Here is a 144179-nt window from a genome sequence, read left to right on the forward strand (position 1 = left end):
CATATATGTGTGTGTGTGTGTGTGTGTGTGTGTGTGTGTGTGTGTGTGTGTGATTTTTGCTTAATCCAGAAGGAATGTAAAATCTGGTAGTATAATTAGTCAATTTCCCCAAAGTATCATAATAACCTTGATTTCCTTTTATGATCACGAGACCCTAGATGACATTATTTAGGATTGAGGACTGGATTAATTAGGTTTATCCTTAACTGAGTAGCCATATGGACACTGAATGGAGGGCTTCAGTTCTTCCATTATTTCTTTTTAAAATATAATGAGGTTACATAGGAAATATGAGGGAAAGGCATTAGATAAGTAGTTTCACCCAAGAATAAAGAGATATGGGCAGCGAGGTGGTGCAGTGGATAAAACACCAGCTTTGAAGTAAGGAGAACCTGAGTTCAAATCTCAGACATTTAACATTTCCTGGATGTGTGACCCTGGGTAAATCACTTAACCTCAATTGCCTCAGAAAAGAGGGGAAAAAAAAGAGAGAGAGAGAGAGAGAGAGAGAGAGAGAGAGAGAGAGAGAGAGAGGGGTCAAAAGCCACTGGAATCTTTGAGCAGATCAGAATCGGCAGCTTGTAGGGCAAGTCTAGGTGAGGAGTAGGGAACAGTGTTATCAAAGTAAAGGGAGTAGTCAGGATCAGAAATCAATAGCTGGTAAGAAAGAAGCAAGCAAAGCAATCGAGCAAAATTCAAGCATAACAACACAGAGAAAATGGGTTGGATTTAAGATAATAGTCAATGCTTAAGACACTAGTCATGACCACAAGAAGTCCAAATGCACACAGATGGAACATTTTTGTTGTTATTCTGTAGCAGTTCTCCATGCCTCCTCTTTTTGACTCAGATTATGTAACATGCTGGTCACTGCTTCTTCAATCAGTCATTGCATTTATCAAGCACTGATATTATTCTAAGTAATGTGTCTGACTGGCTCTAAATACAAAAGTGAGACAGTCTCCACTTTCAAGGGACATTTTCATTATGGTCTAAATGAAGGTTAAAGAGTAGAGAAAGTAGAAAAGGAGACAAAACACAAGTCTCCTCCACTGTCCCAAAGTACAAGACTACAGGACTTTTTTTTCTTTATCATTCCATATTATTACCACTGTGTAGGTGTGATTCATAAGTATACTTTTTTTTGAATCTTTATCAGTCTGACCAATGGCACCAGAGGCAATGTGGACCGCCCTTGGTATAAATGACATGCTAACAAGAGAGATTATGAGTGCTTCCAGGGTGTACACAAACACACACACACACACACACACACACACACACACACACACAGAGTCTTGAGTATATGCCCTGAGGTGAGCAATGACACATCAGCTGTATTTTCAGAACAGCAGACTGTTGTTGTGCTTCCAGAACTACGAAGTTTATCCATTCCTCTTTTCCTTCTCAATATGTCTCTGTGTTTACCTAGACAGACAGAATGGGCTGATACGATGCTAACTACAGAAAGTGGATTTAGTCAATTCCACTAAATAACCAATTAATTCCAGTTCATTTTTTAAAAGGTAGAATAATAACCACTACTTGGTCTGTATCCCAAAGAGATTTCAAAAAAAGAAAAGAAAAGGATCTAAATATACAAAAATATTTATAACAGCTCTTTTGAGGTGGCAATGAATTCGAACTTGATGTCTATCAGTTGGGGAATGGCAGACCAAGCCTTGGAATATGACTTTGATGGAACACAATTGTGTTAATAAGAGGGTTTCAAAAACCTGGAAAGACTTACATGAAGTGATGCAAAGAGAAGTCAGAAGACCAGGAGAAAATTGTACACAATAACAACAATATTGTATGATGATCAACTGTGAATGATTTGGCTTTTCCCAGCAAAGCAATGATCCAAGGTGAAAAATACAATCCACCACCAGAGAAAGAACTGATGAAGTTTGAATGCAGATCAAAGCATACTTAAAAAAAAAAAAAAAAAAAAAAAAAAAAAAAAAAAAAAAAAAAACCATTTTTCTAGGTCTTTTTGTGGTCTGTGTTTTCTCTCACAACATGACTAATAAAGAAGTATGTTTTGCATGACTGCACATGCATAGTCTAGTTCAAATTGGTTGCCTTCTCAGAGATGGGGGAAGGAAGGAGACAGTTTGGAATCCATTTTTTAAAATGAATGTTAAAAATTATTTTTACATGTAACTAGAAAAATATTTAGGGAAAATAAATAAATAAGGTTGACTAATTTATTATTTATTTAACTAAATTCACTGCTTAATTCAATCAAAAAGGTCATTATTCACTCCAAGTAAAAACATTCTCATAAGGAGTTCATCTGAATTGGACAAAAACATAGAAAATACTGCTTCAACTTCATTTTAAAGAGTGGTCTAAGAAAGATTGGTTCTTTATTAAATATCATTATAGACAGATGTGTATTTTAGAGCTAATACTTCTAGATTTCTATTTGAATTCGACTTCCTCTATAATAGAGGAGTCGAATAAAACAGGTTTCCATATATCAAAATATAATTGGGAAATGTTTAACTAAATACTAAATCACAGATAATGTTAATATGTAGTTTTCACCCACAGGGATATTTATATATATATAGTTTTGTGGCCCCATTTCTATTTGAGTTTGACACCACACTTTATAAACACACTTTACAATGAGTAGGTCTGAAAGTTTATGGTAGTAACATTCAAAATAATATTGTGGCTTGTAAATTGGTATTGGTAAATGACCTTAAGAATCAACATTTCTCACATTAATAGTACATATAAAATAACCTTTTAAAAAAAGGCTCTCTAAATGTTTGCTCATGGTTATAAAGAAGGTGAAAGAGGATTATGTGAAACAAATTTTCCATTTTCCATCTACTAAATTCTTATAGCTTATCAAATGAGTAGCTCAAATTCAGTTACTGAAGAAAAGGAAGATGAATAATCACAAAATTCCTATTTCCTGGATCAGATCGAATTTAGGCCAGTCCAGTGATTCTGGCTTGGGATTAGAATTCATTAGGACATAACAAAAGGCTAATGGGAATTGTGGAAAGATAGATACAGGTGAAGATATGAATTACTACAACTATTCCAGAAAGCAACGTGGAGCTAAAAAAAATTGACCAAATACTACCATACCATGCTCTTTGATCTGTATATATATATACATATATATATATATAATATTTTAAATAGTCAAGTTCATAGTAGCAAAGAACTAGAAACATAGTAGATGGTGTTCAATAGAAGGGATGGTCAGAAGAGATAAATAAATTTTAGTACAAGAATGAATTTGAATATTATTGTGCTATAATAGCTAATAATAGTTAATATATATATTGTGCATACTACATGGCAGGCAATAATAATACAATTATTATCTCATTTGATCCTTACAAGCATCCTGAGAACTAAGTATTATTATTATTCCCATTCTCCAGATGAGGAAATTAAGCTACAAAGGTAACATGACTTGTCTGAGAAATACAGCTAGTAATTGTTTGAGACTGGATTTAAACTCAGGCTTTCCTGACTCCAGGCCTAGAATGTACCACTGAGCTATCTATAAGAAGTTTTAAGTATAATAAATATAGTGAAGCAAGGAAAAATTTACATGAATTGGTAAAAAAAAAAATAAGCAGAATCAGGAAAACCACAATACAATGTCTTGAACAATATGAATGGAAAAAACAACATAATAAAAACTGAAATTATATAAAACAAGCAACACCCAAAGAAGAGAAATGAAAAGACAATTCCCACACTTTTTTTTTTTTTTGTAACTGGAGACTGTAAGTGAAAAGATTTTTTTCAACACTGTTTTCCCCCAACAGTTTTGTTGATTTTTCTTTGTTTTTGTTTGTTCATTTCTTCATGAAAATGGATAACTGTCTGGGAAAAGAGAGAGAAAGAAGACATGGGGAAACTTAGGTAATATAAAAACAAATATATCAATACAATATTTTAATTCTTTTTAAAAATACAATAAGGCTCTCATGAAGTATAAAATAAAATGAAAATAACTTTACTAAAGATGAACTATAAAAGGATATAATTTAGATAACATGTTATTCCTCTCCATCTCCACATTCAGCACAGCAACTAATCATACTATCAGAAACTTGTGCCTATGGAAAATTGGCAATCACATAAAAACTTTTGACTCTAAATTGCCATAAATTGAACCTTTATGTCTGGGCAATAAAAATTCAAAATGACAATTCTGAAATTAATACAATACCTGCCCAATATATTAAAAACAAATTAATTAAAAATAAAAACGTTGTTAATAACATAGCACCCACTTGGTGACAAGGTCTCGATCTCAAAGAAATGTTATTAGAGCATTAATAGTGCTTTGCTATTATATAAAGCTTTTTTTTTTCCAGTGAATCAAAACAATTTATATCAATCATTATATTTACCCTCATAACATGTCTGTAAAGTAGAGAGAAAAGATTTTCATCCCTATTTTACAAATCAAAAAAACTGAGCTTAATATAAAAAAATTTATCTAATCTTCTAAAAATAACAATTTTTACTATAAGGATAATATCAGAGGCAATTCAAAGTGTATATCCTAAGGTAAAAAAGAACTGTAATAATCAGGAGCAAAATTAAGAACAAAAGGTTCACACAATAAGTAGTTACTTCCAATATTGTCATCAACCACAGATCTAAGCCATCAGTAGCAAAGTCACTAATTATTCTTGAACTTTTTGTATGGAACATGTCCCAGGATTTAATTGATACAAGGATTTATTTCAAATGTATACCATTTCAGTGATTACACTGAATTAGGAAAATCCTCCTCTTTCTTTAGACTCCCATTAGGGAAATTATAACAATTCTTGAAGATTTCAACACTTCTTGTAAGGAGTGTCCCTTCTTCTATTGAAGTTGAATAAAGACTTTACCTTAGTGTTATCAAAGAATTTAACATTGTCACTAAATCTACTGAAAAATTCCCCTTTTTGCAGGTGAATTCCTGGTTATGATGATTATAAGGATAGTTTCACTTTCCTTACATAATTAAACTATTACTTTATTTAGTAAACAACACATACCTAAAACTTTATGGGTATAGCTGTAAATTCAACTTATCAAACATGAGGCAATCTAAAAGCAGTCACGTAATACTTTTAAAAAGCTAGACTAAGGTCATTCTCTCTTTTCAGTCATTCCACTTAGTCCCCTAAACTTTTTGAGGGAGCAGTTATCTGAACTATCTTGGGAGAAAGTAAAATTACCAATTAGGAGAGAATCTAATCCATTTCCTTGGATTGTTTAGAGATTTCTAAGAGTATGAAAGCTCAAAGCCCAGTTGAATCCACATAAAAGATGAAATAAGGAAAGGCTAATGAGATTTACCTAGGGATATGTCTAAAGGAGTGCATCCTCACCAATGAGTTTCCTAAAAATTGACTACAAAAAGCTGCTAGACCAGTGAGTCTATACCACCTCTTCTTGGGTTAGTGTAGATTTATCAAAGATTGACTCTTTGAGACCCAATCCAAATAATCAGGCGTGTAATGATAAATCTGCTGTTTTAAAAGTAGACAGTGATACCAGTTACCTGAAGATAATAGAGAAGATTGAAAATGGAGTGCATATAAAGGCAATGTGCTCAATGCCAGACTTGCTTCATAGTAAAATGGTGACCCTGATCAGAGACAATGATACAGGAGGGCCCAAAGGGAACAGGGATAGATTTTATCAATGCTTTGAGAGTGGGTAGAACCAAAGCCAAGTTAAATAGTATTGCAGTGTCATAGTCTGAATAAATATAAACAAAAGTAAGGGCAAGCCTTTGTTCTGAGATAAGGAAAGAAGGTCAACATAATAAATTTGTTCAAGAATTGCTTGAGATCTTGCCATATTTAATTTTGAAAAACAAAAGCACTAATTGGCAAAAGGAGCTTCACTAGACCACAGTAGCTTTATCATCTTTAGTTAAGTCATCTTACTTCCTCTGTGTCCACATTAATAAGAAAATAATTTTCCAATAACTTTTATTTTCATCTCATTTGTGTCTCATATCTGGTAGTTACTAGGTATGATCAAACTTATTTTACAAATGTAAAGACTGAAATTCAGAGAAGTTTTGAATGTTGCCCACAGTCACACTTCCAACCAGTGACAAAGTAATTCTTACAAGAACTCAGAAATGAACACCTGAACCCCTACTATATTAAGAAAGTAGGCACTGGATAATACCATTAGATTTTATGATCTCTAAATTGTTTTTTTCTTCAGATGAGTTCTAAGACCTGTTATGAGCATATTGTCAAATTATAACCCTTCCTTTTTAATTTGAATAAATTATGCTTATTTTCCTCATTAATTGTCTACCACATTCCTCTGGACATGGGAAAAATAGGGTACCATTTTAATGAATGAAACAGAGGTATAAAGTAATGACCACCTCTATCAACTGCTTGGTGACTGAATGGAGAAGGTGATGAATGCCAAGCAATGCACTCTAATTAATGATATATTTCAGTAAATTGTTGTGTAATAATCATTGTACTTAAATCCAAAGTAAATGCCCATGTGATTTACCATGTTAAACCCAAATTATGATGTCTTTATGCCATAATTATATGGTAGCACTATATGATGACAGAATGACAGAAATTTGAGGTGAAAAACAATAATGATGCTAATGAAAGTTTGCTTTTCATATAAAACCTTCTTTTCTAATGGGTCAAAACAGTTTATATCAGTGATTATACCATTTAGCCTTATAATATGCTTGTGAAGCAGAGAGGGAAAAAAAAGAGTTTTTATTCCCATTTTAGAGATCAGAAAACTGAGCTCTTAGGACATCATTCAGATTATCACATTCCACCTTATTCAAGAGCATAATAAAATAGCCTCTTCAGACTATTCTTTCTTCCTATTTTCTTATTAATGCTGACCCCTCTTCTGGGAAAAAGCTATTCTGCTCCCCAAAGACTTCTGGGAAGAAACTATCCAAGCTTTAAAAATCACTTCATGCTCTCTTCTTATTACTTCATTAATAAGTAATTCACAGTGAAAACTCTTTGGATACAAATGTGGGCTCAACACATCAACTATGGGGCAATTTAAAACCAGAGCATACCCCAACTTGAGGAATGATGGAGTAAAGCTATTCTCTTTCCTGACAGCTAATTTAGTAACATAGCCTAATGTAAAAATACTAGATTACTCACAGGTGAAAATGAAGGAGGAAATTCTGGCCTAAGCCCTCCATATTCCCATATGATAGCCCTCCTTATCCCAATATGGTAGCAATTACAATCAATACCCTGAAAGCAAACAATTTCCATTACATATCACTGTATTTATAGGGAAGATTGCCTGTACTTCAAGAAATTTCAGTGATAATAGAATTATATGATGGCAGAAGTAGAAGAAATTTTAGAGATCAGCTAGTCCAACCATTTCATTTTTCACAAGGGGAAATTCAAGTTCCAAGAGTTTGAAGTGACTTCCTCATAAGGTAGAGAAAATGACATTACTCATCCAGTACTGTTTAGACTGGATCAATAACTCTAACTTATTTTTCCAGCACTGCACATGAATTTATTCTATCATCCTCTTCCTCTCCTCTTTCTTCTTCTCTCTCAGCCTTTGGTCTCATTCTCTCTCTTACAATCAATGCCATACATCTTAAAAGATGGCTGACTAATGTTAAAGATATTAGAGGTATCACATTAGACTATGAAGATTGAGGTGATGGAAAAGAAGGGATGAAGATTACCTAAGACTTAGAAGACTTCCTTCTACCATAATCCCATAATCCATAGTTAATTCCTGCTACTATTAAAAATGAAAATATAGAATACTATATTCCTTTAATAGTTCTTGACGTCTAAGATATAGAATGGGAAAGAATTAAGGGTCAAGAGAAATATGTCTCCATCTTAGATGTAAACAATACATATAGTTAGAGTAGACTCTGGAATAAAGGCAACCAAGGAAAATAAAATCAAGTAACTTCTTAAGGAGATTACCTACTATAAGTCCTCTCATGATATAGAACACAGAAAAAAAAAAAAAAAACTTAATTTTGCCTGTGGAGTCATTGAAAGTGAGAAGAGGTTAAAAAAAATGGAAATTCATATGAAAAATATACCCATGTGTCAATATTCAATTTAATTCAAGATATATTTAGAAAGCATCTATTATGTGCAATGCATTGTGTTCAGGATTGCAATAACAAAGAAAAAAATAAAATTTAAAAAAACCTCTGCCCTCAAAGAGGTTTATAGTCTATTGGTAAATTAACATGGTTTTAAAAATGCATCTACATTTTTAAAAAATCAAATTAATTAATTTTTTAAGATTAAAATGTAAATGGATGGTTATCTGAATTCCTTTTCAAAATGTTTTAAAAGCATAAAATTAAAGACATAGGAGTATAAAAGGAAAGAAAACCAATTATGTTGAAATTCAGTTGTCAAAATATAATTTTTAAAATGTAAGTTCATAACTCCCAAGTACATTTAAACACTCACATGAATATTATCCTGAAAACCCATACTATGGCATTACCTTTTTAGGATAAACTCCTTTTATATCACTGAGAACTCCTGAACCAAATCTCTTTAGGTGGAATGGAATATCGACACACCTTTGTTTAATTTCATCCTAAGACAAATAGAGTGATAAGAAAGTTTCCATTTAAGATCAATTTTTGCTTATTATTTGCAATTAATTTAATGAAAAGCTTGAGAAAGGAATAGAGTACTTGCAAAGTATTTTAGTAAAATAATATATTTTATTTATTAAATAATTAAAGGATGCAATAAACAAAATATATAAATAAAATATTTAATTTATTAACATTAAAGTCATAATAGTGTCCTGCTTTGTGCCTCTTGGTGAATCTCTGTGATGTGAAGAACAAATTCCCTGGACTTGGAGTTAGGCAGGAAATTGGACCTGTGTAATCCTTCACTTCCTAAATGTGAGTTCTAATCAAATAATCACTTTTCGGAGCTTTAATTTCCTCAAATAAAATGGGGGTGGTAATATGTACACTACTTCCTCTATAATGTAGCTGTGAATTTTAAATGAGATACTTTATGTAAAATATTTCGTAAAAGAATAATGCTAGAAGAGTATGAGCTCCTATTAAGCTTTTGCTGGTATGGCCTGATCCAACTCTAGTCTCCTTTTCCAGGCCATTGTAGGGTACTTCACCAAGAGAAGGAAGTTTATTTTAAACACTTCAGACTGTCTCCTTTTTCAGCATTATGAAAATTGGCCAAATTTGTAATTTTGAAAATGAGTCTTTGGCCGTCCATCATCTCCCCTTGTCACAGCCAAGGGACACACCACACATTTTCTGAAACTTAATAGACCAAGATGTAGAGGAATAGATAGGTTTTCCATCTGGGCTCAGGGTTGGGTGTGAGCCATGGAAGGCATTGGGATAATCATCAGAAGGGTGATGAATTCAGCAGGGAGTGGGGGCCATCCCAAGGTCAGCCTGGCTACACATAGCCTCTTTGGATGGCCCAGGAGCCTCCCTGGCTGGGCTCCTTCCACATTAGGAAGGGTCCAGAAAGCAGGGAAAAGATGCTGAAATCTGGGCAATGCAGAGGTATTTCTTTCTCTGGGTGACTTCATGTGTCCCCCTGGCCCTGTAAACTTGAAAGAGGCTTTTTTCCTCTATCTCATATAGATTTCTGTTACTCTGGGTGAGCAAAGGAGGAAAAAGAGCCTGGCACAGCTTAACAACATCTCTAGTCATAGCGCCATTACATCTCCTCAGAGGCCTATAGGAAATCAATCCAGAATCTGCAAATAACTTCTGGGGCCCAGAGACACTCTGTACAGGAGCTGAGATATACTTGGGATTTTCCATGTGCTCCCCACCATTCCCTACCCAAGCTCCCTCTCTCTCTCTCTCTCTCTTTCTCTCTCTTATTTATATCTACATAATTTACATATTTTATATGTTAATATAATTTATATATTTGCATAAAATGTATATTTATGCATTATATATACTTTATTTTATATATTTCTATCTATAGATATAGATATTATATAATATACATATTTTAAGACATTTTGCCAAAAGCTCTCCATAAATATACACACAAATATATACTGTCAAAATGAAAAAATATGAGGTCCCCTGTCACTCTCCTTTTACTGTGTTCCTCAAGCACATACCTCCAAGGCCTTTCCCTGTCACTACTTTTACATGTTCTATGTGTATATTCTACATAGATATAAATATTTTGTTTCCCTCATTAGAATATAAATTCCTTGAAGACATAGACAATATTTTGCTTTTTTCTTGTTTTTGTAACCCTTTGTCTTAGCATAATGCCTGCTACAATATAAGCACTTAAAATGCTTATTGCCTTACTGTTTCAAAAATTTGAAAGCGATTTCACAAGTTACTTACTCATACTGCAGTACTTAAAAACCATCCCCAGGAAGTGGCCATCTAGACTCCTCCTGAAGACTTCCTCAACTGAAGAATCATTCCACTTTAGAAAGTTCTAATTATCAGTTAGATGTTTTTCCTTATATTGAATCAAAATACAGTGCACAATCTAATCCATGCATTGTAAGCAGAGGGTTTTTTGTTTGTTTGTTTTGTATTGTTTTGCCGTTCTTTAAATCCCTGATGCTTAACACATTGTCTGGTACATAGTAGGTGCTTAATAAAACTTATTGACTTAACTTGACTCTGCAATTTTAAACCAATCCATGTGATAAAATGATAAAGTTCTGTACCAAATAGAATAAATTGATTTTTCTTCCACACAACTTAAAACCAGACATGAGTATCTTCCTGAGTCTTCCTTTCTCCAAACCAGTTATCATTTGTTCCTTCAACCAGTCTTGACCTTCAATTACTTCCTCATTATCATCACCTTTTTCTAGACCATAACAGTCTGGCTTTACCTCTTTTAAAATGTGATACCCAGGACTGAAAAAAATACTCAGTATTTGATCTGTGTTAGGATACAGCAGAATTCTCACTAGCAAGATTTAATATTGTATTTAGACATTTTGCTTCTTCATTGTTTGAAACTAAGTGAATGAAGTCAATTAGAGTGACACTTACCTAACAATCTGACCTGCTAGGGAAAATGAGTCTAGTTTATTGATCGATGTTGGGAGTTCTGAGCTTCAATAGTCTAAAACAATCAGATGTCTGCACTAAGTCTATCACCTCTTTTTTCTTGTTATTGTCTTTCATTCTCCAAGAGGACTAATGACATCAGGGGAGATGTCTTGACTTACATGTAAAATAGATTTAAGGGAGACAGGGCCGTGCAAAGTCATCAGCTTCATTCTCTCCTCCAGTCATTCAGAGTCTAGTGGCAAAACATAGGTCAGCACCACTGGGGATGGTCCTGGAGGAGAAAGAAGAGAGGGATAAAAACTACTAATTGAGCTCACGGTTATTAAGTGTGTATCTATCCTCAAATTTGAAAAAGAAAATTAAATTCAGGGAAGTACAGGAAGTCTTAAGGAAGATACAAAGTCACTGTATGGAAACATATAGAACCAGATATTTTGTCCTTTGCATTTGATCAACCAACTAGGTCTCTTTTGTTCGAACTAGTTCTCTTTTCTCTGTGACAGTATGATTAAAAAAAAAAAAAAGTTTCCTGAAGGTTAGAGCTTCTTTGGGAACTCCATTTGTTGGGCAGAATTTTTTCTTTCCAAGGATCACTGCTTAGTTAGCCTGAATCATAAGTGTTGGAATATGTGATGATATGATCAATGCCTAGATTTTTGAGATAGGGAGCAATAATAATGGGTCAAATGAAGAGTCATAGAAGAGAAATCTTGTAGTCAGTTTATTCTTCCAAAAATGTGAGAGACCAACAGACAAACACACACATACACACACACACACACACACACACACACACACACACACACACACACAGAGAGAGAGAGAGAATAGGAAATGCTATCATCTTAAGGAAGAAAAAAATTGCCTTTAGATTTAATAAAGAAATCTTAAGGTTGAGAAGGCATAAAAATGTAAAATAAGGAAAAAGAAGCTGGTTGGAATAAAATTCTTGTTCATATTAGAGTCAGTTCTAATGTGTTTACTTATTTCTGGGCCATATGAAATTGTAAAAGGATGAAATTAATACTACCCAAGAAATCTTTGTAAAATCCAGAAGATGTTTTGAAAATAAACAGAATTGGATACCCTTTAACACTACTGTCACTTACCTTTTCCCCCTTCTATTCCTCTCTTCTCTTTATATGTGTTTTTTAATAGGTTCCAGCTGATCTGTGATTGATGGCCCACACTGGCCTGAGACAAAGCACCCACTGGATGCTGCATTGATCAGCTTCTGAATCCTAGAGATCATTACCCCTTCAAGTGGGACCCTTAAGATAGGGACAATGCTATACTCAATCTCAGCAGGAAGTAATTTCAGAAGAAATATCTCTGTCCCACACCCTAAATGATTTTGGGTCCCATAGTTTGAGGGGGTAAATAATGAGGTCCTGCGTGGTTAGATGGGTTATGACCTAGAGAGCCTGAATTACTTATAAACAATCTAAAAGCCTAGCTACTCCCTGAGGCAATCAGAGAGGAGCACTGATGGGATTATAAGTGGACTGTTTGAATTTGATGAGGCCTTTTATTTAAGTGGACTTTTATTACAATCTCACACCAAGTGGAGGTCTCTGATAAAATTCTTAGCTAAATTCTTTGCATTGACAAAAAAAAAAAAAATCTCCATAGTTAGAGGATCTAATCAGAAAGCCAAGTTATGACATCAAATTTCAGAGATAATATTTCCCCTATAAAAGACCTCCTCTACTGTAATCCTTTTGCTCTTTTTAGGGTGCTAAATCCCTTTTAGGGTTAGCCAGTTAGTCAGTGGAGTAATTTCCCCCCTGCTCCTTTTTAAGATTTTTAGGTATTAGGCCTAAACTCACAATAGCTTATAGCTATTAGCATGCTAACTCCTTTTATGGTTAGCCTCCTAATTCCTCACTTGCCATGCCTGAAAGGCATCTCTGCTAGGGAATTTGTTAATTGCTACAGCCCCCTATCCTTGCTAAAAAAAAATCTTTATGCATTTCATCTACTTTTAGCAGTTTAAGAAAATCTTTACCCCTTGGGGGCAAAAAAAGAAAGTGAACAGAATTTATCCAGGTCACTAGTTTTAAGTGCTAGCTTCTTCATTATCAATCAATTGCCCACACATGGCTATCATCTCTAATCATATAGAGGCATTATCCAATCTTTTCTTTTGAAATTAGTTATTATATTTCCAAATGGGAGTTGCTGAAAAAACTAGATGGTTCAAAGGATAGAGATGTAGTCCTAGAATCAGGGGGACCTGAGTTCAAATCCAATCTCAGCAACTTAATACTTAATAGCTATATAACCCTGGCCAAATCATTTAACCCCACTTGCCTCTCAAAAAAAAAAAAAAATGGAAGTTGCTGGTGTAATTTACATAAAGTTGTTTATTTGATGTACATATAGTAGTTTCCCAAGTCTGCATTTGTCTATGCAACGGGGCAATATTATATTTTTTCAATGAAAAGCAATTCACTTCAGTCTGGATCTGCAAAGCTATTCAAGTTAATTCCCTGGGATTTTCTCCTGACTAGCCATACAGAAAAGGAAATGGCAAGATAGGAAAGCCTCTGAGAGGTTTCCACTTTGCAAGCAAGAAAATAAAATGAAAAAGTTTTCTTCTATCTATATTCAGAATCCATCAGTATTCTCTCTAGAGGTGAATAGCATTTTTCAACATGGTTCCTTTGGAACTGTCTTGGATCATTATCTTGATCTGAGTAACTAAGTCTTTCACAGAAGACCATCTTTTTTGAAAACTGCCTCTTTATTAATCGGGAAATGACTCATATTTTTATAAATTTGAGTCATTTCCCTATACCTTTGAGAAATAGGACCTTTTATCATAGAATCTTGCTTAAATTTTCCCCCAATTTTCTTTTCCTTTTAATTTTGACTGCACTAGTTTTATTTGTGCAAAAACTTTTTTAATTTCATGTAATCACAATTATTGATTTTGTGTCCTATCTCTTGTGTGGTCATAATTTTTTCCTTATCCATAGATCTGAAAGTTATAATTTTTATACTGCCTATTTTACTTGTAATTATCCTTAATCTCTAAATAATTTATTCATTTTGACTTTCTTGACAGCTTGAGATGTCATCTATGCCTAATTTCTTCCAAACTTCTAAGTTTTCTCAGCATTTTTTTCTCAAATAAGTTCTTAGACCCAAAGCTTGATTCTTTGAGTTTAGTAAGCACTAGATTACTATGATCTTTTACTAATATATTCAATTAATCATTTCACCCTATTTTTTAGCCACCACCAGATTATTTTCATGATTATCATTTTGTAAAGTAATTTGAAATTTGGTACTTTTAGGCTGACTTCTTTTACACCTACTTTTATCCTTTGATTCCATTGATATTTTTGCCCTTTTATTCTTCCTGATGAGTTTTGTTATTTTTTTCTAGTTTTATGGAATAATCTTTGGTTGATTGATATGAACTGAATAAGTAAATTTATTTAGGTAATATTATCATTTTATTTATTTGCTCTACCTATCCATAAACAATTAGTATTTCTCTAATTTGATCAATAAGATTTTTTTAAGGAGTATTTTCATCTTTGGTTAGTAAAATCTGAAATGCCTGAGGGAAAAAAGGTTTAAGCTTCCAACTATATTGGTGTTAAGCAATGCTTGCCAATTGCATAACAAATCAGTTCTAGGACCTTCAGCTTTGGCACTAAATCTGAAATATAGGGAGAGACAGATTTTTATACATTGAAAAGAATCAAATAAGACCAATTAATTAAAGAAAACAACCAGGATATGAAATTAAGTTATATATTTTCTAGTTGGAAGGAAGATTAGGGGCTTTTCAAGTTGAGAGGGAGTAAAGAGGTATAATCTCCTAAAATCAGAAAAAAAGGTTGTTCCACTTCCCAAGTTATTGTATTCACTCAAAAGAACATGGAAATAATAACTGATTAATTAGTATATGGCCACCTAAACTTGAGTTTCTAGTGATTCAGACATATAATGATGATTTTCTCTAAATTGATTTTGAGAAGTAGTTAAATAAACTAATTATCCACAAAGAAAGATATCCCCACTTGAATTTGAGATGTTCTTCTTGCACCCTACCATGTTATGTGAACACAGCTTGGTGGGGTCAAACTGCACAAGTCATTTCTGGAATCTAACAAGCTGAATTCTGTTTGCACCAAATAGTAGAATTTGACTCCACAGCATAAAGTAGAAAAAAAATTGAGAATGGGGTAAATGAGCCAATGATAAAACAATTTCCTCCCTACCTTTAAGCGGTTTAAAGGAAAGGCAAAAATAGCACTCAACTCCAAGAAAAAGATGAGAGATTTCAGTTTATGTGAGCATTCTGATTTTGAGGGACCTATTTACTAAAGAGAATAAATAACATGTGAAATATGCCTTGTGCATTCAATTTTGTGAGTAAATAGAAGAGACTGGAAAATGCCAAGAGCTAAGTGCCGTGCAAATGGTGCTGTTTTCACTACAGGCACTACAACTGAATGTACCATTTAAAACTCAGAGACTTAGAAAAGTTGAGTTTTCTACTGAAAAGAAGGAATAACAAGCAATTTGGAGTACTGAGACCCAGGTTTGACTGCATCTCTTATTAGTTAAGTGCCCTTTGACTAGCTGTAACCTATCAATGTATTCATTAGTGTCCTCATCTGTCAAAATACTTGGTCTCCTATCTTGAGGAGTAATATGGCATAGTGGAGTAGTGTTGAGGGCCACAGATAGTGGGGAACCCTAGATAAGGTATAAGACCCTTTCATCCAGTAAGGATCCCTGCTGCTCGTCTGGTTTGACTCCCCATCACCCCAAGGGCTACTCAACCTTCCTGAGAAGTTAGGGAGTGGGATAACCTGTGCTGCACTTGAAGCTGAGTTATGCTGAGTGCAAGGAAGCATCTGCACACAATAACAAGCTGTTTATGTGGTCTCCCAGTATCCTATAGTAATATAACTGTATTATGTAGGTAAGCATAGGGTATCTAAGGCTGAGGAGTTCTTTGAATAAACAGACTCCTGGTGGAACATCCTCCTGATTCCTACCTCTTCACTCCTCACCCAAGATCAGGACTCTGGCTGGTACCAAAGTCCTCCCAGGAGCATATCCAGACACTAGGGGAACTTGGGTTTAGATTTCACTTCTGACATATAGTGGCTATGTCACATGACAAGTCACTTAACATCTCAGTGTGTTGTATATCTTTCTAAGACTCTAAACTAAGGAGTAGGTGGCTCCAGCTATTGTAAAGGGAGTTTCCTCATTTAGGAGTTCCCCAAGCCAATTAAATGAGGTGTCCAGACTCTTTCCCTATCTCTATGTAATAATTTGATGTTAAAGCAAAAGGATTAGACATGAATCTATTGTTTCTGGCTACTATCCCAGAATTATGAAACTGATATAATTTCAGAATTGCCCACCATTCTCTCCTTTTCCACTTTCCACAGTAACAAGAGTTGAACTGGCAGAAGAGAAACAGAAGTCATATGGTTCTTAGACTATCTATAAACATTAATTCAATGGTCTCTACTTGGAATGCACAACTTTTATCCAGTGACTGATAAGTAGAACCTCTGCTAAAAGAACTGGACCACATTGATACTGTAAATGAAACATTCATATTGTAAATGAAACAAAAAGCTCATGAAAACTGGTGGAAAAGATAACCAATTTTTTTCAGCATGTTTACAATTTTATTATTTTTTTTTAATTTAGGATTTTATTTTCCCTGGTTACATTTTTTCTTTTTTGTATTTATTTAAACTAAATACAAAATAAGAAAAAACAAACAAAAGATAAAAAGAAAGACAGAAAAGAAAAATAAAAACACTGACATGTGCCCAGCAGAGCATCAGGAAGGATTCAAAATATGTAACAATAAAATTTCCATTTCACAAAAGCATATATAATAATAGAAGAGACTGTATTCATCATTGTCTACCTTTCCTTTGCTTCCTTGGAAGTTATTCTTTTTTTTTTTTTTTTTTTTGCTGGGCATTTTTATTTTATTCTTTTTTGCCCCTTTCATCTCCCCCTACTTCTCCTAGCAGGTTACAGTTAAGCAAGGACATATATATAAAACAATTTTTTACATTTTTTTTAAATTTTGAGTTCCAATTTCTCCCTTCCCACCCTTCCCACCACCACCTGCAACCCTGCATTACAAAGGCAAGCAATTCAATATAGAAATATAGGTTATACATGTGTAGTCATGAAAAACATTTCTATAAAAGTCATGCTGTGAAAGAAAACACAGACACCTCCATCCCCAACAACAACAACCCCCCCAAAAAAAAATGCCTCAAGAAAAATAAAGTTTCAATAATACTTTGGAGGCAGCTAGGTAGTATAGTAGATAGAGCACCAGCCCTGAAGTCAGGAGGATCTGAGCTCAAATTTGACCTCAGACACTTAAACTTCCTAACTGTGTGACCCTGGGCAAGTCACTTAACCCCAATTGCTTCAGGAAATTTTTTTTAAAAAGCATATTTCAATCTGTATTCAGTTACTATCACTTCTTTCTCTAGGTATGAATAGCATTTTTCATTCTAAGTACTTCAGAGTTGTCTTGGATCATTATACTCCTGAGAACAGCTAAGTCATGTTACTTTGTACATAGTATATTTCACTTTGCATCAGTTCATTGAAGTCTTTCCAGATTTTTTTGCAAAAATGTATGTATTAATTAAAATGGAGATAGGTGAGTCAGGTAGTAAGAGTCAATGATAAGAATTGGCTATTGCTACTACCTCTCCCCTGATACCCAGGGGTCTAAGGAAAGATCAGATTTTATGTTGGAATCCTTACTAACTGCTAACTAATTAGAGTTGATCTAATCTTACAAGAAGATGTTTTGGGCAGAACCTGAAACAAGGTACTAAGTAGAACTAATTAATATAAGGCTTGTGTTCACACCTTTACTCATTGGAGTTCAATGAGTTCACACCTCCCTTGAAGCTCTTTGGGCCAGAGAGCACTATGGGAGAAAACCCACAATCCCTCTCTTGAAGGAGCATAGAGTTTCAATGGGCCAGTCAAAGAAGTTCTTCAGAGTGAAGAAGCTACAAGTCGAGATTTCACCGGAATGACATGAAGAGTGGAGCTGGCTGGAGGCTGAAGAAAGCAGAGGCAGAGGCTGAAGGACCAGACCTTTGGATTTGGCGACATTCGGAGAGAGCTCTTGGAACCAAGCAGAGAGATAGGCCTCTAAGCTAACCGGGCTATATTGGAGATAATAAAAGATCTGAACTTTTATCATCACCTGGCTGTGTTTGAAAAAACAAATTTTTCAAATTTGAGAAAAAAAAGCTCACCACAATTTTAGAGTCAGATTCAAGAGGAAACACCAAGTTATTGGACCCAAACCTCAAAGGTAGAAATGAGCTCATATTAGAAAACTAAGCAAGTTATACAAATGAGATCTAAGGCAACAAATGTTTATTGCTTGATTACTATAGTGGGTATTATATTTTTTCTCTTCTAATATACATAATTGCATAATTTCTATTCTTTAATCTTGATTCTTATTCCAAAGCCATTTTTCTCATTAATTACCTGATCTTCAAGTAAGACTGACATTAAAGGTCCTCTAAAATCTGGCTCTAACTTATCCTGGCTGCCTTTACATATACCTTTTGTATTCTGGCCAATTTGAAGCACTCTTTCTTGAAATCCTATCTCTCATCTATTGCCTTTGTGTATTTACACAAATTACCCCATGACTGGAAAGCATGCCATCCTCATTATTAGAAATTTTATCTTCCTCTAAATATTAGTCCAATGGTTAACTCCTCTTTAATGTCTTCCTTTATCTTCAAGTTGTTTTTCCTCCCTCCTCATATTACCAATCTGTTTTTATATCACCTTATCTCAAACCCACTAAAATATAAGTTCTTTGAGAGCAGGGATCATTTCTTTCTTGCTTTTGTATTTCTAACAACTTGAACCCAATATGCTATACATAGAAATTTCTTAATAAATATCTAATGAATGATTAGTTTGCATATGTGTGTGTTTTGTTCCCACCTCTTCACGTAGCCTTATACCTACCTACCCTTGTATTGATGATGAAAATATCTAAAAAAAAAAAAAAAACAAAAAAAAAACTAATTGTTCTATTAAAAAGCATAGTATTCATATAAATCGCCACCACATTGTAGGGATAGTAGAAAAAATCTATAGATTGAACTCATTATAGTCCAGACAAAGATGTCTAGCCTCTTAAAATATCTAATGAAGGAAACTTCATGTCCTTCCCCCAAAAAACCATTCTAGGAGCATTAACAGTGGCCTTTCCAGAAGTTTTGGATGTTTAGTTTTATGATCCTAACATTTCTTTTTAGAAACCATATAACACACAGTATTTGGTGCTTTCACATCCTTGGAAACAAGGACTCACTTCATAATACAATCTGGGGTCTGTCCAGTACCTTTCCTCTGAGACTCACGGAGCACTTTCCAGTTCTGACTATGGTAACACGTTTGTCCTATGAGGTTCAATTTACAAGTCAAACCACCAAGACTGTGTCTTCACTACCGCCAAACATCTGCATGATATACAGAAAAAATGCAGTAAAAAATCCAGGAGTTGTGTTCATAAGACACCAAACTTCCAGATGTTCAGAAACTCCAGTTAAGTTGCCTAAATGTTTCTTTTTTGTCCCTCAATTTTTGACAGATTTTGGTTGTTATGTAGGCACAGTCTAAGTGACCAAATAGTTGGAGTGGCTGAGTTATGACACACATCAAGATGTTATGACCCAGATTCAAAACTCCCCATAGCATCCCAAGAATGTGTCCCAACCTATTACACTTGACCAAGGCTAAGTTTGACCATGCCATTGTTTTTGACAGGTCACATGGATCAGACTGTGATTTCAAGTCTTGTTTATGTCATTTATCAGCTCTGTGACCCCGAACTCTCTATTTCTTTATCGACAAAGGGAGGGGGCTGGATTAGATCATCTCTAAGGCCATTTCTTGCTGTAGCCTTTAATGTTTTTCAAAGTGCTACCAGTGCACAAAACAATACAAAGTTTGGAAAGTATTTTCCTTCTTACAAGCTAGTCCAAATATGGTAAAATAGAATTGATTTTCCTGGAGCTTTCCAAAAGAGCTCATGTTCTGCCATGCACACTCAACTGCGGTGCCAAAGTAAAGCACAAAGTTGGGAGTGAATGAGGAGGCTGTTTTGGAAGTCAGAGTCTTAAGTATAATAGAATATCTGTGGTGCATTTGGACCAGAGCCCTCTGGCTGAATATGCCCACTGAATAACAAGCTGATGCAGTGACAGGAGGAAAGGGTCCGAGTACAGCTTGCAAGAAAGATATGGTTGGCAAGAAACGAAGTGTGGGGGTGGGGATCTCCCATGACTGATTCTAGGTAAATGGGTTAAGGAGAATGAAAAGAGCATTCTCCCACTTTATGGGGAAATGAATGAATGAATGAGTAACTTAGAAAAACCAAGTATCCCCCTCTCCAACTTCCACCCCCTGCTATTAAAGGAGGGGAGAGAAAATGAATGAAGTATCGAAAATAGCTGAGATAGGGATCTCATTTTCTAAATCTGTCTTTAATGAGAACAAATAAAGAGAAGAAATTGGGGCAATTAGAAAGTAATGAAAACCCTACTAAAATAGCTATTGACAAAAGGCAGATAAGGGAGAGTTTGGAAAATATGAATATATACAAATCAGTTGGTTTTGATGACATGGCTCCCAGAGTATTAAGGAAATTGGCTAACATACTGAGCCACTTACAGTGATCAGCGTTACAAATTATTATTTTTTTAATGGAGAATTGGGAAATTAGCCAGAGGGGATGGGGGATTAAAGTGGTACCAGTCTCTTAAAATGTTAAAGTGAATGATCCCAAAAATAGCTCCCCAGAAGTTCTTGTTTCCACATTTCTGCTTTATTCCATCCTTTTACTAAGAGAGAAACTCAGTCTAAAGTATATAGGAAAATGAAATCCTAGTAAGGAGTATCAGGGGGCTTATGAAGGATTAATCATAAGAGACTAGCTTTATAGCCTTTTATGTATATTTTTGTGGATAGGTCAGTGAAACATTGATGGCAGCATTCAACCAATCAGATGCAAGGTTCTTTTGCAGATAAAGCCTCAGGAAATGGAAGACCTCTTAAGAAGAAACATTATGAAGAAGGAATGGAAAACATAGACTCTTGGGAGCATAACATTGCTGAGCTAATCTATAGAGAATGATGGGCTCAGATTCAAGGACCCTTACTTCCAGAATAATATAGATTGTATTCTATATAACTACAAGAAAGCACAACATAATAAAAGTTCCTAATACATGGCTATGTATGGCATAATGTAGTATGTGTGAGTGTGAGAAAGACAGAGACAGAGACAGACAAAGGAGAAATGGGGGGAGAGGAGAGAGGAAGAGAGACAGAGAGAGAGTGTGATGGAAAGAGAAAGAGAGTGAGAGCCAGAGCCAGAGAGAGAGAGACAGAGATAGAGAAACACAGAGAGACCCACAGAGAGAGAGAGAGACAGAGACAGAGAAAGAGACAGAGACAGACAAAGGAGAAATGGGGGGAGAGGAGAGAGGAAGAGAGACAGAGAGAGAGTGTGATGGAAAGAGAGAGTGAGAGCCAGAGCCAGAGAGAGACACACATACACACAGAGAGACAGAGAGAGACACAGAGAAACACAGAGAGAGACAGAGAGATCCAAAGAGAGAGACAGAGACAAAGACACCTAGAGAAAGAGAGAGAGAGAAAGAGAGAGAGAGAGAGACAAACACAGAGAAACACAGAGATGGAGAGAGACAAAGAGAAATTTGTAGACCAATTTGCAAAGGGGATTTAAGTTCTATCTAATCTCCCAAAGCATGGAAATAACCTCCACTTATGATAATCATGCGGTAACTAAATTTTTCCATTTCATCATGGTTTGAGGAAATCATGGACCTCTCAAAATATAAATATGGATATTCCCTCCACCTATTTAGATCACAAACCCCATATCTTATTGTAAATTTCACATAAATAATTCATCCAATTCACCAAAGGCCTTCCTTTGGCCCTTTAAATAGCTTGGATCCAATAGGGTGCTGGGAAATCTTTCTTTCTTGTTGTCTGTATGACCACCCTCCTACCTTTTCTTCAATGAAGTATTTTTATGCCACTCTTTATTGAAAAATCATCACTGGGAATATGCTATTACCTACTTAAAACCAATATGTGCCTCTCCATTGTTTTTTTGGTTTCTTATACTTTTTATTTTTCTGACATCATAGTGTTCTATGATTCACAGCTATATAACCTCAGTGGGAAAATAGTATTATGAAAGAGATGGGATATTGTAACAGTAAGCAGTGAGGGATTATTGAAATCACTGTGCAATTTCCCAAATATGATCTAATCCAATCTCTTCCTCCTACTCAATTCTAGACTGAGGTCACAGTCCATCAATAAATATAATTTGGACAGTTCAGATGGACAAATTCAATAGCTGCCTGTCCAGCTGCATGTAGTCTTAACTATATGTGTTTTTCATCTACTTTGTTTTTCTAATGTGGATGGTTATACTGATCTCTTTCACTTTGCTATGAATTTCCCTAAGGAAGATCTCTAGTGTTTCAGCGCTCAATTGGCACATCATCATCTGTGAAAAGGAGTCCATAGAGTATCTTATTATCAATACAAAAAGATTCTTTATAGAATATCTCTCAACATGCTGGCAAAAACCTTAGGTTAGCTTATCTCCTTATTTTAATATTCCTCTATGTCAATAATCAGAAGGTCATTGAATGAAGTTCTCAGCAGTCATCTCCTTCTTTGAATCTTGTAATCTTGTGTATTTTTAACAAATCCATGAAGAACATTTTGTTTTCAGTGCTGCATTTTATTCTAATAAGTCAAATGTTTTTCTAAAGTCAATAAACAAGAGACACAGCAGACTTAGATTCACTACACTGCTACATCAATTGTGTAACAAAAGAGATGTGAGCTGCTGAAGAAAATGATCTACAAAATCCTTCCCTATCCTTTCTCATTTTTTTTTCATCAAAGATCTTTTCCATACATAAAAGATTTCATAAAGATGAGAAAATAGATATGTAGGTCATAGTTGTTTAAATCTTCTCAGTTATCTTTTTTTTTTTTTTTTGGCATAAGCATTACATATTTATAGATGTAGGCATAAAAAATTAAATACAAAAAATGAAATAATGTATTTATATCATGGGAGGAGAGATGATCTGTTTTCTATTAAAAATCGAAGCAAATATATTAGGGACAAGACAGATGTGCTTAATTATGTTAAAATGCAAAAGTATAAACAAAATAGAATTAAAAACAAAATTGAAGTTATGGAGGAAATATGGTTAACGTCAAATTTTAAAAAAAGAATTCATTATCCAAAATATCTTAAAAACTAATAAAAAATATCTTAGTCCAAAACAGATAAATTATCAAAAGATACGAACAAATAATTTTTAAAATATTATTAAACACTTGAACAGATGTCCAAACTCACAAATAATCAAAGATATTTAAATTAGAACAACATTGAGGTTCTACTTCACACTTGTTAAATTAACAAAAACAATTAAAAACAAGATAATTCATTACTAGTGGTACCATAAAGAAACAGATATAATCATTCATTGTTGAAAGAAAAGGAAATATGATATACTTTGTAAAGAAACCTGGCAATATACAATAAATTATTTAAAAAATAAAATAAACCAACAATTTCATTGTTGAGAATATAACCTGAAATTATCAAAAGTGGAGCAAAAGCATACAAAAGAGCTCTTTGCTTAAAGAAATTCATATCATTATTTGTAGTTGCAGAATAGTGGCCAAAAGCAGCCTAAAGAGAGGTAAATGGTTGAATAAATTATGACATATTAATATAATAGAATACCATAATGCAATTAAAAATTATCACATAGGGACAATAAAAAAAAGGGAAAATAAAAAATAAATCTGGAAAGACCTTGATGAAATAATGCAAGAAAGAAAAAAAGTAGCAGGAGTTGAGTAAGAAGTTAATCTAAATATGATCAAGTGATACTTTAATTTTAAGGGAGTGATTGGACAAAGAATCCTAATGCAGGGGCAGCTAGGTAGCACAATGGATAGAGCATCAGGTCTAAAGTCAGGAAAACCAGAGTTCAAATCTGGCCTCAGACACTTAACACTTCCTAGCTGTGTGACCCTGGGCAAGTTACTTAATACTAATTGCCTCAACAACAGCAACAAAAAAAGAATCCTAATGGAGATGTATAGAAATAACTTTAAAGGTTTTCTTTCTTTTTAAATGACATTTTATTATTTGGATTGTATTTAAATGTAAATTGTTACAATACATGTTTAATTAGTTTTGTTCATGTTAAATGTAGCAACATGGAATAGTAAATAAAGTGTTGGTTTTTAAAGCCAGGATGACCTGATTTCAAATGCAGCTTCTGGTAATTATTTGGTGAGTGAAGAAAGTAAGTTAATCTCTTTGAGTATTTGACAACCTCTAAGTTATAAAGTGGTTGAAATATTTGTTATACTGAGGAAATCACCTATATCAGAAAAAAAATTTTTTTTCAAATTGTTTTACAAAAAATTATCAGTCAATGAATAGTTTTTAATAAGTATTTATAAATAAGGTAAAACATAGTACTTGTCCTTTAATTGCTTACTATCTAGGAAATCTGACTAATCCACAGGAAAAATTTAGGGAGGAAATGTAAAACAGGCAACTTGATGTAACAAAAGGACATTGGGAGTAAAGTCAAGGCCTTGTTCCTTAGTTTGCCAATTCTGTGTTTTTTGAGCAAGTCAGTCCACCTTTCTGATCCTCAAAAACTCAACTCTCAAATTTAAATGAAAATATTTGCCTACATACCTCACCAGGTTATTGAGAGACATAAATGAAACAAGACATGCAAAACTCTTTCTAGGGGCTGTACAAATGTAAGTTAGTATGATGAATAAGCCCAAAAGCATGTGAGACCAATTCCTTATTCATAGAACTGTCTGTAAGTGTTGACCCTAAACATTACATTGATGATCTTTTGTGCATTTCCTAATGAAAAGCTCATTTTTGTTACAAAGGCAATAGGGTCCCACATGCAATTGGAGGGGTCAAGATATGACTCAAGGACTGGCCCAGAAAAAATCTAATTGAAAAGGAAATAGAAAGAGATAAGTTTCTGCAAAAGGCTCATGACTAAGCAAGAATAGCTATGAATGATATGTTCATATAAATTGTTTTTTACCACACAACAATGAGGTAAAACTCAACTAATATATAAATCCAAATCCTCCTCATTCCCTAATCTGGTATTTTCTTAACTTCAATTCAGTTAACCATGAATTAGTTTGGGATTAAAAATTTTGGCAGACTGCAAATATTTACAGGGAGTGGGGAGCTAGGGCACAAAGGAGGTTCAAGTCACTGAGTGAGGAGGTATAAATCAAGAATATAGAATACCTTTGAGAAAAAAAAAGAATTGGAGAAGGAGAAGGCTTAAAGAAAAATGTTCTGCCAAAAATGTCCTTCCTATAATATTTTTGAACCATACTTACTCCACATTTAAAAATTTTAAAGGAAAATTTTCACTTGCATCAAAATTGTATCCTAGAGTCTATAATCACATAATATGGAAGGAATACATTTGGAAAGGTTCTACCTAATGGTCATCATAAATCCATAGAGGGAAGTGTTCTTAGTATCATGAAGAGTGAAATAAATGGTAAAAAGCATTAACTAAAAGTTTACTATGTGCCAAACTCTGTGCTAATGCTAGGAATACCGATATAAACAAGAAAGATAGTTCTTGTCCTTAAGACAATTACCTTCTAATAGAGGAAGACAACAAATCAACAAACATAAATGGAGCTGAAAAAAGTGTGTGGGGTGGAGTTGTATGTGATAGTGTGGGAACAGAGGGCATAGAGAAGTGTACGGTACATTGATTTTAGATTAGATGAGGCAAAGGCTCAGTTATATGAGAATGAAAAGGATTCTCCTCAACTGCAAGATCTGAGGGATTTTTCATGGGCTCAAAAGTCCTAAATATGGGAAGAATCAGTTGTAATAGGTATACAATATGTATAGAGTTTGATAGAGCGAATAATAGTCCCCTAAAGTTAAAGGCTGGAACATGTATTGATTGTTGGGTAGCCTAAATTTTAAAGTTGAAGCAAGCTTGAGCTATTGATCCAATAATTTTATGAGAATTGGCAATTCAGTTCAGTCAAAATATTGTTTGGACTATGTTTTCCACTAAATTGATTGCTTCTTTGACTGCATTGATCAGACTTAACAGTTGTACTCTCACATAGAACCTGAGTCAGACCAGTTCTTGGCAAATTGTCTCCAGAAGCAGACCCTTAGGCTTGAGAAGCTATCTGGTCAAATTCAAAGTTTTTGGATGAGGAAATAGAGGTTCCAAAATGTAAAGTAACTTGCCTAGGGAAACAAGAAAAACATGCCAAAGCTTGAATTTGAACACACTTCGTCTTACTCAAATCTACCATTATTTTCATTACACCACATTACTTTCCCATCCTTTACAATCTTCTTTCTCTTTGTTTTTTTAATTCCATAACTGTGATTAAGCACCTTTTTCCCCAAAGGTACTTAACAAATCTAGAATCCAACTGTGAGTAGTAAGAAATGTGCCCAAATAAACATGGTAAAAATTTAAAGAGGAATAAAAAGAAGTTCAGCAAGAAATAAAAATGAGAGAGCAGTAGCTTCAGCTGAAGTGATTAGGGCATTTCAAACTGGGATTTAAAAAACAGGAAGATTATCAAAAATAAGAGATTGGAGTGGGAGAAAAGAAAGGCAAATTCTTGATTTAAGGAAGAGTATAAGGAAAGATGGTAGTGATAATATAAAAACTTAATTTTTATTTTGTTTTATTATTGATCTCTCTAAAATGTTAAAGACTCACTAAAGGCATTAAAACATGTTGCCTCACCATTAGGAAACACACACACCTTTCTGTCTTTTCTGAATGTTTCCATACTTCATGGTTGCATTTTCCATTTAAATCTGGATCTCTTAGATCTTTCCTACAACAGTTTCTGTTTTCCTCACATTTTCCTTGGACTTGAGTAACCAAGACAAAATATCTGAGTGAAAACCTATTCCCTCCATATAATACCCTTCACTTCTTGTTTGAACTTTCTTAGAGTGGAGATGAAATCCAGGCATCCCACATATTAACTAGGATGAAGAACAACAGTCTCTCCAGTGGAACACTGTTAACCCCTATCTCTCTTCCTAAGTAAGACTAACTGAAGGGCTACCCTCTCCCAACATTAAAATCTTTGCCCTATCCCTTTCTCCTCATTAACTTTCCATGTACCTCCTATTGGTATTTCATTTTAGGCACCATCATGTGTTTTAAAATATATACTATATCAAAGCTTTTAAAATTATTCTTATGTAATATTATTCCTCAGTTCCCAAAATGTTGTTATAATTAAAACAGTGGAAAAACTTGAAGCATATTTGAGGAATGAAGATGTCTAATCTGACCAAAAAGGAGGTTCCTGATTTTTTTAAGTCATGGAAGCCTTTAGCATTTTGGTGAAATTTATGGATCATTTCTCAAAATAATGGACTTAAATGTGAAAAATAAATACATAGGATTATATGATAAACTAATTATATTCAAATAAAGTTGTCAAAAAATTTACTCTAGAGTCCCCAGATTAAAGAATTCTTTACCAGGGGTTTAAAGTACCTAAGAAGGAAAGGTATGAGAAAGATTGGAACGCAGGTATGAGGGAGATTATACAGAACTTTCAATGTTCATTTATATGCCTTTAGTACCTCTCCCAGTCCCTTTAAGACTTCTAGTCCTCTTGTGCTCTTTTTCTTCTTATCAAACATTAGACCTATTAACCATCTATCATTACTTAGTCTAAGTAAATGGTGTCCATTTTCTTCTTATTCAGGTACCTTTCTTGAATTAAGGGAAAGAAAAGAGCTGCAGAGACAAAAGAAGAGTCAGTTTTGGTTTACTAAAGTGTCTATATGTGTACTGGATCTTCTCATAAGCAAGCCATATTGAATTTACCTGGCATTATATCATTAGGGGAACTGGGTTCAGAAAGTAAAAAGAGACAGAAAGACATGAAGATAAAGAAACAAAGAGACACACACACATACACACACAGAAAGATGAAGGGACAGAAAGATAAAAAAGAAAAGAAAAAAATGCTAGTAAGAACAGGACAACCTACAATTGCAATGAGGAATTTAAATGCAAATCCAACCCTTTGTTCCACTTGATTAAGTCCAGCAATGAAATCATTGAGGGACTAGCATATATCCTCTCCAGGAAAAAAAGGAGAATGATGAGGAGACAGCTCCCCTTATTAGATCATCTAGCCTGCTCTTGAGAGTTTGACCAGGATGCTTCCTTATAAGTTAGTTTCAATTACTTAATCCAACTTGGTTTTCCATGGTGGGGGGTGAAGGGTGTTTTTATGACCCAGAAAAAGGCCTATATTGCCCCCTTACAAACTTTTCCTATTTACTTCCCAAATAGTTTCCCCCTTGTAGAGGGTATGAACTTAATGGAAAAGCACTCAAGCCTGCAGGGAACATAAAAAGGAGAGGGGACACCTTGGTGGAATGCCATTTGAGTGAATATTAATTAGCACAGCAGCTAGTTCTGGACAATTGATTCCAAACTCCAGATGTTCCTATTCCAACTAAGTGCCTTAGGAAAAAAAAAAAAAAAACTAATTGGTTAGTATCTTTGGTGTCATGTAGTGATATAATCCAGGACTGCTGAGCTGATGGGATTTTATTTTATTTTTTTCTTGACTCTCAATAATATTGTAAAGTAATTGCTCATTGCTTCCTTCCTCTGTTTGTGAGGTTGGGAGTATGTTATTTTCCCCTTGTGTCCTTCAGATGCAAATATATATTCTTTTAACACATTGCATTTTTTCAAAAAGGAAGGGCAGATAAATTGATGGTGAGAACACCATGACTGAAAGTGAAATATATATATTGCTATTGTACTCTTGATTTGACCTTGTCAGGAATCAGAAGATTTTGAGTTTTAGTCCTGGATCTACTAGTGATTGGGAAAGTCATTTTGCCCCTATGTAAAAAGAGAAAACTGGACTGGATAACTTCTAAGGTCTCTTTTAGTTTTTATAATTTATGATTCAATCTTTATCTGAGTATGTATTTTATCTCTCGTAACATAATTTCCACGCTAGTAAGGACTTTATATCAGGATCATAGAATAGAGACTTATGGGTGGAAGAGAGCTTAAAAAGCCATCAAGTTCAACCTCTTCATTTTACAGATTAAGGAACTCAGGTACAAAAAAGTTTAGTGCCTTGCTTCAGATCACTTGTCCTAATGAAAGAACCCTATCTCTGTCTAGATGTGTGTATTTTCAAGTTCAGCTCCTGTGACTCCAAGTTCAGCACTCTTTCCATTATACCTCTTTTTATATTGTATCCCACTAGCCTCATCCTGAAAGTACTCAAAACATGTTAGATGGATGGATGACAGAATGGATGAAAGAAAATGAATGAATAACTGAATAAAAGCATACATGCATGAAGGAATGTGTAAATAAATGAATACATGAATAAATACATAAAGTGAATTAATGAATGAATGAATGAATGTTGAACTTGAGAAAAGTCAGAATTATTGTTTTATCCCTTTCAGACATTTAAAAAATTTTTATTCAAAGTATAAATGAATTTCTGCATAAAATAAAGATTAGATAAAATCTTTCCCTTAGGGCTTTTTCAGAATTTGTCATCTATTCAAGTATTTGACACTTGCTAAAGGTTTTGGAATCACTATCAATGGTGTGATCATGGCAGTCATCCTGTAATAACACCCAACTCATAAGGGGAGGAAATACATGTCAAAAAAAAAAAAGACAAAACAAAATACACTTCAGATTAGGCTCTCCAAAATTCCAAACAGGCAAGATTTTTTTTTTTTAATGAAATGTACACATGGTCCTACATTATTCCCATATCATTTTTTTTTTTTTTTTAGTAAGGACCTGTGATTTCATCAGTGGAGAGATAGCCAAATGTGCAAACTCTAAAATTATAAGTAGTGACATTCTCTAAAAACTAATGAAGTTAAAGAATTGCTCAGAGAACTGAGATATTGGCAATGTGGCCTAGATAACATAGCCAACATATGTCAAAGGCAAAACTAGATATTCCTAACATGAAATCGCATGTATTTCACTAAACTATCTTCCAAAACTTGGCTATTAAGAAACAATACATAGTTAAGCCACTAAAAATTCACAAAAACAGCAAAATCAGTTTAAATGCTCAGACAAGAAGTAATGCAAACCAAGACCTCCAGTGAGGGAGAACACACTATACCCTAAAGAAACTCTTGCAAATTTGAAACACTCTAATCATTAAAAAGTGTTTTCTTACCTCAAGTCAAAGTTTGTCACAGCAATTTCCATCCACTTGTTCTAGCTTCATTTTCTGGATCCTAAACAAGATCTTAAACTTGTTCTAAACAAAACAAGTCTACTCCTTCATCTAGGTGAGAGTCCTTCAAATAATTAAAGTTAAGTATTACATCCCTCCCCAGTCTTCTCTTTTCCAGGCAAAGATTCCCATTTCATTAAATCTATCTTCTTGTGGCATGATTTCCAGGTATTTTTACCCACGTCAGTTGTCCTTATTTAGACATCCCATTTAATTTATGTCGCTTCTAAAAGGTTGTGCTAGAACTGAATACTACAGATGTAGTCAGACTAGGGCATAGTCCAAAGAAATTTGCAACTTCTTAGACTTGCATATCTCTTTTTTATTTAAGCCTAAAATTGAATTAGCTTCCTTTACTATTAAATTCTCTTCTCAAGATGATGGTTTTTCATGAATATCTCAGCTTTTTAATCTTCAGTATCTCCCTATTATTTCCTTTTCTGCTTCTTTTTTTAAACACTGTCATTAGGTTCTACCATACTCATTAACTGTTGTCTAGATCTCTCCTCTTCTCATACTCATTAACTGCTGTCTATATCTTTCCTCTCCTCTCCTCAGATAAACTTAAAAAGCTAACTACATTTCATGCTTTTACATCCATCCTCTCCTTTATAAATCTTCTATAATCTGTTTTTTTTACCTTATCATTCAACTGCTCTTCAAAATTAGTAAGGATCTTTAAATTACCAAATCTAATGTTATTTTTCTCAGTCCTTAACATTCTTGAACTCCTTGTGACATATGACACTATCGATTAATCTCTTTTCCTGGATATTCCCTCCTTTCCAGGTTTCTGTGATATCGCTATCTCTTAGTACTCCCTCTATTTTTCTGGCAAGTCTCTTTCAGGGTTCCCCCCCCCAGATCATCATTCTTGCCATGCTTACTTACAATGCTTAATACTTAAGGTACTCTTCTTTTCTATATATAATTCTCACTTGATGATCAAGTCCCCTAGGTTTAATTCTTATCTTGATAAAGATAATCCCCAGATCATTGTGATATGAAATAACAAAACAAAATATAAATCACTGAGGTTAATGCATTGAATACCTCATTCCCAATTTGTATCAAAATATTAAAGCTCTTTGGCTATGGCCTTTGAACTAGCATCAGATTCTCTTGATTTCATCACCATTTCTGTCATGTCTTCTGAAAGAATCCTAAGAGCGATTTTATGCAATGCTTTGCTAACAACGAGATAAGCTATGTACATGGTACATTTTTTGTTTCAATTGCATCCAACTCTTCATGATCCTATTTGGGGTTTTCTTTGGCAAAGATATTAGAATGGTTTACCATTTCCTTCTCCAGCTCATTTTCCAAATGAGGAAACTGAGGCAGTATTAAGCAACTTGCCCAGAATCATACAGCTAGTAGCTCCCCATAATTTACTATATCAATAAGTATGTCAAAAATTAAAATAATTAATGTGGCATGACCCATGGTTGATCAAATTACACTGGTTCTTTGCGAACCTTATTTTCTTTTCTAGCTTATTTGTATTCATCCCTTGATAATCCATTCTAAATTTTTACAAGAAATTCAAATCAACTTCACTAGCCTATAGTCTAAAAAATACACTCCCATCCCATCAACTCCTTTTTTAAATTGAGAAAATATCAATTCTTTTTCAGTCTACATTACTTTTCCCACTATCCATGATTGAAGTACTATAGATTATCTTTAGAGATCATATAATCTAACTGCCTTCATTTTTCAAAATAAGAAATAGGCCCAGATAGATTAAGAGACTTACCTGGACCAGAGTCATAAAGGGGATTTCAACCAAGCTGGGTTCATATCCAGAATTTTTTTTAAAAATCACTTTCAGTAGCATAGTGGGGGATAAAGTTTTGTAAGCCTCTGACATTCATTTAACATAATGCTAACTCAACAAATAATTATTGAGCCCCTCGTCTATGTAGGGCAACATGCAAGGGTTAGATTTTGTATTTTGCAAGCTCATCAAAGATTATTTTGCATAAACAATAAATTCAATACATTATCATGCCAAATATAAATAATTATGCATTACTTATTTTGATGATCCATAGATTCTTTCCCCACATTTTTTTTTCAAAAAAATCAAGAAAGAAAAATTATTTGCTAAATTTGGATTATGTGCCAGACACTGTATTAAATGCTTTACATATAACTCATCTGATTCTTACAACATACCTCAGAGGTGGATATTTTTAATTATATCCATTTTACAGTTAAGGAACTTAAGGTAGATAGTGGTTAAGTACCTGGTTCAGAGTCATAGAGTTAAATGTCTGAGACAGAATGTGAATCCTATATCTAAGTAATAAATAGTTGAACAAACTTAATGGTATTCTGGTATAATAGAAATAGCAGTAAATATGATATCAGACTACTAGGATTCAGAAAAATTCATGATCTAGAATAAAATACTTAACATACCTGAGCCTCAATTTACTTGTATGAAAAGAGGGTTAATGATACATCACTATACTATTTTATAGGATAACTTAATCAAGATAATACACACACACACACACACACACACACACACACATACACACACACATATATATAAAGAGAGAGACAGAGAGACAGACAGAGAAAGAGAGAGAGAGTAAACTAATACTCAAAACAGATCTTTGTCTCTTTAAACTTGGGATACTAAATCATAATTATATCTTGAATTTATATATATTCTGGATGTTAACCATTCACACTGAAATCCTACTATTGGGCAAAGTAATTTATTTAAGGATATTTCCCCTGAGTCACACAAGTCCCTTTCTAACCCAGTAAAAGGAAGTATGTGCCTCTTGTCTCCCTGACCTAGATAATGCTGTATCTTCTATATTGCCTCAATGCTTCTCTTTTTAGATTCCTGTTTCTATCTTCCAGTTCTTTTCTTTGAATGAGTTTCTATTGATTAACTTGCAGATTGAACAAATCATCCCGTAGGCCTCCAGACACCCTTTGTCCTCTGATAAAAAATAAATAAATAAATAAAATACCAGGTACTATATATGTATCACCTTAAAATATCTCCTCTTTTTTTGCTTTTTTTCTCTCTGATCTTGTTTTTCTTTCTGGGGGTGAGGGGAAGAATGTCTCCAGTTATGGAGTCCTAAAAACCTTGCTTATTTAAGTATTTCAACTTTGGAAGCTTGGTAGATGATTTCTTAACTAAATGACTTTTTATAGTACCAATATTTTGTGATTTGATTCAAAAATCTGAGAGAATTTAGTAGAAAGGAGAAAGGTGTCTGTGTGTGTGTGTGTGTGTATGTGTATGTGTGTGTGTGTGTGTGTTTAGGAGATAGTGAAGGGAGATTAGAAGAGATCTGTTGAAAAGACAAAGATAGAGGGAAACAGAATCATTGAATATTAAAGCTATAAAGGATGAACCAATTACAACTATCATTTTCTGGATTTGTATATTTTGCTGAATAATTGCTTGTTGAATTAAGTTGGATTTCATTTTACATGGAGGAACCAATAAGATCATCTAAGACCTGACAAACATCACCCAGCAAGTCAGTGTCAGAACCTAGAGGATACTCTAACTCCTCCCCAATCCAAAACCACTGGTTTTCCTTTACTAAATTTATATTCTTCTTTTTTTTTTCATAAGAGAAGAAAAGAAAAATAATCTTGGTATAGGAGAGAAGGAGCAAGAATGGGAAGAAGATTGCCTCTAATATGTCCCCCCCCAAAAAATGACTTTTTCTTGTCCTCAGCAGGTCTTTTAGCAGACTCTGAATAATAAGATTACCATATAATCCTTGTTGCTTGTCCTAAGAAGAGATTTATCTGAGGGACAAGGGAGGCATTTTACATTTAGACCTACTGTATATATATTATCTTTATTAACTGTTGTTTCTAATTTCACTTTGAGAAATAAAGCTACCTGGAAATTTGGCAACAAGGCATCTTCAGAGTAGTACTGTCATCCCCAGATACCCCGAGGACACAGAATACTTATGTTCATGGGAGAGAGTCTCTAGGAAGAACTTGTAGTATTGCCCAGAATGGAAGAGAGCAAAAGGCCAATGAGGCTCCATGACTTTTTGGTCCTCTTTGCCTGGGCTAGGGTAGAAATATTTAATTCAGGGCCCTGCCTAAAGTGATTCAGTTCCCAAACAGTGAAATGGAAATGCTAGAAATAGATTATTTATTCTTCTGGCTATTTCTGTTTTTATTCATTCATTCATCGAATATTTATTAAGCACACATGTGCAAGGTAGAATGTTTTATGCTCTGAGATTTACACAAATAACTAAAATATAATCCCCTCCTCTCAAGGAATTTACTGTCTAATTAGAGTTCAGATATGCACAGATATAGAGAGAAACAATCTTCAAATCTCAGAACTGCAAAAGATATCAGAGGTCATATAATCCAACTTTTAGCTGAATAAGAATCCTTTATGAACATGGCAAAGGGGCTATCCAGTCTCAGTTTGACAATTTTAGTTAAGAACCTACTCCCAGGTGATGCCATCCATTTTGAACAGTTCTAATTTTTAATTTTAAAAAAATGTCCCTTAAAACCAGTTTCGTTTCCTGCCATTGTGCCTAGTTTGTCCTCTGAGGTCATGCAGAATAATTCCAGTCCGTTTTCCACAATATGTCAGATACTTGAAGACAATTATCATATGCTCCCAAGTGTTGTCCTTTCCAAGCTAAATGATGTTAAGCCTTTTAATTGGTCTTCATAAAACATGGAATCCAATTCTGTCATTTACTGAAACTCCTGTCTCTGGACATACTGTAACTTCTAAATGTTCTTCCTAAAATGTAGTATTCAAAACTGAACACAACACTCCACATGCAGTCTAACTAAAGCAGACCATAGGAAGATAGATATAAGCTTAGTACCTGGAACATAATAAGTGTTTATAAAATATTTGATTTGATTTAATTAAAACCTACTTCCTTAATAATTAACTAAGATGTACTGACAAGAATGTTAGACTTAAGCATAGAATGACCTAGATTTGAAAGCCATTTCTGATTCTTCCTATCTGACCTTAGGTATTTTTTTTTTAAGTCAGCTCCTTTATCTCTCAAATGGGGATGAAAATATAACATCTACAAGACAAAGAAAATTATGATAACAATCTTTGTAAAACATAAATCTCTAAATAATAATGAGACAAAAGGCTATGAAAATTCAGAGGAATAGATGTCAATAAGCAAAGGAAATAAAGGCAGACTTATTTTTTCTTTATTTAGGTAGCCAGATGGCTTATTAGACAGAAAATGGAATTTGGATTCAGGAAAGGTTGAGTTCAAATCCTGTCTCAGGCATTTACTCACAAGGTGAACCTTGACAAATCACTTAATCCCTCATCCTAAATTTGGTCTGTAAAATACTGTTAATAAAGCACTTATCCTGAAGGGTCATTGTAAGGATCAAGTGCGATAATATTTATGTGTGTATTTATGTATGTATGTGTGTGTGTGTGTGTGTGAATAGTATAAACACACATATATATAGTATATACATATATGTAATATTTTGCAAAACCTAAAACTTTACATAAAGTGATCTAGTATTATTTTTAGAATAGAGAGCTCCCAAGGTCTAGATTTCACATCAAGTTTAGTTGAGTGTTTATCCCACTTTTCATGATCCCACTTGGAATTTTCTTGACAAAAGATACTAGAGTGGTCTGCCATTTCTTTCTCCTGCTCTTTTAGAACTGAAAAGGTTATTCAAGATTAGCTAGTTTTGTATCCTTATTTTGCATATGAGATTTAGACCCAGGAAAAGCAAAGAATCTTTCCTAAGGCTATATATTGTATGGTTCCTAGACCTCAGAGATCATTGGGAAAAACACATTTCATTTATCCAAGAGACTGAGGCCAGGAGAATTTAAATAACTTGCCGAGGGTCATAAAGGTAACAACCCTCCAGGTGGGATATGAAGTCAGGATCTCTGATTCCACTTGGTGCTTCTTCCCAAGCAACAAATAGGAAAAAATGGGATTTGAATCTTCCTCTCTTAGTTTCCAAATCCAGGGTTCTTTCCTTGGTACCAATGATGTCTTCTTTAGGTAAGAAAAGGAACAGGTCCAGGAACCAAGATTGTTAGGGCTTGTTAAATCCTCACAGAGGGGGAAAAAAGGACTGCTCAGCAAGCAATAAATAAAATAATAAGACTGTTCTCTTCACAAATAGAAAAGTTATTTACATTGGCTTTACACCTCTGTTTTAAATTTTTAAAAATAAGGTATCAAGGCATGTTAGTCCATGTGGGGAAAAACTCTGCAAGCAGGAACATTTTCCAGGGAGGATAGGGGAGAGAGAGTTCACACTTCTTGCCTGAGTAAGCACAAGTGGGAAAGCAAACCCATTAGCATTCTGCCCTCACAGGCAATGCAGAGAGAGACCAGAGCCAAACCCTGAAAAATCACTATCTTCCAAGGAAGGCCTGAGCTTGGCTGCTCAGCTCCAAAGAATGGCTGTCACATGTCTAGCCCTGTTAGTGTCTTCCCCTACTTGCTTCCTTTCCTTGTACTGTTTTCCACTGGTTGCAATAGAACCCCAGCCTTATTTATCAGATTAATCAAACAGGTATTGATTTATGAGCACAAAAGATGATTCCATCTCCTGATTTTGAGCTGAAGACGCTTCCTAAGGACTTTCTCACTGTCTCAAGAGGAGCTTCTGCTTTATGTCCTTCCCCTCACCTAATTTCCCAATGGGATTGCAAGAGATGAAATAATAGAGACAATATTGTAGAATGGAAAGACTAGATTGGGGAGTCAAGAGGTCCAGCTTCTGCTTTTGACTTTTTGGTCATAAACTTTCTGTGTGATTTTAGGAAAGTCCTATTTTTTCTCAAAACTCCAATTTCCTCATTGATAAAATGTGAAAATCAAATTGAATGATCTCTAAGATCCCTTCAAGATCCTTTTATTTTACCAGATAAGATTTTATTGATATAGTTAGATGTAGATGTAGGGAGAATAACATCAAGTTTAGTGGAGTTGTCTATCAATCATATCCCATTCTTCAGGATTCCATTTGGGATATTTTTGGCAAAGATACTAGAGTGGTTCGCCATTTTTTTCTTCAGATGATTTTACAAATAAGGAAATCGAGGCAAACATGGTTAAGTGACTTGCCCCAGTTCACACAGCTAATAAGTGTCTGAGGCCAGATTTGAACTCAGGGAAATCAGTTTTTCTGATTTCAGGCCTAGCACTCTCTCTGCTTGGTCACCTAGTTACCCCAAATCAAGTTAACCAGAATTTATTAGGTATTCACTGGGTCTCAGGTACTATGCTAAGTGGTAGTGATAGGGGGAAAAGAGTAAAGCTAAATTAAAAAAAAAAAGTTTCATTGCAACTCCAGTTCAGTCAGTTTGTGTGAGAGGCCCAACCCAAGTCTTTTTGACACTAAAAACAATTCTTAGTCCATTATGAAGCGGACTGCTTGCCATCTGGGGGAGAGGATGGAGGGAGGGAGGGGAAAAATAGGAACAGAAGTGAATGCAAGGGATAATGCTATAAAAAATTACCCTGGCATGGGTTCTATCAATAAAAAAGTTATTAAAAAAAAAAAAAGTCCATTATGAAGCATTACTTCTCACTCAACTCTTCTTTCCACGATCCTTGACTACAATGCTCCATCCCATATTTCAAAGATATCACATTAAGCAGTCTGTAGAAGACTAATTAAAAGAAGATAAACTTGAAAAGTTTACTACATAACTACCTTCTTGCAGATTCTGACAATATTCTCTCCTCCAGTCCCCAGTTCCTAACTTTTTCTTTTTCCCCTACATGCTGAGATGAGCTTTAGTAGGAATGGATCTAAATCCTAGATTTGTAGGCCAAAAATAATTCAATACTGTGCAACTCTTTGCCTTGTTGGTGAAGTCTGCTGTTGTAAGAAGGAAAAAATACAATGTTTTTCTTCCTTCCTATTCAATTCCCAGTCTAACTTTTCTCCAGAATTTGGTACCACTCCTACTTCTGGTCTTATACTACATCAGTTCCCACCACTCTGAATTCTGTGCTCCAAAAAAACTGGATAATTAATCATTCCTCAGAAATGTCCTATATTTCCCATATCTAGGTTACTCCTCACAAACTATCCTAGTGCTGAAATGGTTCTTTTTCTTATCATCTTCTACCAAGATTGCTATCATGACTACATGCCTATTGGTCTAATTAAAATGCTACTTCCTTTACAGATATTCCAAGTTGAAAAGATTTTTTTTCTGTCAAATAATGTGCATATACACATATAATGATATATGTATATGTCCCATTAAATTGTAAGCTCCATGAGAAGAGTAACTATATGACAATATCTAGTACATAACAGATGTTTAATCATTATCTTTTAAATGAACGAATTCTTATATACCCCATCTACCCCCCAATAATGAATCATTGAAAATTACACTCTAAGTTCAAAACATACTTTCATCAATATCTATTCACATCCACAGCTAACAAGCAGCCACTGATATTTTGATTCCGCCACACCAACCAAGGTTTACACTAATTTAAAATAAAAGACTTTAATTAAAACAGATTAGCAAAGAAAATAACTAGGAAAATCTCCTCCCTAGACATAGGATTTTACTCTCCTACAGATTCCCTTACCCCCTGCAAGAGAAGTGATATGTAGAAACTGGACAAATCATGTATATTGGGCTTCATCCTACAACACTTCTCTGACTCTCCAGAGCTATTTGTTTCTTCCCCTACAGAAGCACTAATTTTTTTGGTAAGTTTGGTAATATAATTTGCTGGGTTTCCTCCCTTTTTTCCTCCCTCCTTCCATCATCCCTTCTTCCCTTTTTTCCCCTCTTTTTCTCTTCTTTCTCTTTTTAAAAAAATTCTTTTGTATTTTTCCTTATTACATGAAAAAACAATTTTAACACTTTTTAAAAAAGCTTTGATTTTTCCAAATTCTCTGCCTTCCTCTCTTTGATCTCTCCACCCCTTTGCATTGAGAAGGCAAGCAATTCAATATATCTTATACATGTTGCAGTTATGCAAAACATTCCCATATTAGTCACATTGTGAAAAAAAAAAGCATAGACAAAAAAACCTCAAGAAAAATAAAGTAAAACAGTATGCTTCAATCTGTATTTAGAAACCATTAAGTTCTTTCTCTGGGAATGGATAACATTTTTTTATCATGTACTTCAGAGTTGTCTTGGATCATTTTATTGCTGAGAATAGTAAGTCATCCATAGCTGATTATCTTAAAATTTGCTGTTGCTTTGTACACAGTACATTTCACTTTGCATCAGCTCATGGAAATCTTTCCAGGTTCTTCTGAAAGCATCTAGCTCACCATTTCTTATAGCACAGTACTATTCCATTAAAATCATATCCCACAATTTGTTTAGCCATTCCCCAATTGATGGGTATCCCCTCAAATTCCAGTTCTTTGATATCTACCCCAAAAGTTGCTATAAATATTTTTGGGGATATAGGTCTTTTTCATTTTTTAAAATATCTTTTTGGATATAGGCCTAAAGTAGTTATTTTTAGGTCAAAGGCTATAAATGGTTTTATTGCCGTTTGAGCATAGTCCCAAATTACTCTATATCATAGCTGAATCAGTTTTAAAAGTCCACCAATAGTACATTAATATCTCATTTTTCCTACATCTGCTTCATCAGTGGCCATTTTCCACTTTTGTTCTATTAGCCAATTTAATAGGTATAAAGTAGTACTTTAGAATTGTTTTAATTTGCATTTCTCCAATTAATAGTGAGTTAGAGTATATTTTTAAATATGGCTATAGACATCTTTGACTATTTCATCAGAAAACTGTTCATTCAAAAAGGAGAACTTTCCACTGATGAAGAGGAAATTAAAGAAATAATAAGGGGTTACTTTGCCCAACTTTTGCCAATTAATTTGATAACCTAAGCGAAATGGATGACTACCTCCAAAAATATAGGCTTCCCAGATTATCAGAGGAGGAAGTAAATTGCTTAAATAGACCCATTTCAGAAAAAGAAATAGAACAAGCTATTAATCAACTCCCTAAAAAAAAATCCCCGGGACCAGATGGATTTACATGTGAATTCTACCAAACATTCAAAGAACAATTAGCCCCAATGCTTTATAAACTATTTGAAAAAATAGGGAATGAAGGAGTCCTACCAAACTCCTTTTATGACACAGACATGATACTGATATCTAAACCAGGTAGGTTGAAAACAGAGAAAGAAAATTATAGACCAATCTCCCTAATGAATATTGATGCTAAAATCTTAAATGAGATATTAGCAAAAAGACTACAGAAAATCATCCCCGGATAATACACCATGATCAAGTAGGATTTATACCAGGAATGCGGGGCTGGTTCAATATTAGGAAAACTATCAGTATAATTGCCCATATTAATAATCAAATTAACAAAAACCATATGATCATCTCAATAGATGCAGAAAAAGCATTTGATAAAATCCAACATCCATTCCTATTAAAAACTCTTGAGAGTATAGGAATAAATGGACTTTTCCTTAAAATAATCAGTAGCATCTATTTAAAACCAGCAGTAAGCATCATAAGTAACAGGGACAAACTGCAACCATTCCCAATAAGATCAGGAGTAAAACAAGGTTGCCCACTATCACCATTACTATTTAATATTGTATTAGAAATGCTAGCTTTGGCAATAAGAGTTGAGAAAGAGATTAAAGGAATAAGACTAGGCAATGAGGAAACCAAATTATCACTCTTTGCTGATGATATGATGGTATACTTAGAGAATCCCAGAGACTCTACCAAAAAGTTATTAGAAACACTCCACACCTTCAGCAAAGTTGCAGGATACAAAATAAACCCACATAAGTCATCAGCATTCTTATATATCACTAACAAAACCCAACAGTTAGAGTTACAAAAAGAAATTCCATTTAAAGTAACTACTGATTGTATAAAATATTTAGGAATCTATCTGCCCAGGGAAAATCAGAAACTTTATGAGCAAAACTACAAAACACTTTCCACACAAATTAAGTCTGATCCAACCAACTGGAAAAATATTAAATGCTCTTGGATTGGGCGAGCAAATATAATAAAGATGACAATACTGCCTAAATTAATCTATTTATTTAGTGCTATACCAATCAGACTCCCAAAAAACTACTTTGATGAACTAGAAAAAATAACAACAAAGTTCAAATGGAAAAACAAAAGGTCAAGAATTTCAAGGGAATTAATGAAAAAAAAAATCAAATGAAGATGGCCTAGCTGTACCAGATCTAAAATTATATTATAAAGCAGCAGTTCCTAAAACCATCTGGTATTAGCTAAGAAATAGACTAGTTGATCAATGGAATAGGTTAGGTTCAAAGGACAAAACAGCCAATAACTTTAATAATATAGTGTCTGACAAACCCAAAGACACCAGTTTCTGGGATAAGAATGCAGTATTTCACAAAAATTGCTGGGAAAATTGGAAATTAGTATGGCAGAAACTAGGCAGTGACCCACACTTAACACCATACACCAAGATAAGATCAAAATGGGTTCATGACCTCGGCATAAAGAATGAGATTATAAATAAATTGGAAGAGCATAGGATAGTTTACCTCGCAGACCTGTGGAAGAGGGAGGAATTTATGACCAAAGAAGAACTAGAGATCACTAATGACCACAAAATAGAAAATTTTGATTATATCAAATTGAAAAGTTTTTGTACAAACAAAACAAATGCAGACAAGATTAGAAGGGAAACAATAAACTGGGAAAACATTTTTACAATCAAAGGTTCTGATAAAGGCCTCATTTCCAAAATATAGAGAGAATTGACTCTAATTTGTAAGAAATCAAGCCATTCTCCAATTGATAAATGGTCAAAGGATAAGAACAGACAATTCTCAGATGAAGAAATTGAAAATATGCTCCAAATCATTATTAATCAGAGAAATGCAAATTAAGACAACTCTGAGATACCACTACACACCTGTCAGATTGGCTAGAATGACAGGAAAATATAATGTGGAATGTTGGAAGGGATGTGAGAAAACAGGGACACTGATACATTGTTGGTGGAATTGTGAACACATCCAGCCAATCTGGAGAGCAATTTGGAACTATGCTCAAAAAGTTATCAAACTGTGCATACCCTTTGATCCAGCAGTGTTTCTACTGGGTTTATACCCCAAAGAGATACTAAAGAAAGGAAAGGAACCTGGATGTGCCAAAATGTTTGTGGCAGCCCTGTTTGTAGTAGCTAGAAGCTGGAAAATGAAAGGCTGCCCATCAATTGGAGAATGGTTGAGTAAATTGTGGTATATGAATGTTATGGAATATTATTGTTCTGTAAGGAGTGACCAGCAGGATGAATACAGAGAGGACTGGCGAGACTTACATGAACTGATATTAAGCGAAACGAGCAGAACCAGGAGATCGTTATATACCTCAACAACGATACTGTTTGAGGATGTATTCTGATGGAAGTGGATCTCTTCGATAAAGAGAGCTTTAATTGATCAAAGATGGACAGAAGCAGCTACACCCAAAGAAAGAACACTGGGAAATGAATATAAACTGCTTGCATTTTTGTTTTTCTTTCCGGGTTATTTATACCTTCTGAATTCAATTCTCCCTGTGCAACAAGAAAACTGTTTGGTTCTGCACACATATATTGTATCTAGGATATGCTGTAACCTATTCAACATGTAAAGGACTGCTTGCCATCTGGGGGAGGGGGTGGAGGAAGGGAGGAGAAAAATCGGAACAAAAGTGAATGCAAGGGATAATGCTGTAAAAAATTACCCTGGCATGGGTTCTATCAATAAAAAGTTATTCAAAAAAAAAAAAAAAAAGAAAGAAAGAAAGAAAGAAAAGAAAACTGTTCATTCTTTTGATCACTTATCAATTGGGGAATGGTTCTAATTTTTATAAATTTGACTTAGTTGTATATGTGTTTGAGAAATCAGGTCTTTATCAGAAAAAAATTGCTTCAAAATTTCTTTCATACTTACTCTTAATTACTAACTCTATTTCCCTTTATCCTATTCCCCATCTCTATTTTCTTTCACTCTGCCTCTTCCCCCTCTTCCAATCTGCCCTCCCTTCTATCACCTCTCTTTCTTTTATCTCCTTCCCCTCCTACTTTCCTGTAGGGTAAAATAGATTTCTTTATCCAAGTAAGTTATGTCATTCCCTCTTTGAGTCAATTTAATCATTCTCCCTTAAGAAATTAAGAGTTCTGCTTAACTGCAAAAGTTTTTTTTTTCTTTTCTCTTTTATATGAGATAATTTATCCCATTCTACCTCTCCCTTTTTCCCCCAATGCATTCCTCTCTCACCCTTTAATTTTATTTTTTTAGATATAATCACTTAATATTCAACTTTCTGTCTGTATATGCTCCTTCTAACTGCCCTAATAATGTTTTTATGATAAATATTTTCCCATGTTACAATGTAACAGTTTAACCTTATTAAGTTCCTTGTAATTTCCCTTTGCTATTTACCTTTTCATGCTTCTCTCGAGTCATATTTGAAAGCCAAATTTTCTATTCAGCTCTAGTCTTTTCATCAAAATTCTTCAAAGTTCTTGAATTCATTGAATATCCATTCCCCCCCTGAAGTATTATATTCACTTTTGCTAAATAGGTAGCTCCTTTGCTCTCCAGAACAGCATAATCCAAATTCTCCAGTTCTTTAATCTAGAAGCTACTGAGTTTGAGTCTTATGTTATCCTGACTGTACCTGCAGTTTGCTCTAATGTTTCTGACTACTTGCAATATTTTCTCCTTGACCTGGGAATTCTAGAATTTGACTATAATATTTCTGAGAGTTTACATTTTGGGATCTCTTTCAGGAAATTATCTGTGGATTCTTTTGACTTGTAATTTGCCTACTGTTTCTATTATATCAGCACAGTTTTCCTTGCTATTTTTTTAAATTAATGTATTTGTTTAATGTTTTTTTTTTCCTAGGTTACATTCAAAATATTTCTTTTATATTTGTTTTGAGATTTGAGTTTTGGATTCTCTCCCTTATCCTCATCCACAATTAAGAAATCTCATGAAGTTAGGCAAAACATTTTCATAAAAGTGAAGTTGTGAAAGAAAACATAGATCTGCTACCCTAATGAAAATAAAACTCTCAAGAAAAAAATGAGACAGAGAGAACGACAGAGAGAGAGAGAGAGAGAGAGAGAGAGAGAGAGAGAGAGAGAGAGAGATTTGATCTGTATTTAGACATAATCAATTCCTTTTCTGGGTATAGAGATTTGAATATGAATATAGATATGGATAAGATTTTTCACTTTAAGTCCTTCAGAGGAATTGTAGGTGATTATATTACTAAGAATAATAAAGTCATTTACAGCTGGTCATCCCAGAACATTGCTATTACTTTGTATACAGTATATATCACTTCATTCATGAGGATTTTCCAGGTTTTTTGTTTTGTTTTGTTTTCCCGGAGAGCATCCTGCTCTTTATTTTCCAGAGAACAATAATATCCCATCAGAGAAACTTGCTTAATTTTTTTTTAACAATTACAATTGCTAATTATATTTCTCCCCATTTATTCTCTCTCTCCTTTCACCCTATTCTTCCTCAAAAGTGTTTTGCTACTCACCACTTCCTTTTCCATATTTGCATATTCCCCTCCTTTTATCACCCTCTCCCCCACCCCTTCTTATATCCTATCCCTCTTCTATTTTCCTTCAGAGTAAGATTGATTTCTATATCCCTATTGAGTATGTATGTTATTTTCTATTTGAGCCAATTCTGATGAGAATAAAGTCCACACTCACTCACCCTCTCTTTATCCTCTTCCCCTTTACAGTAAAAGATTTTTCTTGCTTCTTTTTTATGGCAAATAATTTGCACCATTCCACTTCTTCCTTTCCCTTCCTCTCAGCATATTCCTCTCTCACCCTTTAATTTCATCATTTAAAAAAAAATATTATCCCTTCATATTCAACTTATACCCAGGCCCCCTGTTTATATACATACATATATATATATATATATATATAAATTCTAAATGACTTACAAATATTATCCTCCCATGTAGGAATATAAACAGATATACTCAGTTTTGCTGGGTAAGTGATCCTTGATTGCAATCCTAGCTCTATTGCTCTCCAGAATTTCATATTCCAAGCCCTCCAATCCTTTAACATAGAAGGTGCTAAATCTTGAGCTATCCTGACTATGGTTTCACTATACTTGAATTGTTACTTTCTGTATGTTTGCAACATTTTCTCCTTAATCTGGGAATTCTGGAATTTGGTTATAATATTCCTAGGAATTTTCATTTGGGATATCTTTAAAAATATGCCAAATATTGGGGGATTCTTTTAACTTTTATTTTACCCTCTGGTTCTAGCATATCAGGACAATTTCACTTGATAATTTCTTGAAAGATAATGTCCATGCTCTTTTTTGATCATAACTTTCACTTAGACCAATAATTTTTAAATTATCTCTCCTGGATCTATTTTCCAGATCAATTGTTTTTTCAATGAGATAGTTCACATTTTTTCTATTTTTTTTCTTTTTCTTTTTCTTTTTTTTTTTTTTTTTTTTTAGTTTTGCTTTATTGTATCTTGATTTCTCATAAAGTCATTGGCTTCCATTTGCTCAATTCTATTTTTTAAGGAATTATTTTCCTCAGTAAGCTTTTGTAACTGCTTTCCCAATTGGTCAATTTTGCTTTTAAAGACATTCTTTTCATTAGCTTTTTGTATTTTCTTCTGCATTTCTCTCAATTCTTTCCCTAATTTTTCCTGTTTCTCTTGCTTGATTTTCAAAGTCCCTTTTGACTTCTTTTATGAGCATGAGCCCAATTCTAATTTTTCTTGGAGGCTTTGGATGTAGGAGCTTTGAGTTTATTATCATTTTCTGAGTGTGTGGTTTTAATCTTCCTTGTCACCATAATAACTTTCAATATTCAGAATTTTTTTTGTTTGTTTTCTGCTCATTTTCCAAGCCTATTACTCTGCTTTTAACTCTGTTAAAATAGGGCTCTGTTTCCAGCATGGGGGGTGCACGGTCCCAATTCAGAGACTTTGTACAGTTGTTTTCAGAAATCTCTACTGACTTTCCAAGTCTTTCCTAATGTTCCCAGGATGAGAGGTTTAGAATCCTCCACCACTACTGCTAATTCAGAAGTCCTACATCATGTTGGGGTCCAGGCAGGAGCTGGAGTTGGGCCTGTGCTGGGATTGTGAACTGGAGTCCCACTCTGGTTTCATGGACCTTTTCTGCTGACCTTCTAGGTTCTCTTTGGTGTCTCTAGGCTGAGAGATCTGGAAGCCACCAATACTGCCCCTGCCACGTCATTCAGAGGCTGGGTTGGGGCTGCACTGGTATCCTAAACCAAGACTGCTCATTGGATTCCCACCCTTGTGTCACAGACCTTTTCTGCTAGGTTTTTAAGTTGTCTTTGGCTAGAAAATGTTTTATTCTGTCTTTTTTGGGTGTTCTGATGCTCTAAAATTTGTTGAGAGTTATTATTTAAAAGAATTTGGAACAGCTTTAGGGAGAGATTGGGCAAGTTCTTGCCTTTACCATCTTGGCTCTGCCTGATAATTTCTTGAAAGATAATATCTAGTCTCTTTTTTTAAAATCAATTTTCAAGTACTCCAATAACTTTTAAATGATCTCTCCTGGATATAATTTCCAGATAAGTTGTTTTTCCAGTGAATTATTTCACATTGTCTTCCTTTTTTTCTCTTCTTTGGGGTTTGTTTTATTGTTTCTTGATTTCTCTTAAAATCATTAGCTTCTATTGCTCTATTTTAATTTTTTAAAGAATTATTTTCTTCAATAAGCTTTTGGGTCTTCTTTTACACTTGGCCACTTTTACTTTTTAAGGAGGTTTTTTTTTTCAGTGAATTTTTGTTTCTCTTTTTTTATTTAGTCAATTTTGCTTTTTAAGGCATTACCTATTTTATAATTTGGCCTACTCTATTTTTTAAGGTTTTATTTTCTTCAGGTTGTGATGTGTATATGCATGTCTCCATCAATGAATTGTTGACTAGTTTTCATGATTTTCTTGCATCACTCTTATTTCTCTTCCTAATTTTTTTCTCTGCTTCTCTTACTTGATTTTCAAAATCTTTTTTGAGCTCTTCCATGGCCTGAGAGCAATTCATTTTTTTTTCTTGGAAGCTTTGGATGTAGGACCTTTGCCTTTGCTATTTCTTTTTTGTATGCATTTTAATCTTTTTTGTCATGATAACTTTCTATAGTAAGAATTTTTTTTCTATTTTTTTTTGCTGATTTTCCTAGCCTGTTTCTTTATTTTTACCTCATTTTAAAGTGAGGCTTTGTTTCCAAAATGGTGGAGGTTTTATGCAGCTATTTTCAGATACTTCTAAGGACCTGTAAGTTTTCAGTTCTTCCATTGTGTAAGATCTAAGGAGAGTTGTGTTTACTACTCTCCCTGCCTGTACTCTGGTGTGTTAGCAACCACGAGCATTCTTTTCTACCCTGAAAGAATAACAAGGGTCCCTGCTCCACTATAGTGTCAAGCTGCGGTCTGCTAGGGCTCTTCCTCATTCTCATTACTGATACCCATAACTACTATCTGGATCCAAAGATGGGCAAAGCAACAGAGTGCTGCCTTGGTGCTAGCAAAGAAATCCCTGAAATTTCTATTGGAGCAGTTGTTACTCTTACTGGCTTCGGGATGAGAGCTGGAAGCAGCTGTTGCCACTTCTGATTCAGTGGCTCCTTAGGTCTGCTCCTGGTTTACTAGGCCCAGTCTGCCTTAGTGTGGCCTGCATTGGACTGTGTCCCACTCTTACCCAGGTGTGATAGACCTTTCCTACCAACTTCCTAAGTTCTTTAGCTGCAAAATTATTTTATTCCATCTTTTTGAAGGTAGTGTTTCTCTAGAAATAATTTTGGGGCATTATTTAAGGATTTTCTGAGGGGTTTGGGGAAGAATAACTTTCTTTTCTCTGCCATCTTGCTTCTGACTCCTGCTGGGATTCTTTCACTAATAAGTTATGAACTCCTGGGGATAGTACTTGCTAGACTATCTATCCCACTATCCTGCTGTCCCCTAGTTCCCTGCTGAATTGAAGGTATTAAGCAGTTCCTCTTCCATATGGCAATGGTCAAAATTCTTTTGTAACATAATCCAAAGTTCAAGGTTATTTTCAGTTCTTCTGTGACTCCAACTCATATAGTATCACAACTACACCTAACAAAATCCTTTAGGTCAAGTCTGTCTTTTAAACATTTCTGTTCTTTGCCTCATTCACCATTCCAACAAGACAGTTTTCTGTTTTGGGTTGAGCTTGAATTTTTTTTAGACTTTTGTCATGACTATGCCAGTTAATATTGGCCAAAAAGATTAAACTGAAGCCTTATTTTAGTAAGACTGGAAAGTCAGGGTGAACTTAGGTTCATCCCCCCCCCAAAAAAAAAATCCCATATTTGTACACAAATTCCTATGGAGTCTATATTTAAATAACTATTTCCATTCTGAGTGCTATATGCTACACCTAAACAGAAGAAAAACAAAAATTAAAGAAAGTCTACAAAAAAAAAAAATAAAATAAAAGCTCTACCAACTAAGGGGCATCTGGTTGGGATATATGGACATGTTGTTGAGGGATGAGAATGGAGGTATCTAAAGAAAAGAAATGACAAAAGTGGGTTAAATATTTCATCTATTCATTTCAAATATGAAGAAGTCAAGAGGTTTCCAAAAGGTTAAATTCTTCACTAGTCAAGGTTAAAATTCATCCACCTAATCCTTAGAAAAGTACTCAATTCATATTGTAAGGAGAAATTTCCTGAAGATTCTTTCAATGAATAGTGAATATGGCATGTGTGTGTGCTTCTCTGCCTAAGTCCCTTTTTTCATTTTTCAATAAGATTCAAAACCATAAATTATGTAAAGCCAGGAAGCTAAAAGGCAAGACCTTTGCTGGGGTTCATTTCAAGTCTGAAGTTCAGACTGCTTTTAATAACATAATTGCAAAAGGCAAAAATCCATCTGAATGAAAAACTCCCTTTGAACAAGGAATGGATTCTCAGACAGCCACTTAGAGTTTCTTTTCCTTTACTGATAGGAGAGGGTAGAGGAAGGGTAAAGGAAAGGTGGGATATTTTGCTGAAAAAAATCATTAATGAGTAATGCTTATTATAATTCCTGGTTTGGTATTCAATGGGATAACCTACTTTAATTAGACTTTAATATAGTATTTAAATTCTTCTCAAGGTTTTTCCCAGGCAAGGCTACCTTTATTTACAGGTATATGAGGGATATGACCTCACCCCTAACATGGTACATGTGATTTCAAGAGCACAGAGAGGGTAAGTAGATGCCTCACCACTCTCGGTGCGTTTAGGTCTCCAGACCTAGTTTAACTACATTCCAGAGGACCGAGAGAACTTACAGATATGAAAACCGAATTAATTTTGGTGAAATTTGAAATATTATAAAGAATAGTAAAAGTGCTAAAGGATTGTAGAAGAATAGGTAATGCTTCAATTTTCAACAAAAGTAAAGAAAATGGACTCTAAATTACATGCCAATGAACTTAAATTCAATTGCTGTAGATAGTTCTTGATGACATTATTACAGGTATGATAGAAACATGTATAAAATGAAGTGGTGATCCCAAAGAGAATCACTTGATCAGAAACTGCTAAGAGGTACAATGAATAGATTACTGGGCCTTGTGTTAGGAAAACTTGAGGTCATATTTTATCTCAAATACTTAGTAACTATGTGACCTTGAGCTAGTCATTTAACCTCTTTCTTAGTTTGAACTATAAAATACTAATTATACCACAGTGATATTGTGAGGATCATATGAGATAAGATTTGTAAAAGTACAGAGTACAGTCCCTGGTCCATAGCAAGAGTTTAATAAATGTTTATTTCTTTCCTTCCCCTCTTCTTTCCAAAAAGAAAGGTCATGACAGGCTTACCTCATTTCCTTATTTTTTTTTTTAGCAGATTATTCAATGTGATTATGATAGCTATGATAGATATAATTTAATTAATAAATTAAATATATTTTAACAAATGCATTTGACATTGTCTCACATAGTATTCTTGAGGGAAAGAGGGAGAGAAACATGACCTAGATGATAGTAAGAATATGGACTAGACTCCAGTGATTTCATCAGTATAGAGAATTCCATTCAAAATGGATTCCTTCTCCAAAAGCAAATTGACATCATCTCTATAATTTACTACATGAAGAGAATTGCCTAGAGAAATGAGAGAGCAGGTGATTTTACTGACCTTATTCACTCAGATTTTGCATAGGCGGACATTCAACCCAAAATCTTCCTGGCTCTAAGCTCAGTTCTCCATCCCTTCAATTTTGCTGTCCTGCTGGTAGGAAACTGACAGTAAATTCTTAACTAATTGAATGGTAAAACTCAAACACATTAGTGGCTTCATGTCAATTTGAAAGATTTCCAAGGGAGTGTATAGTGTTTCCAGCATGTGTGATTGTCATTGATCTATTCACTAATTCTTTCAATGATTTGAGTAAATGTATAAGTTACATATTTTTCAAATGTACAAATAACACAATGCTGGAAGTTAATTAGCATGATAGATGACAGCCTAGATCTAAAGTATACATAGATTTAGAAATTTGGTCAGATCTGAAAAGATGAAATTTTAAAAAGATAAATAATATAAAGACTTACATTGGGGTTCAAAACTCAAGTTCACAAGTAGACAGAAGAAGGTAAGTCTTTTTCATTTAAAAAAAGAGTTGGAAGTAGGAAAGATTTAGTAAATTTCTGCCTCAATTTGAGTAACAGGGTAGTGTAATAGGAAGCTAAAAAGCAAATTTAATCTTAAAATACATCATTAACATAGTATAGAAAGAGAAAGATGATAACCCCACTGTACTCTCCTTTAATTCACAATTCACTGGAATTTTTCTTTTTGCTTGGTGCTAGGTGCCACATTTTAGGGAGGACAATGAAAATCTAGGGAGGATCAAGTAAGGTGATCAGTAAAATGAAGCACTTGGAAATTTTATGTGATTTAGTTGAGGGAAATGTTTTTTTTTTTTTTTTTTCATTCTGGAGAGGCTAGAGAATAGAAGACATGATGCAAGAGAAGGGAAAAAGGAAGGATGATAGTTGTCAAATGGAATATAATTGTTTGTCCTTCTTGTCATCAGAGAAGAGAACTAAGAGCAAAGGAAGAAAATTGCAGAGGCAAATTAATCCTTCATTGAATGGAATAAAAGTCCTTACAATTAAAGTTATCAAGAAATAAGAATGGGCTACTTCATCTAAATGATATGAGATGAGGAACTGTGTGTGCCTAAGGGAAAGGTTTCTGTGAATAGCTGCCGTCGTTTTGTTTTTTTTGTTGTTGTTGTTTTTTTTTTTTGTTGTTGTTGTTGTTGTTGTTGTTTGTTTTGGTTTGGTTTTTTTGGTGAAATATGATTTAAAGGAACTCTGGTGGTAGATGTCAAGATCAAAGATATGACCCTCTCTGTGAGTACTTGTGATGAAATGGGACAAAATTAGAAGACATCACAAAGTAAACAGATTGCTTGAAAAAATCCAGAAACTTTTGGACCTATGATTGTTATAGTAAACCAGTTCAAAATAAAAATTATGATAGGTCATTCCCATGTTTCCATGTTGATCTAGAGTAGTGGTGCCAAACTTAAACAAACACAAGGCCTCTAATCTATATATAGGAATCCCTATGAGCTGCATATTGACTTACTTTTAAAACATAATTTCTCTATTTTATTGCATCTTTATTTATTAAATATTTACCAATTACTTTTTAATATAGTTTGGGCTACAATCAGCAGTACTGTAAGATGCTCATGACTTAGATTGTGTTTGTCTGCTCTAGGACAAAGGGGGTGGGGGTGAGTAGGAAGGGATAGATTGACTTTTCTCTCCTCTTCTCTCCATTGACCAGAGGGAAGCCTTATGAACCTCTAAAAGCTATAAGATTTGAATTCTGAAGAAGCAATTAAGCAACAGTAAACCGTAGTAGGCAACTTCATGACTCTATTAAGAGCACCAATCTTCTGCTCTATTAAGAGCAAACAAAACCTGAACTTCCAGTTAACAAGAACTAAATTATCCCTTTGCCATTTGGGCTAAAATTAAATTATTCCCTTCCCCTCCAATCTACTCCCTTAGATTCTGTGTTCAATGATAGGAGATTATGACCCAGACTTTTGGAGAATTGTTCTTTATAATACCTTTTCTTACTGAACTACCTTAGTAAAAGTATACCTTTCTAAAAGCTAATTAATTGTGATTATCTAACATAATCAATAGTGGGCATCCTAGATGGGAGTTCATAAACAGTTACTAAAAATCTTAGCCACTAAGGATTTTCAATAGAGTTCTAATAATAGAAGTGCTCAGCCACCTTCCAGAAATTTAACATTTCAGTGATAAGGGAGTTAGGGGTAGAGTAGAGATACATATATTGTATCTAGGATATACTGTGACATATTTAACATGTATAGGACTGCTTGCCATTTGGGGGAAGGGGGGAGAAAAAGAGGGGAAAAATTGGAACAGAAGTGTGCGCAAGGGATAATGTTGTAAAAAATCACCCAGGCATGGGTTCTGTCAATAAAAAGTTATAATTATGGAAAAAAAGAGAAAATAACAAATTAAATATTATCTATGTTGTATTGTATTACTGGTTTTGTTAAACATTTTCCAATTGCATTTTAATCTGATATTGGCCTCTTGGGAGTTTGGGAGCAAAGTGGCCTTAGTCTTTGAATTTGATGCCTTTGCTTTACAATTTTGAAAGAGAAAGATATTCAACAATTGTTATAATCAAGGAACACTATGTGGAAAAAAATGGTTTCTAATGTGATTTTTAATAAAGAATAAGGATTCTGAAAGTAGCAGTTAGGAAGGATCATATTCTAGGTAAGGATGACAGCTTATTCAAATTTACAGAGATGGAATGTCAATTTTGGGTAACATGTAGTAGTCATTTGATTAGAATTCAATATTCAAAAAGCCAACAAATAAGAAACAAGACTGGAAAGGAAAATTGGAATCAGATTAAGAAGGCTCTATCTTTCTTTCTCTACTACCCACTACCCACTCAACATGCCCAACTCCTGTACCCTAAAGACAACAGGGAGCCACTGAAGATTTTTAACTATGAGAATAATTTAGCCAGACCTGAGCTTCAAGAAGCTTACTTTAGGTAAAGTAGAAGTTCAAATTCACAACCAAGAGGAAACCCTACAGATCTCTGGAGCAAGACCTGAATCAGATTAAAATGTAACTGAGAAATACAAAATAAAACAAATAAAAATGCAATACAATAAAGATAATGTTAATTTGCATTTTTCTTAGTCAATTGGATCTGCATGCATGTTTCTATTTCATTTAGATACAATTAAAATTCATAAAGCATGAATTAAAGATGAAAGAAAATAGTGAAAGGAAGAGTATTCAGTAGACTAAGCCCTTTTGAATCAAGTTTTCCCAAATCTGTAAAATGGGGATAATAATTGTTTTGTCTCAAAGTTTTATGTAAGAATCAAATGAGATAATGTTTGAAGTGTATTCTAATTCTCAGAATTCCAGAATTGCCTAAGGCTAGGAGATACTGAGACCTAAGATAATTAAATAATATAATGAGTAATTTTTGGATCCAGTAGTAGAGAGTATTATTCTCCTGAGTCCCAGCCTAAGACTCCTCTGCCTATTGCATGCTATTATCTTGATGAAATTTATTGTCAAGAGTTTTGCATCATTTCTCTATTTTCCAAAAATAATACAATACTGTTACAATGATTAGATGATGTCAAAGTTGGCAGGGAATTTTTTTTAATGACACTGTCACTTATTTGTCACTTTTTTTGGTGGAATATAAAAAAAAAGACTAAACACTCCCCATCTCCCCACCCACAAAACCAGTCTTACCTCTACTTGTCCTGTCTTAGACTCAGGACAATTTTTTTTTTTCCCTCTACATAATATTGTTCTAATAATACACCATTAAGAAGATCATAGATGGGGAAAATCAAGTCATTGAATATTTTAAATGTTTTATCAGAAACCTGTTGGTAGCAAAGTCTAGGGAAGATAACACATAATCTGCTATAACCCCAGCTAACTCACTCAGCCCTCTGAGCCAAAAGCTCAACCCTAATGAGCTCTTTTTTAAACCTGTGTCAAAAAAGAACCATAATTAGGGCAAAGAGACTGGGTCTCAGCCCCAGAGTGCCAAACTTTAGAGGGCACTGAGAGAACTTGCAGTCCTAGAGGAGCTGTAGAAATAGCTGATATTAACACCTAGTTAGCAAGGATAATTAGTTAAAATAGGAAGCTCAAGGAGTTTCTGCTTTCCTCCTCCTCCCCCTCCCACAAAAATTATTTTTCTCACACCAAATGATCTCTTCTATGAACTACCTATTCTTTGTGTTTTGTTCTATTGGTCCTGAGTGCAAATAATATTAATTATATATACATAAATATTATACATATATACATATATTCAAGCAAGAAAGACTATTATGTCTATAACCAAGTCAGTTAATCAACAAGCATATATTAAGTGCCAAAACACTCTTTTCTTAAAAAGTAAAGTGATGGTCTCATTTCCAGAGGCAAAGATGTTTGTGTTGAATATCTCATTACTAGGTTTTAAAGATTTTGTTAAGGATTTGTAGAGCCAAATATTCCAGGGAAGACCTGGATAATATGTAAAACTTTTAAAGCAACCGTTTCTTGCATCACCACTTAAAATTTAAAGATCATTCCAGAGCAAATTTTTCTCTGTGTTCACTCCATTTTTTAATACCAACTACAAATAGTAAACTCCACATGAGATTGATAGATCATTATGCCTTTTCCAGAAGGGGCAAACATGATTGAAGGAACTCAGAGGGATACATGAGGCAGATGCCAAGACATATTTAATATGCTTTGAAGGTAATCTTAGTATGAGAGCCCCTAAGCACTTTCTCCACCTTAGTATGGGAGGCTGAGGAGAGTCTGGATTATAAGTGGTGGAATCTCCAGAAATCTGCTCAGCTCTTCTGGACAGAGGGAAAGAGTTCCAACTGTTACAACTTAATTTGGGTCACAGAACAAATGACATTTGAGGAAAAAAAGATAAAACCCAGTCTCTTCTTACAATCATGTAACTGCTTTGCCCACGCAAAGGGAAGAAGACATGTATTCCCTGAGAAATGAAATGAAGATGTGATTGGAAATGTCATGCATTCAATGTATGAGCATTACTCCAATAATCAATCATTCAAACTGAATTGTTTATTTGTACATCTGATTATCTTTGCATTATTTAGGAGCTATTTAATGGTAGACAGTCTGACAGTGTGTGCCTTACACATGCCAAATAAAGTTAGAATTACTCTAAAACATCTTTTATAATTTTTCAGACATGCACACTGATTGCTATTTCCTATTTGGAGGTTCTTTAAAGCACATGAAGTCCTTTATAAAATTCCCCATTCCCCGTGTTCTCTCCTCCCCAACCCCCATCCCTGACAGTGCAAACACTAGAGAACAAAGGAATAATTCAGAAATCTGCAAAAAGATGTCTCTCCTGAGAAAGACCTGGAAGGGCCAAGAGGATGGCTCCCAAAAGTGCTCACTGAATGCCCAGCCTAGTACCGAGGAAAGGAAAGGGGTCCAGCCTTCTCAGGGGTAGACTTGAAAAACTACCTAATGTTCTCTGGGTGAGCAAAATACCTGATTTTTCAGACAGTCCATGAGCCTTCCTGTTTTGGAACACTAGGCAGTTTCTGCAGAGGGGGGACGGGGGAACGTGCTTTGAGTGCCTGACACACATCCCTGGCGATTGAATGAACTTGGCTCTTGGTTGACTGGAGGGGGTGGGGAAGACTGTGTTTTCAGCTCTACTCTCTCACTGATGCTCCTACTGAATAGATTATATCCTGACAAGGCATCACCTCCGAGCAGAGTGGTTTATGTCTTAGGCAGGGAGGCAGAGCAGAGTGAATTGTGCCGACTCAAGAGTTCCCATTCCTTGTTTTTGCATTGCTCTGGTATCTAGAGAGCCTGGCTTTATTACACTGCTGAGTTTCTTTAGATATTAAATATAAGAAATTAAAAAGTAACAGTATTAATATCCTGTTAGCTCATGGCTTTTTGAGCTGATGTCTCATAGATAAAAAAAAAATTATCTATGACTAGATAACAAAATTTGAAATTTGGTACAATCTATTGGAATTATTCCTCTTCCTTCTTTACCTCCCCATTCCTCACCACCCCTGTACCTCTATTTCTACCCTTGTTCTTTCTGAAGAAGTTTACTTTTCTGGCTTCTTTTCTTTCCCTAATTTTTTCTGAGGCTATTTGCATTACAAATAGGATCTCTAGGTTCAAGGAAAAGCAGTTACACAGTCCACCTCAGTGGTGGCAGGACCTGGACCCGGGCTTGGCCTAGGTTAGCTGCCCTTTACCCAGTAGGCTCTGTCTAGCTAATATAACCTGTATTCTCAGGCTTTCCATGTGTTTATGTTTGGCAAAGAGAGACATCCTGTTTCAAAGCAAAGGAAACTTAGAAAGGCTCTAGAGTATCAAATAGCTTTTGCAGAATGACATTTCAATGAGTAAATTAATCTGAAATTCGGTTTTCTGTGGACTTCTAAGGAAAGGAAAGGATAGAAGAGTGTTGGTCATTTTAGAACTTAGTGAAGCTTCCACCTTTGCCAACACAGATTGATATTTGCCTAAATTAGTTATGACCCCTCAATTGCAAGGCTACCCTAAGCAAGATAATGAAATAAATGAAATTTGGTTTTGATATTCTTTTCCTTTGGCACGCCCTTCCTTCTCAGCTATCCACCCCATTGCTTTAGCTTTTTTCCTTCTGGATCTGGCTCATTCATCTTACCTCCCTAACTGGAGACTTTCAAATTTCTCCAGTGAAAATTCACAGTCCAATAGGTTATTGAGCTACAATGTGCTGTAGGGGAAAGGATATTTGGCTTGATTTTTCTCACTATTCGTACTATGGTATTTAGTAGCTGTATAACCACGAGAAAATCACTATATCTTATTGGGCTTCATTGTAATGGAGGAAGGAGATATGTACATCAACAATCTCATAGAGCTGGCTTAATTTGTTTCTTTAGGGCGGATAGGAATAGGTTGAATTGTATCCCTATTGATAGAGGATACCATGCAAGTAGCCATCTTCTTTGCAACTTTATTATCCTAGAAGGTTTCCAAAGGACACAGATAATGTTAAATAATATCACCAGGATCAGAAAATCAATGAGGCAGAACAGCTACATGGTGCAGTGGATAGAACAACAGCACTGTCCTCAGGAGGATATGACTTCAAATCTGGCCTCAAAAACTTGACATTTATTAGTTGTGTGGCCCTTGACAAGTCAAAAACCCAATTGTTTTGCCAAAAACAATAGATTAAAAAAAGGAAAAAAAGGAAATCAATTATGTGTCAGAGAAAGTACTTGAACTCAAGTCTTCCGAACTCTAAGCCTATCTTGTTATCCACTAGATTTTATTGTCTGTTTAACAGGGTAATGAGGCAAAAATGAAGGAATATACAAAAAAAGATTTTATACTCTCATGTAATAAATAAATAAATGCCATTTAAGTTCCAATGATTATTATCAGCTACTCCATAAGGATTAAAGATATCAATTAATTGATACAGTTGGTTATTGTCCTTCATTCAAAATAACATTACTATGTTAGAGAGTTGAGCAAGTATGTCAAACTGTGGCTGATTAGACCAATTATCAGACCAGACCAATATGGACTTAGAATGCTCTGCCATAGGTCAGATAGGACAAATAGTCCTTATGAACATTTGAAGTGGATTCTCTAACTTTGCACATCTCACATTTCTCCTGAGCTAATTCAATTCTACTTTGCTCTTAGATCATAGTTTCTGATGAGGACATGGCATGCTGGATGGCTCTGTACCAGTGTCTCTCATGTCATACAATCAATTCTAAAGTTCTTAAGAGAGACCTTGAGAGTGTCCTTGTCTTAGTTTTTCTGACCACCTAGTGAGCACTGGCCCTCTATGAATTTTCCATAAAACAGTCTTTTTGGCAAGTGTACATTTGGCATTCTAACAATACGTCCAGACCCACATAGTTGTGTTCTCTGCAGTAAAGTTTGAATGTTTGGCAGTTTAGTTCAAGAAAGAATCCCAGTGTCTGATATTTTATCATGCCAGGTGATCTACAGAATCTTCCTAAGACTATCCAAAGAGAAATGATTCAGTTTCCTGGCATGGCACTGTTACACTGTCCAGGTTTTACAGGTATATGACAATGAGATCAGCACAAAGGTTTTGGAGACCTTTCACTTTGGTAGTCAAGTTTAATACCTTTCCTCTCACACACTTTGCTTCAGAGCTTCCCAGACACTAAGTTAGCTCTGACAATGCATGTGAAACCTCTTATCAATGTGTACATCCCTAGAAAGTGTATTGCCACGGTAAGTGAACTTATCCACAAGTGGCAAAGAACCTAGGGCTGATTCTATGTCCATCTGTAACAGTAAATTGATATAGATTGACACATATGAAAATCTATATTTGACCCCATTACATAGTAGGAAACCCTGTGGAATACAGTTAAGCTTGTTTTGCTTGGTCCTGGAACACAGAACTGTCAGAACTACGTAGGAGTTTCAGGGAACTCAATTTTAGTTTTATATGGGGAAGAAATTGATTAGAAATCAGAGTTTCTTACAGGCTGAATAGGATACATCTGAAGGGGTAGATTTTTTTTTTTTAATCACTGGTAGCTTTTAGAAAGTGACTGGGTACCCACTGATTAAGAATCCTGCAAAGAGAATTTTTGTTATGGGGCAAGTTGGATTGTATGACTCCCAGGTTCCCTTTCAACTCTGAGATATTGTGATTGTATAAATGAACTTTTTAAAAGAATATAAGTGAGAAAATATCTCCTTCTGAGTAAAGAAGACAGGGGAACTCATATCTATAGCCGTAAAACTCCAACTTGCAGAAATTGGCAGTGATGCAAACACTTGGTTTTGAAAATTAGATCAATATACTATGAAGAGCTAGTGGAAGAAAGAATTAGCTCCATCATAGTGCTTTTGCAAAATGTTTGTTAGTGTTTATTAAATGTCTGCTGAATTGAACAACAGACCACACATATTCATATTGAACAAAAGACATCTTGGTGTCCATATTGTCAAGAGTATCACAACTAGGGTCAAATTTTGGCTCTGAAACTTATCTATGATGAGGTTATGGTGGGGAAGTTACTTTTTACGATTTTCTCTATAAAATAAATATAAGAAGTTAATCATATTTATAATATCTACTTCAAAAAGGATATTAAGCAGAAAACACTTTGTGAAATTTAAACTACTATGACAAAATTAGTTATTGTTAATTTGAGTAATTCTATATCTTTGAGATTTCAAATAATAAAGAAGCAAATATAATTGATGACTGAGGTGGGGCATATTTGGGGTAAGCATATATATCTTGAAAAATCTCTTAGATGATAGGTTATTTTTTCATGTTTTATTCTCCAGAAGAACTTTAGGGAGAGATTCTAGGGGGCAGGATAAAGAGAGACTTTTAGGGAACCAACTCATCAAGGACAAAGAGCCTATTTTATTTTGTCTCAATCCCAGAAAGAGAAAAGCACAGCCAAAAGGCTTCTTTAACCCCAGAAATGGAACTTTTTGTTATTATAATAATTTCTGCAGTTCCCCAGGAGGTGTCAGCTTCTCTTTAAGATTTTTCAACACATAAAAAGTCTTTAAATCTCAGACCCATCTCCCCCCATTCCAAAGATCTAATCTTTTTTTACCCTGCCCCCTTCCTTTTTCTCTCTTCCTATCCTGTCCTCCTCCTGCCCTGTTTATTTTTAGTGGCAATAAATCCATCTCCTAATCTTGATGGTTGATCTTTTTTAGTAAATTTAATTAACTACATTTTTAACTCCACTCTCCACGGCCTTGGCAGGAGCTAGTCATTTGTCTCACAGATGACAGGCGTGATGGGAAGGGGAAGGGAAGAAGAGAAAAATAAACACAACAGCCCTTGGCTTCTCCCATTTGAATGAGGCAGGCTAATGGTATTAGTTGTGCTGGAAGCTGTGGCTAACAATGACAATCTCAGGGGACTGAGAGGTCCAACACCTGAAATCTGGCCAAGAGATAAATGGGGCATTGTTCCAAAGGGATAGAGATGATAGATAGACAGAGAGAAAGAAAGAGAGAGAGAGAGAGAGAGAGAGAGAGAGAGAGAGAGAGAGAGAGAGAGAGAGCGGCAGAGAGAGACAGGAGAAAAGGAGAGACAGCGAGAAGGGAAGAGGGAGAGAGAGAGAGAAGGAGAGACAGAGACAGAGAGAGACAGAAAGACAGGCAAAAACACATAGAGACAGAGAGACAAAGAGACAGAGAGAGGAGAGACAGAGAGAAAGACAGACAGAAACACATAAAGATAGAGAGAGACAAAAAAAGAGACAGGTAGACAGACAGACAGAAAGAGAGAGAGAAGAGACAGAAAGAGAGAGAGAAGAGACAGACAGAGAGAGAGAGAGAGAGAGAGAGAGAGAGAGAGAGAGAGAGAGAAGAGAGAGAAGAAAGAGAAGAGAGAAGAGAGGAGAGAGAAAGAGGAAAGAGAGTGTGTCAAAGTCTATAGGCATGCAAATTCATGTCCTTGGTTCTGGGATTCCCATTCAGCTGTAAGCATCAGCAATCTTTGTAACCTCCCACTGGGGTGATAAATGGCATCAGGGCAAACTGGTCTGTTTTCTGGCATGTTTTCCCCCTTCTTTATTTTTATTAAACACTGATTATTAATATTAGAAATGGAACACTGCCACAAGAAGCCGTTCGCAGTTAATAAGGCTGTCGCTGCTGCCTGGGGAGATAATAGAAGACTAGGGAATCCATGCGAGAACCACTTAATAGCAATGTTAACGAAGCGGGTCAGGAGTTAAAGATGAAGTTTGATGCCACGGCAAAGACGGTTGGTTGGACTCCATGGATGTGGAGAAGTACTTCCTCCTTCTCTTCCGGCCCAGCACTTCTCAATGGAGAATGGGCCATTCCTGAGTGTGCACAGCTGCCCCAGTCATTGGCCAACTGTATGCAAATAGCGCAGGGAATAGCCCTCCCATCCTGCAGCTGCAAAAACACTGACTGGGACGCCAGGCAGCCTGACCCATTCTGGCCAAGAAAAGGGGAGGGTGCATCAGGGCCCTGAGGCCAGGCCATTCCCCACATATGGGAAAAGTGATCTGGTATATCCACCCAGGGGTGTGTCATGAAAATGAAATCATAAGGGAGGAACCATGTTAGGATGTTTCTGATGATCTGTTATGAATGATAGATAGGAATCAATTCATTCAAGTGTTACCTTCACAGCTCCTTCAGGTAAATTTATTTCCGGTAAAAATGAAAAAATAGTAGAGAACCAAAATAAGAGTTAAATGACTTAGGGAAGGATTTTCAGCACACAATATATGTCCAAGAAAACAATCTCTTAACCAAAAATAAAATGTGCAATATAAGGTATAGGAACTGGAGAAAGTACATTATCTTTGGTTCTAGAGAACCTAGTTTCAGATTCTTCCTCTGACATACTCTAGCTGAGTATCCTTGGACCATTACTCTTGGCTTCAATTTCCTTTCTTTGTGAAATGAAGGAGTAGGTAAGAATGACCTAGTTCCAAAGCTATGATGTGATAAGGGTAGAGTGGCCCCTGCTCTGATTGCCCATTCTATTTTAGATACACTTGGTTGACTGATAGATCATAGATTTAGATCCAACCGTCTAGGTCATCTAGGGCAATGAATATATTTTCCAGGAAGTAGAACCAAGAGAACTTAAGTGGGTTGTCCAAAGTCATATGGATAGAACTTAACTGAGTCAGAATTCAAACTCAGGTCTCTGGCTCAGAATTCAGAATCCTACCATACTATATCCCCATAATGCCCCAGTTCTCTTCTCAGATTTTCTGATAGAAGAAGACTATAATAAGGGATTCTCCCATTAAGGTCTAGCAGCAATTCACTGAAACAAAATCAGAGTAATCATCATTGAAATAGAGTTAAAACCTCCAGTGAGAAGGGAAAGAATAGAGAAAATTTCTATACCTTGCTCATATCTTAGGAAAAACAAGTAATAAATGGAATTAAAGAACATGTTTACTTTAAAAAAAAAATGGCATGAGACTACCCAAAAAGATTCACTTGGAGAAAGTAATTATGCTGTGTTTATGTGTCTGGGGAGGGAGAAGCAGAGGAGGTGATAAACCACTCCCTTACCTGCTTTCCACCTCAAGTATTGCTCCCCTTAAACCAACCTCACAGCCCATAACCTTTTTCACTGTATCTATTGGGAGTTCTACTTAGCTGCAGAGATATGCAAGGCGCAAAGGAAAAATGGAAATCAGATCTGAGGTATGTGAATGAAATAATAATCATTACTGTAACAACAACAGCTTTAGCAAAGCTCTAGGGGAGCTGACAAGAGTGTTGGATTCTTTCTTTAGTTCAGTCTGATGCTTCTAAGCCAAAGATGGGAGAAACCACCAGCTCCTTATTTTTCCCATATAAATAGGCCAAGTTCTGTTAAGATATTTTCACATCAACTTACCCTGAATATTAATTCATTTATTTATTTAACATTTACTAAGTGTCTACTTAATACAAGGTGCTAAAGAGGGATAAAAGTCTCTTTGCCATAGCCTATACATATTAACCAAGGGATCTACTCACAGAATTTCTATGAGGTAGATTATATAAGTATTATTATATGAATTTTATAGAAAAAAAACTTAGATTAGATAAATTAAGCTATACTTCTCAGACTAAGAATTATAAATGAAGTCCATGCAATTTCAAAACAGGTATTTTTTCTTCATTTTATCATATTGTTCATCTAAGATTATGATGTAAATTCCATGTTCATAGATCCAATTCAGCCTCTCCTGTCTTTATGTAGAGTAATTTCATCAATGTTAATAATGTTTCTCCCAATGCAGCTCACAATCTCCCTCCTATTTAGGAGAATTTCCTCAAAAGTTTCTGAGTCTAAAAAAGTCAATGATTCTTTCGACAATCTAGCATGAGCTTCAACAAACTTAGCAAGGCTTTTTCTTGTACAAGATATTGGGTCAATAATCAAAGTCTTTCCAGGATATTAGGACTTGACAAGGCCATATCTTAGCTGTAATTAGCTTTTAAGAACTTGAGGCTACTTCATTATTTCAATATAGCCTTAGGAAAAGAGTTTGGAGGGCAGCTAGATGACAGTGGATACAGCACCAGCTGTGAAGTCAGAAGGACCTGAGTTCAAATCTGATCTCAGACACTTAACACTTGCTAGCTGTATGGCCCTGGGCAAGTCACTTAACCCCAATTGCCTTAGCAAAAAAAAAAAAAAAAAAAAAAAAAAGGACTTTAGTCATGATCTACAAAATTTTGGATACTGAAGGGACTTTAGAAACTTTCTAGTTCAACTTTAATATTAACAGACAGAAGATGTGAGAGTTATTAGAGAAGTAAAATAATTTGCTCAAGGCCACATAACTACTAGTTATGCTAGTAGCAAAGCTGGATCTAAAAACTCAGATCTCCTGATTCACAACTCCTTGCTCTTGTTACTAATTTGCTGCTTTTACTTCTGCCCTGCCCTTTGTAGGCATCCTGATGAGGCATCTACTTATTAGTTGGACCCCAAACAAAAATTACATCTAGAAGGAAGGACCACAATAGTAAAGGCATTCCAGGAACACTCTGAGATCAGAGAATAGTGAAGAGAAGGAAGCCTGATGGAGGTGTTCTGTGGATGAGAATTCTACTGTGCATAAAGAGCTAAAACGAAGTCCTGGGACTGTGAGGAGGAAGGAAGCTACAGTTGAAATCCCTTCTTTTCATACTTAGGTTGGGTAGCACTCTTCATCGAAGGCTGAATTGCTCTAAGCTTGTTCAATGAAATCTCCGCCTGACAAATATTGCCTGTGCCCACTACAAGGTACTCAGGAGGCTCTTATGCAGGCATCTGATAAGAGACACTTGTAAATGATGAACTCCTAAACGGCCTTCAGAAAGGAAAGAAAAGAAGGCACCTGGCTTTCAAAATTCAATGAATGTTTAAAAGTTACCTCTAGGGACACTCAGAAGGAAGTTTCTCACTGTTTGGGGACCTAGAGAGCCCTTAGCAAGTGCCACTCTAAGGGAAAGACAAGTAACTCTAAGAGCTCAAAGTGTATAAACAAATGATCCAAGGAGGCATTTAGTCTACTGAGGAACCAATGAAAGAGAAAAAAGGAATCCAGAAATTGTGATCATGCTACCCTTACCACCACTATATAAAAAGCATGATTTACTCCGAGCAATTAATCTGTTCTTATATTTTGTTTTGTTTGTTTTTGTTTTTCCATCAGGAACTCAAAGTCAAAAAATTTCGGTTCCTCATGAAATGAGGGACCGATCACCTATAGAACTTTCCCCAAACAGAAAAACAAATTGGTAAATTGATTGGTAATTTTGCTTTTAAGAAACAAAAACAGTTGGGTTTAAGCCCTACTGGAAAAATTTAATGTAAAATTATTCTCTCCTCAGAAAAATTATAACTGCCTTAATTCAAAGATTTTAAACAGAAATTAGGCACCCAACATATACATATTATAGGACATATATAATTTTGCCATTTGCCCACTTGAATTTAACATTCTAAGTAATCACATCACTTAGTCCTTGTTATTCGTTACTGATATATTCCTAATTATCAGGATTTATATTTGGATGTTTCAATGGAGCAATAACTTCATTAAAGTTCCCTTCAAAGATACTGATCATAGTCTGATGACATACTGACCACCTGATTGTCTCACTTTCTTTTCCAGTAGTACAACTATCTTAAGAGGAGAGGTACAATGACATTTCTTCTCACTCTGCTCTTCTTGAACAATGCTTCATTAGAAATGTGTTGCAGCCTATTTACATCCAACATGTGCTTTTCTATTGTCCTTCATGAGACCATCAACCTTAATGCTTTGGAGACTGTAGCATTCCATAACATACAAATAAACAGCATTATAGGAAAAACATTGTTATTTGAGGCATGGGAAATCCAGAGTCTATAAAAGAGGAATCTTCCTACTTAACTCAGAGAACAAATTGGAACCCTATGAACAATGAAGTCTAACTATACATATTACACTCAGAGCATAGAAAAATATAATAATAGTATGTAATGTATGTATACATAGCATTGTATAATAGCAATATCTTTTGTAGAAGATTCTTTTTACTTAGATTGAATTATTTTTGTTAATTTTCCAATTCTTTTTATTTTTTCACTTCATCAAATTTCAGAGTTAAAAAGGAGGTATAAAATGAAATTCCTTTAAGTAAATTTTGATACTTTAGATAGCAAAAACAGTCTATGCATCACTTTGTCGAGAATACAGTTTCCTTTAGCTTGTCCCCCCTTACTGTAACAGATGTCCCGTGTGTGGCTGTTGAAGATGCTATATTAGGTCCAAAGTAGACTATGGGTCAGCATCTTCTGCAAGCCTAGGTTATAAGCTCCAACTGTGCTTTCTTTGGCCATCTTGCAAGAGAACATATTTGTTGAAAATCTACATTTAGTCAAACAGAATAGGAAATAAAGCAACACTAACAAAAAAGAGAAATAGTACATATATGGAACATATAGAACTAGGGAACATAAACTAAAAGCATGTATTTAAGGGAACATTTATGGACCAGAACAAATTTGAGGGAGCATAGTTCAGGAATCTATTTGGCAAGAAAATATCTGTGAAAAGAGGCGAATCATTCTTCCAGTGTTCTAGAGCTGACCACATATCCCTCTGTGCTTTCCCTTGGGCATCATATTTCTCCTGGGATTCATAAGATGTTGATCTCTACTCTCTGTTATGCTATCTCTGCTAAGTATCTCTGTTGACCTTTTGCTCTTTGTTATCATCTGCCAGGCTTTAGCTCTATATTTTCTTCTAGACCAGTTTCTGCTTTTTCTACCACCATTTAAACTGATGTTTAGTTAGAAAACCTCTCTGACTGAGTGGGATACTTTTTCACTACAAAGATAATAATCAAAGACCATACTCAGCTATGGAGCCAATGAAAGTTAGCAGAATGTCCTAGACTGAAGGTTAAGTTTTGACTTTATTCTGTATTTTCTGAAAATTTAAAATCCATAGCCCTAGACAACTTTCTGACTTAGTGTTGGGAAATTCCTTTCACACTGGTTATGTCTCTAAATCCCCCCAAACATATTTTGGTGGTTACTCTCCTTCCCCCCACCTCAAAAAATAAAATAAGAAATATGTGAGTCTGGGGCAAATGAAGCCCACCAGACTTCTATAATCTTCTTTAATTCACATTCAAATGAAGTTTGAAGTGTGAAAAAAACAAGAGGCTAAAAGAAGAAGTGAAGGTAAGGCCATAACCCTTCACCCTCCTGATTCACATTCCTTTCTTTCCTATGAATATCAGCCAGTAACAAAACTCCCAGACTTTTTTGCATTGCATTCTGGCCAAATGAAAACTTCACTGACTCTTCACACTAATTTTGGCTGTTATTCCTTACTATGTATTCCAGGTGTACTTTAACTTCATGCAACAGATGTGTTCTAGAATAGTAACATGAGAATCAAAGTTCACATCATATTTTAAATGATTTGAGAAAGCTCATTTTTATGAGAATTCTAAACTCAAAACATTTTGAAAAATGAAGATCTAGCAATACATTGACTTATATTGAGGAATTTCATAAAAAAGAACATAATTTTATCCTAGCCTATCCTGAGGACGCTTTTGAGAAAGAAGGCTATTTTAAATTACTTTCCAGCTTATACTGCTAACCATGCAATTGATTAGAATTTAAAATATTTAACATGGTAGACAACAATACTCAATAATAAAAAAACTCACATAGGTTGTGTAGAGATTAGAGCCAAATAAAATGACTTGAAAATCAATGAGATTTTATTCTAGATCTAGATCTAATAAGAATGTTGTCCACCTAATCTGATTTTTATAAATCAGGAACTTGAGATTCAGGAAGACTAAATGATTTATGTCAAGTTCATATTGGTAGGATTTGATCATAAATGGAACCTATGACCTCTAACTCTTGACACTATGTTTTTTTCACCTTAGTATTTTGCCTCTTGGTATAAAGTTACTTTACAAGAGGACTAGTGGGAGTTTATCTGTGAAACAATTTTGACTTTCAAATGAAACTCATCTTGATGTCCATACTTTAGTTTCCAAAAGACCGGCTCTCTGAGGCCAGGCCATAAATTGATCTTTTAAATATATATATAATAGCTTTTCAAAGAGCATGGGAATTGAATATTTTCAAATTTGACATAGGAGAATTTCTCAGAAGAAAATTTCTAGAGTACCATGTAAAAAGTAGAGGGAAAGGATTATAACTAATTATAGTGAAATTTTTCTAATACTGGTCATTTCTTCCTAATTTTTTTTGTCTTTGGGGGAAATAGATTATTAATATTTGATGTGTTTTGTTTTGACATAAGATCCTTACCAGCTGAAGAAACCTTTTATAAATAACTTCTCCTCAAAAAAAGAAAAAAAATCTGTTTATGTATTGGTAGTAGAAAGGAGGGGTATGTTCTTTGACATTGCCAGTAGTGACCACTTTGTTTGCTCAGAGGTTTATCCCCCTTCTCCATGTTGAATATATTTGTATTGAGTTAGTTACTATATAACGTTCTTTCAGCTCTGTTTTCCTCATCCTGTATTATTTCAAATCACTTCCCGTATTTCTCTGAATTTTTAATATTGTCCATTCTTTAGAAAGCAGTAAGTATTCCTTTATATTCATATGCCAGTTTTTTAACTGTTTCATTTCCCAACTGACAGACATATTTATTATGTCCATCTTTTTGAACAAGAATTATTTTTAAACAATTATTATTGAATTATTATTTATTTTAAAAGTGCCCTTAAAACTGAACTTTTTCAATTCCTTTAGTATTTTCTTCAAAGGAACTTTTTTTTTAATCATTGTTATCTGCTTTCAATCATTCAGTCAACTATCTTTTTATTAAATGCCTATTATATAGCAGACATTGGGTAAAGCACTGGAAATATGAATTAAAAAGGCAAATAATAATCATCTCTACCTTCAGAAATTCATAGTCTGTTGAGGAATATGACATGCAAACATCTATGTTCAAAGACATATATATATATTGATCAATTGAATGTTGTCTCAAAGACAAAGTACTAAGATTAAGGATGACAAGTCTCCATGACACATTTTGGAATATGTTGGTCAAAGATAGACATAGATCTTTAATAAGGACATAATTCTTATCTATTAAAATAAAAGGATTGCTTCCTGGACATTGTGGGTTAAATTCTAGTAGCTTTGTCAATTATTGCAATATACTTTGCTTTAATATTTCCAAAAATTAATTATTGCATTGGTGTGGCTTATTCCCTTTATCAATGAAGATTATAGTTCCTTTGTGCCTTCTTAACTTAAATGATTATCTTCTTCATTGGCTGATTTTCTGTAGGGACATTTCATTCATCTGAAATCACAAACTTGAACTAAAGTTGTCCATCTGTCATCTTTGGTTCTTATATGATTGATCCACTTCCTCTCCCAGACATAAATATCCTCATTAATGTCTTAAATTTTTAAATGTTTTCTTTCATACAAATTCATCACTTGTAATGTGACCTGTAATGTAATGCATCAATCCATTATCCTTTGAGCTACTTATAATTACAATTCTGAGATTTTCATATGCCATGGTTCAAAGAATGAAGCATCACCAAGAGAATATTTCAATGGAAGAGATATAAGTTTGTGACAATAATTTGCTTAGGATCATTGAGATTATTATACAATTTTATTTCTATGTAATCCCTAAATTTCTAAATGCTAAATTCAGAGTGACTGATTCACAATTCACAGTCCTTATCAAGAATACTGATTGACTTTGGAAAATCTGCCCATTTTAAAATTTAATTCCACAAACCCTGATTAAACATATGTCATATACTATATTCATGGTATAGACAGAGAAGAGGGAAAAGAAAAAGTGAATATATGGCTATGATATATGGATATGGATCTGAAATCATACACTAAAGCATGAAAAACTGGATCAAATTCTGGCCTCTGATTACTGACTGTGTGACTCAGGATAAATCATTTTACTTCTCAATAGCCCAGCTCCCTCTTTAAAATAATAAGTTGCAGAGAAGGTATAACTTTACTTTGCTAGAACTTTTAGATTCCTCAAGGGAAGATATTTTTACCAATGAAACCTCTGATTTGGTTAAAGAAAAGGTGCTAGACCCTGTAGACACAAAGAAAAAAATAAAGCAGTCCCTGCCTAAAAGCTTATATTGTATTTGAAGAAATATCATATAAATATTTGGATTTATTCAAAATAAATATGGAGAGGGGATTATGAAGATGAAGAATGGCTTCTTGAAGAACCGAGTCATGAAGCAAACTAGAGATTCTAAAACATTAAGGGAAAACTGCATTATAGGCATGAAGGAAAATCAGTTTGAAGGAAAATGAATAAATAAAAGGGAGTCATGTATGAGGAATGGTAAAAAAAGAAGTTTGGTGCAACTAAAGACTGAATAAATTGAATATATATGTATACATATATAGTTACATTGGAAAGATGGGTGGGAGAAAAGTTGTAAAGTTTTGAAATGTAATAGGGAACTATTCATGTTTGAAGTGGGAAATGAAATGGTCACAGAATTGTAAAATTTGAAAGTTGGGAAAAGTTTCAGTTACCTTCTAGTCCACCCCTATATAAAATGAGTTCCCAATACAGCAAGTACTCATCCTGCAGTGTTGGAAAATTATTTTGGCAACTTTTGAAGGATGGACTAGAGTAGAAAAAGACTTGAAATACATAGATTAAATAAAAAGCTATTGAAAGAGTCTATATGAGAAATGCTGATGAGCTGAAATAGTATGGTGGCTGAGTAAGTAGAGAGAAGATGAAAAATGTGGAGGCAGGACAAAGAAGATTTGGCAACTAAATGAATATGTGAGATGAATTAAAATGAAAACTATTGAATGATAATGAGTTTTTAAAACCCTATTGACTGAAATGATGGTTTTGTCTTTGATAGAAATACAGGAATTCCAAAAAGGGATGATTTTGTTGAGAAACAGATTGAATTCTATTTTGGACATTTTGAGTTTTAGATGCCTATAGGACATCCATTTAGAGAATAAAAGCTATCTATATCTAAAGCCTCCAAGAAAAAAAAAAGAAAAAAAAGAATTGTTCAGGCTATGGAAGAGCTCAAAAGGGACTTTAAAAATCAAGTAAGAGGGATAGAAGAAAAATTGAGAAAGGTTTGGGAGTGATGCAAAAGGAAATACAAAAGGCTAATGAGAAGAATGCCTTGAAAAGTAAAATTGGCCAAATGGGAAAAGAGGTATAAAAGTTCACTGAGGAAAATAATTCCTTAAAAATCAGAATTGAGCAAATAAAAGTTACTGACTTTATGAGAAATCAAGATACAATAAAGCAAAACCAAAAAAAAAAGGAAAAAAGGAAAAGAATATGAAATATCTCATTAAAAATTTAACCTAGAAAATAAACCGAGGAGAGAGAATTTTAAAATTATACTCACAGAAACTCAGGTAGCCAAAAACGATAGGATTTTCATCATAGATTGTTATGCTGTAGGAGAGCAAGAAGCATGAGAAATACAGAAGGGAAAAAAATAGAAGTTCACATTGAAAGGTTATTATTTTCTTTTTTTATTAAAGTTTTTATTTTCAAAACATATGCATGGATACATTTTCAACATTGACTCTTGCAAAAGCTTGTGTTCCAATTTTTCCCCATTTTTCCCCAGTGGCTTCCCTAGATGGCAAATAATCCAATATATGTTAAACATGGTAAAAAACATATTTTAAATCCAATATATCCAATTATCTGAAGAAAACAATTCATTAAACAGTAGAAAAACCAAATGGAAAAAAAAAAAGATACAAAAGATAACTGAAGAAAATAACACATTAAAACCTAGAACAGAGCAAATGGAAGTGTATGAATTGACAGCAAGACTCAGTCAAATGAACTAAAAAAAAAAAAGAAAAAATGGAAGAAAATATGAAATATCTCACTGAAAAAAAACAACTGACCTGGGAAATAGATACAGAAAAGATAATTTAAAAATTATTGACCTATCTGAAAGCCATGACCAAAAAAAAAGAGCCTGGATAGCATTCTACAAGAGGTCATTAAAGAAAAGTGCCCTGATATTCTAGAAGCAGAGGGGGAAATTCTCATTGGAAGTATCCATCAATCATCTCTGAAAAGAGATCCCATAAGGAAAACCCCAAGGAACAAAACTCAAAAATTTTAATCTCAAAGAAAAAATACTGCAAGCTGCCAGACAAAAACAATTTAAATATCAAGAAGCAACAGTCAGGATTACCCAGGATCTGGCAGCTTCTACAATAAAAGAGCAAAGGGGCCTGGAAGACTATATTCCTGAAGGCAAAAGAACTGGAATTATAACCAAGAATTAACTACCTTGTGAGACTCAGCATTGTCTTTCAGAATGGAAAATAGAGCTTCAAAAGAAAAAGACTTTCAATCATTTCTATTAGAAAAAAAAAAAATCAGATCTAAACAGAAAATCAAATCTATAAACACAGAACTCAAGAGAGCCATAAAAAAGTAAACAGGGGAAAATATATATTTAAAGGTTTAACTGTTTACATCCCCAGATTTTAAGCCAGTTGCAGAAAGAAATACACAACAAATAAACATCTAGTGGGGATCTTAATCTTCCCTTTTTAGAATCAGACAAAAGTAACCACAAAACATAAATAAGTAAGAAATTAGGGTGGTTTGTAGGATTCTAGAAAATTTAGATATGATAGACCTCTGGAGAAAATTGAACAGGGACAGAAAGGAATATACCTTTTTCTTGGCAGTATATGGTACCTACACAAAAATTGACTATGTATTAGGACATAAAAACTACATAATCAAATGAAAAAAGACAGAAATAGTAAATGCTTCCTTTTCAGAGGACAATGCAATAAAAATTATATTCAATAAAGGGCCAAGGAAAGATAGACTAAAAATCAATTGGAAATTAAATAATCTAATTCTAAAGAATGAGGGGATCAAACAACAAATCACAGGAGTAAAACCATAATTTCATCCAAGAAAATGACAATGATGAGATAGCATATCAAAATCTATGGGATGTAGCCAAATCAGTTCTTAGGGGAGATTTTATTTCTCTAAATAGACACATAAATAAAATGGAGAAAGGGAAGATCAATGAATTAGGCATACAAGTAAAAAAAAGCTAGAAAGAGAAAAAAATTAAAACCCCAATTAAATACCAAATTAGAAATTTTGAAACTCAAAGGAAGGATTAATAAAATAGAAAGTAAGAAAACTATTGAACTAATAAGGAAAACTAATCATTGGTTTTATGAACAAATTAACAAAATAAATAAATCTTTGGTTAATTTGATAAAATAAAAAATAGAAAGAAAAAGAAAACCAAATCACCGGCATCAACAATAAAAGGGGTAAACTAAACACCAATGAAAAAGAAATTAAATTAATAGGAGCTATCTTGCCCAACTCTATGGAAGCAAGTCTAACAACAAAACTGAAATTGATGAATATTTACAAAAATATGAATTGCCCAGGTTAACAGAAGAGGAAATAAAATACTTTAAAAGCCCCATTTTAGAAAAAGAAATTGAACAAGTGATTAAAGAGCTTTCTAAGAAAAAATCTCCAGGGTCAGATGGATTTACAAGTGAATTCTATCAAACGCTTAAAAAACAATTAATTCCAAAACCATGTAAACTATTTGGGAAAATACATAAAAAAGGAGTGCTGCCAAATTCTTTCTATGACACAAATATGATACTGATATCTAAACTAGATAGGGCCTAAACAGAGGCAAAAAAATTACAGACCAATCTCCCTAATGAATATTGTTACAAATATTTTAAATAAAATATTAGCAAAGGGATTGCAGCAATTTATCAGTAGGATAATTCACTGTGATCAAGTGGGATTTATCCCAGGAATATAGGATTGATTCAATATAAAGAAAACTATTACCATAATCTATCTTATCAATAACAAAATTAACAGAAATCATATATAATCTCAATAGATACCAGAAAAGCTTTTGCATATAGCACTCGTTTCTATTAAAAACACTCAAGGGCATAGGGATAGAGAACTTTCCTTAAAGTAATAAGCAGTGTCTATCTAAAACCAACAGCAAGTATTATTTGTAAAGGAGAGAAGCTGGACACTTTTCCAGTAAAATCAGGAATGAAACAGGGATGCCCATTATCATATCTAATATTCAACATTGCATTAGAAATGTTGTCTTTAGCAATAAAAAAAGAAGAAAAATTAAAGGAATTAGAATAGGCATTCTTTGCAGATAATATGACAATATACTCAGAGAATCCTAGAAAACTATCCAAAAATCTACTGGAAACAATTAACAGCTTTAAAAAACTTGCAGGATATAGAACAAACCCACACAAATTATCAACATTTCTATATATTACTGACAAAGCCCATCATCAAGAGATAAAAAGAGAAATTCCATTTAAAATTACCATAGATAAAATAAAATACTTGGGAGTCTTTCATAATATTCTCTAGTTCCTTTGGTCATAAATTCTTTCCTTCTCCAAAGATCTGAAAGGGAAATTATCCCTTACTCTCCTTATTTGTTTATAATACATCTTTTATGCCCAAATCATGAAACCATTTTAATTTTATTTTGGTATGGAGTGTGAGATGTAGGTCTATGCCAAGTTTCTGACATTATTTTTCAGTTTTCCCAGCAATTTTTGTCAAATAGTGAGTTCTTATTCCAGAAACTGAAATTTGGTGATTTATCAAAAACTCGATTGCTATAGGCCTTCATTATTATGTCATGTGTATCTAATCTATGCCACTAATCCACAACTAATTTCTTAGCCAGTTCCAAATAGTGTTGATGACAGCTGCTTTACAATATAGTTTTTGGCTTGGTACTGCTAAGCCACCATGGTATGTTTTTTTCATTAATTCCCTTGATATTCTTGACATTTTGTTCTTTGAGATGAATTTTGTGATTATTTTTTCTAGTCCTAAAACCAATATTTTGGCAGTTTGGTATGGCACTGAACAAGTAGTACAATTTAGGCAGAGTTGATATTTTTATCATATTAGCTCTGCCTACCCATGAATAATTGATATTTTCCCAATTGTTTAGTTCTAATTTTATTTGTTGGAGAAGAGTTTTGGAATTGTTTTTATATAGTTCTTGGGTTTGTCTTGATAGGTAGACTCCCTCCCACCAAGTATTGAGGAGCCACAATCAAGATTACCCAGGACCTAGCAGCTTCCACTTTAAAAACCAAAAGGCCTGGAATAAGATATTCTGGAGAACAAAGGATATTGGACTGCAACCAAGACTCAACTGTCTACCAAAACTAAGCATTATCTTTCAGAGGAAAATATGGACATTCAATGAAATAGGGGGTTCCCAATAATTTCTGACAAAAAGATAAGAGCTGAAAAGAAAATTTGATCTTCAAATACAGGACTCAAGAGAGCCATAACAAGATAAAAATGGGCAGGGGCAGAGCCAAGATGGTGGAGACGATTGTACCAGAAAAAGGGGAAAGTAGAGGTAAAATGAGAGAAATTATATCTCAATATATGCAGAAAAAGCATTTGATAAAATTCAACATCCATTCCTAGTAAAAACAATAGCGAGTATAGGAATAAGTGGACTTTTCCTTAAAATATCAATAGCATCTATTTAAAACCATCAGTAAGCATCATATGTAATAGGAATAAACTGGAACCATTCCCAATAAGATCAAGGATGAAACAAGGTTGCCCACTATCACCATTACTATTCAATATTTTATTAGAAATGCTAGCTTTGTCAATAAGAAATGAAAAAGAGATTAAATGGATTAGAGTAGGTAATTAGAAACCAAATCATCACTCTTTGCAGCTATGATGGCATACTTGTAGAATCCAAGAGAATCAACTAAAACAGTATTAGAAATAATCCACAACTTTAGCAAAGTTTCAGAATACAAAATAAATCCACATAATCCTCAGAATTTTCATACATGACTAAGAAAATCCAACAGCAAGAGATATAAAAAGAAATTCCATTTAAAATAACTGTCAATAGTATAAAATATTTGGGAATCTATCTGCCAAGGGAAAGTCAGGAACTATATGAGCAAAACTACAAAACACTTTCCATACAAATAAAGTCAGATCTAAACAATTGGAAAAACATCAAGTGCTCATGGGTAGGCTGAGCCAATATAACAAAAATGATAATACTACCTAAACTAACCTATTTATTTAGTGCTATACCAATCAAACTCTCAAGCAACGACTTTACTGATTTAGAAAAAAATAACAACAAAATTCATCTGGAAGGACAAAAGATCAAAACTTTCAAGGGAACTAATGAAAAAAAAATCAAATGATGGTGGTCTAGCTGTACCAGATCTAAAACTATATTATAAAGCAGCACTCATCAAAATCATTTGGCATTGGTTAAGAAACAACTAGTTGATCAGTGGAATAGGTTAGGTTCACAAGACAAAACAGTCAATAATTATAGCAATCTAGTCTTTGACAAACCCAAAGCAGCTTGGGGATAAGAATTTACTATTTGACAAAAACTACTGGGAAAATTGGAAACTTGTATGGCAGAAACTAGGCATTGACCCACACTTAACTCTATATACCAAGATAAGTTCAAAATGGATTCATGATCTAGACATAAATAATGATATAAATAAATTAGAAGAACATAGGATAGTTTATCTCTCAGACCTGTGGGGGAGAAAGGAATTTGTGACCAAAGAAGAACTAGAGATCATTATTGATCACAAAATAGATAATTTTGATTATATTAAGTTAAAAAGTTTTTGCAAAACAAAACTAATCCAGACAAGATTAGAAGAGAAGCAATAAACTGGGAAAACATTTTTACATTCAAAGGTTCTGATAAAAGCCTCATTTCCAAAATATATAGAGAACTGATTCAAATTTATAAAAAATCAAATCATTCTCCAACTGATAAATGATCAAAGGATATGAAGAGACAATTTTCAGATGAAGAAATTGAAACTATTTATAGTCACATGAAAAGGTGCTCTAAATCACTATTGGTTAGAGAAATGCAAATTAAGACAAACTCTGAGATACTACACAGCTCTCAGATTGGCTAAGATGACAGGGAAAGATAATAATGAATATTGGAGGGGATGTGGGAAAACTGGGACACTGATACATCGTTGGTGGAACTATGAATGGATCCAGTCACTCTGGAGAGCAATTTGGAATTATGCTCAAAAAAAAAAAAAGTTATCAAACTGGGTATAGATTTTGACCCAGCAGTGTTACTACTGAACTTATACCCAAAAAGATCTTAAAGGAGGGAAAGAGACCCACATGTGCAAAAATGTTTGTGGCAGCCCTTTTTGTAGTGGCTAGAAACTGGAAATTGAATGGATGTTCATCAATTGGAGAATGGCTGAATAAAATATGGTATCTGAATGTTATGGAATATTATTGTTCTGTAAGAAATATCCAGCAGAATGATTTTAGAAAGGCCTGGAGAAACTTACATGAAGTGATGCTAAGTGAAGTGAGCAGAACCAGGAGATCATTATACACAGCAACAAGAGCATACAATGATCAATTATGATGGATGTGGCTCTATCCAACAATGAGATGATTCAAATCAATTCCAATTGTTCAATAATGAAGAGAGCCATTTATACCCAGAGAGAGGACTATGGGAATTGAGTGTAGACCAAAATTGAGTGTGGACCACAACATAGCATTTTCACTCTTTCTGTTATTGTTTGCTTGCATTTTTTTTTTCCTTCTCAGGTTTTTTCTTTCTTTCTAGATCTGATTTTTCTTATGCAGCAAGATAACTGTATAAATATGTATACATATTTTGCATTTAACATGTATTGAACTACCTGACATCTAGGGAAGGAGGTGGGGGAAAGGAGGAAAAAATTTGGAACAAAAAGTTTTGCAAGGTTCAGTGTTGAATAAATTACCCATGCATATGTTTTGTAAATAAAAAGCTATAATAAAAAAGAAAGTAAAAATGAAAGGAAAAAATCCCTATGTTTTTTAAAGGTTAAAATGTTTACATGCCTACACAGGAAGATTACTTGTGAAACTCTTGAAAATTGTGTATTTGTCAGGAGTATACATAGAAGATATAAGCATAAATTACCTTTAATGCAATGATATAAAAAGGAAATTAGAGGTAGAAAAGGGATTATACTAGGATAAGAGGAAAGAAGTAGCAACATGGGGTAAATGACATCACATGAAGAGATACAATGGATCTATTACAGTTGAGAGAAAGAAGGGAAGTGTATGAGCATTATTTGAACCTTAATCTAATTAGATTTGACTCAAAAAGGGAATATCATACATACTTAGTTTGATATAGAAACTTGTCTCACCCTATAAGAAATAGAAGGTGAAAGGAAGAAGAAAAATCAAAGGTTAATAGAAAAGAGGACAGAAGTAGAAGGAGAAAGGGATAAAAAAGGGGTAGATGCTGAAAAAAGAGAAGGAAGACTGGGAGGTGGTAGTCAGAAGCAAAACACTAGTGAGCAGGGAAAGGGTGAGAGGAGAGAGAAAAATAGAACTTGGGAAAAACACAATGACAGGAAATACAGTTAGTAATTTTAATTGTGAATATGATTGGGATGAACTTTCCCATAAAACAGAAATACATAGTAGATGGATTAAAAGCCAGACTTCCACTATATATTGTTAACAAGAAAAACATTTGAAGCTGAGTGATACATACAGAGTAAAGATAAAAAGCTGGAGCAGAATCTATGTTTACATTAATTAGTTGTGCCAAGTCCAAACTTTTTTTTTTAACGATATTTACAATTTTTTTTTTTACAATAAAGTAAGAAGGTTGGTCTATTAAAAAAACTCATATTCAAATGCAGAAAGGCAGAAATAGTAAACGTATCCTTTTCAGATTATGATGAAATAAAAATTACATGCAATGAAGAGCCATAAAAAAGACAAAAAATAATTGGAAATTAATAAGCTAATACTAAAGAATAAGTGGGTGAAGCAATAAACCATAGAAATAATCCCTAATTTTATCCAAGAAAATTACAATAACAAGACAACATATCCATATTTACAGGATTCAGCCAAAGCAGTTCTTAGAGAACATTTTTTATCTTAAATAACAAATGATGCTTAAATTAATAAAACAGAGAAAGAGAAAATCAATGAATTGGGCAGGCAAATAAGCTAGAAAAAAAGAACAAATTAAAAACCTTCAATTATAGACCAAATTTGAAATTCTGAAAATTAAAAGAGATTAATAAAATTGAAAGTAAGAACACTATTGAACTAGTAAAACAAAACTAAGATTTGGTTTTATTAAAAAAAAAACAACAACAACAACAAAATAGATAAACCTTTGGTTAATTTTTATTAGAAAAAGGAAAGAAGAAAACCAAATTGTCAGTATCAAAAATGAAAAGAGTAAACTTACCACCAATGAAGAGAAGATTAAAGCAATAATTAGGAACTATTTTGCTGAATTGTATGCCAATAAGTCTGAATATCTAAGTGAAATGTTTACTTATTTTTAATACACATTGCTTTATGAATAATGTTGGAAGGAAAAAAATCAGAGTAAATAGGAAAACTGTGGAAGAGATTTAAAAAAAAAACAGAAAAAAGAAGTGAACATAGCATATGTTGATTTACATTCAGTCTCCTTAGTTCTTTCTCTGGTTGGAGAAGCATTTTTTTATCCAAAAACTATTGGGATTCCTTTGGATCACTGAACTACTAAGAAGAACCAAGCCTTTCATAATTGATCATCACACATTCTTGATTTTTTTATGTACAATATATTCCTGAGTCTACTCAGCATTAGTTCATGTAAATCTTTCCAGGCCTTCCTATAATCAGTTTGCTCATCATTTTTTATAAAACAATAATATTCCATCACCTTCATATGCCACAATGTGTTCAGCCATTTCCAAATTGATAGGTATCCACTCCTTTTCTAAATCTTTGCTACCACAAAAAGAGCTACTACAAACATTTTTGCACATGTGGATCCTTTTCCCTCCTTTATGATTTCCTTGGGATATAGACCCAGTAATGGCACTGCTGGCTAAAAAGCTATGCACAGTTTTATATCCCTTTGGACATAGTTCCAGATTATTCTCGAAAATTATTAGATCATTTCACAACTCCATCAACAATGTATTAGTGTTCCAGTTTTCCCACATAGCATCAAACATTTATCATTATTATCCTTTCCTGTGTTTTAGCCAATCTGAGAGGTTTGAGATGGTATTGCAGAGTTGTTTTAATTTGTATTTCTTTAATCAATAGTGATTTATAAGCTAAGTAAAATGGGTGAATACTTAAAAATATATAATTTGCCCAGATTAACAGAGGAAAAAATAAATTACTTAAACAGTCCCATTTTAGAAAAAGAAATTGAATAACCTATTAATCAACTACCTAAGAAAAACTCTCCAGGGCCTGATGGATTTACAAGTGAATTTTACCAATCATTAAAAGAGCAATTAATTCCTAAATATACAAACTGTTTGGAAAAATAGGGGAAGAAGGAATCCTATCGAATTCCTTTTATGACACAGAAATGGTGCTGATACCTAAACTAGGAAAGGCCAAAACAGGAAGAAAATTATAGGCCAATTTCTCTAATGAATATTGATGCAGGATCCTACAAGCAAGTAGGATACACACCAGGAATTCAGACTGGTTCAATATCAGGAAAACTATTAGCATAATTGACCATATCAATAACCAAAATAACAGAAATCATATGATTATATTAATAGTTGCAGAAAAAGCATTTGACAAAATTCAACATCCATTCCTATTAAAAACATTAGAGAATATATGAATAAATGGAGTTTTCCTTGAAATAATCAGTGCCATCTATTTAAAACCATCAGCAAGTATCATATGTAATGAGCATAAATCAGACTATTCCTAATAAGATCAGAGGTGAAACAAGGTCGCCCACTATCACCATTACTATTCAATATTGTTACTAGAAATGTTAGCTTTAGCAATTAAAAAAAGAAAAAGAAATTGAAGGAATTAGAGTAGGCAATGAGGAAACAAAATTATCATTCTTATAGATAATATGATGGTATACTTTGAGAATCCTAGAGAATCAACTAAAAAAACTCCTAGAAACCATTAACAATTTTAGCAATATTGCAGGATATAAAATAAATCCACATAAGTCATCACCATTTCTATGTGTTACCAATGAAGTACAACAGCAAGAGATAAAAAAAAGAAATCCAATTTAAAATAAATGTAGATAATATATTTGGGAGTCTGTCAAGACAAATCCAGGAACTATATGAGCACAATTACAAAACATTTTTACATAAATAAAGTTAGATTTAAACAATTGGAAGAATATCAAGTGCTCATGGATAGACTGAGGTACTATAATAAAAATAACAATTCTACCTAAATTAATCTACTTATTCAGTGCCATACCAATCAAACTCCAAGAAATTACTTTATACATCTAGAACAAAATATCAAAAATTTCAGGGAATTAATGGGGAAAAAATGAGAAGGAAATGGCCTAGTTAGACATAGAACTATATTGTAAAGCAGTAATCATCAAAACCATTTGTTACTGGCTAAAAAATAGAGTAGTTGATCAGTGGGATAAGTTAAATTCACAAAACACAATAATAAAAGATTAAAGTAATCTAGCGTTTGATAATCCCAAAAATTCTAGCTTATGGGATAGCTCACAATTTTACCAAAATTGCTAGGAAAATTGGAAAATAGGATAGCATAAATTAAGCATTGACCAACATCTAACACCCTACACAAAGATAAAGTCAAAATGTGTTCATAATTTAGACATAAAGGGATAATACTATAAACCAATTAGAAAAACAAGAGATAGTCTATTTCTCAGATCAGTGAAGAAGGAAGGAATTTATGGTCAAAGAAAGACTACAGAACACTGCAACATGCAAAATGATAATTTTTATTATATTAAACTAAAAAGTTTTATACAGGGCAGAGTCAAGATGACTGAGAGCAGACACAACTTTCTGTTACCTCCTCTGACCTTCTCTCAAACCAACAGCAGATTAAGCCATAAAATTGTTTTGGAGTCAAAGAATCCACAAATATTTGGAATTAAACACATTCCCAGAAGAAGATACCTTGGAAGAACTTCAATACAGGTCTATTTCAAATGGGCAAGGGGACAGTCAGCCAATCCCATGGAGACTGTGGCAAGGAGCTGGGGCTAGGAATCAGAGAGTTGCAGCTTCCACACACCTAGGAATCTTTTGTGAGCCTCTTAGGCTGCTCTGTCTTGGTTGCAAGCAGATGGTTTGGTGGATTTGCTACAAAAGGCAAATTGTAAACCACTGAGCCTCAGGAGAACACAGGACCTAGCCATCATTACCCAGCACTGGAAATCAATCAGCAGAACTGTCCCAGGGCAAATTAAAGCATCTGTTGCTCCTTTGCATTGAACAGACATTAAGCCTTAAAAAAAAATGAATAAAAAAAAACAAAAAGAACTCTCACTATACACAACTTTTATGGAGAAAGAGAAGAATAGACTTCAAATCCTGAGGTTCCTAAAAGCAAAGCAATTCCAGATGAGGTCCCAAAGGGAGACATGAGCTAGTTCCCATTTTACAAGGATTTCTTGGAAGATTGCATAAAGGATCTTAAAAGAAAGTTAGAAGAAAAATGAGGAAATGAAATGAGATCATTGCAAGAAGGAATGGAAAAAGCATATAATGTCCTACAAAAGAGACATGAAAAAGACACCAATTCACTGAAAAACAGAATCTGTGAAATAAAAAAAAAAAGAATGCAATGAATAAAAAATCCAATCTGTCAATTACAAAAGAAGCTAAAAAAGGTAACTGAAGGAAATAATACACTAAAAACTAAAATTAAACAAATGGAAGTGAACGACTCAATAAGTCTTCAAGAATCACTTAAACAAAAACAAAAAAAAAAAAATGAAAAAAGAGAAGAAAACAAAATTATGAAATAGCTCCTAGGAAAAACAACTGACCTGGAAAATAGATCTATGAAAGACAATCTAAGAATTATTGGACTTCCTGAAAGCCATGATAAAAAAAAAAAAAAAAAAAAGAATCCTAGATATTATATTACAGGAAGTCATAAAAGAGAACTGCCCTGATATTTCAGAATCAGAAGGAAAAATTGCCATCAAAAGAATTCAACAATCACCTGAAAGAGACCCCAAAACTAAATCCAAAGGGATATCATGGCTAAATTTCAGAACTATTGCATCAAGGAAAAGATATTGCAAGCAGCAAGAAAGAAACAATTTAAATACCAAAGAGCCACAATTAGGATTACCCAGACCCTAGCAGCATCCCTCTTAAAGGATCAAAGGGCCTGGAATCATATATTCTGAAAGGCAAAGGAACTTGCCAAATTATAGCAAGAACAAGCTACCAGCTAAAATGAGCATTATCTTTCAGGGAAGTAGATGGGAATTCAATGATACCGATAGATATCATCTGTTTCTCATGAAAAGACCTGAGTTGAACAATAACAAAAAAAAAATTGATCTCCAAATAAAGAAATCATGAGAAGTATAAAAAGGTAAAAAGGACTCTTGAAGACTATATTTCTGGATATTATTTAGAGAATGCAGGTATAATTTGATTTTATTATGATAATATGAAAAAGAAACTGGAGATGGAAATGGGATTGTACTGGAAAAAGAAGAAAAAGGAGGTAAAATAAGAGAAATTATATCTCAAGAAGAGGCAAAGAAAACCTATTGTAATTGAGGGAAAGAAGGGAAGGGGATGAGCATAGTGTGAATCTCACTCTCATCAGATTTGGCTCTAAGAGAGAATATCAGACATATTTGGTTTCACAGAGAAACTTGTCTCATCTTATAGGGAAGTGGGAGGGAAAGAGGAAAAAGAAACAGAAAGACTAATAGAAAGGAAAACAGAAGAATTAGGGGAATGGTATAAAAAAGAGTGAGGGATTCTAAAGGGGCAGGACTGTTTGAAGGAGGTAATCATCAAAAGCAAAATACTAGAGAAGATGGAAGAGAGAAAGTAAGGAGTAAAGCATAATTCAGGGTAAATAAGATGGCAGGAAATACAGAATTAGTTATTTTAATTGTGAATGTGAATGGGATAAACTCTCCCATAAAATGGAAGCGAGTAGCAGACTGGATTAAAAGCCAGAATGCTACAATATGTTGTTTACAAGAAACACATTTCAAGCAGAGTAATAGTACAAAGTGAAGATAAAGGGCTGGAGCAGAATCTATTATGCATCAAGTGAAATTGAAAAAAAAAAAAGGCAGGGGTAGCAATCCTGATCTCAGATCAAGTAAAAGCAAAGATAGATCTAATTAAAAGTGATAAGGAAGGAAACTATATTTTACTAAAGAGTACCATAGATAATGAAGCAATATCAATACTAAACATATATGCACAGTGGTATAGCATCTAAATTCCTAGAAGAAAAGTTAAAAGAGAAATAGACAATAAAACTATACTAGTGGGGGATCTCAACTTTGCTCTCTCAGAACTAGACAAATCAAACTACAAAATAAATAAGAAAGAATTTAAGGATGTAAGCAAAATGTTAGAAAAGTTAGGTATGAACAGATCTTTGGAAAAAATTGAATGGAGAGAGAAAGGAATTTACTTTTTTCTCAGTGGTTCGTGGAACGTATACAAAAATTGACCATGTGTTAGGACATAAAAACCTCAAAATCAAATGCAGAAAGAAATAGTAAATGAATTTTTTTTCAGATCATGATATAATAAAAATCACATGCAATATAAGGCCAGGAGAAAATAGACCAAAAGTTAATTGGAAATTAAATAATCTAATCTTAAAGAATGAAGAGAAGACATCATAGACACAATCAATAATTTCATCCACAAGAATGACAATAATGAGACAATATACCAAAATTTGTAGGATACAGCCAAAACAGTAATAAGGGGAAATTTTATAACTCTAGATGCTTAATTACATAAAATAAATAAAGAGAAGATCAATGAATTAGGCTTACAACTAAAAAAGCTAGAAAAGGAACAAATTAAAAACTCTCAATTAAATACCAGATTTGAAATTCTGAAAATAAAAGGGGAGATTGACAAAATTGAAAATAAGAAAACGATTGAATTAATAAATAAAACTAAGAGTTGGTTTTATGGAAAAACCAACAAAATAGATAAATCTTTAGTTAATTTGATTAGAAAAAGGAAAAAAGAAAATCAAATTGTTAGTCTCAACAATGAAAAGGGAGAATTTTCCACCAATGAAGAAATTAGAGCAATAATTAGGAGTTATTTTTCCCAACTATTCCAATAAATTTGATTATCTAAATGAAATGGAGGAATACCTACAAAAATATAGATTGCCCACCTTAAAAGAAGAGGGAATAAATTATTTAAATGTCCCACTTTAGAAAAAGAAATAGAACAAGCTATTAATCAACTCCCTAAGAAAAAATCCCCAGGGCCAGATGGATTTACATATGAATTCTACCAAACATTCAAAGAACAATTAATTTCAATACTAAATAAATTATTTGAAAAAATAGGGAAAGAAGGAATCCTATCAAATTTCTTTTATGACACAGATATGGTGCTGATCACTAAACCAGGTAGGGTGAAAACAGAAAGAAAAATTGTACACCAATTTCCCTAATGATTATTGATGCAAAAATCTTAAATAAAATATTAGCAAAAACACTACAGAAAATCATCCCCGGGATAATACAATATGACCAAGTAGGATTTATAGCAGGAATGCAGGGCTGGTTCAATATTAGGAAAACTATCAGCATAATCACTATATCAATAACCAAACTACCAAAAATGATATGATAATCTCAATAGATGCAGTGAAAGCATTTGATAAAATCCAACACCCATTTCTATTAAAAACACTAGAAAACATAGGAATAAATGGACTTTCTCTTCTCTTCTCTAAACTATGATCGTTCTCTGTGAGCAGGTTTCTTGGGGGGCTTCTGGAGACAGCCTTTGTTTCAGGTCAGAGTAATAATCATCTCAAATGCAGCCAGGAGTTAAAAGTTCAGATCCTTTATTGTCTCTTCCAAACTAGCCCGGTAAGCTTTCCTTGGTTCCGAGTTCTCTTGTTGCTAGTCCTTTGCCTTTGCCTCTGCCAGCTTCAGCCTCTCCTCTTCTGAATCCCCAGTTCTGCCCAACTGCAATTTCTGGTTTCTTAATCTCCTCCACTGACTCCTCGCTGAGGCTCTAAAAGCTTCTTATAAATGATCTCTTAAAGGTGTGAACTCAAAGGTTGGCTCCTCTTCTGAGAGTGGGATTGTGGGAGCTGTGACTTATGAATCTCCTCCACTGAATTTGTGAATCTCATACTGAATCCTGATTTGTCAATCTCCCAAAAGTATGAATTCCAAAGGTGTGAATCAAGTGCAAAAACATTGCTTCTATCAATTGCAGTGAGTTAGCACCTTGTTTCAAATCCTGGTCCATAACACTTTTCCTTAAAATGATCAATAGTATTTGTTTAAAACCATCAGTAAGCATCATATGTGATTGGGACAAACTAGAACTATTCCCATTAAGATCAGGAGTGAGACAAAGCTGCTCACTATCACCATTGCTATTCAATATTGTATTAGAACTGTTAGCTTTGGCAATAAAGGAAGAAAAAGGGATGAAAGGAATTAAAGCAGGTCACGAGGAAACCAAATTATCACTCTTTACAAATAATATGATGGCATATTTAGAGAACCCTAGAGAATCAACTAAAAAACTATTAGTAACAATTCATAACTTTAGCAAAGTTGCAGTTTACAAAATAAATCTACATAAATCATCAGTATTTTTATATATTACAAACAAAGTTCAGCAGCAAGAGATAAGAAAAGAAATTCCATTTAAAATAACTGTTTATAGTATAAAATATTTGGGAATCTATCTGCCAAAGGAAAGTCAGAGACTAAACAAACACAACTAGAATACACTTTGCACACAGAGTCAGACATAATCAATTGGAAAAATATCAAGTGCTCATGAGTAGGCCAAGCGAATATAATAAAAATGACAATACTATCAAAACTAATCTACTTATTAATGCCATACCAATCAAACTCCCAAGAAATTATTTTACAGACTTAGAAAAAATAGTAACAAAGTTCATCTGGAAGAACAAAAGTAAAGAATTTCAAGGGAATTAATGGAAAAAATGCTAATGAAGGTGGCCTAGCTGTGTCAGACCTAAAACTACATTATAAAGCAGCAATCGTGAAAATCATTTGGTACTGGCTAAGAAATAGACTAGTTGATCAGTAGAAGAGGTTAGTTTCACAGGGCAAAATAGGCAATAATTATAGCAATCTAGTGTTTGACAAACTCAAAGACCCCAGCTTTTGGGATAAGAACTCACTATTTGACAAAAACTACTGGGGAAATTGGAAACTATTATAGAAGAAATTAGAGCTCAACCCACATCTAACACCACATATCAAGTTAAGATTTAAATGCGTTCATGATTTAGACATAAAGAATGATATTATAAGCAAATTAGAGGAATGTAGGAGAGTTTACTTCTCAGATCTGTGGAAAAAGAAGGAATTTGTGTCCAAAGAAGAACTGAAACAGAAAATTGAACACTGGATAGAGAATTTTGATTATATTAAATTAAAAAGGTTTTGTACCAACAAAACTAATGCAGAATACATTAAAAAAGAAACAATAAATTGGGAAGTTATTTTCATGTTTAAGGGTTCTGATAAAGGCCTCATTTCTAAAATATATAGAGAATTTGCACACAAAGTCAGACATAATCAATTTATAAGAATCTAAGCCATTCTCCAACTGATAAATGGTCAAAGAATATGAGCAATTTTCAGATGAATAAATTAAAACTAATTCTAATCATATTTGAAAAGATGCTCTAAATCACTATTGATCAGAGAAATGCAAATCAAGACAACTCTGAAATACCACTACACACCTCTCAGATTGGCTAAGATGACAGGAAAAGACAAGGATGAATGTTGGAAGACATGTGGGAAAACTGGGACACTGGTACATTGTTGGTGGAGTTGTGAACAGATCCATCCATTCTGGAGAGCAATTTGTTATTATGTTCAAAAAAGTTATCAAACTGTGCATACCCTTTGACCCAGCAGTGTTTCTATTGGGCTTATATCCCAAAGAGATCTTAAAGGAAGGAAAGGGACCCACATGTGAAAAACCATTTATGGCAGCTCTTTTCATAGTGGCAAGAAACTGAAAACTGAGTGGATGCCCATCAATTGGAGAATGGCTGAATAAATTATGGTATATGAATGTTATAGAATATTATTGGTTTATAAAAAATGATCAGAAGGATGATTTTTAGAAAGGCCTGGAGAGACTTACATGAACTGATGCTAAGTGAAATGAGCAGAACCAAGAGATAATTGTGCATGACAACATCAATATGATACAATGATCAATGCTGATGGGTATGACTTTTTTCAACAATGAGATGACTAATTCCATTTCCAATGATCTTGTGATAAAGAGAGCCATCTATACCCAGAGAGAGGATTGTGGAAACTGAATGTGGATCACAATATAACATTCTCACTCTTTTTGTTGTTGTTCACTTGCAATTTGTTTTCTTACTCATTTACTTTCTTTTTTTGGTCTGATTTCTCTTGTGCAGCAAGAGAATCATATAAATATTTTTATACATATTGGATGTAATATATATTTTAACATGGTCAACATATATTGAATCGCTTGTTATCTAGGGGAAAGGGTGAGGGGTGAGGAGGAGAACATCTGCAACACAAAGTTATGCATCTGTGCATATGTTTTGAAAACAAAAAAAAGTTTTATTTTAAAAAGTTTTGTATAAACAAAATCAATACAGCAAAGATTAGAACAGAAGCAAAAAATCTGGGGGGGGCGGGGCGGAATTTATATGTTTCTGATAAAGTCCTCCTTTATAAAATATAAAGAGAATTGACTCAAATTCATAAGAATACAAGTCATTCCTCAACTGATAATCAAAGAAAATGAACAAGACAATTTTCAGATGAAATTAAAGCCATTTCTAGTCATACAAAACAATGCTCTAAATCACTATTAATTAAAGAAATGCAAATTAAAACAGCTCTGAGATACCACGTCATACCTTTCAGATTGCTTAAGATGATGTGAAAAGATAATAATAAATGTTGAGGGGATGTAGGAAAACTGAGACACTGATAATATTGTTGGGAAGGTTGTGAATTGATCCAACCATTCTAGGAAACAATTTGGAACTATGCTCAAAGGGCTATCAAACTGTGCATACCCTTTGATCCAGCAGTGTCTTTACTAGGTCTGCATTCTGAAGAGGTCATAAAAAGCTAAAAGAGCCCACATATTCAAAAATGTCTATAGCACCCTTTTTTAATGGCAAGGAACTAGAAGTTTAGTGGATACCCATCACTTGGGGCATGACTTAACATATTATGATATATGAATGTGGTGGAATATTGTTGTTCTATAAGAAATGATGAGCAGACTGGTTCTAGAAAAGTCTGGAAAGACTGATGCTATATGAAGTAAGTAGAACCAAGAGAACATTATACAAAATGAGAATAAGATTATGTGATGATTATGTGATTATGTGATGGACTTGATTCAATTCCAATGGACTTATGATGAAGAGAGCCATCGGCCTCCAGAAAGAGGACTATGGGGAGTAAATATGGATCAAAACATAATATTTTCACCTTTTGTTTTTGCTGCTATTGTTTACTTGCTTGTCTTTTTTTTTTCTTTCTAATTTTTCCCTCTTTTGATCTGATTATTCTTGCACAGCATGATAAATGCAGAAATATATTTAGGAGAATTGCACATGTTTAACCTATATTGGATTACTTGCTTCTACATAAATGAAGAGCAAAGGAGAAAAATTTGGAACACAAGATTTGGCAAAGGTGAATATTGAAAACTATCTTTTCATGTAACTTAAAAAATAAAAAATAAAATATTATAAAAATAAATATGGATATGATAAGGACAAATAAGGATTACAGAAGATAAGATGGCAAAGCTATTTTCCAAGTGTTACTCAAGCCTGAAAAGAAATAAAAGGTATAGCTAAAATAATTAAAATTTAATATATAAAATAAAACAACAGTACTGTACAAATACAGTTCCCTGCCAATTCTACACGTTGGGTATATCTTACACAAGCAAACTGTGAGGTTTGGGCTTCAGAGTCTGGCTTTGGGGGGAAGCTTTTCTGTGTTACCTCATGGCAGTTATTAAATTTAAAATTCATGCCCAGTATGCCATTAGAAACAAAAAGGTATTGATTTTTCCCTTTCACACGAATAAAAAGGAAAACAAATAGGGAAGGGTAGAAGGGTAGAAGGGTAGCTGTTAGCAGGAGATACAGCATCACAGAGCTGTTTAAAGAGGAAATCTAGTAGCATCTAGATCTATGAAAAAGGGGTTTAGAAACCTAGGCAGAATCAGTTTACTTCCCATGGGGTTTAATCTATGCAGGGAACCATTCTGTGAGACCTTACAAATGAAAAGGATAAAGGTGTCCACTCTTAAATGTCTGTAAAACAGCCAAAGAAAGAAAACGAAAGCTAGAAAAAAGCAACAAGACATATGAGAAAATTAATTAAAGCCAGAATGTCTAAGAAAGAAAGTCAAGGTAAAAATCCAAGGGCATAACAAACAAAAATTATGCATATGAAAACAGGAGCAAAAAAAATGAAAAATTCCGATGAAAAACATCACACTTTCAATAAATATTATATTGTGAAAGAAAATAAACCCCAAACCCTCTCATAAAAAAGAAAATTCTCTGAATTCCTTGGACATCATGGAATAACAGAAAAGAAACCATTAAATGTTTCACAAAGGAAAAAAATAGGATGATCTTGAGTTAGAAATTAGAAAAGAAATTAGAGTTCTTAAATTAGAATGTCAGAAGGTACAGACCTTGGAAAACACAATGAAAATTATTCTCTCTTTAAAGAAACATACTCTAAAACAGAAAATTAAAAATAGTGTAGAGGGGCAGCTAGATGGTACAGTGGGTAGAGGACTTGAGTTCAAATCTGACCTCACCCACTTAGCACTTCCTAACTGTGTGACCTTGGGCAAGTCACTTAACCCCAATTGCCTCAGCAAAAAAAAAAAAAAAAAAAAAAAAGAAAGAAAGAAAGAAAAGAAAAGAAAAAGAAAGAAAAAAGTATAGAAAAAATTTTGGTAAAACAGAAACAAAAAATAAATTTTAAAATTAAAGATTAGAAAGCTATAGATATAGAATTGTACATGCATTTTCAGATATAGTCGCTAGATGACTAGTTTTGCTTGAGTTTTTATTCTGTTGCATGACAGCTATCATATAATGTCACCAAATTGGCAATGTTTATAATGCAAAAACAAAGACATCATTTTAAAAAAAAAATAAGAAAACACATGAATTCTACAGCTCAAGATGATCTTGATAATGGGTTATGCAAATTTATGCAAAATTAAAAATCAAAGGCTTCTCAAAAGAACAAAATCAATTTTTAAAATGGATACCATAATGTCAGAAATGATATAGAGTGATCGATACAGATGGCACCCTAAGAGGAATCAGTAGAGCTCAACACTTTCTAGAATTAATTCAATAAATATCTAAGAAGATCACCAGACTAAACATCATTGGGAAGTCTAAGAAGTGATTGAGAAACGATAGTGGATCATTTTTCTAGTACAAGAACATGAATTTGGCCTACATACAAGTAAACAGTGCAAGGACTATGAATCAGCAGTGGATAGGTTTGTTGTATTTTCTCTCATCTCAGAATGAGATTACAGATTCAGCTTTCAGGTTCAGATTGGAATAATTCAATGATGTTCTCACTCTGATTCAAAGGTGTAACTGATGATTTTTAAATCCCTAGCAAAGAAACTAGATGGAATGGCATTTCAATTATAGATTAACTTCCCTGATTTACACCAGGGGTCAATCTACCAAAATGTCACTCTCAACAAAGAGTGGCTTTCATTTGGCTGATAGGACCTGGGACTAGTCACTGTCTACTAACTCTCTATTTAGGGACAAGTCTGCAAATTTGTTGCTGAGACATAAATTCAGAATAGAACCATAGAAAGGAAGTGATCATGTTAAGCTTTAGATCAGGCTCTTGAGAGTCTGCTCAAAGGTACAGCCCCTGTGATTGTTGAGGAACATAGCATTTCATTGGAAAAAAAGAAAGTAGGAATAAAGGAATGAAGGGCCGAGTAAAGAAAGGAAAGAAGAAAGAAAGATATAAGAAGCGAGGATTCTGTAATTAAATGTATTAGTTATCTATTTAAATTTTGTATCATCTATAAATTTGGTAATCATATCATCTATGCTTTCATTCAAATCACTTACAAAATTCTTGAACAAAGAGACAAAGAAAGACCATTCAGGTTAACATGGATTCCTTCATCATGTTCTGAGGATTATGTCTTTCAACCACTTCAAAAACCATCCTAGATTTTTTTTAGGTAATTTAGAAAGGATATTGTGAGAAGCTGCCTTGAAAAAAAATGCAGGTATGTGACAACCATAATACCTTTCATCTGCTAGTCTAGTAACATTGTCAGACATGTTAAATGAAGTTAGGTTAACATGACTTATTCTTAGGAAAATCATTATCATTTTCAATTCAAAATGATCAAAAGACTCCCATTTATTAAGATGTACTAGAATTTGACAGAAATTAAAATCAGGCTCACTTGCTTGCTTGTTTGAATTTATCTTCTATTTATTGAAAATTGAAGCATTTATCTATTTCCAGTTCTAAAACACATTTCCTATTTTCTATTATTCTTGATGAAAATTATCTTAGTAATCATAACCACAATTTCTTTCTTTAGCTTGGGAGGTAAACTATATACACTTAAAATCACTGATAAAAGATAAATGAGAAAATGGTGGGAGAGCACTTATATTTAGTTTCCCTATTCCCTAATTCCCTATTAATCAGTTTTGTTTTATATATTCCAATTCAAAGACTACTCTTATTTGTAAAGAAAACAAAATAAAATTAGGAGTTGAGTAGTTCTACCTTTACACCATCATTTACCTTTGTATTCTAAACAATGTTCCTTATCCTATCTTTGATCTTGTCCCCAACATAGCTTTTTTTTTTTCCTTTTTATTGATCTGAGCACTAAAATCAAGTATCAGTTAATCCATTCTTGGCTATAATGTTTCAAATATCCTTATAGGAGGGTTTTAGCCTTTTGTAGTTGACCTCAATTCCTTGCCTTTGCTTTCATCTTCTATACTGTTATTGTCTAATCTTAATTAATCTTTGTTTTCTTAAAGTAGCCACTTTACTCAGTTGTCTTCTTTCTAAGGTTGTGGATTCATTTATATTTTGGAGCCAGAACCCCATTCTAATAAGAATTTTAGATGCTGACTTCTCCTCTCTCTAGAATTTTAGGTCAATTTTTTTTTTCCACTCAGAACTCTTTGAAATGGATTCTCTTTAGATTTAGGGTTAACATCAAGATTAACCCCCTTTTCCTATTATAAATGTTTATTCCTTTGTTACTTTTTCTCAAGATTGCCTTCATTTCTATTTCATTAATCAGGACCTTAATTGTGGTTAGTATCAGGTGAAAAACAGCATTTCCACTAATCATTTCCTTGTCTTTTGAAGAATACAATTAATCATTGAGGCAAGCCAAAATGTTTTCACTTTTTTGCTTTTAGTAGAGGGAAAGATTATCTGCTAATGAAAGAAATGAAGTAATATCATCACAATATCCTAAATTTTTGTCTTCTATTTCCAGAATTTATTATCCATTTCATCTTCTGACTGTGTGATCTGTAGTATCATCCACCATAATAGTTATTTTGTTTCACCACTACAATACCATGCTTCCCCCAACTAGTTCATGGATATCTTCATGATAGTATTATTTTTTTTCATAGAACCCTTCATTTAATTGATATATAGAGATCCTATTGAAGAAATAAAAAGAAAGAAAGAAAGGGAAAAAAGGAAGGGAGGAAGGAAAGAAGAAAGAGGGAAAGAAGGAGGGAAGAAGGAAGAATTGAAGAAAGGAAGGCAGGAAGGCAGGAAGAAAGGAAGGGAGGAAGAAAAGAAGGAAGAAGGGAAGGAAAAATGGGGAAAAAAGGGAAGACAAGGAGGGAGAGGAGGAAGGAAGAGGATAAGGAAAAGGGTCTGGTTCCATGGCCTCAAATGACAGGGGTATGGTAAAGAAAGTGGGTTTCTGCAGAAAGATAGATCAATATAAATCTAGCTGCTTTGTCTTGTATCTGAAAGAAAATGTTAGACCCCTGGAAATGTAAACAAAGTATCATGAGATTTAGAGTTAGAAGGAACCTTAGAGAGCATTTAATCCACCTCTGTGAGGGGTGGGGATGGGGAGAGGGAAGCAAAGTTTAGGGCATCCAGAAGCCATGAATTATTTTCTATTACCCTTAAATACTTGAATACATGAACTTACACAGCATCAGCAACTGGTAGATTCACCTTTAACATAGAAGACATATAATTGTATATGATATAGAATTCATATAATAAAATCATTGCTAGTGACTCTGGCTGCCATTGATTTCCTAGACTCTTTCTTCACATGAAGTTTGACTATAGATAAAATTCATTTTAGGAGTATGGATTGGCCTACATCATTTAGATATCCTTCTGAATTTCTAGGCTATAATTTTATATTTCTATGATTTTTACTGTCCCTTCATGCATATTGGCTGCTATGGACTACTGAACCTTTTCATTAATATACTTTGTACTCTCTTATATCTTCTATTTTCTATGGCATTTGTTTTGGTAAATAAATGTGACCAGTTTTCACTCTTTCTCCTAAACATTTATTGTAAATCATTCTTAAATGGATCAGCAATTTCAGTGGAAAATTTATTCCTCCAGATCCTTATTAAATGGACTTCTATTGCTAGCCAAATGCCTTTTATTTTTCTATCTGAAATCGATCAAGAATAAAGATCCCATTTTATTTTTAAAAAATTAATGTGCTATTTACTTCCCAAATCCACCTTTTTCTCCCTAGACAGCTTATGTAGCACATAGTTTTTTCTAGGTGTTACTCTGTTACTTTTTCCAAGTATTTCCTCCTCAGTTACACATGGTAACTGAGTTTCTCTTCATTACCAGCTACTGGGATTCATTTTTTAAATATAATTTACTGTCTACTTAGCTCTTGTCAGATTAAAAAATATATTGACCTGATAAGGGCAGGCAGATAGCTGTTTAGTCATAATCAAAACCATGAGGCATCTCACTTAGCTGAGCCAAATGTCTAAGAGAGTAATCTTAGATTCAAATTGTATGTTCTTTACCTGATGGCATTTGTGGTTTGTGATTCACTTGTTCCAGCTATTTGACTCAGAGGTAGAAATAACTTTTAACTCCAACTTAGTCCCCTTTGGGAATACTGTGCCACCTAAACTCATTCTGGGGTACAGTCCAGATTTATTTGCCAAAGAAACCCCATTGGGTCTATATGGAGGCTTAGGGAATAGAGACCACTGTGTTTCCAAGATCTTCTCTAGATTTACATGTGAACAAATGGACTGGAATAAAAGCTTACAAAAAGAGAGAAGGTCATTGTCTACTTCCCACTTGTAGACCCTATTTCTGTCTTTTTTTTCTAAAAAAAGTGCTGCTCTATATCTAAAAAGCAAATCTTAACTTAGCAGATGTGGTGAAAATATTAATTATATGTCTTTGATTTTTGCTGCTTTACCCTTAATAATCTATAATAAGGCCTTCTAGATTTCTTCTGGCAGAATTGTTTTACTCTACATGAATCACCAGAAGTAGGTGTTTGTGAGATTTAACAAGTCTGGGTAGATTCTCCATCATCTCTTTTATATATAAGTAGATACCTATCTTGGTTCCTAGTCCTTCATCCTACAGTAGAATATGCTGCACATTGCCATATTCTAAATTAATTTTGAGCCAGTATTTAATTGAAATGCCCTAGAAGTTGTACACTCCTTTTCTCCCAACTAAGAGTTTGATGGTTAAGATTAGAGATTTCTCTCTCTCTCTCTCTCTCTTTCTGTGTGTGTGTGTGTATGTAATTGAAAATGAGAGAAAAAGAGACAGAGACAGACATACAGACAGATAGACACAGAAGCAGAGGCAGAGAGAGACAGGCCGAGAAGAGAAAAAGGAGAGGGAAAAAGAAAGGCAGGAGAAGTTTGAAGAATGAGTGCTTTTAGCAATCTGGTTAAACATACAGACCTGAAAAATTATGTTTTTGTTTGAAAAAAATCATAATTGAAGAAGGTGCTAAATTTCATTTAGAAGCTAATGAAAATAAAGATTTAATTGTTTTGCTTTCCAAGATACTCTGGAAACTATCCATGGGACCTCACATTATCAATCCTGGTCTTGAGCATAATTTGATAGTTTGGTTAAAAAAAAAAAGAATTTAAAAGTGTGCAAGGTCCTAATGTGGACAATAGATTCTAAAAATAGCATCATTTTATTTAAAATTAAATGAAGGAAATAATAGTATGCATGGTTATTCGTGGGATCAAATGAGATAAAACATGTAATTATGCTTCATAAGTGATAAAGTGCCCTACAAATGAAAAATATTATTGTTTAAACCTGCTTTTTAAATCTATATAGGACTTAATTTGCTTTCAGAGGTAACCTGATTTCTTTATTTTTATTATAAGGCAAAAACAATTAATCAGTGAACAAAAACTAGTTATTTGGCATTGTGTAGATAAAACAACTCACTGATGAAATGTTCACTTTTTTTAAATCACATATAGTATTCTAAATCCCCAGTCTATAATTATAAGAATCATACTATTCTTTAAATATATATATATATATGGTTTTTAGTGTATCTTGCATCACACCCCCAAATTGATAGCCAGTTCCTTAAGTGTTCTCAGACTGAATGATATGAAGCTTAACTTTTACATTCCTTTTTGGAGGGAAAAAAAAAAAAAACTACACTAAAATCTTCAGTTACCCACTCTCTACTCTAGTGTGATTTGGCTGGTCACTCATAAGTGTAATTCAGTTTGGTTATTTGATCACAGATAAATTTGATCATACAACCAGTGGATTTTCATTTTATTTGAAATATCAATACTTTGCATTTTCATAAAAATTTATGGTTCTCCATGGTATAGGCAGGCTCATTTCTTTGGTTTTCTTCTTTGGCCTAATGTAATTAAGTAAAATTTTCCTGTTGCCTGTTATATCTTTTGCAAGCTGTAGCTTCTTTCTTGATTTAGCTTTGCCAATCTTATCCCTCCACAATTGTCCTAATTCTTGGGACTTCTCTCTGGTGATCTGACCTGATTTGCACTTTTTTGTGACATTCTTATTGGCCACCCAGGTCTCTGTTTAATTCTGAATTTAGCCATCTTGGCATCTTGCATTTTCCCAGCCTCCCTTTGCTGTTATGTACTTCTTTCTTTGTGTTCAAGGTGTTTAAAGAGCATCAAGTTACCATACTCCTTTGCGATTATTTTCTCTCATTGAATCCTTATAAGACTCCATATTTTATTGAAATATAACAAAATGGAGATCTCACTAGTACATTGAACACATAATTTTGAGAACCATATTGTAATAAAATCATTACATGAACATAAAAATCCAAGTGATCAAATTCAATAAGATATGTTGTGAAACATCTCATATTTAACTTGCATTATGCATATATATCACAGAGTAACTAGATTAGTATATTAAAGCAGTGCCATTGTATATGTGGATTTCAGCAAGATATATTAATTTTTCACCACACCACTATAGAAAAAACAGAAGAAATTTAGGTGGATTCATAACTAGGTGAGTGACCCATTTCCTAACTAAGAGTATTGTTGAATGGATGGATAAAATAGATGACCATGGAATCATTAGCAGAATTTCTCAGAACTCTATTCTTTGCTTGATTCATTTCAATATATTGTATTTTGTTGCTATTATTGTTTTCGGAATTGAATCAAAACACAAATGTTAGGCTTTTTAGACTTTCATTAGCCACAAAGCAATGAGAGAGAGAAAATTAGAGAGCAGAATGATGATACACAATGACCTATGTAATCTAGAACACTGAACTAAAAGCAACAAGATGACATTTAAAGCAAAGTAATCAATGCCTTGAATATTTTAATTAAAAAATTATACAAGTATAGTGTAGAAGGGAGCTAGCTTAGCAATATTTAAAATGAAAAAGACCTACAGAGATTAATTAATATAATGCTCAATATGAGGTAATGGTTTAATGATAATAATGTTACTTTAATTTGTATTAATAATTTTTGTTTCAGAAGCTGCACACAAAAGGCTCAGAGGTATTTTAGGGGATTTTTCACTTCTCAAGTTCTAACTGTAACCAAGAAGTCTGGGACAGTATTTCTATGATAGGATCTAATGTGTCTTTACCAACTCACTTTGCAAGCATACCTTTCAAAAAGAAAAGATTTAATTGAAGGGATCAAAGACAACAAAATAGAATTCAAAGTAAAGATTGTGAAAGAAGACAACTCCCATAAGTAAGCAACACTGATTTCTAGATACTTGATACCAAGTTTCAATCACTTATGACCAGGAATTAAGCAAGACTCACCTAAGGCATCTCCTCTCCCAATTCCTCAGCCAAAGATCCTTTCTACATTTCTGGAGGGCTCTTAATAGGGGGCATTAGCATTATTCCTTCATTCTTGTTCCTTTTCTGTTCTGCTCAGAATCCAAGGTTACTCTCCTTTGTGGTTCGTCTTGCAGCTCAAAACAACTCCTGAAAAGTAGCTGGTGAATTCCCTTCTAAAAATTACTCTTTAAGTAGCAGTAATCTTTTCAAGGAAAAGGATGTCCTAGAATGGAAGGTAGAGAGGCTTTCTCTGTCATAATGACAAAAAGGAATATTTTGATTCGAGAATTCTTAAGTTGGAGGTCAACAAATTTTATTTTTTAAAGTTTTAACAACCATGTTTTGATACAATGTGTATATTATGTGAACCTATGTTTCAGTACAATTTGTATATTGTGTGATCCTATTTTTTTTTTTTTTGGTTTTTTATTTTAAAACATTATCCTAAAAGGGGATGTATAGGATTTATGAAGCTGCCAAAATTTTCCATCAAACAAACAAACACAAAAGGTTAAGAACCTTTGTTCTAGTGCTTACTTGCTTTGGCAAGAAATATATTTTCCCTCACGCCACATTTTAAATTCCATACTCAGTAAGGGACTGATTGATAGGACTCTGGACTTTCTGTCTGTATAACAGTTCTGGCTGACTTTAGCTTAGTCTCAAAGGAATTAAAAAGAGACAAGAAACATAATGGCCTTCTCATACCCATATAGGTTCTTGTCACTGACTAGATTAAAACATGTGAACTCCAACATCTAGTATTATCTCCCACAAATATCTGTGAGATGTTTCTTTTGCCAAAGTGAACATTCCCTGTAATACTCTTTTTTAAAATGTAATCTTCTCTGGGAGCAGGTTTCTTGGGGGCTTCTGGAGGCAGCCTTCCTTTCTGTTCAGTATAATAATCACCTCAAATGTAGCCAGGAGTTACAAATCCTTTATTGTTTCCTTTAAGTTTTCTCTCTTTCCTTGGGCCCGGTTAGCTTTCTTAGAGGCCTATCTCTCTCCTTGATTCTGAGAGTTCTTGCCACTAGTCCTTTGCCTTTGCCAGCTTCAGCCTCTAGCGCCCTCCAAATGTCTCCAGCCAGCACAAAGGTGGAAGTTGGAATGAATCTGTCTCCTCCTCCAAGAGTGAGCTTGTCCTTTAGTGGGCTCCTCCTTATATATGCTCTCTTAAAGGTGTGAATCTTGTGGAACTCTTAATAAGTATCAAATACATTAGTGAACTAGAGAACTGTTAAGTACCATGCTAAATTAGATAACTGACTTAGCACCTTGTAAGAATCCTAACAACTCCCCACTCATCTAGGGACTTGATAAACAGGATTTTTTTTTCCATTTGTATTTCCAGTTCCTAAGAATTTCTACAATTTTGTAGGATTCTTTAAATTATATTTGTCTTCTATCCATCACAACATAATAGAGATCACAGAATAGAAATTAGAAGGCATACACACTCAGTTTATGCTGGCCCAAAGTAATACTGGCTTGAGAGAGATGATTCCTAAGTGTTCACAATGAAGATCATCAAGTACTACAATTTAGGGCTTGATTTATTGTTAGGTTATCTAGACTTGAGGAATATATATAATAGATTAAAATGCAAATTAATCTTTAAAATGTGCTATGTATATTTGTATCATTGGGGAACAGTTTTTAAATATTTAATGGGCCCTGCATGGGTCTCTGTGTCAGTCAAGAGAGTAGAGGCAAAGGAAGAAAACAGTAGTCCCTGCTGCATTTGTGATCATAAAAATATTTCATTTATATTATACTTTAAGGTTTATAAAGTTCTTTCTTCACAACATCTCTAAGAGAAAGGAATAACAGATATTAGTTTCCTCTTCAATAACATGAGGTATAGAAAGATTGTGTTTTATACAGAAATAATATCCAGAACAAAGGAAATAATGAAGAGTCCATCATACTCTTCACTCTCATGGCTGGAAACTGTGTTCAGTTCTGGGCACCATATTTTAGGACAGACATCTGGAGTATGTCCAGACCATGGTAACTATGATGCTGAAAGGGAGATGAATCTTTATCTTATGAAAATATGTTGAAAGATTTGAAGCTGTTTAACTAGAAAAGTACACTTGATAGAAACATGATAGCTGTCTTCAAATATTTGAAAGGTTGTCATGTAGAAAGGGGATTTGACTTATTAAGCTTAGTTCCATAAAGGAAGAACTAAAATTAATCTTTGGAAGTTAAGAGAAACAGATTTCAATTCAGGATAAGGATGAAAAAAAAAAAACCTTTAAAACAATTAGATCGATTCACTGTGGAATAGTTGAATACCCAAAAAAGAGAGATCTCTGTCATTGGAAGCATTCAAGCAAATATTAGATAACTACATGGCAGCAGTTCTGTGGAGGAGGTACACTCATTGGACAAGGTATTGGATATGGTAACTTTCAATGTCCTTGAGAATTTGATTATTTCTTAGTTCTCAAATACTTTTCAAAAGCCACTTAAGGACAAAAAAGTGAGTTTGATTGTTGAGAGCTAACTTCAAGCTCCAAATCTCCTTTGTGTTGATCTGAACTGAATCACCTTTAGATATGTAACATAGACACAGATGTTTACAGTAACTTTTTTATGGTATCAAAGAATTAAATATTGAAAGAATGCCTGGGAAATAGCTGAACAAGTTATGGTATATGATTGTGATGAAATACTATAAGAAATGTGCTGTAAGAAATGATGAGCAGAAGAACTGCAGAAAAAGCTGGAAAGACTTAACATGAATTGATGCTGAGTGAAGTGAGCAGAACCAAAAGAACTTTGAACATAGTAATAGCAATACTGAGAAATGCTGAACTCTGATAGACTTAATTCTTTTCAGCAATACAATGATCTAAGACAATTCTAAAAGACTCATGATGGAAAATGCAATTCATATCCAGAGGAAAAACTGATGGAGTCAGAATGCAAATCAAAGCATATTTTTTTGCTTCCTTTGTTTTTTTATTGTGTTTTTCCTTCTGTTCTGTTTCTTCTTTCACATGACTAATATGGAAATATATTTTACATGATTGTCCATAAATAATCTATATAAAATTGCTTAATGTTTTAGGGAGGAGGAAGGGGAAGGAAGGAGAATGAAATGTTGTACTCAGAATTTCATTTTTAAAATGGGTATTAAAATTTTTCTTTACATGTAATTGGAAAAAAAATACTATTTAAAAAATATGCAATATGAGTGACTCTGACTTCACTCTCGGAGTGCCAAGTCTGTCCCCTGAATGTTGTTCTTTACTTTAAGAGGAATGGAAGGTCTTTCTTTTCTATCATTAGCTTGAGTCTCCATGAATTATGTTTCCCCATTTTCCCTAGCATGTCCTTTTAACCACAACATTAAGTTCACTGTACTCAGTTCAGAAGTTGTAAAGTTGCTTTCAGTTTCAGCTATCAAGTCAATGTAACCAGGACAATCCTGGCCATAGGATCATGCAGAATGTCCACACATGCCAATCTATCTTCCAGAGTCCCAGAATTGGGCTCCAGTGTCTTCTCATGGGTAATGCCATCTTATATGGTCTAAACCTGCACCAAACTCCCATCCCACATCTTTTCCTTAATATTTCACTTCATTTTGCCTTTATATACAGAGGCTAAAAATTAAGTTTCTATGATAAAAACTGGAGAAGAAAATGGCAAACTACTCCAGTATCTTTGCCAAAAAAAAAAAAAAAAAAAAGGATCCTGAAGAGCTGAACATGAGTGAAATGACTGAACAACAACATGGTAAAAACAAATCTGTTTTTTTCCCCTAAGTAAAAAGTTCAGAGTGGGCTTCAAACTAAAGACTTCCCAATTGCTTTTAGGGACTACCACCCAAAAGAATGGGGATAGAAAGTGTCTTCCAAAAATAAATAGCATCTTGAGATTTCTCTCTCTTTTTCCTGTTAGGCTTTTTTCCCCCTGAGGCAATTGGGGTTAAGTGACTTGCCCAGGGTCACACAGCTAGGCAGTGTTAAGTCTGAGATCACATTTGAACTCAGGTCCTCCTAACTTCAGTGCTGGTGCTCTATCCACTGCACCACCTAGGGGCCCCTAGACCTTTTTTACAATGTCTCTTTCAATGTAGCATGTACTATGGTGTGTGTGTGTGTGTGTGTGTGTGTGTGTGTGTGTAGAGTGGCAACTGATTGTTTTATATAAAGAACTCATAATATAAACTTTCTTTTTCTTTCAGAAATATTCTTTCTCTTTTTAATGATTGTCACATTTGGCTTCATGTAGACTTAGCTTGAATAAAATATTTAAAAGTATTCTAAGACATTGAAGTTCACTAGAAAGGCCTTTAAAAGAATCCAACTAATAGAAGTGGATAGAATACTAGACAATAAATCACATAAAGTGATCATTGAAAGAAAACTTAGTAATCATTTAGACCAATCTCCCAAATAATAAAAAGATTCCTCCTATAATATCCCTGACAGATTCAGAATCTACTTGGACACTTCTCCTGTCCAAGGCAGTCAATTTCACAGTTGATGGTTCTAATTAGTAAATAATTCTCTTATTTGTTAAATCCAACTATTCTTCTAAATGACAGGACTTACAGACTGGGATCATTATCTTCTCAAAACATGTTTTTTCAGTTAAAATGGTTTGATTAAATTCAACATCTCCATTTTGTAATCCTATGTCTATGTGCAAATAGAATCTTATTTTCCCTAAGGAAAAAAAAAAATCCCCGATGTATAGTTCTTTCTTGACCTTTTACCTAGAATTCAAGGGTCAAGTTGGTTTACTTATATCATTTGAGGGCTATTGATTTATTCCATTATAATTTCTGGTGTTTTGATAACTTCCATCACAGAGCAACAAGATATTATGCATCACCATAATCCCTGTACAACATGCTGATATTAGCACATCTTCAGTTTAAACAAGTAATTCTCTTGAGGTTGGGGAAGGTGATTAATGTATTTGTTCACTCAAACACATATTAAGTAAAATTATATGCATAGAAACGGGCTACAGACTGTAAAAGGCTAACAGAAAGATTTGACCACTAACTCCAAGGTATTACAACTAAGAAAGGAAGAAAGGAAAGAAGGAAGACCTTATTAAATACCTACTATGTGCCAGGAACTACTAAGCACTTCATAAATGTTATTTCATTTTATCTTCATAGCAATCCTCAGAGGTGAGTATAATTATTACAGTCTCTCCTTTCAAATAAGGTAGTCAAAGGGTAAATTACTTTTCCAGGGTCACATAATAAAATTTTTTGAAACTGGATTTGAATACAGGTCTTTGTTATTCCCATTTTAGTACTATATCTACTGTGTCATCTCTAATTTAGTAGAGAATGAAATAGATATGACATGAACATAAAAGCACATTGATTTGCACATAAATGCTTAGCAAATGCTTTTTCACTCATGTCATTCCTTAATTCATAAATTACCATAATTCAAAATTAGAATACAACTTTATAGGAAATGTATAAATCTGGCCTTAGAAGAATTTTTAAAGGAAGTGTCACACCATTCACTAAAGTGAAAAGAATATTGAATTTGAAATTAGATAACCATTCTATAAATGTCTTTTCTTGCTATCTGCATGACTTTGAACAAGTCATTTAAATTCTCTGGGCCTCCATTTTCTCACCTGTAAAATGAAGTGGTTGGGCTAAGTGGCTTCTAAGGTTCACTCCAGCTCTAATTCTATGATCCTAAAACATTATCATGTAGTGACATTCATTGTCTAGATTGCATGTCACAACACTTCCAGACAGAAAGTAAAGACTAGCATTGCCAAAAGAAAGAGCAAGAAAGGGTAAATTTCAGGGGTCAGAATGTAATTATGTGGCCTGGAATTTCCCTCCTTAGAGCCCTAAGGGAATGACACCCTGCTTGTACTATGTCATGCCAAATATTTGAAATATCTTGAACACCAGCCAGTTTGGAACACTCTCCACATGGTCTACAATCTGTCTTAAAGAAATGTACTTCATTGTAGCCTTTGTGCACATAAGAAAGTAAATTAAAAACAATAAAATGTTCCTCAAATGTCGATGCCCCATAATATGTCACTGGAAGAAAATGATAACCACAATAAATACCTTTTCCACTGTCCTTGACAACCAATTCAGATGTTCAAAGATAATTTTGCAAATTGCCACATCTTCCAAAGGGTTATCTGTAACCTTCATATCACTGTCTTCACATTAGTGTATGGAGAGTCTTCAGGGAGAGGAAAACATTGTTTCTAAGTTCTTCTGTGGTGCCTACTGAGGCCTAGATGCAGTCTGGGTTTAAGAGGCTTGCTCAGCTTCAAATACTTTTTCTTTTTAGTCTTTTTTATTTTTGCAACAAGATCTACTAAAATCTTCATCTATTACCTCATCATGGTGTGAAGATGATTGAAAATGACTTCCTTATCCCTGCAGGATAAGGGAGGAAAAAATCATGATATATAGCTTACCTAGATTTTAGGAAAGTAGTCAGTAAAGTATTCTATGAAATTTTGTATAGAAAGATGGAGATGTGGGCTTGATAATAACTAAATGTAATCAAAACTCAATGGGCTTGATGATAACTGAAAGAATTCAAAACTCATTGAGGATTGGAATAGTGAATAGAGTATTAGGCCTAGAGTCAGGAAGACTCTATCTTCCTGAGTTCAAATCTGGATTCAGAGACTTACTAGCTTTATGAATCTGGACAAGTCATTTAACTTTATTTGCCTCAATTTTCTCATCTATAAAAACTAGCAAAAGTAGAAAATGGTAAACTACTCCAGTATCTTTGCCAAGAAACCCCAAAATTGGATCATGAAGAGTCAGAAAGGACTGAAAATAACTGAATTAAATGGAAAAAATCACTAAATGCTCAGACTCCAATATTAGTCATTAATGGTTCTAAGTCAACTTGAAGGAAAGTCTTCAGTGAACTATATTTGGCCCTCCACTATTTAGCATTTTTATCTATGATGGATAAGTGAGTGAATGTCATACCATTGCAATAGATTGTAGCACAAGGCTGGGAGGGATAGATAACCTACCAGATAACAGAGTCAGGATCTAAAATAATCTTTAGAGGCTAGAATACTGAACTGAGTCTATTTGAATGAAATAGAATAGTGATCAATGTTAAATTTTACACTTTGGTACAAAAAAATTAACATTAAATGTACAACATGTTGGGGCACATATAAAACAAATTTATCTCAAAAAAAAAAAATCTACAGATTTAGTGGGCTACTAACTCAGTGAGTCCACACTTACTAGGAAAGTAAAAAATAATATTGGGTTATGCTGAGTTGCTTAGGTTACCTTTCAGGAATAAAAAAAAAAAAAAAGATAATCTGTTCTAGTTAGATCCCATCTAGATAATTAGGTTAATATCTGAAGACACATATAAGAAAGGACATTGATTATTTGGAAATATTTGAAGTTATGTTGGAGAGAAGAAAAAATCACTTGGCTTCAAATCATAGAATTAGAGCAAAGAATAGTGCCTCAAAAAGGGCAGATTTAGGTTTTATGTATGGTTAATCTTCCTAAGAACCAGAGTTTTCTTATATAGGACAAAAAGAACTGCATCTATTTATTGGGAATTACCCCTCACTAGGATCTTCAATCAAGATAGAATGACTACTTCCTAAACATAAAGAAGGTATTTTTATTAAATAAGACTTGAATGAGATCCTTACTGAGATCTCTTTAACTTCAAATTGAGTGCAGTCAACTTCAATCCTGGAATAGACAATTCCTAAGTACTAGATTTCTTTCTTTGTGAATGAATGATCAACCTAAATTCCTACAGAACATATCTCTGAAGAACAAGAAAGAGAAAGAACAATAAGATATAGACAATAAACTGTACAGAAGTCTTGCAAGAAAATCTACTGAATAGATTTGGAAGGTTATGGCTTTCCTATATATGGGGGTGATAATTCCACTATATTCTGTTCTTGACATCTATTATATTATTTTCAATTCTGATAAATATGATTCTAAAGAAAACATAGAGAAGAGTATTTAAAGGAAAACAATAATGATAAAGAAGCTTGAGATCATAGATTGTTTAGATCACTTAAAGAGCCAAGGAATATCTAGTTTGGAGAAGGAAGCCTTGAATGGGGTGGGAAGCATGATAGCTCTCTTTAAGTATTTGATAGGCTGACAGGGGGAGGAAGATTCATATTTTTTTTTTTGTTCCCTTAGGAGAAAACCAGGACTAATGGGTAGAAGTTATAAAGAGGCTAATTTAATGTCAGAGAAATAAAAACCTTACAATGAGAACTCTCCAAAAGTAGAATAGGATTCCTCAAGAGTTTGTGGGTTTTCCCACCTTGGAACTCTTTAAATAGAGATATTATTCCCTGGTTGGCTAGACTTCTCATCTTGCCTGGGGGATCTCTTTATCCTAGAAGATCTCTTCAGCTCTGTAATTCACATTTCATCAATACTCTTTCCAGAGGGGCCCCCAGAACATCCATTTAGGGAAGGTTACCAGGCCAGCTATCTCTTCCAACTGATTCATTTCATTATGCCAACAAGCCTTTCAGTTTCTTTTTATGTGTTTTTCCTCTCATTGAAATATAAGCTCCTCAAGGACAAGGACTATCTTTTTGTTTGTGCTTTCCCAGTGCTTAGTACAGAAAGTAGCACATAGTAAGCATTTAATAAATGCATTTTGGCTCCTTGTTGATCCTAGATGACCACTTTTATTTTAATGGGGATTCCTTTTGTGCATGTGTTACATTAGCTGGATACTAGAAGTCCCTCCCAATTCTTGTGTGATTCTGAGCAAAAATTAAATGAGGAGAGGAATTCAGAATTTGAGAAAAATAAGAGAGTCACAAAGAAATAATTCAAGGAGGAAAGGAAAGGGCATTTTGAGGAATGAAAAGGTTATAGATTTAGAACTGAAAAGAGCTTCATTTTACAGAGATTAAGTTAAATGACTTGCCTAAAATCACACAGCCTAAGTAGTAAGTATCCAAGATGGGATTTGAACCCTAGTCCTCTGGCTCCAGGGACAATATTGTTTAACATTGTTATTATGCTGGCTCCCAAAGGTAAGAAATATTTTATTATTCATACAAATATAATATAAAGCATAGCTAAAAGAAAATAGATAACATATATCTGTGTATACATATATGTGCACATATATAAATGTGTATATATATTCCCATACATACATTAAGAATATAGTATCAGAACACAAAAACTAGAGAACCAGATCTGTGATTGATAGAAAAAAAAAAAAAAGAGGAGAAATAACCTGAGGATTTGTAGTGACGTGAAACTAGAATGTCAATCTTTATAAAAATTGTTTTGATTTAGTAATTAATTATAAATAGAAAATATGTAAATATTTTAATGTTTTAATTATTTGAGGATATATTCTTGTTAAATATAAAATTAAAATTAAATAAATTTTAAAATAAATGAAAATAAAATTAAATAAATAAAAAAAAAAAAAAAACCACGAAAGGCATCATAAATTCACATGTTGGTCAGCAACTATGTCCTTTTTATAAAAACTTATAGAAGTTATTACAGTGTTGCTACTCCTATTCCCTGCTCATAGACAGTCTTGCATAGTGGATAGACCTAATTTTTTTCTAATCTTTCCTCTAACACATATTGATAATATGATCCTGAACAAGTCCCTTAACCTCTCAGTTCTCTAAGCAATTCCCTGTATCTTTCAATTGTAGAAAAATAAGTCTACATCACCAGAGAATTTCCTCTAATACAATCTAATGAAATCAAATAGTCCATTTCCTAATTTTATCCTTATCAATCCTAACCTTATTTGTACCAAAGAGAATGGAATTTCTTTAAAAATGAAGCTTTGACAATACAGTTGTAAATGTGTCTGAGGAAGAAGAAATCATGAAGATAGGTGAAAAAACCTAAATTATTATAAGAGAAGCCTCTCTTTACAGAGAATAATCCTTTAAGAGGAAAAGGTAAAACAAATATGGTTAGTATGGAATGAAAGCTCAAGAGAACTGTGAAAAAAAAAGAGAATACATAACTGGTTTAAATGACTTCAGGTCTGTTATCTCAGACAAATTACCTCAAGGTTACTTGAAGAACTTGGAGATTTGATTGTGGAATCACTTTTGGGAAATCTTTGAGAAATGATGAAGAATGGGGGAAAGTTTCTAAAAAGTAGAATAGGAATAGCAACCTGAGCTTCAAGAAGACCAAACAAACAAACAACAACAACAACAAAAAAAAGAATGAACTCTAAAGTCTCCAGATTATTCAACCTCCTTGTGCCCATCCCAGGCAAAAGTATAGAAAATGGAAAGTTTGTGAGACCATTTAAAGGGAAGTCACAATCATTGTGAATAAACACAGGCTAACTAAAAATAAGTTGTGGCTGATTTACTTCATTTTCTTTCTGGAAAAAATTTTTATTTCTCTGTCCCACCCTCTACTCACAGTGCCTTTCCCCTGAGATTACCTCCCATTTACACTCTAAATATTATTTTTGTACAAAAAGGATTTGCCTCCTCCTTAAGGGTAGGGACCCTATTTTTTGCCTAGCTTTTTTATCCGCAGAATTTAACATGGTCATTGTCAAATACTAATTGCATAAAAGTCTATTGATTAATTGAATCATTGTGTACCTCTGTTTAAGGAAGGCATTTGACAAAATCTTCTACAATATTCTTGCAACCAGCTCCTTTTCTGTATTGTCAGACCCTGATAAATAAGGAGACTCAATAATTTCACTGCCTTCCACATTCAGTAATGCTCTACCATTCTATAGTCAAACAAAAGATAGAATTAAAGGGAGTAGAATTGTTTTTTGATCTATGACCCAGCAAGTAGTCCCAAAGGTTCTAGCTTCCTCAATCAATCAATAAACATTTAGTAAGTATTTACTATGTGCCAAACACAGTACTAAGTGCTAGAGACACAGAAAGAGACATAAGAGAATCCTTCACTTTGAAAAACTCACAATCTTATGGGGAGACAATAAACAAACAAATATACACAGCACAAACTATGTGTGGGATAAATTGTTGTTATTGTCCTTCATTGTTGAAAAGGACCAATGAAATCAGGAGGTTAATGTCTTGACTAGAGGGAAAGCACTAGAATTGGATGAGGAAGTCTTCCAATAAAAGGAAATATTTTACTTGGAACTTAAAGAAAATTAGGGATGTCAGTATGCAAAAGGAAGGAGGTACAGTCAGAGGAAAAATTGGGAACCCAGAGATGGAATAACTTACTCATGAAATGGCCAGAATGCCACTGTCACTGGATCACAGTAGGTGATGAGGAATACTGTTACAAGACTGGAAAGGTAGGAGGGAGCTAAATTATGAAGAGGTTTGAATGTCAAACAGAGTATTTTGTATTTGATCATGGAGGCAAGAGAGAGGCAATAATGCAATGGAGTTTATTGAGTAGGAATGCCAGGGGCAGGGCTATCACCAATAAAATGTTAGTAAAACTTTAAAGTATTACCAGTGTCTTTGAAGAGCTCTTGAACATAGACTCCATATTCTGTTCAGAGGAAAGCCCTGGTAACTCCATCTGAAACATGGTTATGGCAGAATCCTTGATGTTGTAATGGTTGATTCTGTTTCCATTATTTCTGTGACTTGCCTCTTGTAATCTAGCTTCTTTTTCAACAAGTTAACTTGTTCTTGATATAATTACAGTGATAAGGCTCTATGACATGACATTTCATCCTCTATTGTGCTACTCTATAGACTCCAAACAAGAGGATATATTATCCTTTTCCCCAACCCTTGTAAAAACACAGTGTGAGGAAACTTTCATGTGTCAACACAAGCTTGTTATAATATAGCTTCTCCCTTTAGAGGTTCTCTGGGTCCCCTGGCTCCCTGTGCTCTAAACATTTCCCTCTGTTACTTAAGACAAACAACAAAGAGAGAGGAAAACTTTGTAAGTAGAGAGAAGCCAAAAGCATCTCCTAGGGCTTATCGCAGGAAACATTGGGAATACAGTGCACTCTCATCTTCAGAAAACCAAGGCCCAGTTTATTCATGAATGTGCTCTGTAACTGTGAATAAATAACTTGATATTTTTGTTCCCTATTTTTCTACCTAGGATCATAGGTGCACAATATTTTAGATTTTGAAAGGACCTTGTTGTTGTCCAATGGTGTCAAACTCTGATAGAAATAGACTGGGTCATGTATTGACTAAAAAACTCCCATTTTAATATTATCCATATTCTATCTCTTTTATTTTGTTAATTCCCATTTACATTTTTATCTACACTACAGTCTATTCGCCATGTATTTGAGACCTCTGATCTTGTCCATTTCTTCTTTATTTGACAGAGAAGAAATTGAGGACCAAAGAAGGAAGTGATTTATGCAACATCACACAGATAAAAAAAAAAAAAAAGGAAAGGAAAAGGATTCTACTTCCAGTCCTCTGGCTCCAAGCCTGATGCTTCTCCTTCCATACAGAGCTACTTCAAAAGAGAAATCATAGCACTTGCTTCATTTCTTTCCAGAGACTATTGTGAAGATGAAAAATATTATACATATGAAAGTGCTCTGTAAACAAGATGCTACATAGCATTTATCAACACAAAAGGTGCCATTATTTCCGACAGGGAAAGAAGTCTCCAAAAATCTGACTGGCTATGCTGGAAGTATTACTAGATGGTAAAGACATCTAAAGACACCCCCCAAACCCAGATTAACTTAATGCCTCCAGAGAGCTGAAATGCAGGGGATGCCAGCTTTATAACAGAATAATCAGGGCTCTTTTTTTGTTATCCCCCTTGCCTTGTATCACAATGATATCCCTCTATCCCTTTTGTGAGTTGCCTCATATCTTAGAAAAAGTAGGAAATACTTAAACTATTTTGGTGGTAAAAAGTCTTACATAGAGGCAGCGAATAGAGTATTGAATGTGAGATCAGGTTAACTTTAGTTTAAATCATGCTTCAAACCCTAACAGCATGATCCTCCTATATATATCAGTTTCCTTATGTAGAAAATGGGAATAGTACCAGCTTCTTTCTCATAAAGATCATATGGATATAAAGTATTTTGTAGACCTTCAATGCTAATGTGTTACATAATATAGAAGAGCTTGCTATAGAATTCCTCATAGGCAAGTTTTGCTTGAGCACTTTCAGTAATGGAATATTTTCTGTATCATTGGATAATTTTATTTAGAAAATCTTACCAATGATCTAAGATTTGCCATTCTATAGTTGCTACCCATTAGTCCTAGTTTTGCCTTTAAGTACATGGCAGAAGACTTACTTCTTCCAAATATTTTGGTTTGTTAATTTTCAGTAATACGTGATAGTCCATAACTCCATTTGGGGTTTTGTTGACAGAGATACTACAGTGGTTTGCCATTTTCTTCTCCAGTTGATTTTACAGATAAGGAAACTAAGGAAAAATAGGTTTCAGCAACTTGCCCATATCACATTGCTAGTAAGTGTCTTAGGTCAGATTTGAACTCAAGAATATGAGTCTTCCTAACTCTAGACCATGTACTCTATCAATTACATCATCTAAACTGCCCCATTTTTATCCATCAGCCCTTTGAATATCAGAAGACATTTTTCATGTCTCTCCAATTCTTTTCTATTCTAAGCTCAATTTCCTAGATAGTTCCCTCAGGTTTTTATTTGGTAATAATTCCAGATACTTCCTAGTAATCTTCCTTTGGACACATTGCATTTGTCACTGTCACTCAGAACTAAATGGAAGTATTTCAAATATGATCTGTCCCAATGCAAAATACATTAGGACTATTATCTCTCTTAGTTTGTAATCGATAAGAGAAATGTTTTTTAGATATAAGTATGAATGGAATTGGATTTCCTTTTTGTGCTTACTCAGGGGCCTCACTTCCAGGCCTTGCTTTTCTTGTATTAAAGAATTGTCTGGAGACTGGAGAGACTTACATGAGCTAATGCTAAGTGAAGTGAATAAAACCAAGAGAACATTGTACACAGCAACAAAAAGATAAAATGATGATCAACTCTTATGGACGTGGCTCTTTTCAACAATGATTCAGGACAATTCCAATAGATTTGTGATAGAGAGATCCATTTACATCCAGAAAGAAAATTGTGGGGACAGAATATGGATCACATCATAGTATTTTCACCCTTTTTGTTGTTTGATTTTTTTCTCTTTTTTTTCCTATTTGATTTGACTTTTTTTGTAAAGCATGATAAATGTGGAAATATATTTAGAAGAATTGTATATGTTTAATATATATTGGATTACTTGCTCTCTAGAGAGGGGAATAGAAGAAAGGAAGGGAGAAAAATTTGGAATACAAGGTTTTGCAGGAGTGAATGTTGAAAGTTATCTTTGCACATATTTTGAAAATAAAAAAACTATTATTTAAAAAAAAGAATTATCTTGAGAATGTGTCAGTTAAAATTACATTGTCACTGTCTAGTCTATCTGGACTGAATGCAAAGACATTCCTGATTTACTTCCTACTTCTCATCTCCAGTATATTAGTGACTCATGCTGTATCAGTGCTTCACCACACTCCTTTCTTCTAATTATAATTCTATTTACATTTCTGCCTTTCCTCTCCTTCCACTGGTCTCTCTTCCTTTTTTGCATTTTTATTAGCCTCTTTTCTCTACAGAGGAAGGGAATAATCCCCTTCTCTGCCCAATTTTTGCCTTAATGGCCTTGCTCAGCAAATTATCCAAATAAAAACTGTTGTCTCCTATTTTCTACAGGCTTGTTTGTCAGTCTATGGTAATCTCTGTAAATAAAAAGATGCTCATTATAAGAGTCAGGAGGCATATGAAACCAACAGACTGCCAGAGAGAATTAGGAACCCAAATAGTTTTGAAGGGAGAAGGAAACCGGGCAAAAGGAAACATGATAGATAGAATTCTCAGAAGGTGTGCAGTCTGCTGTTTATTCAGTCCCTAAGAGTCTTACTATTGCTTTTTGGCATTCTTCAAGACTTTTCAATAACTGTGCTGACAGTCATAAAAGAAGGACAATTCTCAGTGAATTTAGGTGCTAACTTTGTGATTCAGGAAGTATGTTCCTTGTAAAGAAGGCACTGTCTTCTCTGCAAACTATCTATTAAGATGAGAGGCAGTGCAGCAAAGACACATTCTCAGACAAATCTGACTGGCTAATTCTCCGTGGTAGTCATCACTAACAATTGCACTAATTGAGGTTAATTCCTGGGTTTCTTTCTGCTATCTACAGGCTAAAAACAAACTAAAGACCTTTATCAAAAGGTCTTGCTTTCCCATTTCTAGACTGTGGCAATCCTAAATAGGATGAGTTTGGGAGTCAAAAGCAATAACAAGCAACTGAAGCAAAAATATTTTCCTACTGCATTCCAATGAGGAGAACTTTTACATGTGATGTGGTCCTATATGAACGTCATTTGGTGTCAATGTCTATAATAATCTTTCTCCAAAAGAGTGAGCAAGGTATAAAAACTTTGGCTGAGGTATCACTGATATTGAATCCTATAATGTCGAGCCAGATCCATCCAACAAAGTCAACCATTGAAATGATTTTGTTCTAGGCATAGTCTCTTAACTGAGAGTGTCTGATGTGCTTCAGGATCCTGAATGTGATTACAAGGTGGGCATAGTTTGATTATACATGAGAGAATGGCTTTTTGCTGGGGATTCAAGGTGGATTTTTTCTGGATTTTTTTTTTCTTAGCAGCAGCAAAATTATACTGGTAATAAGAGTATCACAAAGCTTTCATCCCTGTTTCTGGAAGAAAAACAAAAAAATGAAAACTTTCTGGCCTTCCCTACTTTTCTTTTTCTGCTGAACACTTCTTAAGGTAGAACACAGCAGCATTTTTACAATAAAAATTTTAGATTTGTCATGTTTTTATGGATGGAAATAACATGGAGGCTGATTTTAGTTCATTGTAATAAAGAACTTTTCTAACTCAGATATATCTGAAATTTGATTAAATCTCATGGGGATGGGGAGAGGGTAGTGAATTCTTTATCCCTGGAAGTTTCCAAGCAAGGTCAAGTTCTTGGCTCTATTCCTATTTGTGTATTAATGGCCAAGGAAAATAACTTCTCATTACCTCAGTATTTTCATCAGTAAAATAAGGGGTTTGAAACATGTAATATCAAAGCCCCTTCAAATTCTAAAGCATTGATTCTATGCTTCCCAAGGTCCCTCTCACATTTGTTTACAAGCACAGTTGCTAGCTAATCCCTTGAATTGGTAAAATAATGTATTTTCCCAAATGCAATCCAGAGTCTTAAAATGAAGGACAATTGTTCAATTGGAGCACCAATTCTGTGAATGTGCTGGAAATATATTTTTAAACTGATTTTGTCTGTAAGAAGATTTTGAGTTCTTACTCCTTTCCTCATTTGGGAAGTGCTAGGAAACCCACACACATTTGAGGTGATTTAAATACTTTAGTTTAAGTAGAATAATCTGGTGAACAATATGGGTTCCTTGTTAGCTCCTAGCCAATACAAACCAGTCCAGTGGAAAAATAACACCAAAAACTAATTTTGAGAAAGTTTGCAATGAGCATTCTTTACTTACAAATAGGGTCAGTGGCATTTTTTAAAAAATGAAACTGGAGTTGGGAAAGAAACTGAATTCTGGTGGAAAAAGTATGGGGCGGGGGAGGGGATAGGGAATGTCCCTGTGGATGGAAAAAGCCTTTTTCCTGTTTTAGTCTCAGTGTACATATTAGAGGGAGTTCATTTCCAAGAAAAAAGAGATAAACCTTGACTGGAATTTTATTGTGAGGCAAAGCTGTAGTTTTGGTTAGGTAAGTGGGGATTGGTGCCAGATTGCTAACATCTTGGCAGGATGTTATTCTTCCTAGGGGAGAATATCTTCTCCCTGTATTGAGTATCAGTTCCAAACCTCAGTCATGGTTCTAAGCTGGCTAGCTCTCCGGTGTAGTTCAATTGTCCTTTGTCAGCCATCCCTAGAGTTTCATTGCACAGATATCTCTCTTTTGGGGAAAGCTTTCCTTACCTATCCTCCCCACAAGGATAAGGACAAGACAACTTTTTCCCCCCAGTGTGACATTTGTTTTCTCTATCTCTGTTCCAGTCAATTGTACTCCCCTACTTCCCCCGGCCCCCCAGGGAAAAGTAATTCCTAAATATAGAAAGTTTTGCTAGGGTTTGGGGGATCCTGCAAGGTTTGGGGGGAGGTGGGAAGATAGTTAACATTGGAGACAAAGGAGTGGTCAAAGAGATAGGAGAAGAAAGAGTAGAATAATGTCAAAGAAGCCCAGCTTTTCAGTGTGAGGGCTCTTTTACCTTTCTTCCAGCTCTTCCTCATTACCATCATTAAAAAACACATTATAATTTGGAGTTCCCTTCAAATCTCAGATCTGGACACATCTCTTCCATAACGTTTCCAGAATTATAAGGCTTCTCTCATTCAAATAAATTTATATTTTCTGTATGCATTTTTAAAATTCACTCACATGTATACCTTTGTTTTTCCCTAGTAGACTGTAAGTTTCTTAAGGACATGGCCTTTTCTTTTTTTCCCTAGTGCCTAGCACACTACCTTACATATAGTAGATATTTAATAAATGATTGATATATTGAATGAAATAATAGAATGATTTACAATTTACATTGTTCTGTCAGTGTCAAGTGCTACACAGAGGTCAAAGAGAATGAGAACTAAGAAAAGAACATAGATTTTGCAATTATGAGCTTTCTTCCCATTTTCAGGAATAGGTTCAGTAATAGACTGGGCAGAAGCCAGCTTGCAGGGGGTTAAACTGAGAGGAGGTGGTGAGGGAGTAAAGGCAGCAACTGGAGAATACTTACTTGAAGAGTTTGGCAGGGAAAGCAAGGAAAGAAATGGGATCTGAGCTAGATGGGGCAGGAAGGTCAAGCTCAGAAAGAATTGTTTCCTCTTCTTCCCTGGTTAGTTTACATAGACTGCCATTTAATAGGGTTGTAATTCCTGGGTGTTAATGACTTTCTTTTGGAGAACATGCTAGATTTCAGCTGCTAGGACTAAAGATGTCTGTCCCTTGCATCTTTTTTTTTTTTTTCATTTAATTTGACCTTCCTAGAGAAGAAGTCCCCAGCAAGGTTCACCTCTGGCTCAATTTCAAAACCAGGAAGGCAATAAATTTCATAAATAGTGGAACCTGCCTTTTGAAGCAAGGGTCCTGTTTGCAGGCCCTGGATTTAGTGCTTGCAAATCAGACAGACTTAGAAAACTAACTGCAGGCGCCTCATTCCCCAACCACGAAGGCCCTTCCCAAGGTCAGGGCCACAATCTTCCTATTGATTTAATATTTTTATGGGCAGTAGAAGCATTGATGCCAGAATAGGGAAGAAATGCTCCCTTTGCGAAAAGCCATCACAAAGAGAACCATGCCCAGGAACAGGATTCTGATCAGCCTTTGATTATAAAAGCCAAGTCACCAGGGAAGCTAGAAAGCCAGAGCATCCTGAGTGCCCTCACTCCACAGAGATCATGTACTGGGTCTCTTCTAGATCAAATGGGTGGGCAGGTTGTATGGGATCCTACATGAGGTCCTACAGGGCGGAAGGCTCTCTAGCCTTATGTACCCTCCAAAGAAGAAGTGTTCAATCTGTCTAGGCAAGCCTTACCTTTTATCACAGCATCTCCAAGGAAGACAGAGGGAAGGAAAAGAATAGTGACCCTTAGGTGAAATCTGCATAAAAGAGTGAAAGAAATGAAGACAAAAGTCTGCAATTATTTTTATTTTAGCATTTCTGTTTGTGCATACCTTTCTGTGATTAAAGATTATACAACCTCAGAATTTTAGAGTAAGAAGTTCCCACAAAGGAACTATCCATCCTGTTCCAATGGGAGGGAACTCTCTACTTCCCAGGGCAATTCACTGACATTAGAATAGCTCTAATTGTTAGGAATTTTGTTTTAATGTCGATATTAAATTTGCTTCTTTTCAATGCTAACCATTGTTCTTCTTAGCTCTGCTGCCATACCTAAGGAGGAACTACCTGGGTGGTAACTGAGTTAAAATACTTTCACAAAAAGTTTGGTTTTGAGGGGTAGTTGTTTTGCTCCCTCTCTTACCTTTAAAATATCAAACATGAAGGACATTATCACATATCACCTGACAAAGATTTGATTGTCCTCTGGTTATGAAATTAGGATCCAAACTCAGAAAGCAATTTGAAGACTGAGTACACTTGTGTATTCTAAATGCTAATGTATGCTAAATGGAGCTTCTTTACCAACCTGAGTAAAGAGTAAGTAGTGGGAACATAACAGGAGTTAACTATCTCCTAGTTTATAGGATATTATGGTATAGTGAAAAGAACACAGAAGAAGGATTTCAACCCCTGCTCTATTAAAAACTCGGCAATTATTCAATATTTCTGGACATATTTTTTTATTTGCAATTTGAGGCTGAGTCAGACAATATTGGGGCCACACAGTGGAGTTAGGAAGGAGTCTTCCTACTGATTTTAGACCCTTATTAGTTGTGTTGATGAGAAAACTAGGTGGGGTTAGCTGAGAAAAACTAAATACTGATGGAATGATTCCCAAAGGAAAGCAGGGAAGGGCGCTGATGGGGTTGAACTTAACCTTATAGCCCCACCTGGCTGTGTACAGCCAGGTTAAATTTCCCTTATAAATCTGTCAATATCATCTTTATTGAACCCCTTTTGGGTCAGTCCACCATGGCACTCTGTCTTGTGGTACTTTTTCCTTCACACCTCCCCCATGCCACGTGGCAATGGTCCTCTCATTCTTTCACCATGCCTCTCTCTTTTTCCTCTCATTCCCTCACCATGCCTCTCTTTCTTTTTCTTAATACTAACTCTTTTACAATACTAAATTCCACTAGGAATATTGTCTTTCCATTATTAATTGTTAAAACTCCTTCCCTTGCTTTCTCTTCATTTTGTCTGTAATCTCTTCTTCTAAATAAACCTACTTTTTGTCAGAGATAATGATCATTGTGAATTCTCCATATAACTGAATCCCAACTTTTGGTGCCTATCATCATCTGGTATCTATATCACCCACATAAGCAGTGAAATGTTATAGAAAGAGCACTGAATGTAGAATCACAAAAGATGAATTTGAATTCTGGCTCTTGTTATTTCTTATCTATGGATTGTAAGAAAGTTCTTTAAGTTTTCTTTGCCTCAGTTTTCTTTTCTATAAAATATATGTTGGAATGAATTAATTATCTTCAAGTTTTTTTCTAGGTCAAGATTTATAGATTATATGATTTCTAAGTTCTTTTTCCACATCTATTCTTAAATTATTTTATATATTTAATATTCTACCAATGTTGCTCTGTGATACAAGTCATGGAATACCATGACCTTAAAATTATGAAATCTACAACTCAACTAAACAGCAAAAAAATACCTATGCTGGTATGTTTAGGTTGAAAAAAGAATTGTTAAAGAAGAATTTCATAGGGACAGTGGGTAGTATAGATAGAATACTGACTCTAGAGTCTGGAGAAGCTCTGAGCTTCAGGAGGACTGAGTTTCAAAATCTGCCTCAAGATATTAGGCACTTAATAGCTGTGACCTTGGGAGCAGAAGAAAGAGAAAGAGAATGAGAATAAGAAGAATTGAATAGGGGAAGTAGTGCCCTGATAGAGATGATGGGTTTAGGATCAGAGTCATTTTTTTGGAAGCCTGAACACTTCCATTGCAGGGATGCTATTTCAGATTGCTGTACCTTGTGTAGATCATACATATGTGCTGCATAATCGACTAAAAGAAATCTCAGGTAGAAACTCAAGTAGAGTACCATCTGGTGGTTGATGCAGCCATTGCATGCTGAGCTAATTTGAGCACCTTGGCTGGACTTTGACTTGTCATGGTACAAATGAGCCCATTTTCTAAGTGGATATCACACTACAGGAAAATACATGATGAAACTGAGAGCTATGTTAAGATGCCTTATCCACAGTATTTTGTCTAGTAAGTGGTTGAATTGGGATTAGAATTAACATACTCTATTTCTGCCAAAAGCTAATCATGGCCAGAATTGAACAATAGTTAGAACAATACTTATTCCACTTTAATCTCCTGGTTATTTATTCAGAGCTTTCCAAAAAAGCAAGAATAAGAGCAGGCGTGGTTCTATTATTTTACCCAGAAAAGGACAAGAAGAGAAAAAAGGACAAAGAGACAGAGAGTCTGTCTTTTATAGCTTCATTGACTCTGAACTCTGGCATTCCACAGTGGATAGGAGCCAAATTAGTGAAAAGAAGGAGAATTTGCAGAGGAATCATCTGATGATATTTCTCTGGGTGACACAACTCTTCGAAGCTAAAGAAAAGTAATTGAACATAATGTCCAAACACAAAATCAGTCCATAAATCTAGGTGCCATCTATTGGAAATCTCAGAAGGGCTCCGCTTCCTTTAATCTTATCTCTCCCAGACAGTTACTGTGTTCTTGATGTAATTAGAGTGATAAAACAATGTGACATAACTGCTAGCTTCTATCATGGTATCACTGCTGTTGACTTAAATGAGGGGGTAATAATTTTATAAGAGGCCCTTTATTTTTATTTTCCTTTCTGTCATGGATGGGTGTTTTTTTAAATGGGGGGCAGATTTCCCTGGATAAGCACACTAAACACACCATCCTCAAGGCCTCCTATTTTGGCAGTTTCAGTTATACACTTTTTTCCCCCAGTAGGCAAATTGAGATTCTGCACAGCAGGTGAGTACAAATGAACAGCCAGAGTTTCACAGTGCAGCCACAAATCTATCACAAATCAACATGACTGGAGCATCTTCCAGTGTGGACCACTGGAACAATACTGATCAGTACTGCCTTTCTCTCCAGAGAGATCAGAAACCTTTCTTCTCTCTGTTATAAGAAAGGACTGTCCAGTTTCAGTTATTTTGGTTGTATCCAACTCTTTCTAATCCTATTTGGGGTTTCTTTGACAAAGATATTGGTATGGTTTGCCATTTCTTTCTCCAGTTGATTTTATACATTAGAAACTAAGGCAAATAAGTTTAAATGACTTGCTTAGTGTCATATAGCTAGTAAGTGTCTGAGGCTGGATTTGAACTCAGACCTTCCTTACACCACGCTGGCACTTTTTTTTCCCCAAGAATTTTTTTTAATTAATTAAGGCTTTTTATTTTCAAAACATATGCATGGATAGTTTTTCAACATTGATCCTTACAAAACCTTGTGTTCTAAATTTTCCCTTCCTCCCTCCTCCCCCCCAGATGACAAGGAATCCAATATATGTTATATATGTTAAATCCAATATATGTATACATATTTATACAATAATCTTGTTTTACAAGAAAAATCAGATTAAAAAGGGAAAAAAAAGTGAAAATGCTATGTGTGATCCACACTCAGTCCCTACAAAACTCTCTCTGGGTATAGATGGCTTTCTTCATCACAAGATCATTGGAGTTAGTCTCAACCATCTCATTGTTGCCCATACTGCCCAAGAACAGGCAAGTGGTTGAAAATTTCTTTTTAACTGAAGTTTTGAAGATTTTTCCCCCTCCTAATTTTGGGTTGTAGCCATAATTTTATAGTCAAAAAATCATGAGACTAGGACTGGAAAGAAAAGGTTCTAGTCATATTGGTGCCCCTAACTTGTTTCATGACTTTAGAGAAGTCACTTCATAATTTAGAGTCTATTTCCTCATTTATGTGGGACAGAGGCTAGACCCCCTTTCCCAAATTAACTAATCAGAGACATCTTCAGGTACAAAGTGAAAGCATTTATTTAGTCCTGAGAGGCCCAGACACACCTGGGAGCCATCCCAGCTCCCACCATGTGCTCCTGGACCCTGGCCAACCAGAAGTAGCACACCTGGCTAAAAAGGAAAAGACCCAAGCTTTTTCATTGGATAGCCTAAAAGGATGTAACTATCCTTGATCAATGGTCACTAATGTTGTCTGCTTCCCACAAGTCCCATCACTTCCTGTCATTTCTTGTAACTGAGGCTCTGGCTTTTTAGAGATCATGTGACTTTCCAGGATCCTTCTTGGACCCAGAGTCCAAGGCCTGATCTCCCAGCTCTGAGAATAAGGATCATGTGGCTTAGGCCTAATCTCAAAGTGAGAAACTTCATCCAATCAGTTCCCATTCAGTAGATTTGAATAGGAAGTAGATCCCTGATTTCTTCTCCAGTGTGTGTGAAGAAATTCCCTTTACAACCCTTTACAATTGGCAACTTCTCTATAACTTATAGCTTCAGATAGGTGCCTAAAGTTAAGAGGTCCAGAGTCACTTATTATATTCCAGGCACTATATAAAGTACTGTGATGTCAAAGATTGAACTTAAACCTAAATATTTATGGTCTTAAGGCTAACTTTCTATGAATCATGCCATGCTGCTGGGAATGTTAAAATCAAGCTTCTCTAAGTTAGCTTCCTACTCTTAAGAAATGATGACTGAAAGAAAATGCCCCTAGGTCATGGACAGGGTGCCTCAATCGCAGATATAGTATTCAGCTTTCGAAAGGTTTCTTCAATTGTCTTTTGATTATCTCACTCCTCCCTTACTGCAGATCCACAGCAAAATCTGAATCTTACCTTGACATTAATGTAAATAACAATACTATTTGGGGAAATTTGCTGAATTGGGAAAGCAGCTATTATCTCCCCAAACATCAACACTGCTTCCATCAAAATAATGATGGTAACACAAATGCTAATTGTTGACACTTTTTAAACTCAATAAACACTTATTTAAAAACAAAACCATCCCTACCTACTCTATTGTCCTCTCCTGAAAGCTGTAAATTAAAAGCAAGCAAGTTGTATCATCTGAGGAGGCAAATAAGATTTTTAGAATCATAGATATTTCCTTCGCCTTCCATACTCATGTCCTTACTAGTTAACGCCTATTATCTGATCCCACCTCTCCTGGCCTTGGCTTATCAGGTGTACTTTGGACACTACTAAGTCCTGCTAATTTAGTCCATTACTAATTTAAACTAATTTCGAGCTTGACTTGCCCTTCCTTACTGTGATTTATCCTTTTCATATAGTTCTTGTTGCTTCCTTATCACTTTCCTGAAGGGGATTTTAATAGCTTTCTTCAAGTCCCAACCCTAACCATTACTATGCCCTGAATCTCCTTTTTTTTTTTTTTTAATTTTATTTTATTTTCAATCCTTTACTTTCAGTTGACTATTGTCTTCTCTTTTACTAAGAGGCATCATAAAACTTTGTTGAAATTAGCAGAATGATTTCAGAAAGGTCTGGAGAGATTTACATGAGATAAGTGAAATGAATAGAACCAGGAGATCATTGTACACAGCTAGAGCAAGATTATACAATGATTAATGCTGATCAACTAGGCTCTTTTTAACAATGAGATGATTCAGGTAAGTTCCAATGGTCTTGTGATGGAGAGAGCCATCTGCACTCAGGGAAAGATCTGTGGGGACTGAATGTAAATCACAGCATAGCATTTTCACTTTTTTTTGTTGTTGTTTGCTTGCATTTTGTTTTGTTTTTTCCCTTTTTGATCTGATTTTTCTTGTGCAGCATGAAAATTGTATGGAAGAATTGAAAGATTTAGCATATATTGGATTGCTTGATGTCTGAAGAGTGGGAGAAAGGAAAAGAAAAAAATTTGGAGCAGAGTTTTGTAGCGGTGAATGTTGGGAATTATCTATGAATGTGTTTTGAAAATAAAAAATTTTAATAATTTTTTTTTAATTCACAAGCACCAAAAAAACAAACAACAACAACAAAACACTTTGTTTCTTGGTTCTATCACCTCAAACTTCATTATATCTCTACTTCCCAGTCTTTCTCTTTCTCCATCTCCAATTAAGAATAATCATGATAAAGTCAGGATTTTCAAGGATTATTCTCCTTCATTATGAAAGAATGAATTGTAAATTGTAAATTGTAAATGTGTATCAAGTCTTAGATCCTTCAGTACAAAAAGCCAGAAATAAAGTGAATGTTCAAGAATTGGGAAATGGAAAAAAACCACATTAATATATCTATATGTGTGGTATGCATACACACATATGAATGTATGCATAAAAACAGATATAAACAGTTCTTTTTTCTATAGTTTCTATGTGTATGTATATGTAAGGTTAACTACATGTTTACATGCACACATGGGTAAATAAATTTGTGGGTACATATACATATGTATACATTTCTATTCAATAAGAAATAAGGAATCTGAGGTACTCAAAAAAAGATGAAATTATTTCTATGAATGGATGTAGGAAAAAATAAGCAAAACTAAATGGAAAATAACACAACTACAATAGTATTAATGAAAACATCTGTAAAAGAAAATTGAACTTCGAGCAATGAAAAAACCAATGAAGGTCCTAGAAAGTAGATAATGAAGCATACTTCCTCATATCAGTGAGTCAAGAGATGCCTCCACATCTTTTCTATGTGCAATCTGGTTTCCATTGTCATAACTTCACTGGAACTGCTTTATTGCAATATGACTCAGCACTTCCTAATAGCCAAAAAAAAAAAAAAAATACTCTTTGAGCATGGAAATCTTCTATGTTTTCAGGGCAGAAGAGATCTTAAAAATTATTCAACTCATTTATTTTACAAGTAAGGAAACCAAGGTACTAATAAGGTTAATGACTTTTACAAGGTCATAGAAGGAATAAATAGAACCAGGATTTGATTAAACATAGGTAATTAGACTAAAAAATTCAGGACATTGCTTCCTCCCCTTCTATTTCTCCTTAATAAAGTCATCATATTCAACATCTTGACAGCATCTGAGACTTGATCAATCATCTTGTCCTTGACACTCTCTCCTCAATTCTTTGAGACAGGAGCATCCAGATGTTCCTTTTACTTTTTTGACTACTGCTACTTGGTTTCTTCTATCTTCTTAATATATGCTCCTTAGAGTTCTGGTTTTGATCTTCTATTTTCCTTCTACAGTCAACCCATCCATGATCTCACTCACTCCCCAAAGTTTGATGACTGTTATACATATATCTGATCTATATCTTTAATACAAACTTTTCTTACTGACTTCCAAACATAAATTTCTGACTACTGGATATCTGTACCCATCCTTATTCATTCCATTACTTCAAAATTGAACATATCCTTGATTTAATTGGTTGAGGGTGAGGGGGACAGCTAGGTGATACAGTAGATAAGATTTTGAATGAAAAAGATTCATCTTCATGAATTCAAATCTGCCTTTAGTCACTTAATAGTTATATGGCCCTGGGAAAGTTACTTGATCCTTTTTCTCTGAGTTTTCTCATTTGTAAAATGAGCTGGAAAAGAACATGGCAAATCATATCAGCCTCTTTGCCAACAAAACTGAAATGAGGGTTATTAAAAGTCAGATGTGGCTGAAATGAGCAAATAACAAATAACTGAATTTATAACTTTTCTCTAAAACAAGTTTGTCACCAAATTTCCCATTCCTATTAATGATACAATGGTATATGAATTACTTGTGAGAAACAAAATTTGTGATATGTCCAGTTTTTTAAAAATTATTTTGATAGCATTTTATTTTTTCCAAATTTATGCAAAGATAGTTTTCAATATTCATCTTTGCAAAACTTTGTGTTCCAAATTTTTCTCCTCCTTCTCCTCCCCAACACAGCAACCAATCATGTATAGGTTAAATATGTGCAATTCTTCAAATCATATTTCCATATTCTCTATGCTATACAAGAAAAACCATATCAAAAGGGAAAAAAACCCTGAGAAAGAAAAAACAAACAAGCAAACAAATAATAACCACCAAAAGGTAAAAATACTGTGTATGCTTTGATCCACATTCAATCTCTATAGTTCTCTTTCTAGATGTGGATGGCACTTTACATCACAAATGTATTGGAATTATCTTGGATCACCTCATTGTTTAAAAGAATATGGCTACATTTTGTGATAATAATGATTATATGTGTGCTTTTATTGATAATAGGCTAATTAAAAACATTAGACTTTCACTAGACAAAACTAAATTGGTCTTAATTCTCTACCTTTAGTTAGTTCTCTATCAATTAGTCATGGATTTTGTGCCATATGTGTGTTTCATTTCTCTTTTGTCTTTTTAATCATGTGGTTTAGGAACAGATATTACTCCAAGAAAATGTATAAAAGTTAAATCTCTTGAAGAAACTATGTCCATTAGCAATAGAAATATAACACTAACTGTTGGCATGATAAAGTCAAGATTTTCAAGGATTATTCTCCTTCATTATGAAAGATTATACAGCACACTAGATACTTAAAGCAGAAAGGAAACTGTGGTGGTTTTTTTTGTTTTTTTTTTTAGGTAAAACACTTTGAAGAATTGACCAATTATTGCTTTCAAAGAGCTTCATTAATCCTCAAAAAATAAGGAAAGAGCTTTAAAGATATTTGAAGAGGTTACCAATTCTTCTATAGTATTTACAACCTTCTTGAAATTAGAAGAACAGTAAGAAGACTAATTAAAATAATTAATCTAATTATTAATTAATCTAATTAATTTAATCATAAAATGATTGCCTTGGATAAGAGAATATGAAGTTTAAAGTAGTAAAAATTGGGGGAAAACATGTATTTTTTTTAATTAATGGAAATCACTTTTTTCCCAAAGTAATATTAAATTTGAATGATCTGGCTCTGTGCCTCTGGTGATCATGACAGTTTTATTTCCATTGACTGAATGATGACCTCTGGTAAATATATTCATATTCTGAGAAGCAGAGTTATTCTGGAACTACAGTTAAATACAGGCATAAAACTATAAGATATCCTTGCATTCATACATCATGAAAAATTAAGAAAATTATTCAAGATATAAAAATAAAAATTCCAACCATCTGATCAAATAAGCCCTATTTTAAGCCCATGAGACATAAAAAAGGCTAGATTAAAAAAAAACTAATCTTCAAAGGTAAATTCATTTATAAATTTTGAAAAAAATTAATAATTGAAATATGAATTTAAAATTCCATAAACATATAAAGAGTTTTTTTGTTGTCTAAGTAGATTAAAAAATATTTTACTTTGTACTTGGTAAATTTGCACAACACTGTATCACTTTATCTCTCACCTATTGCACTATTCTAATTCATTTTCATCCTGCTTCCAAAATCCTCCTTCAAATCCTGTACACAACTGCCAAGACTTCTGCCTAGTAGTATGACTTCACTTGAAAACTATTTGAGCAAAAATGTTTCATAACCTCATCTTACCAAGAGAATATATTGATTTTGAGCTCCTCAGCAAAGAATTCCTACCTCTAACTCACTTTAAATTTCCATTCTTTTCTTTCACTACTGTCTTGAGAGTGCTCCATACTTCAGCCAAACTAACAACTTTTTATACCTTTGTGATATGTGATTATTCTTACCTTTACAGTTTTGTTCATATAATGGAAAAAGTCACTGAAGTTAGAGCGAGTAGAGCCAAGTTCTAGAAGTACCTCTTTTCTGTATTAGTTATGTGACCTTGGTTAAATATGGTATTTTTTTTTTTTAAAAAAAACTGTTTTCTTATCTTTAAAATAAAGATTCTAATATTTGTACTATCAACTACACAAAGTTGTTGTGAAAAAAGAAATCTACATAAACTATGGAGTGCATTATAGAGATATTTCATTATTTCCACTGTTTAGTTCTCAATTCTTTGAATTAGGGATGCCATACTAGAAGACCAATTCCCAGTCTGAAACCCTCAGGAAATTTTGCATGATACCCCATCCCACCTTCAATAAAACACAACTTAGAGATTACCTTTCCTTCCTTTCAATCTTCATAAATCTTTGTATTTGCCTTTTTGTGGTATTACTGTAATCTATTTTTATAATAATAATAACTAATGAATAACTAGCTGTAGTAAACCTTGGACTACTGAGATAAAAGAATTTTCAACCATGTTTTTATGATGATTATTTCTGTACTTATTTTTCTTACTTACATTATAAATTCTTTAAGAGAAGGGATTCATCTGTGATGTACCACTTTTACAGAGCCCATAATAATCTTCTGTACATAATAGAAACTCAAATTTTCATTGAATTGAAATAGCTATGTTTGTAAGTGAATGGTGGGGAAAAAAAGAGGTCTAAAAATAAGATATAGGCCATTAAGACCTAGAGGCTTCCCCTTGAGAGTGCGGATTATTTCATTTTAATATTTGCAATTGAGCTCCTAGCAAATAGAATCTAGCAAATATTAGGTATTTAATACATGGTTCTTGACTAATTAATTCTTCAACATACTCATTCTGAACCAGTTCTTTCACAAGTGATGATTAGAAACATCAACATATTTATATAGCATATTAAGATTTACTGAGTACTTTGCTCATAACAACATTGTGAGATGAGTAGTGCAATTGTCATAAACACATTTTATAGGTGAGGAAACTGAAGCTCATTTAGGTGAAATTATTTCCTTATGATCACATGACTAGTAAATGTCAGAGCCAGGATTCAAAATCAGTTTTCTTGATTTTAAGTCCTATGTTCTTTCCAAAAGGGTAAACAAAAGCTATGCAGTTTGCAAAAGATATATTCATAGCAGATTGTTATAGTGGGGTATAGTGGGGGATAGGAGAGAGATAACTGTTGATACTTACAATAGCACTGAGGCCATTGAGCTAAGACAACTCTCAGTGGCTTGTGAAGCTTGGCAAACTACCATAGCTTTTGGTTATTGAGATTGGGCCAATCCTAAACCTAGAGTTACAGAGTCAATCCATCAGCAATTATAAACATAGGACAGAAGCAGATTCCTGGAATGGGTTAAGGGGAACCAAAATGAACTACATGTCAGAAACAAGTAAAGAAACTGGAAAATGTTGCTCCCACATTGTGTGGTACTAAGGAAGAAAATCTTATACAAGTTTGGCTTCAAACTAAGAAGTCATTCTGAGCCCACAGCAAACTCAAACCATCTTTGGGAACAACTATTGCCTATATAGCACATGGCTGGATCCAATTTATAAGTCACTTGGAAGAAATAAGAAATGGAGGAGGAGGAGCAGGAATTCTAGTAAGAACAATGAAAGACCAGTTGCAACAATTGCAGCATAGCCAACTGTATCTCTGTAGGCATCAATTCTTTCCTATCATTAATCACAGCTAAATCATAATTATAATGTTTAATTATTTGCAGATATTGGTTTGCCCTGTGGTGTAGAAAGACAATGATTGCAGGATGGGGAAATTCTGCTCCATTTTCATCTAGCAACATGGTAGGTGTGGTAGAAACAGGCAGAGACAGCTGCAGTCATCAGTTCTCAATAAGATGATTTCACCTCAAGTCTATTTTCAGACTCCCTGAGAAACAGTCTGCACCCTAGATTATATAAGCAGTATATGGTACTCTGGTTCAGGTTGGGAAAGTCATATGGTAAGACCCCTCTCACTCTAAAAATATCATTGTAATAAGAATGTTTTCATTTTCATTTTAACAAAAACATTATTTATTTATTTTAAACAATATTTTTTAAAAATTTTAAATTCAAAAATCTCTTCCTCCCTTACCCATGGAGAAGGCAAGAAATGTGATATCAATTATACAAGTGAAATCATGTAAAACACATTTGCATATTAGCTATGTTGGGGAAGAAAAAAAAACAAGAAAGAAACAAAGTGAAAAACTATCATTCAATCTGCATTCAGATTTCATCAGTTCTTTCTCTGCATGTAAATACTATTTATTCGTCATAAGTCCATCTTAATATTCTTGAATCATTGTATTGCTAAGAATAGCTGTCATACACAATTGATCATCATATAACATTGCTCTTATTGTGTACAATGTTCTCCTGGTTCTGCTCACTTTGCTTTGCATCATTTAATATAAATTTTCACAAGTGTTTTTTTTTATTTCTTATAACAAAATAATATTCCGATATCATAATTTATTCAAGCATTCCCCAATGGATAGGCATCCGAACGTCTAAGTCTTTGCCACCACAAAAGTCTATATTTTTGCATATATAGGTCTTTTTTTCTTTTTCCTTTTATCTTTTTGCACTAAAGATACAGTAATGGTATTGATCATCAAAGAGTATGCATGGTTTTATAGTCCTTCAGCTATATACGGAACTACATGCATGATAGAATCATAGATTCACCAACAGTGCAATTATGTGCCTATGTTTCCACATCCTTTACAATGTTTGTCATTTTTCTTTTCCAACACGTTAATTTTATAGATGTGAGTTGATATTTCAGAATTCATTTTGCATTTCTCTAATCAATAATGATTTATAATTTATAATTAAAGATAGCTTTGATTTCTTTATTAAAAACATCCAGAAAGAGAGAATTATGGATACTGAAAGTATATAGATATAGATGAAAGCATATTATTTTTATCTTTTGTTTGATTTTTCTTTCTCACAATTTTCCCCTTTTGTTCTGATTTTTCTTTCATAATGTGACTAATATGGAAATATATTTAAAATGTTTGTACATGTATAACTTATATCAGAATTTCACCTATTATAAGCTATAGCTTTATCTAAGACTTGTTTGTTTTGTTATAGTAACCTAATTCTGTCTTAACTTTTTATACATGAGGAAGCCATTAGAATTTGACAGATTCCAAACTTGGCTCTATCAACTAACTTTCTAAAATGCCATATATTCAGTCATTTGGTACTTCATTAAATGTAAACATTTGGAATCATGATTACTCTAATCCAACATTTATTATTGAGAATCTACTCTGTATAAGTCATAAGTCTGCTAATAAAGAGAAATGAAAAACTTCTTGTCATGGACAATCATAAATCCTATTTAGCTTCTGAGATGTTTACTTTTGCTGCAACAATACTAATAGCTGGGTGTAGTGGTACATGCCTATAATCCCTGCTACTACAGATATTAATGCTGTTGTTTCATTTGAGCTCAAGATTTCTGAAATGCAGTAACTCTAAAGTCAAGTACCTCACTAAGTCTAGCACCAATGCGTTGAGCCCAGAAAAGAGAATCAACAGGCTGCCTAAGGAGTAGCAAAAAGCCCATGTAGAAAATCTATCAGATCAAAGCTTTTATGTTTATGAGCATTGGCTGTGTAACTGTTGCCATTCCAGGTTGAGTAAGATAAGAAAGGAAGGGAAGGAAAAGGAAAAAAAAAAAGAAAGGGAAAAGATAGAAATGATAGTATATTGCTTAAATACACTAGAAATGAATGTGATTTAACTTTAACACTAAATTCTATATAATACCTTTGTTGTTGGCTCCCTAGATAAATCCACAAAGTAGCTGTTACAAAATTAGTTCACATTCCTCAAGTCTCCATTTTCTCTTAAACTTTTTAATAAAGAATTTTGCTTTCTACTTGACTAAGAATATAAATCAGTGCAAGATCTTTCATTTTCCCTCATCCATGTTTCAAAACCTTCCTAAATCCTAACTCAAAATATCACCATATCTTCCTCAGAAACTCTTTTTTCCTTTTAGAGTTCTTCTCTTTTGGTAATATTTCTACTTGGGATCTTGATTCTATTCCTACTGCCTCCTTTGAGAATTCAATCCATCAATCTATTATATCTTTAAAGAAGAAACCAATTAGATAATTATGTTGTAGTTCATTCATTTCAGTAGTACATGACTTCGTGAACCTATTTGGAGTTTTCATGGTAGAGACATTGAAGTGGTTTGCCATTTCCTTCTCCAGATCATTTTAAGGATAAAGAAACAGAGGCAAAGACTTGCTCAGGGTCATACAGCTAATAAATGTCTCAGGCCAGATTTGAACTTAGGAAGATGTGTCTTTCTGACTCCAAGTCCAGCACTTTATGTTATTATTGTTATGGTGGTTATAATATTTAATCTCTCCTTTACTCATTCATTCTACTCTGAATTAATAAAGTACTTGTATTCTTTCTTTTTAAACTAAACAAATTAGCCACAAAAATTCCTTCAATCCTGTGACTCTACAATTACCATTTACTATTTCTTTCCTCTTCCCACCTAATTTCTTTTTTCTTTTTTTAAAGACATTTTCAAAATTTAAGTATACATAGTTTTCAACATTCATCCTTGCAAAACCTTGTATTCCAGCTTTTTTCTCCCTCCTTTTTCTTCACCTTTTTCCCTAGACAGCAAGTAATCCAATATAAGTTTAACATGTGCAATTCTTCTATATATATTTCCACAATTATCATGCTGCACAAGAAAATCAGATAAAAAAGAAAAAAAAAGAGAAATAAAATGAAATGCAAGCAAATAACAAAAAAAGTGAAAAGACTATGTTGTGATTAATGCTATAGAGCCTAGCTAGTTATAATATTTAACTGGTTTTTTAACTAATTAAACTTAATACTCCAGTTTTCAGATGGATCCATGACCTCATTATATAGTATTCTCTCCATGGATGCATATATGTGTATTCACACATACACATGTATTTACAACATACTTTTAAGTTAAATCTGCATTAACATTTTCTTAATAATTTTCTTAAATCTTGACAATCAATAAAATAATTTCTAATCTTTATTATTTCCTTAAAACATGCCTGTCTTGTAGCATTTGTACATTTTTGAGATATAAATGATCCCAATGAAAAATTGACAATCTCTTTTAATAAGTCAGTTCAAATAGTTTCCAGTGTAGCCCCACATCAGCCCCACATGTAACCCACTATTATTTTATTTTCTCTGGAATTATTATGAGCAGATCACTGGAACACACATCTATCTTTGCTCTTTCCACATGACTAGCTACCTTCCTTTTCATCTGTATCTTTAAATTGATTAAAGTATTACATCTGAGATGATTCATTCTCATATTTATATATCTATACTTCAAACATCTAAATTTCAAGAATGGTTCTTTAGTTATTTGCTGAGTATCCAGTCCTGTATGTTCTGAAGGAATCCTCAACCCCAAGCAGAAATAATTATCTCTTCCCTTCTCCTTAATAAGAAGTGCATACTGCATTTATTTTCTGTTTGTCCTCCTCAATCCCATCTTCACACTCAAGAGCACTGAGTCAGCTTTTCTTCCAGGCTGAAACCCTTGCCCTACCTTCTCTTATGGATCACAAGGATATTGTAACTAAGAGAGTTTGTTCATCTTGCATTTGGGATTAGTTAAATTTGTTCAAATGATTCTGATCAGAAGATTTTTTATTACTAATGGAAGCTGATTAAAGCAGTTTTATAGTGCACAGCAACTTCCTGGTAGATAGGTGGGTCAATCAGTGATCAAAAAAAAAAAAAAAATGAAGTTCTTTTTGTCAATTATGGTCTAACAAGAGGCCAATCCTCATACAAATTCTCCTTGTACAATTGAGAAAGTTTGACAGAAATCACTTTTCAAGGAACATATTATGCTATATACCAAAATAACCAAAAAACCAGAAATTCTGTGCAGCTTGAATGTAAATGATCATGACATTAAAAAGAAGGAAAAAATTAGAACAAAATGAAATCAGGTATCTTTCATGATTATATATAGAAGAAGAGCTATAATTCAAATCTGGAGAGGAGAGGGTATTTTGTTTTTTTCTTTTTCTCCAGTACTATGATTCATCAGTGGAGGGAGATCCTATTTGCCAATGCAGATGGACAATTATTCTATAACTTGTAATCATAAAAAGTTGTCTAGAGAGGTTCAAGGAATTGTCTAGCCAGAACCACATGGCCACAATATTTCATAGGTTGGTTGAACTAGGAGTTGTGATGACTCTAAGGCCCACCTTATATAAAGATATAAAGGATAAGATAGGCAGTCTAAAAAGCTTTTATACCAATAAAATCATTGATTATAAAAATAGAAGAAAACTATCAAATGAGAAAATAGGTACATCAGATATCATCAATAATAATTTGATATCCTAAACACACAGGCAATTGATATAAACACATAACACCATTTTTCAATAGGTAATGGTAAAAGAAAAAATTTTAAATGGCTTTTCAATAGGTAATAGTCAAAGGAAATTTTTTAAATGGCTTTCAAAAGAATTGAAAATGACAATATTAAAATGTTATCTTAATTACTAAGAAAAATGAGAAATAAAATAATTCTGAAATTTCATCTTACATCATGCAAGTTGACAAAAATAACAAAAATAGTTACAATCAATGTTAAAAAGCTGTATACAGGTATACAGCTGAACTACAGGTAGAACCAGGAAATAGTTCAACAACTTTCTAAGTATTCATTCAAATAAGTTATTATTCAAGAAAAAGTGATAAAGCTGTCCATAGCTTTTGAACTAGTAATTTGACCATTGAGCATATATTCCAAGGAATAAAGACAAAAACAAAGTCTAATAGATATTCAAATATTCATATTTATTACATTTTCTAATGGTGGCAAAGAATTGGAAATAAAATAGTTTCCCTTCAATGGGAAATGACTGAATAAAAACCATAATAAGCTAATGGGCCGCTATTGCGCTGTAAGAAATTATTTATATTGAGGAACTCAGAGAAACAAGAAAATATTTCTATTAACTGATGCAAAGGTACAAGTGTGAGGATTGGGTAAGAGTTTTGTTTCTACAGAATTATGAAACTTAAATCAGAAAAAAATGAAATTGAAATCTAAGAAATGAAGCCTAATGCAGAAGGAAACAAAAACTAATGGAGAGAAAATGTAATCAGAGATGGGGACTCAGACTTGCAAATGATTATAAAATATAATCAGAGGTGAGGATTTACTCAGAAATGAAAGATGCAATTAAAGATTTATACTCAGATCAGGGAAAGAAGAAATGATTTAATTAGGGGTAGAGATTCACATGGGGGGATTAGACTCTCCAAATAGGCTGTAACTTTTGTAGTACTTTGCCAATAGGCAATCAGGATAAGGACTGAATTACATCCAATTAAGGTGATCACCAAGATAATGATGTAATGGGGGTGGAGAAAGGGGGGATTAGATGCTTCAGATATGTGACCTCTGTGGTACTCAGTCAATGGAGAATCAGCAGAGGGACTTGTATTTCAAGTGACAGGGTATAAAAAGACATATCTATATTGTCATCACTTCTGCAGTTGTATAATTAAAGATTTTTAATTTCACTCCTCCCCAATTCCAATGTAGTTATGAGAAAATATACAGTGACAATGATGTAAATTAAAATCTTAAAGAAAAGTTGAACTAGGAGTAACTGAAAAAAACAGTGAAACTCTAGGAGAACTTCCCCCATCATCTTAGAGAAAAAGGCTTGGGGACAAGAAGGCTCTTTGAAATAAATATTGTATACATTGCAGATTCAGATGCTATATTTTCAGGTTCTTGCTTAATTGCTTTTTTTTTTTATCACCAAGGAGAGTTCAAAGTGGAGGGGGTGTGTGAAATAACAAGGAAGAGATGGAAGGAGGAGTAGAGAAAGAGGAGAGAGATGGGAGGAGAGAGGCAAAGAGAGGGTGAGAGAGGGAAAGAAGGAAGCAAGAGGGGGGAGAGATGGAAGGAAACAAGAGGGATGGAGAGGGAGAGAGAGAGACAGAGAGACAGAGAGGAAGAGGAAGGGAGAGAAAGAAAAGGAGGGAAGGAGAGAGGGAAAGAAGGGGAGGGGGAGAGGAAGAGGAAGAGGGGAAAGAGGGAAGGGGAAAGGGAGAGGGGGAGGGAAAGAGGGGAAGGAGGAGGGGGAGAGAAACAGAGACAGAGACAAACATGGAAAAAAGAAGAGAGAGATAGAAAGAAGGAAAGACCTTAGTCAAACTTTCTCTAATAGTACCTAGAAATACACTAGCACCTAGCACTTAGAAAATCATTTTATATTTTACTTCTTTTTCCCTAGTACCTAGAAAACCACTTAATACTTTTATTGCATTGAATTGTTAAATTTAAAATGATGTCACAGTACATATTCATATAGTTCTCTCAAGTAAAGATCTTATTCTAACATATTGATATCATCTAATCAAGTTGAAAAAAAATTAGAGATTATTTTATTTGACTCTCTTATTTTACATATGAGGAGATTGAGACCCAGAGAAATTAAATGGCTAGCTCAAGATTGAAAACTAATCTTCAGGGAGAAAATAACAAATGACAAAGTTGTGCATCTTAAGTATTCTATACCAAAACCCTTTAAGAAAGGTCTTATGCTTTTATTACAGCTCTTATTCTATGAAAGGGTGTCTGCTATGCCTAGATCCCTAGTGTGAAATGCAAGGTTATGAAGTGCAAATTCACTTTAATAACTCTCATGAGGCAAAAGTCTTAACTTAATCTGTTTTTGAAGGCTAAGTAGAAATGCAATACAGGAATTTGCTAACTGTTCTTTCCTCATTGTAGACATTAGCCAAATTTCAAGCTTTCATCATTTATATCTCTCCATGAGTGAGGGTAAAAGGGATGCAAAAGCTCCCTTAAGGCAATTATGGGAAGTCAATTACATTTGCCATGTAAATTCCCCTGAAACAAAAATATGCAAGTGAATTATGGGGAGTTTTCCATACTAATCTCCGCTGGGTAGATGGAATGACCTACTGGACAGACTATTTTCCATCCCTTCCTTATAACACTCTAAGATGAAACTTTCTTATCCAGTCCAATAAAAAACAACATCATTGTTTCCCCTAAGACCCCCCTCTCCTTCCCTTCCCTTTGGTTCTTAATCAAATAAATGAATTGTACATTTCTCAGGCCCAGCCCACTGGCAAGGGATAATGTAGAGAATCTACTGGGAGTGAATTTTTTTTAAATTTGTTTTTCCTTGTGAATTCAGTTCATCGATCACTGGAATGGCCTGTGGTCCCCACCTCCATGATCTCTAAACCAATAGGGATGTATCAGAAAAGTCATAGGCAGAAATTCCAGAACCCATTTCTTTTCCTAGGATTTGGCTGAACTCCTCCCATTCCATACAATGCTCAAGAATGGTCTAAACTATGGGAAAGATATGCCCCCAAGATGAAATCACAGGAGGATTTTGGTGGTGTTGAGATAAGTGTGAACAGCTTCTTGTTTTTATGAGAGAACTCTGAATACCAGTCTTTCCTGTTTGGACAAAAAGGAATGAAATAGTCCAGGAAAAAAAGCTAATGTTACCCAAATGCAGAGAGCAAGCCGCCAAAGACTGGGGAATTCAGATTTAGTTCCAAAGGGTCTGAGTCTATATGGAAAAATTAAAATGGCTCTTGACTCCCCAAGAAACCTTCAAAGTCTGAAACTTTGGTTACATTGCTTGACTCCCCAAACCCCTATAGCAACCTTTCTTGACCACTTTAGCCTTTGATTCTTATTCATTTTTAATACAATTTAATAGTATTTTTTTAAATAGAGGTATTCGGTGAAAGGCAGAGGCTATGGGAAGGAATGAACCTACTTCTGCCACTAAAAATTGTACTTCTATAAACTTATATGTCACAAACTTTCTAGACCTCAGTTTCCTCACCAGAGATGGTGGTCTCTGCAGTTTTTTTCCAGCTTTAAATCTATATAATCTTATATATCCATTTCCTGTGTTTCACTTAACTGAAAGCAAGAATCCCAAAGTTTCTCAGTATTTTTTCAAGTTTCTGATCCCCTCTTGAACTTGACTTGATACATCAAGCTCCTGAAAACACTAGAGGAAAATGGCTAAATGAGTGTTAAGCATTTTCTCTCTTTTTAAACAAATTTCCCCCAGATTGACCACTGGAAGTCTGTACCTCCATTCTTTCCATATACTTCCTCTTTACCGTTTATTCTGCTCTAATGCGTGTGTTCCAGTTGTATCTGAGCTGAAATGTCAACACTAAGAAAAGGGAGGACTCTAATTACCACACTTTAATTTATAGTTCTTGAACTGGTTGCTGCCTAATTGGTCTCCAATGTTCAAAATCCAGTTGGAAAGTGTACATATGAGGCAACCAGGCGGGGGCGGCAGGAATGCACAGCTCAGGAGGACAAGAAAATTATGTTCATACCCCATGATTTGCTTCTGCCCTTCTTGACTCTTCCTCACTCCATCCCAAGCTGAGAATACATATATTTTGGATGCTGCTGGTGAAAAATGCCTTTCTGTCTCTGGTTTGTCTCAATGTACAAAACAGGAAGGATTCAAGAGAGATTTATACCAGTCACTAGAACTCTTAACTGGCCAATTTCATCCAATTCACTAACACTGTCTCCCCTGGGGACCAAGAGGTGTGGTGGGGGAATGAGGAAGGAGGAACAATCAGAGGAATGATGAGAAAGAGTAAAGTTTTAATGAAATTGATCTCCAAGATCATATCCACTGTGTTCTCTGACTTGTCTTTTTTTTTTTACTTAACAGTATTCATTTTCCCTCCAATTACATGCAAAGATAGTTTTCAATCTTCATCTCTGTAAGATTTTTAACTCCAAATTTTTCTTCCTCCCTTTCTTTCCTCCCCCCTTCCCATCACAATAAGCAATCTGATGTAAGCTATATACATAGATAATCATGTTAAACATAATTCCATATTAGTCATGTTATGAAAGAAGACTTGGAATAAAAAGAAAAAACCATAAGTAAAAAACAAAACAAAACAAAATAATATAGTATGCTTCTATCTGAATTCAGACTGCATAGTTTTCTTTCTGAATATGCTACATATTTTCCAAGAGAAGTTCTTTGGGATTGTCTTAAATCATTGCTTAAAAAATTGCTGAAAAGAGCTAAAGTGTATCATATCCAATCACTGTACAATATTGCTACTATATACAATAATCAGATTTTTGCTTTTTTCACTGAGCAACAGTTCATGTAAGTCTTTTCAGTTTTTTTTCCCCGAAATCTGCTCATCATTTCTTATAGAACAATTGTATTGCATTACATTTGTATACTACAACTTTTCCAGCTGTTTCCCAGTTGATAAAATTTCTAATTCTTTAACACCATAAAAAGAGTTGCTATCAATATCTTTAGACACGTGGCTAATTTCTTTCTAATAAGAAGCTAGATTTCCTTGGACTTTCAAGACAATTCTTTTGCCAGGGACAAATATTGTATCAGAAGCCTTAACAATAGGTATTACCTATGCTACTTAATTAAATTCTGTCAGTTCTTTTCTCTCTCTCTCTCTCATCCTTACCTCCTACATGGTATCATACTTCAGAAAAACTTTTAAACCAAATTGTCTAATAATTACCAAATTTAAGAAAAATATTAATCTCAAGCACAAATGGAAGGGAGAAATACAGAAATATAATATATAATTCTCCTTGGAGTGCTGCTTCCCATTTGTCTAATAGAAGATGGTATGTCTCCTAGCTATCATTAAGTTGGTTTCAGGTATGCATGTGTAAGAACAAGATGGATACACTTTCCAGATCCTCCTAAATTTAGTCATCATATTGTAGCTTCATTATCACATTTCAATATTAAACTTTGTATATTCAGGAATGTGATTTTGTTCATGCCATAAGTGTATTCTACGAAAATGTATTCTCAAAATAAATGAATTTTTTTTTCTTTACTTCTGGTTAGCAATATCTTTGCAACTTTCTCTATCCATTAGAATGGGTATTTGAAAGTTGACTGAACCTTAAAACTTTTTTTAAACTAGCCAGTTCCTACTCTTTCTAATACAACTTTTTTTTAGGACTTTTTATTAATTCCCCTCTTTAAGGTTCTCTTTCCTCTGTTTTTTTGCCCCTTGTCTCTTAGTTTCTTTGCTTTCCTCACTTTCTTCCTGCATATCAGCCCCTATCTCCTCCTAGGCTGACACTGACTTCATTAGGATTCCTAGACATACAAGACAAACACTACATTCAAGATTACTCCAACATCTATCCCCAGATGGCAGGGCTGTTGTCTAACAAGTGTGGCTCTTAAAGGCAGCAGCCCAACAGCAACAGCTGTGAGTTCATATGCATTCCAGACCTGCCTAGCTAGGAGAAAATCACTCCTAGTGGTCCTCTCCAGCACCACATCACTTGAACACCTCTATTGGAGGAAGAAAATAAAATAAAGCAAATCCTTCCCCCCAAAATGTTGAAGTGCTTTATGATAGAATTGGCTGCAGTCATAAATATTTTAAGGCTGGAGAAGGACTCTAAGATTGAGAAAGCTGTAAGATGAAAGATTATCTTGTCTGAGTTCAAACATAGCAGAGCAAACAGAACTGCTGATAGACCCTACCTCATCCCCCAGGCTTCTTCAAAATGCTAGTGTTGGGCACATGAGACATATTCTGAATCAAACAACTCCACAAAGCTAGGAACAGGGACTAAAGATCTTCCTTTTTTTTTTTTTTATAAAACTAATTATATATCTAATACCTTGAGGCTTGAAGAAATATGTCTTGTGTCACCAAGCAGTTGCTTGTACAATCGAGTGTGGGAATGTATGCTGAATAATAAAGCAGATTATAGGTAGAAATAGGCAAAAGTACCAGAGAGGGGAGTCTACAACTTTGAGACTCTGGGGGATTTAGTTTGCTAAACTTTGTCACTTGACGACCTAGTTAGGAAACTTGGGTGATAGAGCAAAGAATGAGGTTATTAGCGAGGAGTAGAGGTATAGGTGTGGGGAATCTGACTTGTTCCCAGAAGCCCTATTTTCCTTTCCTTAAAACTTTAGATCCAAGAACTTGAGCTCACTTTAGATCCCTTACAAAGTAATCTAGGATCTCTCTCCTCTCCCCAGTCTACCAAATCTTAGCTTCTAGAAGTTAAAAGTATATTTGCCTCCGAGTTTCCTTAGAGAGAAGTCATACTATATAAATAAAATCTTTGTGTTAGTGTATATAAATATATAGAAACATTGAAAGTAACAAGTGTGTGTTTCTATGTATATCTGCTATAGGAAATTAAATGAAAAAAAAAAAAAAAACCTCCCTCCTCCACCTTAATCACCACTTCTCTGAAAGGAGGAGGGTAAGAAAAAAAATTCAGTACGGAAATGAATTTTCCTACCAAGAAATTGTGAAAGGCCTTTGTTTAAAAATTCAAAAGGAGATCACTCACTATTTATACGAGTGTATTTTTCTTTTCTTGAAGAAAAAAATTACTTCTATGTTATTCTACTACCTTTAGCAATCTCTTGCTAAAGACAAAAATTTTTATTTACTTTCTGAGGTAACATTTTACTAGATATGTTGTAAGGCCTTTAGTCTTGGAGTCAGACAGACAACCTGGATTTCAATCCTAAACTTTCTACTTGCTAGCTATGTGGTACTGGAAAAGTTATTCATTTCTCTGGTTGCCTCCTAGGTAAAATGAGGTAGTTGTATTAGGCGAGTTCTTTATCTCTAATGTTCTATGATTCTAACTGAATGAATGTTAGACTGTCCTGCTTTCAGGGCAAGGCAGATATTACAGTCTTAAATTCTCAGATTGTTTTTGTCCTCATTATCAGGAAGAATGAAGTGGGGGGTGATAGGTTGGTTGAGATTTATGGAGTCAATGAACCCTCCCGTTCTCCTAAGAGCTTTAAATTAGAACAGAAATTCTCAGAATCATAGTGAAAAGAAGCCTTAAAGATCTATCTACTCCAACATTTTCATTAATTAGATAGAAGATGGATAGATGACAATGTATTAAGCACTTACTAGGCCTGACACTGTGCTAAAACCAGTAATTCAAATACCAGTTAGGAAGATATCAAGGGGTTTACCTTCTAACAGGAAAAGAAAAAGAGGGGCTAAAGAAAAGTAGGGGTAGGAGAGGTGACTTGGTTGGATATATCTAAGAACCAGTAGAGATGATTGGAACTGGGCAAGATGATGTCAAAGCTGGTCTATCAAAGCACAAGGTGTTTCCAGGGATGAGGTCCACTTTTTGGGTGGCAAAGGAGCAGAAATAACTCAAGTGGAATCTAATGGAAAGGTAAGATGAGATGGCTGAAAGTGAGATGAGAAATCTTAGGTCCTCAGAGCTGTGGAGCTTACCAATGGCTAGAGGCAGAGCAGGGAGCCCAGGTGTTCTAACTCCCAGACTTGACCTCTCTCCAGTACAATAAGCTGCCTTCTATTTGAATCTGGCCCAAATCATCAGGGTTGGGTGGAATTTCTTTCCCTTGCAACAGCTGTGTGAAATGAATTGGTGGGTAAGGATACATTTTGACTGGCAGGTGGCCATAACCCAAAAGCTCATCATGGCAATCCAGAGGGGTTATTCCCAAGTCCTTTAAAAGCACTTTAGTAAAATGGTAACACAGGAAATAGTCTTTGGGGAAGCAGTTGTGGCCAAGTTTCTGTACTTTTCCTCCTGTTGGCTTTATAGTTGGAGTCTATAAGCTGAAAGGGAATGTGAACCACTTAAGAGTTAATTTGCTCCTGCTGCTCATACCCCAATGTTGAAAAACCCTAAATTTCCCCCATCCTCCTTGATGGCTATGGTTTTTAATGCAAAGATGAAGGGGGGAGTTGGAATAGAGTGACTGCATGTCAAAGGAAAGGGAGGAGGAAATAGCTAATGCTGCTGATTAGACCCCAGCAGGAGGCCTATATCTAATCAGTGATGAAACAGGGCAAAAGAGGGAATCTCTTCTGAGTGCTGATGGAAGTAGGGTTTCTGTGGACGAGCAACAAAGTTAGAAGTTTGTGTTAAACCTCTTACCTCAAAACACACACAGACACACAGACACACAGACACACACACACACACACACACACACGGAATTGAAGGGGAGGAGGGGCAGAGACAATTTCAATCACAAAGATACATCCAAGTGAAATGGTTTACCTAAAAACACAGTTGGAAAAAAAAACGGAGCCCAGAAGAAGAAGAAAAGAAAATAGTCATAATCATGTCATAGTCAATATGTCAATAGCCAGTAGTCATATATTTGAATTCTGAGTTTGTTACCTTATCTATAAAATAAAGTATTAGACCAAGATGATAATATTGAGAGCTAAAAGGAACTTAGAGATGATGTAGTTCAAAACCTTCATCATACAAAAGAAGAGGTAGTAAATATTCAAAAGGGAAGCACCTTGCTTAAGTCCACAAAAACTCAATCACAGTCTTAGTTCTGGAGCAGACCTCCCTCTAGGACCATCCAGATCAAACTCATTTCTGAATCATAATCTACTCATAATCTAATTAACTTCTTAGATGATAGTTTTTTCTAATATTTGAGAGTAATCTTGTTCCCCCAAAGTCTTTCCTACCCAGCATAAACATGCCTAATTCCATCAACTGTTTCTCAGTTTCCAGGGAAACTGGAGGGAAAAAATAATAAATTTAGATTCTCCAATCCATTGTTCTTCTTCCCATAATACCATGTTGCTTTCACAAATCTAAAATTCTATGATTTTTTGTATATTTAACAAATGACTTGAAGAAATATGGTAGTACATTTGGGGGACAAAAAGAGTCCTAACATCCTTTCAGTATAAATATGCAGGAACTGACTCCTGCCTCTGGCTCATGCACATCTGCTATTACAAATCAGAGGTTGAAAGTACTATAAAGCAAGTTGTTAACAGGGGGCCTTAAAGCAGTATAAAAGAGGTCTAAAAACAGCCCAGAACCAGGACCACAGGCTTTGTCTTCTTCTTTGAAGTAAAGCAAGTTGCTGATTAAGCTTCCTTAACCAGAAAATGTTTGGTTTCATTGCCAAGCAAAAAGAAATGGCAGCCAAGGGTAACACTGGTTTATACTATAAACTCATTTGTAAAATTTTACAGAGGAAGGTGGTGGAAGGTTATAGGTAGTAGTATGTCATAAAACAGAAGCAGTGGAGGGAAAAATAAGTTTACAGAAAGTTTGGCAAAAGATATGAGAAAACCAGATCATCCTGGGAACATTTAAAGATGAAACTAGAAAGATGACAGATGAAAAGTGGGAAAGAATAAGGGCTATAACAAACTCTGCTATTAAAGATGGTGGACCTACTACATGTCTACTCTACTATTACAATACTACATATACTCCATGGAAAAGTAGAAATAGCAAAAAGGGGATAAAAATACATGGCAAACCTAAATCGAATGTATACATGAAAGAGCCAAATTGGAGTCAACACAGTTTTGAGGGCATTAAAGGATTAAAGTTAATTAAATTGGGGAGAGGGGGCAGATAGTAATGGATATTGTCATGACCAAAAAAGCAACTGGGAAATTATCATTAGATACAAACTCATATGCCTTGTCTCCCATGAGTACAAAAATTTTGTGACCTTGAAAACAATCGATACACATATTGAGGATGCCTTTGATGAAAGTATGAAAAAGGAAAACAGTCTTTTGCAAGTGATATTATAAAACAGACACATCTTTTTAGTCACATATTTCACTGAAAGATACAAAGAATATAAGCTACTATGACAATCATTGTTTGTTGAATACAAAAATTCATTTGTTTGTTAAAACAAAACACCATCTTACAGAATGTTCTCCCCAAAAACTTTCCTACACATAAAAATCATTTAAGATTTCCCAAAAGATGCAACAATAGAAATTATTTTGTTAGATGACTTTCTGATTATATTTTCAAGGAAGACATAAAACAGGGAGCCAGCATATGCTTTCAAAATACATTTATTATTAACATGGATAACACTTAGAATCTAAATGGAAGATGAATTTTCTATAAGTAATGAAGTTCTTCACATACTCTTGTTTTCAGGTGATATTGGGTTAATTCCATCAAGCCTAGAATATTGTAAAGCTCCCTCAATGAAATTTTATAATCATTCAAGGCTTCCACTAAACTATCCACAGAGGAAAATGCCAAGTACAAACAATGACTAATGTCCTCATTGTGATATACAATTGGATAGATAGTCCATACTTTGGACAGATGCTAAAAAAGAAAAAATATGGTAAACACAGTTAAATGAGTATAGGAACATGGGCTAGATTATATTTGGATCACTGCACCATGTTTTCAGTGACTATGAGTTTTCATCCCCCCCCTCAAAATATTTTTAATGCCAATTTTTCCCCATTGGTGTTACGTTTGGAGAGCAGAGATGATTTTTGTTGCTCTCCAGGCTGCACTCCACACTTGCTTTACCAGGCCAAGAAATCTCTTCATCCTCTCTGTTCCTGGAACTCACTCACTGGAATTACCCTCTATCCCTGCAGCTTCTTCCTCTTCATGGCTCCTCTTCACTT

General features: G+C 34.2%; 1 long non-coding RNA gene across 1 annotated transcript; it reads right to left on the minus strand.

Moving 5' to 3' along the window:
- Positions 1-3601: 3601 nt before the first annotated feature.
- On the minus strand, positions 3602-98500 carry LOC127551372 (uncharacterized). Its single transcript, XR_007951069.1, has 4 exons — positions 98275-98500; positions 11233-11345; positions 8515-8610; positions 3602-3864 (listed from the first exon to the last, which is right to left on the minus strand). It is a non-coding gene; the product is annotated as an uncharacterized LOC127551372 (long non-coding RNA).
- Positions 98501-144179: the final 45679 nt, after the last annotated feature.

This window comes from Antechinus flavipes, chromosome 2 (genome assembly GCF_016432865.1).
Source record: "Antechinus flavipes isolate AdamAnt ecotype Samford, QLD, Australia chromosome 2, AdamAnt_v2, whole genome shotgun sequence".
In the NCBI taxonomy this organism is placed as follows: domain Eukaryota; kingdom Metazoa; phylum Chordata; class Mammalia; order Dasyuromorphia; family Dasyuridae; genus Antechinus; species Antechinus flavipes.